Source organism: Nyctereutes procyonoides, unplaced genomic scaffold, assembly GCF_905146905.1.
Source record: "Nyctereutes procyonoides isolate TBG_1078 unplaced genomic scaffold, NYPRO_anot_genome, whole genome shotgun sequence".
Taxonomy (NCBI): domain Eukaryota; kingdom Metazoa; phylum Chordata; class Mammalia; order Carnivora; family Canidae; genus Nyctereutes; species Nyctereutes procyonoides.
In genome coordinates, this window is record NW_026575141.1 from 16,555,615 (window position 1) to 16,699,793 (window position 144,179).

The following is a 144,179-nucleotide window of genomic DNA, read 5'->3' on the forward strand; positions in this document are numbered from 1 at the left end:
TTAAGTGTCCTTCAAGAAACTGCTTTAGTATGTCCTGTAAATTTAGAAATGTAGTGCTAAATTAATAGTTAATAACTAATATGCCATAATATAAGACAGTTTCCATTCTATACTTTTTACAATATTCTTTTAAAAGTAAGGGTTATATTAAAATATTTATTATTTCCAACATCAGACTGCTGAACCAACAAAAGTTTTTTAAAGATTTTATTTATTTATTTGGCAGAGAGAGCACAAGCAGGAGGAGTGGAGGCAGAGGGAGAAGGAGAAGTAGGTTCTCCACTGAGCAGGGAGCCTGATGTGGGGGATGCTTTCCTAGGACTCTGGGATGATGACCTGAGCCAAAGGCAGACACTACTAACTGAGTCATCCAGTCACCCCATGAGCCGACAATTTTGTTAATAATTTCTAATGTTACTGCTTTATTAATACCATTCAGAAGGTCAGAGATCTTTTGAATGGTATTAATCATTTGGAATTAATAGAGATTTTCTTTATGATCATAGAGATGGCTGTTTTTATAAACATACTGTGTATACTTGAAAAGAATGCATATTTCCTTTTTGTTGAGCATAGCTAATATAGCTAATATATTTTTAGTAGCTTGAGTTTGGTAATTATATTTTCCAGATATTTTTATAACACTTCTAACATTTTATTTGCTTCACCTATCAGATTCAGAGGCAAGTATGTTAAAATAATCAACTACAGGGATCCCTGGGTGGTGCAGCGGTTTAGCGCCTGCCTTTGGCCCAGGGCGCGATCCTGGAGACCCGGGATCGAATCCCACGTCAGGCTTCGGGTGCATGGAGCCTGCTTCTTCCTCTGCCTATGTCTCTGCCTCTCTCTCTCTCTCTCTCTCTCTCTCTCTCTCTCTGTGACTATCATAAATAAATAAAAATTTTAAAAAAATCATCAACTACAATTGGGGCACCTGGATGGCTCAGTCAGTTAAGCCTTGGACTCTTGATTTCAGTTTGGGTAATGATCTCAGGATCATGATCTGAGGGTCATGAGACTGAGCCCCGTGGCAAGCCCCATGCTCAGTGAGGAGTCTACTTGAGATTCTTTCTCTCTCTCTCCCTGTGTCCTGCCCCCCGCCCTCTAAAATAAATAAATAAATCTTTTTAGAAAATCATCAACTACAATTGATAAGTTACATATTTCTTCCTGAAGTTCTTTTGGTATTGATATGTTTTGAGGCTGTATTTTAGGGTGCATATGAGTATGATAGTTATAATCTTCTGGTTCAATTATTTCTTTTACTAATACATAATTTCCTTTCTGTTCTTTATGGGTTTTTTGTGTTGTTTTTTTTTTTTGTCTTAAATTCTATTTAGTCAGAAATTAAAGACAACCCCACCTTTCTTTGGGTTCATATTTCCCTAGCAAACTCTTCCCATCCATTTTCAACCTTTAGTTTTCTTCTTGTCTTACGTGTATTTCTTGTTGCTTATACACTGTGGGGCTTTATTTTTTTTAATCTGAGATTCTTTGTGTTAAATTGGTGACCACAACCACTGTATTATAGTTAATATTATATTAAGACTATTTCACACATGTTAAGACCCATATTCATGTTTATTTATCCATATTGCTTTCTTAATTATCCCAATCTCTTTCCCCTTTTGTCCCCCAACCAAAAAAAAAAAAAAAAACAAAACAAAACAAAAAACAAAACAAAAAAACAGAAAAGTTTTAGTCTGCTTGCTTGTCCTGTTGATCTTGTCCCCGATCTTGTCAATCTTAACAAGAATTTTAGTTTGGGGCATTTATTAACACAAATTTTATTCGAGGTCTCTTTCCTTAATTAATTAAAAATATATATATTTCTTCAAACATTTCCCCTTCCCGGGGATCCCTGGGTGGCTCAGCGGTTTGGCACCTGCCTTTGGGCCAGGGCGCGATCCTGGAGTCCCGGGATCGGGTCCCACATCGGGCTCCCGGCATGGAGCCTGCTTCTCCCTCCTCCTGTATCTCTGCCTCTCTCTCAATCTCTGTGTCTATCATGAATAAGTAAATAAATAAATCTTAAAAAAAAAAAAAACAACAACAACACAACATTTCCCCTTCCCCATTTATATGTTTTTGGTATCCTTCCGGGTTCCCCTGTTGTCTACACATTGGCACTTCCACCTCTCTTTTCTGTTTTCTGTGTTTTATCTTTTCTGTTTTCTATCTCTTCATTCTTTCTTGCTTCCTCTGGGGGAGGGAGAGTCCTAATCAGATCTTCTTACTTACTAATTCCTTTAAAAGCTGCTTCCATCTTACTAATTGTTATTCATTGCAATTATTGCATGTAGAGTTTTTTTTTTCAGCTATCGTATTTTTTCATAAGCTATTCCCCCAGATTCTTTTGTATTGTTTCTTGTTCCTTTCTGTATTGCTAATAATCTTTATTTATGCCCTTCAATATATGTTTTCTAATTCATTTGGAATTTTTCATCAGCATTTCCTAATCACTCTGGCTTATTATATACTTTCTTTAATTTGTTGGCTCTTCTTTGGAATGGTGTATTTCTGAGATGTCTAGTTGTCTTGATCTATGAGCTCCTGTCTTTGGAGTAATTGGTCTCTAATTACTTGGGGAGTGGCCAAAGCCATGGCTTTGTGGATGCTGGTGGATTTAAGGAGAATGGAGGGAGTGAGTCCCAGGGTAAAGACCAAGTTACCCTGCTGTATCCTGGAATGCTTTCCTGTGCTGCTACTCCAGCAGGAGAACTTATACCTGGCCACTGGTATGTAGCATGGGGACAAGACACTCCCCACCCCACCCCACCCCAGTTATAAGACCCTAGTCTTGTGGTGTTGGAGAAGAAACGAGGGGCAAGAATAACTGCCCAGGGTGGCTGCTTAGTGTTTCCATGAATTCCTTACTCCTTTAGGGCTTTTGTGCCTCCCTGAGAATATTCTGTGGACACTGGGACCAGCAGTGAGGCCTGTTGCTTCAGGTAAGTTCCCAGAGCCCTGAGAAGGTGAAGAGCAGAACACAATGAAGCTCTTTTCTCTGTTCCACTCTTTATTGCCATGGCCTCCAGCTGTTCTCTAGACCCCCTCCTCCCTCCTCAAAATATGCACTCATTCGAGAAACCTAGAGTTTCTCATTTTTGTTTATTAATTTTTTTCTTTTTCCTTTTTCCCCCCTCCTCATTAAATGCTAATTCCTGAAATGCATATGTGCCCTGTTTCTATAGTTTCTCCAAGGTTGATATCTGGAGTTGGGGCCAGCAGCCCTAACTACTTTGCCCTCATGGTTGGCCTTGCAGTTCCTTGAGTCTCTTCCTTCTCCACTCTCTGCCTCTCTTCATCACCTGATGCCTATTTCCATAGATGAATTCATGTTCATGGTCTTTATTGTCCTATCTATGCAGGCCTCCATTCTTGAAAATCAGTGAGTGGAAGTCTTACTACAAAGAGTGCTAAAATCAGCCCTACTGCTTCCCCTTCAGCTCTTCAGCAGGCCTCAAGTTAGGCCTGGGACATCCACTGAGAGTCTCCCAAAGCATGTTTTGTCTCCCAAAGGTCTGTACAAAGACCACATCTGAAATGGAAAAGGTGCAACCAGCACTGTAAAAAAAATAAATAAATAAGTAAATAAATCTTTGGGTAGAAAAAGAAGTCATCACTATAGAAAGAAACTCTAAACTATAGAATGCTGAATTTCATCTAAAGACCACTCATTTTTGAAGGAATCTATGGACCATGAATTAGGTTAATTTTGGACCAAAAAAGATACATGTTGCAAACAGTTTCTATCTTCCCAGTCAACAGGAGACAACCATCTGGTATCCCTTACAATTAAGAGGGCAGAGGTCTTACTTTGAGATACAGGACGGTACAGTAGTAGGTCTAACCAAGCTGGCAATTTAGAGAGCAAAGGCACCAGGTACTCTGGATTCAAATTCTAGCCCTGCCACTTACTACCAATTGTGTGACCATGGTGAATGCATTATTTAACTTCTCTTCCACTTAGTTTTCTCATCACTAAAATTGGGATAAAAACAGATTTCGTTGTTACAAAGAGTAAGTAAACTAGTGTCTGTAAGTCTATTCATATTGACTCTGGTGTTTCAATGATTGGTGTTCCTTTCTTTATTTTTTTTTTCATAAATCATTTTTGTTTTAGGAATGCTCTCCATAACTTTAAGTCTCCATGACAATACCCCTCTTGTGATGACAGCACACAGAAGCTCTAATGCATGGGCACAGAAGGGAAATGCTTGCAGCCCTGAGAGTAACTACCCACCAGGCTGTGCACACATTTCGAGAGTTTGCAGCTGGGTATATGTTCTGGTGCGTAGGACTGGTGCACCAGCCTTGACTAGCCAGTCATGGCAAGGGTAGGTGGGGAGTGATGGAGACAGCTTTCCTGAACTATTCTGAATGTATTTTTCCCCTCCCCTCATTGAGGACATCTCAACTGGTTTTACTGAATTTCTGTTCACCATTTCGCTTGTTGTACTCTGAGATTTTGTTTGGAAGCAGTTTCTCAAATTAAAATAAGAAGTCTCTTAAGTAGAGGAGATGGCAGTGACAAGCAGCGGCACTGCTGGTCAGTCAGCTAAGAGCTAGGGCACACTTAGAGTCTCAGGGGAAGAAGGGTTTCTGGAAAGTAAGAGAGAAAGAAGGCATTGAATTTCCGTAAGTGGAAAATGGACACTGATCAGTGAACTGAGAGCCTGGCTGGTCAATGCTTAAGATAATGGAAAATCTCTGAAATCTCTCAAAGATGCTCACTGATCCAAGTGGAGGAAGGTATGCTATTAGAAAATCTTCCTGACCTGAGTCAGACTGTATTTTAGCTCTTTCAATGCTTCATAGTATTCACAGATAGTAAACAGATGTTAATCCTATGTCCAGAAGAACAAAAATAATCTTAACAATAGTTTTTACTTTTCAAATGTGTTTTTTCCACTTTGCTTGACTCTTACAAGCACTTATAATTCTTTCTTTTTATGTTTCTAGTTATGTACCCCCCCAACTACCCTCTGCACACATGTAAATTATCTATGGATTAATTTGGAAAAATCAATTTTATGTAAGCTTAAGCTAGGAGTGAGGCATCTTGACTCCCCTCTCAAAATAATAAATGGACTTTCCTTCTGAATTTACCTGATTGCTTTTCTAAAAATGGCTTCTGATCTCCCCTTTTCATCTATAATCTTATTTTAAACTCTATAGTGTTAACCTCCCCAATAATCAGTTGCGGGTAATCTAGCCCATGAATTCTAAAACAGAATCACTGTTTTAGACCATGTTCTTAAGAAAATGAGTCCTTGCTAAGTGCTTATGCAGAGATCTTGTTCTAAGAATGTTTCTTATAACTTGAGCTTTCCTACCCAGCACTAATGAGAAGGAAGGTTCACATTCAGCTACCAGTTCCAACCACATGGGTCCTTTGTTTTCCCACTCCAAAGATATCATGGTTATGGTTTTAGGGTAATGATTCACTTCGTAGGTTTTGATTTGTGCCACTGACACAGGAAAGAAGCAGCAATCACTGCCAAGAAACTTTGCCATGATAACTCATAAATATTTGTCGTGGAGCTAAATAAGGTGTATGAAATGTCTGTTGAATCGATGATAATGAATGAAGGAATGAGTGACCAGGTTGGAGCTCCACAACGATAGTGTTTCTGTCATTTCTTTTTCAACACCTTTCCTTCTTTAAGAACCATGATATCTATGCATACTCAAAGGTCTATTTTGGATCATTTTGTAGTAGGGATCAAAGCAGGTGGGTAACTGACCATCTGAGTTCAAGTTGCCCTCTGGAAGAATCAGGTTTATGGTATGATGGAAAACAACTTGTTTTTCAAGATCACAAGGGTAATAATATCTATCCGTATTGCCTCCTGGGACAGAAAGGGAAAGATGTAGCCCTTATGTGTCTTTTCTGAAAAAGTTCTCCAGCTCTCACGAGGACAATAGTTGAATAGTGTGCAGAAACTACAAATTGTTCCTGTTCCCCTTTATTAGCCTATCACAGTTCTCATTTAATCCTCATTTCTTCCATTTCATGCTTTCCAGATCTGAAAATCTTTCCAATAGTGGCCTTTATGCATTCTAATGACATTTAATTAGTCGCCTTTTATCCTGCCTTAGTCTCTCTCCCAAACTATATTAAAAATCAATGATTGTAACAATTCTAATGATCTGATGTGATGTTGGACAGTTCAAGTCTTGTCCAAGAATAATGAAAGAAAAAAAAAGTTAAGAACAATAAAAGGATGTGATACTCCTTGCCCTAGATTTCTTTGCTGTGCTTCCCAAACTTCCACCATAGAGATCAACAGTTGTGTGTGGTTTTTGCATTATGAAGGGCATGAGAACTGTGCTTTGGAGTTTATAGTCTAGTTGAAGATGAAAGATGATCACACTGACAAAGACAATATTCTTGATGTTTTTGCACATGGTTTTCTAACCTATACTTTTGGATTATCTTTCCCCTTCCTGCTACCCAAACTAAATGGGATGTTAGCTGCCCATGGCTGAAGTGAAAAGATGAACATGGAATGAGCAGGAGACGAGATGAATGAATGAAAGATGAGAATATATTTCTTTAGAAAAATATGCACATATACATCTTTTTGCTTTTAACATACTCTGTATTAATTTATACATATACATAGCGTAAGCAGTTCACATCATTTTGGCACTATGTATAATTCTACGGTAAGCTGTGTTGTTCCGTCAGCCCCTACTAAAATAGCACAATAATGTCTAGAATATTTAGCAATATATTATCACATTTGTACTAGAGCTGCCTCAAATACTCTGTTTTCCATGTTTGTAAACGAAAATAGGAACACCACTACATAAACACTGTGATTGGAAAAATACCTTCTTTTCAATTCCTCCCTTACATTCAGTAAAGGAGATGTAAACCACTTTAGTATCCAAAATACATTTTCACTGAAGGAATATAATTTTCTTTGGGTGCACGAAATATGTAACCAGAACAAATCAACTTTTTGTTTTTCTACAACTACATCACCTCTGAAAGGCAGTGGCATCGACATAGATGAGACTTCAGATTTGGAGGGTTTCAATGGATCTCCTCATTTAGCACAAAATCAAATGATGGTAACTCTGATGACTCTTGCAAATTCACAAATGAACTTCAGGTGCCAGTAACGAGAACTGGTTTATTCGGGGATGTTTGAAGATTTTATACTGAGGATGTAAAGAGAGACGTGGTGATATAGTATTGGGTTTTAATAAGAACCTCTACTTTTATTTGAAATGAACTGGGAGATGGTTCAACTTGTAGCAGTTACTTTTCCTCCTCCTGTTTTGCTAATAGCAGCAAACAAGAGGTCAACTACAAACTGATTTCTCATTAGCCCTACTGAATCTTCCTGGAAAAGACTGAGATCTTGTTAAGCTTTGAAGCTGGGTAGAAGGCAGTTAATGGATTTATATGGAGTCTTTTAATTACCAGTCTTAAGCAAATTTATCTTTTACTGCTAGATAGCACCCAAGGGCAAGAGGTAATCTGCTTTATAAACCTTAGAGTGATTTGCTTTATAAATCCTGGAGCTTAAGAAAGTGGAAAACTCTCTTTAAAGAGAATATTCTCTTCTACTAGAAATTATATTTTTGGCAGTTTTGTGAAAAATTTAGTGATGGATTCTTTGTGACCTCCCCTCGTATAAATGTCCGCGACTAGAGCACATTCAGCATGCAGGCCAGTTCTTCACAGCTGATGGGGCCTTTTCAGTGGACAGGACTATCCAAAGCCACACTGAGCACATGATACTAACAAACCAATTAACAAATTGGCCCATCTAATGTTTTGAGCAAATTGACCCTAAATTTCTTTTTTCATTCGAAGACAAAATTTCATTCCTGTCAAAGCCACTTGGTCTTGCAGAGGTCATATAATTTGTGTGGTTTACATTGTGTGGATGGTAAAACATCTGAGTAATATCGGAATTGATTGAAATAAAAAAATTAAAAATCAGATCCATAGCCAAATACAGAAATATTCTAATTCAAAGTCTAGAGTTAAAAAGAAAGATAGTGACCGTGATTTTAATTTTTCAAAGTTATAAATGGCTCAAGATTAACAAGGAGCACCCTGTTTCTGAACTAGGTCAATTTAATTGTGTTTTTCTTGGATACTTTGCTTGCATTACTATGACATCTGCATCTCAGTCCCGGATGAAAGATGGAGTTCACAAGGGATGCAGTGGGAGACCCCATTCCTAGACTGTCTCCCACAGCAATAGTACCAAGGATAACTTTCTCCAGGTTTACTATGGACAAATTCACTTAATAATTCTTCACAAATGATATGCTCAGCTCCTGGGAGGATGGGGATCACTTTAAACGCATGGTCGGTCTGTCTCCCAGGAAATGAAGGCTCAGTGATCACGATGCTGCATTAGCTTCACATTCAAGCGGATGACTCTTGCTCGATGATTTCCAGAGCGATGACCTCGGCACCTTCCTCGCCCAGGTTGTTGGCGGCTTCGTTCCTCGGCTCCTGATGGCAGATGTAAACCGGGACGTCCCCGGCCTCGGCGGCGGCGGCGGCGGCACTGGCCGCGGAGCGCCGGGGGTTCGGCCGCCCCCAGCGCTGGTCCCACTGGGTTTTAAACTGGGCCCACTGACGTTTCACAGTGGTTTGGACCTGGAAGAGAAAAGGGAGCCTTGTTTTGGCATCAGTGTCAGAAACGACCCAAGCCAAGCTTATGGACGTAGTGCTTGGGGCTTATCCGAGGTTGAAAGAGGTCGAGTCGCAATTCCGAGCCAAAGGACCTCGCAGTACATCCGCTCCGGTGGCAGAACGTACCATTTTGGGAGAATTGGCAAATCGGAGAAACGAGATGCTTGCCTCAGCCACCACTGGCAAGGGCGTTTCCTCCTTTGAGTAAAAGTCTCTTCATTACCTCTTTATGTCCAATTAATGAAATGTGACTTGGTTTTAGACCCAAATATGGTCTACATGTCATATCAGAGGAAAAGATTTTGAAAAAAGTTTTTGATCGGCTACCATCTCCAACAAGGCAGAAGCTTTCATCTAAACCTACACATTACTGGTCATGAAAAAAAAAAAAAGTAACCCAAAGCACAGCCCCGGGTCTTGAGATCAGGGCATCGTACTGCTGATTTTCCTTTCTTCAACTAGGCTTGAGGTGGGGGTGTGCCAGATAGAACTCTGGTTAATGGAGTGCCATGCTTTTAGGAATAAAATTTCCATCCTTTCCTATGGAAAAACTTCTAATATGTAAACAAACTTACCAGAACTGCTTTCTAAATACGATAAACTCTCTATTGAACACAGGAGAAGGAGAAGATGCTAATGCTGGGAAGCTCTAAATACGAAAACGGCAATGACCACAGTGGAGGAGAACCTGTACAGACAGTAATGCTGCTTGTCTAGCTCTGCTTTCTTCAGAACTGAATTCAATTTAGTTGTTAAGTTCATCTTCCCTGCCGTCTCCTAACTTCTTGCTTTTCTCTATAGCTGAACAAGACTAAAATAATTAGTATTGCTACAATATCTGCTCTACGTGTCTGAGTTTCTGTTGCTCAGTGCATGAGACAAACTGTTATGTAAAATCTTTGCATCAGTTTATTAATACATCTTCAGCTATTTTGCTACCAAACTTGAATATAAGATCCATCCATTAAGGGGGGCATAGGAGGGGGAATTGGGAAACAGTAGGACATGAGATAAAGCATGTAACACGTTGACTGTGAAGAGCCATGTTTGCATGAATGGAAAAGAAGGTATAAATGATAGCACAGCCTATTAATGTTATAAAGCAATAAGCATGATAGCAGACTGAATAATTTCTCTGGCAAATACATTTTCTGTGTATCATAGCAGAACAATTTTTCCAAATGACTATTAGTATTTGTCATATCATTTTAAATATTTTACTCAGAAAAAGGCAAAAGAGTCAAATGATTCACTGAAGACAAGAGGGTATGAAACTTGTAACTGGAGAGGTTCCTCTTCATACAGCAGAGGAGCTGTCAAGTTCAAGATGGCAAGGGGCAATCAGAGGAATTTGGTAATCTGATAATTTGGAATACTGGTAAGCTGACCATTTGGAATTACTGTGGCAACAGACTCTTGTTTTGTGTTTTTGGTTTTTTTGGAGGTGATGAGTGCATGAGTGCAGAGCAGTATCCATCTGATTTTATTTCAGGGAGACAAAGACCAATACTTTAAGTGCTATGGTCAAGCCATGTGTCATGCAGCTGAACCTTGCATTGACAAAAGATGTACAGAGGACCACGGATGGCATGAAAAGCTGTAGCTGTAGCTGGTATTTTATTGAGGGCTTACCATGTGCCATTTTCCAAGCTCTTGATTAGTATGAACTTATATAATCCTTACAATAGCCCTCTGAGAAGGCACTACTACTGTTTCCTTCACTTTACAAAGAGGGGCAAAGGTTATGCAATGTGTCCAGGGTCTGACAATTGGAAATGTGGTGGGACCACAAGGCCAGGTGAAGCCCATGACTCTTGACCATGCCGCTTGGCCACAGCATACACTGTAGAGAGCTCATCATTAAGTTTAGAACTAAATTGAGAAATGATTTGTTTCTTGTGGTCATTGCATAGGCATTAAGTGTTTACACATATGCTCCAAAGACCGTGCTGTTTGCGGTTGAGTCCCAGTTTGTTTGCTACATGTTTTTCCCCCCCTTTTTCTTTCTTAGACTTTTCTCCTTTGTAAAAAGGAGATGATGACACTAATTCAGAGTTATGAGTAAGATTTACTGAGGTTATTTAAATCACCTAGTATGCTATGCTGGTGCATCCCTACTTTTTCTGTGATTCTCTCACCATGCTGACTCCCTTCCAAGGATCTTCCAGTCAAGGTGGCTGGATTTGAGAGAGTCAAGTATCTCCCTTATGATAATCCAGAACCTGTAGGCTCCTATCTGGTCTAGTTCTTATTAGGGCTATTTACTGGTTGGAAATTGATTCATGGAAGTGTTTCCCTCCTATGGTTTTCTAAGCACATTAGTAGAAGAGGTACAAATAGAAGCTGTAATACAGCTAGAGAGGACAGGATGGATTGGAGGAATGGAAGAGGCAGAAATGAGGAAGAATGAAACAGTAAAAAAGAAAAGCAATTAGGACAGTTTATCTACACTAGGTGCTGAATAACTGAGCATTGACTAATTTGTTAACCCTCTGAGACATTTCTGTCTAGAGATCAAGATACAAAGAGAAGACAAAGTCTGAAAGATTAGGCCCATTTATTCTCTCTACTTGAAACACTGTGCTCCTTTACACACAGTGGCTTCCTGGACTCAGCTATTGCTGTTCAAAACAGTAGTCGGGTGACATACTCCAAATGGGCTGAACTTGATCTGGGTTATTCTCTTCAGAAGGAGTTTAGTCCACACCCAAAAGTGACCTGAAATCTTGGTTTGATGGTTTTGTCCTTGAGCTACTTACCAAAAATGCCTCCATTTCAGCCACTAGGCCAGGCACACATAGAAGGGATTTGGGTCCTGTAAGAGCACTTAGACACTAGGCACAGAGCTGCTGTCAGTGGCGGGAGTGGAAGATTCCCATAATCCTACTGCTTTTGCCTGAGTCGGCCAATCCTCTGCCAAAGTGGTTTTAAGCCACTTATTGCCTTGACCTGAATTCTCCAAAAATTAACAAGCTGCTGGTCTCTCTCCACCAGCTATATTGTTTCTTTCCATCAGGCTCCTCTGCTCACACTGCTCCCCCTGACCGAAATGCCCCTCTCTCACCCTTCACTGTGGCCAAAACTTGTTTTTCAGGACTCAACTCTGTTTCCCCAGGAATCTTTTCTTGACCCCCTGATCCAGAGTCAGGAGTCTCTTTTCTGTGCACTTGTTGCAGTTATGTATGCTCATTATTGCTCTTATTACATTGAAATCCTTAAAAGCAGGATGTCTTGTTCTTTTTATATTCCCAGAACATGTCATGCTGTTTGGCATATAGCAGTTAGTTATTCAACAAATACTTGTTGACTGATTGTCAACATCCATTCTAGAATGAATTCATAGCTCTTTCAGCCAAGAAAGTGATCACTAATGACCAAAATTAGTGCATTGGTATCCAGTGGTCCTAGGGTGGGGAACTGAAAGCATCTAGAACAAACCTAATGGAGAAATTGAAATTTTCTTTCATGCAAACAGGAAACACTGGGTTTTGATATGAGACCTAGAATCACTGTTTTTTGAGAACCTGAATTCCTTCCTGAGGTGAAGTGTAAGCCATTGGATGTTAGATCATCTACAACTGTTACTAGGTCTTCTCTTATGCCATGGTAAGTGTTTTGGGGAACTGCTCTTGAACTCCAATGAGTTGCTACTTTTGGAAGGGATCAGAAGCAGGCACTTGTTACATTGTACGGGCAACCAGCTGGATAGGAAAGGAAGACTGTCAGTGGGTAACATCATACCACCTTTCTGTTAATTTTCCACCAATAGGATCATTTCACCAGGTCTCATTCGATGCCAGGAAAGAAAGGACTGAACTTTGGGTCAAGGAACTCACTCTGCCCACATTAGCCTTGTAATCTTGGGTAGGACTGTTAACCTCTCTGATATTCCTTTCTTTAATACAACTCTTCTACCTCACTTTCTGTTTGAAGGATTAAATTGTGACAATATATATCAAAGTGGCATCTAAGTTTTAAAGTACCATACAGGGAGGCTACTGTTATTATTGCTATTATTGTACTGTTATTATGACAGGATGTTGACCTCAAGTCTTCAGACTAAAATGAAACTCTTCTGTCATGTTCTTTTTTTTGGGGGGGGGTGCTAAGAAAATAAAAAGACCTCGCAATGACACACATAGTTACTGATCTCATACATTCCAAACTAGGTCTCCAAAGAGTGCTCTATGGCTCAAGCTTGCTACTTCCTGGATTTCCTTTGGATTTCCGTACAAGATATTTTTCTGTCGGGACTACCCAAGAGATGGCATGGTTTTATTTGGGTTGTATTGTCTATTAAATGTAGGTCTTTAAATGCTTTAAATACCAGGTTTATAATCTAGGAACCATAAAATGCCCAGTTGAGGAATTAGGAAATATACTGCTTCAGCATATTTTTGGAAAAGTGATATCTCCACACAAAGGGAATTGATAGTTTCTGTGGATTCAGCATCTCTCAAATACCAACACTGTCTTTATAGATAAAATTTACACAGATATTTAGAAGTATCCAAAGTACACAGTATAAGTTTAGAGTGACTTTGTAAAAGTGTCCAGCAGACCAAAAAAACAAAAAACAAAAAACAAAACAAAGCAGTCTTTGTTTTTCTTCACCTGTTCTTTCAAAATAATCCCCATTGGAGTATCTATGCATATTAATGAAGTACCTTGCCCAGCAGGAGGCCAAAGGATTTGAGGCCTATTTTATGTTTTTAATATTATTATTACAGAAATGTTCATAGTTATATAATTGCATTCCTGAATTATAATCTATTCTTTTGTGTGGAGATGGCAATCTGCGTCAATTTGTAAACCACACATATAAGAATAGGCCCTTAGAGGATGTAAAAGACACTTGAATAATTATAGTTTAATAGGGCAATTATCTCCTACAATACCACAGGTTGAGCTTGATGCTGCTTTGATCACAAGAATAAGGGCAATGAATCTGTTTGAAAACAAACAAACAAGCAAACAAACAAACCAGGAAGACTTTTCATTGCTCTTGAAAAGCATCAGAAATGTTAGGAGTTTCCAATGTGATAAATATAACATACAAAGTTTTGAATTATATAGATTCATCACTCATTATAAAAGCAATTAACACAGATCACTTTATATTTTCCCTAATTATATCAATTTATTTATTGCCAACTTTAAAAATAGAGCCCTGGTCTGATGGTTTGAAGACATAATTTACACCTGGCTGTCTTATTAACCATCTATATAAGGTTGATATATTTGGGCCTCAGTTTATACATTTGTGTAAAAGAAAATCAGACCGGAATCTCCATGGTTAGACTTGAATGCTTTTATCTTTGGCCTTTGTTTTCCTGAAGTTCAGTACAAGCACCAGCAGTACAGCTGAATGGAAGGTGGGATTTATCTCCAGGAGTTTTGACTAAACACATACCAAGATTTTCAGATCTACTCCCTCATACCTTCACTTGCTGATGCCATAACTCAACAGACCTGCTGCAATCTAAATGTAAGATGAAAAATTATGAGTTTTAAAAACACTAGGAAGTATGCTTTAAATGCTTTTATATGATTTTTTGAAACTGGATCCCTATTAGATACTGAAGGGGATACTTCTGAATATTATTTATAAAGTTGTTACTGATATGTTTTTCACCCTTTTGGAGCATTGTCCTTACTGGTCTTTATCTTACAGAGTTTACATGCTCTACAGTTGGAGGTAATTGGGTACTTCATGATTGTAAGATCAAGACTTTCTTTTTTTTTTTTTTAAACTTTTTTTTTTTAATTTTTATTTATTTATGATAGGCACACAGTGAGAGAGAGAGAGGCAGAAACACAGGCAGAGGGAGAAGCAGGCCCCATGCACCGGGAGCCCGACATGGGATTCGATCCTGGGTCTACAGGATCGCGCCCTAGGCCAAAGGCAGGCGCCAAACCGCTGCGCCACCCAGGGATCCCGATCAAGACTTTCTAATTCCCTTTTACTATCTACTCTCCTGTGTTTGTAGAAGCTTTCCTGTTCTAGAAGACAACAATTGATAAATACCATCTACAATAAGGTTAATATTTTTGAAAATATTTATTGTATTTCCTAAATAAAATTCCCCCTCAACTCCCTCATTCATTAAGTCAAGGTCATTCATTGCTTGAAGAACAAATTAGATTTTGTCTAGAGTAGGTTCTCAAAGTGTGTTCTCTGATCAGCAGCAGCATCATCAGCTGGAAACCTCTTAGAAATCCAAATTTTCAGGCCCCATCCCTGTCCTACTGAATAGGAAACTCTTCTGGTAGGGGCCAAGCACTCTTGTTTTAACAAACTTTCCAGGTGATCCTGAGAAGCACCTAAGTTTGAGAATATAGGTGTAGAACAAATTATTGCTTAGCTTTAAGCCTCAAAGCTGACATTCTTGACCCTCTAGAAAAACAACAGCTGCAAAAACCAGGTTTTATTGAATAAGAGAAAGAATTTCTTAATAGAAAAGCTTATCTTTGCATATGAAGTGAAAACCATACTACTCTGAAAATAGGATTTTACTAAAAGCTATAGTATAGAGAACATGCAGGATATGGCATAAGGAGAGTCCCCTGCAAAGAGGAAGAAGTAGTGAGTACAAAGTCCTTCCAAACCTAAGAGGAAGAGAAGAGAGATATAGAGACCAGTGACCTTGCATCTCCCCTTCATGGTGGAAATACCTGGGGAAGTGGAGAGAAGAAAGAAGGCAGTAGTAATAGAAACACCTCAGTATAGCAAGTCTTTTTTGATTCAGAGAGTACAGGTCTAGAAATTGATAAGCCATACAAAGAAGTCACACATTTGGCTTGGAATCATAACCAACTTGGTGCCCGAGCGGTGGAATGGGAATGGCTATGACATGGGTTAAAGAGAAATTCACAGTGTGAGGAAAGGAGGCTGACTCCCAGGCTCCTTGGGTGGCTTGGAAGAGAGAACAGGTGCATAGCATTAGCTATCTAGACATAGGGTGGGACACCTGGGTGGCTCAGCAGTTAAAACATCTGCCTTCAGCCCAGGGCATGATCCTGGAGTCCTGGAATTGAGTCCTGGGATCAGGCTCCCTACAGGGAGCCTGCTTCTCCCTCTGCCTCTGTCTCTGTCTCTCTCTCTGTTTTTCACGGATAAATAAATAAAATCTTTAAAAAAAAAAAAAAAGGATAGGGCCGGGGTCGGGATCTCTGGGTGGCTCAGTGGTTTAGTGCCTGTCTTTGGCCTGGGGTTTGATCTTGGAGTCCCAGGATCGAGTCCCACGTCGGGCTCCCTGCATGGAGCCTGCTTATCCCTCTGCCTGTGTCTCTGCCTCTCTCTCTCTGTTTCTCTCGTGAATGAATAAATAAAATCTTTTTTTTTTTTTAAAGGATAGGGCAGGGGCCTGGTCAAGGAGGCTACACAGTAAAAGGATCTCTGGGGTCCTCAGAAGAGAGGGGAGCCACCTTGGGATCCCAAAGGGGCTACCAGCCGCACATCTGGACAAAGGCTTTGGAACTAAATATTTTCTAGAAAGAGACTGCTGTCTCTTAGAATCTGGTGGGATGGGCTCTTTAAAGCAAGATAAGTTACAATGAAGAAAAATAGTTGTAGTTTCCATACACTCCAATCTGTTACTGTTAACTTGAGATCCTTCTGATCATGCTCCTTTGGTCTACAAATGATTTTATCTTATCCACAATGCACGGACAATAGCAGGAAACATGAAACAGGGAGAACATGCACGGTGTTGTCGGTGCTCGCTCAAGTTTTAAGCTGCGGCTTGGAAACACTCGGCATCTTTCTAGCTGTCACCACCTTTTTGAAGTCCTTTAGATACTTAATAATTTACTGAAAGGCTTCCAGTGTTCATACTCTTGGAAGATTTGTAGGAACTATGTGATCCCTAAACATCCTCTCATTGTGGCTTCCTGGTTCCTTCTGCTGTAATTCTCCAAATTTCTTCCCTGCTTCTAGTCTATCTGTCCACTATGTGACCCATTTCCACAATAGGAATCACTGAAAACAAACAGATAAAAAATAAAAATGAAAACTTCATCTTCCCTGTCTGACATCGCGGCCTCCTAGATCTCTGCTAAAACTCAGTGTGCTGCTGGGCACAGCCCAGTCACAGCTCTGCGGCAGCTGCAGCTGCAGGAACCTCCTGCAGGTGCGAGTGCCCTGCTGGCTTACGGGGTAAGCCAGGGACTCACAGGAGACCCAGCAGAGAGCCACATGCCTCAAATGCATGGGGCTGTGATGTGACATTTGGCACAGTATGCAATTTCTAGCTTATTAGAAATGTCACACTTGTAGCCTCCCCCCGTAACAGAATCTTAATTAAAATGGAAATGGTTTCTTTACTTCGAAAAGCAGAGATAACATACTCAAATGAACTCGGAACATTCAATTGTTAGGAGTACTTCCTGGCTTGCGTTCTGTGCCTGACACTTCAAAGACAGCCTCGTGGTTAAAACACAGTAAGTGCTGAGGTATTTTTGCAAATGCATGCGGTCCTCCCATGTTTTCAAGGTATGCCCCTCCTGAAACTGATTTTTATATTAGCCCTATAATAGATATTGCTTTAGGTGGAAACATCTATTCGTGTGGCACCTGAAACAACCCAAAAGAGAGAGATACATGTTCACGGAAATGGATATGCAGACAGGATGCCCTAAGCCCTATTTATTTATTGGTGTTTGCTGATCTTAAAACAAGCAAACAAAAAAACCAAAGAGACACTAAGAGCTGGCAGCAGAAGGATGCCTTTTCATTTCTGTCCCAGGCCTTCAGTCTATGCCCTAGTGCTAGTGAATGCACAATATATTTCTGCTGAATGGAGGAATGAGTTTATGGATGAGTTTATGGATGAATGGATGAAGGAGGGATAAAATTATAAAGGAGAAGGAGAATGACAGAAATCTTGCAATGCAATGTCAAGGTGGGAGATAAGTAACAGGTTATAGAACGAAATATTATAGGTGCTCACTGTTTAACTGAAGAAATAAAGAACAGAGAATCAATTGAATATCAATTAATTCTGGTTAGAAAACCGTTTTAATTATAAGAGGAAAATAAAATGTTTGTTGATGTCTTAACCAAATGTTATTTTCCTTGTTATAGAATTATTCTTAAGGGGCACCTGGGTGGCTCAATTAGTTAAGTGTCTGCCTTCAGCTCAGATTATGACCCAGGGTCCTGGGACTGAGCCCTGAGCCAGGTTCCCTGTTCAGCTCCCCCCGCCCCCACCCCGAATCCTTTTCTCTCAAATAAATAAAAAGAATTATTCTTAAGAGGAATCAATGCAAAATTATAAAAATTAATTGTACATTACAATTTATATGGTATATAACTAGAGTATGTATACTTACAAAGCTCCAGGAAGGAATCATAGATATATTATGGTGCAGTGGAAGATTTAGTTCATTTAATTAAGAATCAGGAAATTTGGATTCTAGTCCTGGTTATATAACTATGATTGTGACATTGTGCAAGTCATATGTTCTTCTGGAGTATAGATTTCTCACCTGAAAAATGAGGCATTATCAACCATGTTTCTTGAAGCCCTGGATATTCTTTGGTACAAATTTAAACAGCCCCACTTGTTTTTTTTTAATTCAAGTATAATTAACATGTATGTTACAAATGGTAAGATTTCATTTTTTATGGCTGAATAATATTCCATTGTATGAATATACCAGATCTTCTTTATCCATCCATCCATTAGTGGACACACTTAGGTTGCTTCCACATCTTAGCTAGCTGCTATACACATAGGAGTGCATATATCTCTTTGAATTAGTATTTTCATTTTCTTGGGGTTAATATCTAGTAGTAGAATTACTAGATCATATGATATTTCTATTTTTAATTTTCCAAGGAGCCTCCATACTGTTTTCCATAGGGGCTGTACCAGTTTGCATTCCCAGCAACAGTAAGCAGCTCCATTTTTATGCTTTACAGTTGGGGTCTTAGGCAAGAAGTTTCCATAAGAAGAAATGGAACTCTGGCTAAAACGCCCTGACAATACTGGCCGCATGGATCCCTAGATTTTACTGATCTAAATATTCAGATAATACATTAATTATTTGAGAATCGTTTTTGGTTCTTAACTTCAGGAGGATTTTCAAAATGTTGAATAAGTGGTATGACACCAGGGAAAGAAAGCAGTGAACCAGTTCATACTGGCTGGATATTGGCTCTGCCCTGGTGAGGAGTGGGTCTTCCAAAGAGATGACAGCATGACTTCCAGAACAGCTTTCACTGTTGCTGCTCAAGGAACTGACCAGCTTAACATGCCATCCAAGGAAATCAGAACTTAGCTGCCTGTGTGGATAACATCCGCAATCATACCACAGAAACAATCGTCCCATTGACTGGATACAATTCAGCTTGAAATAGTGAAAAAAATACATGATCCTGCATGTCATGAAACCCTGTGAGGTCAACTGCAGAAGTAAGAGCAAATGAAGTGTGCACAGAGGCCCTTTGGGAACTGTAAAGTTTTGGCTTTGTATCAATGAGTGATGGTGTTATGTGAAATGCATGCCTACCTCATTGTTGCAGAAGCAGTAAATCACGGCGACGAAGAATCCCTAAAGAGAGGAGGAAAAAGAGAATTGAAGTTATTTTTGTGTGCATTATGTTGTTTAGGAATCTATATAAATAGACAGCCTGGAGAGGAACATGTCACTATTGCAATAGCAAGTCAAGGCTCAATGAAAGACAATTACTAGTGCACTCATATTCAGTGCTTCACTACAAGAATATTCTAGTTTAAGATGGATATGGCTTCCAGCTTGGGGTCCAGTGGAGGCATTTCATACTGCTAGAAACATCTGCTTCTCTGCCCTGTGTTTTCATGGCATTTATGACTATGATGATAGCAATCCAGGTTGGGAAACTGATTGGCATTGGCTATGTTGATCTCCAAAACTCCCCTTAATGAAGGGAAAATGTGGCCCTCAAATCCTGGAGAGAGGAGGGAAAAATCAAAAGGACAGTGGGAATAGAAGTTCTGTCCCCAGTACTCAGGACTGTGCTGTGGGTCCATCCTCGGTCAAATATTTGTCCTCAGAAAGATGTGTTCTCAAAGTTCATATTCCCTTCGTTTCCTTCCCCAGTTTTGAAATTCAAAAAAGGGGGGGGGGCTGGCAGTGAGAAGGAGACCCTTCCAGGTTACATCTACCTTCTAATCACAGATGAGCCTTAGAAAATGGCTCACCCTACATTAACCTGCTGAGTAAGTAGTTGAATAAATAAACCTCTGGTTTATTTACCTGGAAATGAATCAGAGAGTGCATCAGGTAATCGTATATCTTCCCAAGCATCTTGTTCGAAGGCCTCCAGGGAAAGACGACAAACTGGATCCCCAGCAGGGGCACCAGGATCAGAGTGGCCCTCACCGCCTTCAGGTACATGTGGGATTCGGCTTCCTGGGTTTCCCTCATTTTGCTCACGAGCACGCGGACGATGTTGAGCAGGAAGAAGAAATTGACCTGCAAAGACATGAGCTTATGAGGGAATCATCCAGGTGGGAATGACTTAAGGACGCCCACTTTCCTCAGTTCTTGTTAGTCTAGTTCTGGGACTAGGGTCAGGTGGTCTAATTCTCTCAGCATTACCAGCTGCATCCATATAACCAAAGACTCTTGTCAGACCTGAATTCACATTTCCTTTTTTTTTTTTTTGTCCAAATGATAAAATATTTTTTTTTCCTGTAGCGGTAAATAGATTAGGTGCAATTCTAATGAGAGCGGTTTATTCTTTGATTTTTATGATTTTTACAAAGGAGAGTCATAAATGACACTTTTAGATCTTGCTTTCTGGTCATTTCATTACAAGGATTATTCCTCTTAGGCAGGACTACATCACTGAAAGTGAAATGCAGACCAAAAAATGTTATCTGTAAAGTTGATGTAGTGGAGACAGATAACCCAGCCTTCTTCTTTGTAACATTTTTTAAGGGAAATAACTTCATTGAGGTATAAGGCTCATTCAGTAAAATGGAGATTTTAAGTTTATATTCAAGAAGCTTACAGAAATGTATGTGTCTCTGTAACAACCACTCCAAATAAGCAAAGAGCATTTTCATAACCCCAGAAAGTTCTCTTCTGTTCCTTTGCAGTCAACCACCCTCTCCCCTCCACCTCAAGCAACCGCTAATTACATAGTACATACTCATTTGTGTCTGGCTTCTTTGATTTGACATATTATCTGTGAAATTCATCCATGTTGTATATATTAGCATGTCATTCATTTTTATTGCTGAGTAGTACTCCCTTTCATGGATAACACACCGTATTTGTTTATTCATTCTATTGTTGATGGAAATTGGCATGGTTGCCACAATTTGACTATTGTGAATAAATATGCTATGAATATTTGTATACAAGTCTTTGTGTGGACATATGTTTTAATTTCTCTTGAATAAGTGCCCAGGAGTAGATTGCCTGTTGACATGGCAAGCATATATTTAACTTTGTAAGAGGCTGCCAAACTGTCTTCCAGAGAGGTGGCTTCATTTTATGTTCCCTCCAGCTCTAGTTGAGAATTCCAGTTGTTCTTTACCCTTGCCAACACTTGGGATGGTCACACTTTTTAATATTAGCCATTCTGGTGCATCCCAAACTATTTTCGGCTGTGAAAATTCGTTTTGAAACTGGAGTTGTTTTTAAAATTGAATTGATGATTTATTTTTAAATGATTAGAATGATTTTTCTACCTGGAATAGAAGGAAACATTGTTGCCAAAAAAAATTCAAGGAAGGAAAGAGACCTTTGGTAATTATTAAACTCTTATGAGGTATTGGCAATATTCAAGACCCACATCAGCGGGTCCTGGTGAGGACAGTCGGGTGGTAAGTCTGTCACTGCTCTGGAGGAGAGCAAAAGAAATGGACTTTACTCTGGAGAGATTGGGGCAGTGGGAAGTCAGGCTGGATGATATACTTGGGTTGGTTGCTTACTAATGGATATTTCTTCCAAACATGAGCAGAACATGGTTTATGACTCAGATTGTTTTTATTTTTCTCATTCCTACCCACCTTTGAGGCTAGTGGGCCAAATAATGTCTAAATATTAAATGTGATAGTTGTGATGCTGGCCAGCACATAGTAAACCTTAGGTAAAAACAAAGAGCTTGGAGATAGATGCAGATGGTCATATTTTACCCTACTTTTCACTAGTCACATGATTTGGGGTGAGTTAGTTCTTGTGTTTTTGGGTCTAGTTTTCCCAGTGAGTAAAAGTAGTCCTGATATATCTCCTTTGAAGTGCTGCTGTTAGGAACAGCCTGGCAATGTATGTGAAGTGCCTGAAATACTTTTAAGTGCATCCTCAGTGGCAGGTCTAACGACAGCTCACATACCAAAGATGAAATGAAAGATCATTTTGTTTGGGAAAAAAAAAAAAAAACAGGGAAAAAGGGGCAGAGGGATTGTGTGGTTTTTCACTTTCTTTAGCAGTAACATCTTACCATTCTTCAGCCCCTTGGTCTCTACCTTTAATGAGGAGCATTTTGGTATAGGATTGGTTAAGGAAAGCTATATTTTAGTTATGGTGGGTGTAGAAATGAACTTATGCCCCTTCCCCGACTGTATTAAATAAAAATTATTTTTTAATTTGAAGATCCTCAAATTGAATTGTTACAGATTATCTCATTATAGATTACCATTACATTAGTCTAATTTTGAAGTTATGATACATAGGCTACCCAGAGCCATCTTTACAGAGATCTTCACAAAGAGATAACACTTAATAATGGATTTAAAAGCAATTCTCAACAACAACAGCAAAATAAATAAAAAGCAATTCTCACCACCAGTGCTGCCATGACGGGGCCATGGATGATATATAGCAAATGGGTTTCCACACTCAGCCAGCAGCTGAAAAAAAAAAGAGGGAAGGGACATAAATATAAGTGCATTTTATTTGCAAATATGTTCACTTAAAAACCACCAAAATACTTACTTGTCATTGAAGTACAGCGCCCTAGTAATCGCATGGATAGTGGTTGGCACCAGTGGGAACCCTAAAAATGTAAAAAAACAGAAATCACACCTGATTTTTTGGGCAGAAGCTGCAACTATGATTGCATGGAAAATGGTAGTTTATTTTCAAAAATAGTGGCAAATTTTAATATCTCTGTCAAAATACTTCCCTGATTTTTACACCAACTAGTTTTGGTCAAACCAAGTAAAAATGCTCTTGATTCTGTCTGTGGTGATGATGATGATGATGATGATGATGATGGCAAGACGACTATTAGTTGAGACCAGAAAGCTCTTCACTTCATGTGAACTGGACTTTAGTGGGGTCATCATGGAGGGAAGTGACCCCACATCTAATTTAATAGGGCCAGTAATGAAATGCTTGACCTGAGGGTATTTTGAGTTAGACTCTTTACCCAAAACATAATTATATTTTATTCATAGAGGTTCTAACATATCATTTGCCCACTTGGGTTTTAGAAATGGAAATTTGTTCTCTGGATTTATTATGAAACATACATTTTAGAATTAGACAGAAGGAGCATATGAAGATCTCACTCCCGCCTCATCATTTCATAGAGAGGAAGATGTGTTTCTTAATGTACAGAGGAGCACAGACCCTGTATCTACTAATTCCTGTGCTCGTTGCCTTGCTCTAGGCATGAAGCCTCTTTTTATGCAGTTTGTTTTCCCCTTCCTCTTCTTCCTATCCTCCAAGCTCCAAGAGCCATAACAGCCCTTCCTTTCACTGGTTAGTAAGGGTAAAAATAATCCCTTTTCGGTAGGATTCCTTATTTTTTTTTTTAAGGGGGACTAGTTACATTCTATGTGTTTGTTGCAAAAGTCCATGAGGGGCTTTTCCTTCTTTGATTTATAACAAGAGGAGAATCAGCAAGGCAAAGAATCAATCTGGAGAGGGTTGTAAAATACATGATTTTTTCTGAGAGCTAAACTTCACTATTTGAAGTTACTTCGATTTGAGAGAAGTCAACTAGTAAGTGGCTCCGTGCAGATTTGTAAGGGAACAACTACCAGAAGAAGATTCTTTTATTTTGTTGGGGAGAATTGCACTGCTAGATACTTTTTTTCCCAGAGGGTGATGTTCATAATGTCTCTTATAATTTTTAGGATCTGTTCCAGATCCCAGAGTGGGTAATAGTATTCACAGCTGAAATGAATGGATGGAATGTACATCACCTGCAAACAAAGGTAGGTCTTAGGAAGTAGCTTTCTTGGGCTAAATCTGCTGTCTCACTTTCAGACTCTTTTAAAAGCACAGGTTATGCCTTATTTCATGGCGCTGTAAAATTTAGGACCTATCATACTTTTTAGGTATGAAAATAATTTCAAAAGCACAATAAAACTATTATCCAGTGGAAATTTCTTCTTCTCTGCTCCATTACATTCTTTAAAGATCCTGTGACACTATTTTTCTTGAGGAGTTATTTCAGTTGTACTTTTACTTGTTTTCTTTCCATCCAAAGATCATGCTTGCCTAAAATGCTAAGACAGAACTATTGGTTTAAAATGCATCATTGTGGGGTGCTTGCGTGGCTCAGATGGCTAAGCATCTGCCTTCCATTCAGGTCATGATACCAGAACCCTGGAATTGAGTCCCACGTTGGGCTCCCAGTGCAGCAGGGAGTCTGCTTTTCCTTCTCCCTCTGCCTCTCCCCCTGCTTGTGCGCATGCTCTCTCTTAAATGAATAAATTAAAATCTTAAAAAAATACATCATCATGGTTGTTTCTCAATTTTGTTCTCAGAGATGGTAAAGAGTTTTGTAGAATTTTGGGGCGTGCACATGTACATATGCACATGCCTATGTGCGTAGAAGTAGAGAAAGATAGATTTAGGTTTGGCATGCTAAAAATAATTACATTTAGGACTGTATTGGTTGACTATCTGTCTTTCCAAACATCTATTTAGGGGGAAGTGCAAATCCTCACTCCTTTAAATTTATGATTCCACTTACCTTACTGAGGGCAATGTTCCTTGGGATCTCACTTCAATCATTCTGATAAAGTTTTAAGTATTTTCTGATTAAGAAAGGTTAAGGTATCCCATAAATATTTTTCCTTATTTTTATTACCTTCTTTTTGATACAGCTAAACATCTTGTTCCTTTTTCCCTTTGAATTATTTTTGCGTGTTAAGCAGATGTCTTCATTGAGCTATCTATGATGATAGCAAAAGTTCTATAACTAATTCACAATGCATCAGAATGGAAAGAGTGGTTATAAATGTTCCTTCCAGGGTGCCCTCATCTTTGCTGAATGTCACAGGCAGGAAGAAATTTATAGCCTTTTTTATTCCATGGAAAATTTTCTGAGTATGGCAGATAGATGTTTCTGAATAGTCAAAACCAGTGTAAGAAATATGCCATAATTTTTAAGAGAAGCAAATAAAATACACCAGTAAGAAATGCGGGGTGTGTGTGTGTGTGTGTGTGTGTGTGTGTGTCACATCAGGGGTGGGATGTTATTTCTAGGTCCTCAGTTGGAAGGCATCTGACCAATACCCATCATTAGCATTGTGATGATCAGAATTACTGTTGAGGGACATGAAACTGTATTCAGCTGACTCCTGGTATGATTAGCTTTGGAAGGCTAGAAATCTCTGACAAGGTGTGTATGAGGCTGAAAAGGTCAGGGAAAGGTAAGATCAGCCTCTTGTGGAAGGCTGCAGCTAAAAGAAAAAAATAATAAAAGGCCACTTTGATCTTTGTATTCTGACCTGATTGAGGACAGGGAAGAGCAAAGGAACCTAGCACTGGATGTGAAATTGGCAGGATAGTTACAAGCCTGCTTTCTAAACTTGCTGGATGGTTAAGGTAACAGAATGAGGGGACCAAGGGGGAATAGTGGTGAGGTGGTTTGGAGTGTATTCTAGATGAGCAGTCTAGTTCACAGAGACCCCTCTCCCATTTTTTTTTCTAGATGGGTCATCCATCTCCAGACATGTTTGCACTATGTGATAATATCCCTCTCAAAGTCCTTGGCCATGATTCACTGAACCATAGCTGGCCCCCTGACTTCAGTTAGACCAAACAGACTCTCTTGTCCTGGCTATTTAGAATTGGGACTTAAAGACAAGCATCTAGTGTTTCCATGCACCTTGAAAAGAAAAATGTGAGCTCAGGAAAATTTAGGGTAGCTTGTATTGACCATTAGGATTTGGGGAGCAGAGACCCTGTGATCTATGGTCTGTAGAAAAAAAGAAGGGTTAAAACAGATACGTAGAAGATAAAACAAAAACAAGACCGAGACAAAAGACAGAGGGAGAGTGCTCCCAGCTTTCTAGTCCCAGGGTACAGCCCTGTAGTAGCCTTAGAGCTGTTTCAGCCCTTGACTTCCATGAGATAGTCTAGATTTTGATAATTTCTCTCTTTTTGTTTAAATTAGAAAATCTTGTTCTCTGCTAATTGCCACCAAAGAGACACAGCATCATCAGTTCATCGATGACACACCCCAAATATTTGCTGCACTAACCCACTATTATAGATTGTCCTATTGGCTTTGGGTCATGTGTATTGTTAACATCCATATATACTTGTTATAAATGGAACAGATATTGCATAGGGCCAGTCCTGGTATAGATTGTGGAAGACTTTAGGTCACTTACATGACTTCCCAGACATATTTCCATACAGTTGGTGACAATGCCTGTTGAGTAGGGGTTTAAATACAAAGGTTGAAGTTTTTAGAAAGCCCCTGGATTATCTTGTCTCCTCATTTAATATTTTCAGAGGCTCTGAAAAATCTGCATTAAAGAGGAGGCTTAATTGAGGGCAATCCACAGCTTCTACTCCAAGGGCCAAAGTCACCCCATCAGTGGAGAATAATGGCAAGCCTTTCGCTCTATAGTCAAGATCCTCCTCTGGTATGGGAGATTCACATTTTGATAAAGCAGCATACATTTTTGTCCCAGAGCTTTTTCAATCTCCCAGCCTCACTACCTACCTAGTTCCCTTCAGTTAGAGTGAGCTAGACTTTAGCATCCCTGGAGAAAGGGGAGAAGTTCCAGCATGGCCTCGTTGACCTCAGCACCCTGCCTTAGTCAATCTGTACAGAAGCAGCCATGACTTAAGCAACCAACCACGGGCCTTTCAGAGTCATTGCCATGCGCTATGGTGTCAGGTAGGCTCCACTTGGAGTCCCATGAGGTTATTTAGGTCTATTGTTCAGTGGGATTCTTCCTCCTGACCTTTCACTGAGGAGTCCTGCTGGTGGATTGAGAGGAGGTGGTCTGGATGGAAGAGATACAGGATTCAAAATACGAGACTCTCCTTTGCTCTACAAACTGGTGATAAATAAAACTGAAGGGAGGGTCTCATCAGATCTTCTCTCAGTCAGGACATATTTGTCCATCTGTTAGCTGGGTTTGTTTCCTAGAGAAATGCATAGTCACACTTCTCTGCACTGACTTCCATGCTGATCACAATCCATATGAACTTGTTAAAGGGCTTCTACCAAGCTCTCTTGGAGACTGAACTCCTGCTCCCACCTGTGTCCCATCATTCCTCACAATACCTAGACCCCTGATCATTTTCTGAGACCAAGACTAGAAGAAGACTGTAAATATGAGACAGAGGTGAGGGTGGCTCAAAACTCAGCTGGAAAAAATACATACCCCAGCCCAAGAGATAATACCACCGCAGGTGTTGCTCCTCAGTGAACACGGCCACCACAATGAGTGTGTGCAGATAGATTCCTTCACAGAGCATCCAGAAATAATTGCATGCCATCATGTACTGGTGAAAAAAATGCAAAATCTTGCAGCTCAGCTGTCAGAAAGAAATGGAGAAAGTCAGTGGAAGATACTGGCAAGGGGATGACTGAACAGAGGGTAAATGTGAAAATAAGCCAAAGTATTTACATTCAGTGTGTGAAGGAGTTTTCCAAGCATCTGTGGACATGTGCTGCCTTCTATATCCACAAATCAGAATGATAGTGCCTAGAGCATTAGTATTACAGGTAAATAGCCATCTAGGGCAATGGAAGCCTAGTACTCAAAATGTTCTTTTCCTGTTCATTCTGGTGACTTATATAGACTAGACAGGTTGATTTCCCTTCAATATTTCTGAGGTCCATAATTTTTGAGAGCATCCAAGGGTTTTCCACATGACTTTTATGGCCCTTTATCTGTGGCTAATGAGGCATATAACCCAGAAATTGTTAATGATGCTCCTAAAGTTCATTGATCGTTGTTGATGTCTCGTTAGCAATACAGAGGAGAGAACCAAGTGATAAATTTCTCATATATGAGCCAGGAGCTATGCTGAACCCAACTGATGTAATTTTGTTTTCATATGGGAGGCTTAGCTTCTATATAGGATTCTAGCAATCCACATGTTTGGTGCACAGAGATTAGCAATACCATCCTTGCTTAGTACTCAATGCAAATGTAGGAGCCACATCTCTGGGGGAACCAGATCAGCCACATATTGTTGTCTGTATAGAAATAATCATTGTCTAAACTGTATAACAGAACACCCTAAATTATTTCATAGTCACCTTTAGAATAGGGCTTCTCATCTTGGCACTACAGATATTTTGGACCGGATGATTTTTTTGTTGTTGTGGGGTGCTGTCCTGTGCATTGTTGGGTATTTAGCAGTATTCCTGATTTCTGTCCATTAGATGCCAGTAGCATCCCCTACCCATTAATGAAACCAAAAATGTCGCCAGACATTACCAAATATAGCCTGGGGAGAAAAATGTTCCTGGTTGAGGATCACTACTCTAGGATATTTAGCTATGCTTAACTTTCTCTGACAACAATGACAACACCATTTACCATTCAAGATGTTAGGTTTTAGGGATGATTATTTGCATTATTATTTTACCAATTGCTCTGCTTTACATTATGTTGCTCCCTATTACATTTTGAATTTGACTGATATCAGGCTTTCTTTTTTACAAAGTAAGGTAGCTATAACATGACTTTCAGTGCTGCACTAACCTTTTCAGGACTGCACATTTCTATTTAATGCATAGCTATAATTATTTATTTATTGAAATCTAATGTTCTCAGTCCTTTGGGGACTCATAAAACAGAGAAAAGCCAGCTGGGTGCACAAGAAGGCAAATATTGCATTTTCAGAGACAGAAGCGACTTCTGATTCTGACCAAAGTGGAACAGTAGTGCAGAGGATTCAAAAGATCAGGTAATCCCAAAGTAATTTATATTTGACTTAGTAAGGCACTGACTTTTTCTTTTCACCTGAATACCTTCCTGATTATTTGATTTAATTTTATATTAGTTTGCATTTGTTTAGCAATACTTGCTAGGTGCACAAGGACTCAAAAATATAGGTGAAATAAGAAATTTAGTCGATATTCTGGATTCATCTTGAAGAATACTCTTATTTGAAAGCCCTATCCTTTCTGGATCAGAAATTCCAGTGTAGTTGCCTTGGTGGCTGCCACTTGTAGAGGAAGAGATAGGAAGAAGATAAGATGATAGCCTCGTGCAAATATGTGGCTTTTTGTCATCCAGAGCAGTTTTGGCTTCATGTTTTATATACAGTCAATCCTCACTATTCACAATAGTTATGTTCTACAAAGTTACTGCAAAAATTGAATTAGCAAATACTGAACCACTGCTCCTAGGGAAAATATAGGGTTAGGTTCCTACAAGCCTCTGGTCAAAATATTTTCATAAACCAATCAATATATAACTTTTATTTGTTTCTGTTTAAAGATACTTTATTTAATGTATATTGTTGATTTGTTAACTTTGGACTCATGGCCAACAACACTATAACTTATGCCTGAGGGGAACTTATCAAACATACCTATTTTTTTCTCTAAGATACACCACAGACTGCTTATACTTAGGAATATGACTGCTTAGGCAATGTGCTTGGGGACTATTTTAAGCAGTGAAATCACCAACAAAAAGCAAAAAAAAAAATGTGAAAAACATGGCATTAAATAGACCATGAAGAGGACATTTACACTGAGAGATGAAATAAGACAGAGTGTTGCCTTGTTCAACCTCAGCTGGGAACGTGTACATCAAGTGACTCTGTTTTCTGCTATTCTGTGCATGTTCATGAATGACCATGAAAGCACTGAGAATATGGATTTTGGACTTACAAATAAATTCTAGCAAGTAGGCAAATGTGCAAACATGGAATCTGAGAATAATGAGAATCAGTTGTATTTGGGTTAAGGGTAAAGTATTCTTTGAGGATAAATGGCTCAAAAGTTTACAGAAATTCTGGACATCACCAGTCTATTAGTTCCCCCTCCAACATACCATGGGCATAATTGGATATATCTAGATGATCAAGATGATTATTAAAATTTTTATAAAATTGGTCACCACTTAGATTAGTTGTTCATAATTGGGGTTATCAGTATCATCTGGGGAACCCTTACAAAATATTACATAACCAGACCTCATCTCCATTGTGTATTTTCAAAATATTTTAGGAGTTTCTAATGTAGGTTCCTAGTGAAGAATCATATGCCTGAGATATTCAAGGTCATTCAGTTGCATTCAACAATCATTTTTGGAGAACCTATGAGCCAGGAAGTATACTAACTCTGTGAATATCAAGATGAATAAGGCATAGTCATATAATCTCTGGCTTGATTACAACCTTTCCCTCAAGGATGGAGTAAACCAAGTATTCGATAGACAGATAGAGCCTCTTGTCTAAGGTTAGTCCTTCCCATCATTCTGGGTTGATTTTCTGCTTCGCAGCATGAGGTAATAAGATATTAACTTTGAGATCAAATAAGCTAAATAGCTTTTACTATTCTTTCAGGAAGCAGTCACAATACTGTAATTTTGTTTAGAGTAGTGATTTCCCAAATTGCAAGAAATAATCTATATTCGACTATAACTAGATCAATCCCAAATAAAAGAACAAATGCTCCAAGCCAAAGCTATATGGAATTTGTGAATTATGCTCTATTTTATTTTCTTCATTAATATGGGCAACAAAGAGATAATTCTACTCTGAATGATATGTATCCTAAGAAGTAAAAGCAATACTATCCCTTTGTCTTCAGATGAATTGTATCATCATTTACTGTTTTCATTTTGTATTGTATTTCTTTTTTTTTAAGATTTTATTTATTTATTCATGAGAGACACACACAGAGAGAGGCAGAGACACAGGCAGAGGGAGAAGCAGGCTCCATGCAGGGAGCCTAATGTGGGATTCGATCCCAGGACTCCAGGATCACGCCCAAAGGCAGGCGCCAAACCTCTGAGCCACCCAGGGATCCCCTGTATTATATTTCAATAACATAAAATTTGTTGAGCAATAATGTCAGTATCAAGAGAAGAGATCCTACAGTTTTCTTGATTAGGTACACTCATTAGACAAATCTATGTTTTCCATCAAATGACATAAAGAGCTTTTATAGTAATTTGATTAAAAAGATGAATAAGGTATAGTCTTTGTTCTTTGTTATAGAACAAAGATTTTCTATAGTCTAATAAATTAAGTCAACATCAAAGTTCTATAGAATGTTGATGATCAGTTGTGGATTTTATTCTAATTATGTCTCCCAACCCCACTTAAGAAAATTCTTCTCATGTGTATAGTGTAGAAAATATTGTGTGTCAATATGTTTAAGAATCAGTCAATGAGGGGCACCTGGGTGGCTCCACTGGCTAAGTGTTTTGGTTCAGGTCATGATCTCAGGATCATGGGATCAAGCCCTATATCGGGCTATACCCTCAGCTCAGAGTTTCCTTGGGATTCTTTCTCTCCCTTCCTTTGGCCCTCTCTCTGCTCACGCTCTCTCTGTCTCAAATAAATAAATCTCACAAACAAAACAACCCCCTTCAATGGAGGGAAGAATGCCTCCCTATGAAAACTGCTCTGCAATTTTTTGGTCTTTTAGAAAAACCAACCTTAGGACAGGTAGTCAGTGTTCTGAGGTGTTCTTCTGTTGTGCTGGGGATAAGGGAAGGATTTGGGGATGAGAAGTAGAAAGGAAATCAGCACTGATGTATGGAAGCAATGTAGGCAACAGTAGGTACCAGTCTGTATCCTACTTTTAAGCCACTGAAGAATCTACCATGAACCATTCTTGGTACCATTTGCCCTATGGGTATGTTACCAGGTCTAAAAGGGATCTAGGGAATACCATCTTGCCTCCCAGAACTTATTCCACCATCTTCATAATGTCTGAAATGCCACAGAATTTCATTTCTTTAGCTTAAGACTATTTTCCTTATTAAATGCCATACCTCTGGAAAGAATTACACATTTTACTCTATCATTCATAGAAATCTTAGAGTGATTGAAAACTTTAAAGGGAATGGGGATGGAGGACATGGGAAATACAGATTTGGAAGGTGGCATAACAAATACTTATTAATCTTGTATTGGATGCAGGCATTAGGCTGGAAGATTAAAGTTGTCAAACGCTGACCCTACTCCCAAGAAACTTAGAGTCTTGAAGGCCCAGAGAAGTGCTGCCAACAGTGGGCTTTCTCCACTGGAAATCTTTGGCAAGGGCCAAACCAGTGCATACTTCATTCACATAAACATTTTATATGTGACCAAAAACTCTTCTCTTTTACAAAAAAATCCTTGCAATATCTCCCTTTCATTGGTAAAATACAAAGTCAGGTGAATGGGTTCAGTTTCTGTATAAGTTCTGTCAAGTCAAAGATGCCACGTTTATTTCTAAGTCATGCTTTAAAGTAAAAAGTTTAAAGTTTGCTATAGGTTCAGAGTGATTTCCAGTGATTAAGCATGATTATTTATGTTTCCCTGAAGCTTCTAGAAATGTTTTCTCATCAGTTCATTTTAGCACAGAAGGCAGGGTACAAAACTATTTTTACTTAGCCAAGGAAGAAGAATCAAAAAGTCAATCTCTAGATATTTCGCTGGAAGGAAAAGACATTTAAAACAAGCCCTGAATAACAAAGATTTGTGGTTTGTTTTGGTTAAACTTTTTATTTTTTATTAAATTTCATTTTATGGATATTTATTTATTTATTTATTTATTAAATTTTACTTAATGGACATTTAGGTTACATATTGAGTGAACATGTAATTGCTGTTAAATATGTGTCTGCTTGATCATCTTTTTGTCTCTGCTGTTTCTCTGCTCTCCACCCTCAGAATTTAAACCCAATAATATTTATACAGAAGGTGAGCAGTATATGCTAATTAAATTTAAATGAATATGGCTTTGGGTAGTGTTTATAAAGTCCACTGAAAGTATTTCAACACCTAATTTGATTATTTCTCAAGTACTGCTTATTATTTTCAAAAAAGAGCTGCTTAATCAAGATTTGACAAATGAATTCTAGGGTCCTTTTTTTCCTAACAGGCCTATGGTTTTTGCAAATTTCTGAAGGAGTCAGGCTATTGACATCAATAAAAAACCTTACAATGCTGGGCAGGATCCCTGGCAGGGGTGCCCTTCTGGGTCTCTGCCATGTTCTTCTAAGTTTTGGTATCTTAGAAGGTAGCATTGCCAAGGTCAGAAATTCCCTGTCACTTATGCCCTAGAGCGCTGGAAAAGCAGGTCTTTCTCTTTGCACAGAGCTCTTCAAACTGGGCATACAAATTCCTCTTTCCGAAGACACTTCCAATCTTCATGATTTGCAGTTTATCTTAATACATTCCCCATCTTGAAATAATGGTTAAATAACATATTTAAAAATACTGTCAGCTCTAAACCTGGTAGTTTAATTTTGATAATACACCTGCTTTTTACTCTGCCACAATGGTTCACATTTTTCAATTATTTACACTGCATGCAAATTATCCAGAACTTTTCAAGGCTTTTGAGCTTATTACATGTAAAATCCATAATCACTTTTTTTTTCTCATAAAGGAGAGATGCAAGACTTATTTATCAGCTGAATTCAATTGCATGTGACAGGAAGATGGATGCTCTCCACTGAAGTACTATTTATATATGCAATTGAAACATTTTTTCTACAATGGCCATCTTTATATGAGACCTATTTAAAAGTATGTCTTTTGCTGCTTCCCTTATCATTTCAATGAAAAGAAAACAAGCTTTTGTCTGAGTTAAATGTACTCAGTATCTCTTCTGTCCACCCCACCATTCCAAACAGCACTTCTTTAGGAAACAGAAAATCAAGGGAAAACCTGCTCTCAAATGATTGAAAAAGGTCCTTCTTTACAGGCCCTTCATAGGTCTGCCCCCTATCTGTGAGAAAGAATTTTGATTTCAGGATCATTTTAAAGTATTACTATTGAAGAAAGTTTTCATAATTAGCTTTTCGTTTTATGTGAAAAAGATTACAAGTGTTCCCATTTTCTGTGATATGATGGGACGTGTGTCTATTTCTCACTCATGTAAACACTATTGAACCAAACAAAATGGGAAATACTAGATCTGATGAGATGAGGGATGCGAGAAGAGTTTTACTTTCCTTTCTTAGTTATTTGAAATTGTGATTGTATCTTGAGACATGTTAGGGGAGGATGAGATATCTGAATATTTTGATATGAAGTCAAAGAAAGGTAAATTATTTTACATTTTTAGAGTCAATGATTTGCATTTTTAATCTTTTCTATTGATTTTTTCCTTCTAAAACATTATCACTTTTACAAAGTTTCCAAAAAGATTTAGCAAAAATTTAGTAATGTTATTTTATCACTGCCATCTTCTCTCTTTTGTGAGTGGTCCCTTATCATTCTGGAAGCTATTTGAAAGCAGGGAACTCCACATTCCCAACAGAGAAAGACGCCCAGAGAAACAACCCGAAGTATCCTCAAACTTTTGTGTGCACAAGCATTTATGTACAGGAATATATATTGTACTTGATACATGATCTAAGGGATTTTGGAGGATAATTTTGATTATTAGAGAATTTTTTTTTATTTTTCATTTTAAAAAACATTTTATTTATTTATGAGAGACACACAGATTGGGGGAGATAGATAGATAGAGAGAGAGAGAGGCAGAGACACAGGCAGAGGGAGAAGCAGGTTCCATGCAGGGAACCTGATGTGGGACTTGATCCCAGGTCTCCAGGATCAGGCCCTGGGCTGAAGGCGGTGCTAAACCACTAAGCCACCCGGGCTGCCCAAGAATTCTATTTTTATAGGCAAATGTTAATACCCAACACCCCTAATATCATACAACTCCACTATACTGTTTCTCTTTTTAGGTCTTTAAGAATTACTTGTAAATTTTTAAACAAAACTTTATATTCTTTATTTTTTTTAAAAGATTTTTATTTATTTGAGAGAGACAGAGCATGAGAAAGGGGAGAGGAGGAGGGAGAAGCAGACTCCCCTGAGCAGGAAGCCTGACGTGGGGCTTGATCCCAGGACTTTGGGATCATGACCTGAGCTGAAGGCAGACGCTGAAACGACCGAGCCACTCAGGCACCCCCAAACTTTATATTCTTTATTTTTTTTAAAGATTTTACTTGTTTATTCATGAGACACACACACACACAGAGTGAGAGAGATAGGGAGAAGGCAGAGACACAGGCAGAGGGAGAAGCAGGCTTCCTGCAGGGAGTCTGAAGTGAGACTCGATCCTGGGTCTCCAGGATCAGGCCCTGGGCCAAAGGTGGCGCTAAACCACTGAAACACCCAGGCTGCCCCTATATTCTTTAAATAAATGTCTTTATTAGGTGACTGATTATTTCATGCTATTAGGAATGTCATTTGTTTCTTCAACATATCAACCATTGAACTACATTCTAAATATGCGGAGTTCAGAGGGAGAAATGAGAATGTTTCTCTGGAATGTGGTATATTTATTTCAAAGGTATCTTACCTCTGGCTTGGTGCCTCATGCCCTCAAATTTCAGGTTTCTGTGAAGGTTTCTTGTTTTCATCCAATAGTATAGGATCTTGCCTATAGTATGTCTGCTTTTCAGACCAGCATTTACTTTGCTCTAGACACAAAAGTGTAAATTTTCTTTTCTGAGGTGTTTCTATTTCTAAATGATATTTCTAAATACTCAAGGTTTCTTTATCTTCCTATGAGGGAGATTTTTGATTACTTTTTTCAGGGCAACTTCTCTTTAGAACTTTTTGGGGAAGTTGTAATAGTACTACTCCAGGGAAGTGTTTTGTGTTAGTCAAGAGTGTCTCAGGAGGTTGTGTGGATCAGGAAATACTGGAAAGGGCTTCTTCTAGTTTCTTCAGGGAAACATGCCATACTGGGCCCAGGTGAAATGGAAGAGATATTTTATACTTTCAGAGTCAATAAGGGGGTTTCCTTTGGAAAAAGCAGTCAGGACTGCAGGGACATTGCAATCTCCTGTGAATGCTTGGATTAAGACTTTGTCCATGTTCTAGTCACTTCCACACAGACCACCAGGATTGATCACAAGTGAAAACTGCAGTGAAACTACCCAGAAGAACTAGGAGACAGGAAGGAATGGTGAGTAAAGACTAGAGAAGAAAATCCTTGTGGGAGAGAGAGAGGTTAATCACAACTAAAAGCCAAAACAAAAAGGATTCTGATCGTCTAGTCAATTTTGTTGGAGTCTGTTATGTTTCTGGAAATCACATTTTTTGTTCTGTGGATGTTCCAGGAAAAGCAGGCCAACATATATATGTGTATAAACAAGGTACCAGCTGGCACTGTGTCTCTGGCTTGTTCTGCCTCTTGTACCTACATGGTGTGTACATCATTCTGTCTTGTGTCAGCACAAACTTTTGGGAAATGGAGGCTGCATCTCCATGCTCTTCCCTGAATTATCTGGAACTGGAGTGAACATGCTGTGAATTTACAGGCAAATGTTTTGTTTGTCTACCAGAGAGGATGGCTTAAATGAGACTGACATTCAATGAGGCTGGTAATTTTCCCAGCTCTCTTCTATTGAAGTGAGAGGGTTATTTTGATAGGTGGAGAACTGAAAAGGAATATTGCTTAACTTTTCTTCTCCATGCCTTCATATATCTTACAAGCTTGAAAATGCCCTTTAATCGACTCCTTTTTAAAAAGGTATATTTATTTATTTTGTTGGGTGGAGGGGAGTGGCAGAGTGAGAGAGAGAGAATGAGAATCTCAGGCAGACTCTGTGCTGAGTGAGGAGCCCTATGTGGGGTTCAATTCCACACCCTGAGATCTTGACCCGAACCAAGAGTCAGATGCTCAACCAACTAGTGCCACCCATGTGCCCCTCATCTACTTCTTAATATTAAATTCTAAAAGGGGTAGGTATGGTTGACTTAGAGGAGTATGAGTTCCTGACAGCATTTTATAATGCAAGTCTCCGAATATGTCCAGTTCAGTGTAAATAATAAAGGAGTCCCCAGTAGTTATCATCCTGTGGGGGTGATTTTCTCTTATTTTAGCATGCATCAAAATCACTGGGAGAGCCTGACAAAATACAGGTTCTTGGGCCCCAGTAGTAGAGATTATGATTCAGATGGTCTCACGAGTGACCATCTGAGATTCTGCATTTCTAGCAAGTACTTGGGGATCATGGTGCTGTTGGTCTGGGGGTGCTCTTTGAATGGACTTAGGGTATACAAGGAATTTCTTCAATGTACTTGATTTCTGTTTTGCTGGCCTTCCGGTGCTGCTAATCCTAATTGTCTATGTTCCAGTAGACTAACAATGCAGTGCGGAAAGTCCTGGCTTTGATTCACATGGATACTAAAACCTCAGGAGAAGGAATTACAGTATCTTTTGTCAAGATGCCAGTACAGTTGATAAATGAAGGAGCAAAAGGCACTCATATGAACTTGAAAACTGTCAACTTGTACAGTCTTTAAGGCTAGCCAAATGAAGGAGAAAAATCCCCGTCAGAAAGTCAGCATTTGATAACTTTATAAGAAGTCCTGCAGCCTTTTTCCAGAGGAATTTAAGAATATAACATTTTCAATTAAATGTGAGTCTATCGTGCAATCCTGAGTTGATTTCTGATAAAGCCTCAGAGAAAATGAGCTTGAATCTGTGGAACTATACTCATGATTCAGTGGGTTTGGGGGGAAAAGGCACTGGAGATAAAAGTCCTACCTACTTTGGAAGATGACCCACAAATTGGGAAAAGAAGCACTCTGGAAGGGTTCAGAAAACAAAGCCACAGTAAACCAAAAAGCAGGATATACACATGATGGAAACAAAAACCTGTTAGGAATGCGACAGGGGAGTACAAATTAACAGCTTGCTATGCTCAAGGGTCTTTCTCTGTATGGTATAATGACGGTATTATGTCACTCTTCACTAGAGATTCACAAGCCATGACTGACTTAGTTTTATTTTCTCAGACCACTGCCCTTTTGGTTATTTCCAATTTAATAACCTCTGAATATTCTCTGCATTCTGCTTTTACACTTAGTCCCTTTTGGGTTTAAGCAGTATTTTGCAAATGCTCTGAGTTTCCAAATCTATGCTATATAACATAGAAATGAAACTAGGTGCCATGGTGAGAAAATGACAAGTGCTTAAGGCCTAACAACAATGGTAACAAGTATAATATAAATAATAATAGCTAACATTTGAGAGTTTTTATGTGCCAGACTGTTTTGAAGATTTTAAGTGTATCACTTCATTTAACTCTCACAAATGTCTCTATAGGGAAGGTGCCTATTATCATTTGCACTTTACACATTAGAAAAATGAGGTTAAGTACATTGCTCAATGTTGCAGAATAATCTGTAAGTAGAAGAGCTAAGGATTTGAGGTCCTGTAAGATCAGTAAGATCAATGCTATAATATTTGGAGCAATCCAACTAAGTACAGCAAATATCAAACTGACTGGCTCCATAGCTTTCTAGCAATGAACCAACGGAGTGTACTGCCAAGGGAAGGTACAAAATTCCTTCTAAATCAACTAGAAGGTTTTTGAGAATGGAAACAAATCTATAAGAAATTCATGATAGCCTTCTCAAAGCAGAAGAAGCTAGCTGCAAATGTTGACATGAAGCCTCACTACGTAAACCATGTCACAAGGTACCATTTGTAAGTCACTGATTTCCTGTGCAAAGGAACCACCCAGAATGGCCAGATGAGAGAAACTGGAGGTTGGGTTGATGTTTATAGACATTTTAGCAATAAAGTCTACAAATACATATGGGAAAGTGGTCAGTTATAAATAAAAAATTTTAAAAGAAATAAAGAAATCTTCCCTACTTTTCTGCACTATATGATCTTGGTTAAAATGCCATTTATTGGTTTTGATGTGTAAGTAAAACGGCAAAAATGACCAGAGTAAGATATTTCATTTCCTTACATCATTCTCTCTGCATTGTCCCTCAAATCCATCATACTTTTTCATTCCCAGTCTAATCTCTTCCATAGGCTATTAAAGTGGATATTTCCAGTCTATTTTTATCTGCATTGATCTCTCTCATCTCAAAAACTCTGCTGTCCCTGTCACTTCTATCACGCTGAGATGGCTTCCCTTGCACCAGCCTCCTCTGGGCTGGGGAGGAGGAGTTCAGTTTCCAATCCTAGGTTTCATCTGTCTCTCGTGTCTCAGTTCTGGACATGCATTCCAAACTGATCTTCCTGTGAGGAGGATGACGTTCTGACATAGTCTGGTGACTCAACTGTCTTGAACAAATTAGAACTAGAAGAAATTGACTTTGTTTTTCACAACTTGGGACTCATTTGACTTTACTTATATAAGAGGCTATGGAGAATGTGACTGGATTATTTTGGCTTTTTAAGTGCAAAGTGCCCAGGTTCCCAGTAAAAACTAATCTCCATGTATTGTCCCTTTTAGACCCAGATAAAAAGTTCAAAGAGACATTTCTTTCTAGCAAATGACAAATATGCTGCCAGCTTCCTTTAGATGCAGTAAGAACAATGCTTTTAATTCTGCCTCCTGACTCTCTACCTGAAGATCATCAAATAAGCAGATAGAACAAGAAAATGAAATTTTAGATGTTATGGAAATGAAATGCTCAAATGACACAAATGACAATGGGCAATTTTCACATCACTCAATAAACTGAGGCTCTATTCAGTCCTTATTTATGCCATGAGTTATTTTGAGTTTAACTTTTTAAAAAAGAATGTCAAGGAATGAAATTCTCACCCCTGGTTTTACAGGAGAGAATCTGCCTAACTAAAAAACTTCCAAGGGAAGAAACTAGCTTCTTTGATGGGAAAGGGACCACAAACCCATGACCCATGGGGATTCCCTACTGAGGAGTGAGAACATTGTTTTATTTTGCCCCCAACAAAATAAACTCTTAAAGAAGTAGTGCAACAGCATTTGGGATGATGCAGCCTCTTTTTACAAGAAATAACTTTCTTTTTAATATATTCCCTTGGGCACTGGAAGGAAAATCTTTTTGCCTCTTAACTGCTGATTCAGTGACCTGAGAATTGGGTCAAAATGAAAAAACAATCCACAGTTCTGCCTTTAGTTTGCTTAAGAGAAAAAATGTCTTTAAAAATTATGTATTTTGTTTTTTTTTAAAGGAGACACATACCCGAATGACAGATAAATGGAATACTGATAAATATGGTATAATTTATGGCTGTGGTTATATTTTTTTGTTAATTATAATTCCAATCAGTATTTGTAATTGACAATGTCCAATAACATCCCTTTTTCAAAAAGTACTTGTGCTTTTTTTTTTGTTGTTGTTCTTTTCTTAGGTTTGTCTTTATTGTCTCCACTCTTCTTAGCTATAGAGAACCTTAATCTAATGTTTTCTGGAGTATCACTTTTTAAAGAAAAACGCAATATTTCAAGTAATTCATTTAAAGTAAACCCTAAATATATAATTTTCCATGTGACTTAGTAATATATTGACGACTTGATTCTCAGTACTGAGAAGTTATTTTGTCTGTCTCTTTAGAGGTGGAGAACTTTACTCTTAGGGAAGATGGTGCTTTCCTTCTTAAACTTTTCCTATTTCTTGTTTATCTCCTATACATTTAAATATATTACAAGAGGAAAAATTTCTCCTTTCTTGATGCCTCAATTCATAGTTTCAACTGCAACTCACTTTCAGTCTTCTGGATAGGAAATGATATTTAAGAAATTGGGTTTCTATGAATGCATTTATGACAGAATATGTATTTTCAAGGTGAGCTAAAACATAAATTTCAAGACCTGTCTCTCTCCTGGAGATAGTAAATAAGAGTTTCAAGGATGAAAACATAAAAGACATGTCTACCTGAGGGTTCTTTCTTGCCCTTTGTTGAAGAACTTTGTTTGCTTAGACAGAGCAGCCCTGTGTTGTTTGCATATGAAGAATTAGAGAAGAGATTTAGCAATATCTCACTGGAAAACCATGACCGTTTCAAATAGAAGATGTACTAAACACAAATGACCTAGTTTTGGGGGGCTGTGTGTATACTTCACAATTTACAAACATGAATTAATTTCTGTCATTATAGTAATTCGTTTTTAGCTGACACTATATGTATTTGGTAAAAGGTGCAAATTTCCAAATTTTGTCTTATGGAATAAAAAGACTTTTGGAAATGTGAAAGAGGGCAGAGGGTGTTCACATATTATGGTGTTCCCTGTTTCCCACTGTTGGTGGCTTATTAATGGCTTATTCTCATTTTGTCTGCTTTCAGAGGAGAGGAGGCTTCTCTTTCAGGCACACAGTCTTTTTGCTCCTTTGTTTTCTGTTAAAAAAAAAAAAAAACCCTACAAACACTGGGAAATAGGTAAACAAAGGGCTGAGCTCCCCCTGCCCCCAGGTATGGTTGTGAGACATAGGAAGCTGTTTCCACCTGAGACATGTTCCATTCCTATGGATTGTGATGAGGATATCATAAATAGCTATTTCCCCCCAAATTCTATGAATTTAGTTTACCTTAAAGACTAACATTTGAGTTTTAAGCACTCAATAAACACTTGATTGATTGAATTAAATTCTACCTTTCAAGATTTTACAATTTTTCCCTAGGGAGTTTGTTCTTGCATAGCTAAAAGTAACATTTGCTAGGTTGACATATTGATTGGCAAAACCAGGTGCTAGTCATGCCATAAAGGTAAGCTTTTTTTCCTGTTTTTCAAACTTAGGTCACTTTGAGGTTGCCTAATGTGTGCGACAGAGCCACCCTCAATCCTCCGTAAGAAAACTTCCTGTTAATTTCTCTGGCTCCTCTCTTCTTACACTTATATTCTCCCAGGAGATCAGCTGCATAGGGGTTGAACTGGGTCCCTAGGTATCTGCTTACAGGTTTTAGGTTTCTAGGCAATAGAGAAGCCGCAAGACAGAGCTGGGCTGACTGGTAGTAGCTAGGAGGCAGCCTGTATGATGACTGGCAAAGTGTATAGGCATGTCTGTCCCTAACGTATCCTATGAAAGTGAGAACATCCAGTGATGATAACTCATAAGACTGTTAAGAGCAATGAGCACACTAGATGGGTTAGGGAAGCCAAGTGCAGAAAGCTAGGGCATTAGTTACAGGCCAAGAGTTAGCAGCAACCCTGTGAGCAATCACTTGCAATATTGTACCCTTGGGAATTTTTAAAAGCTTTATGCTTCTTTTGGGACTCCAGGACAAGCTCTTGGAAGTAAGCAGAGAAGTTTTTATTTTTCTCATTGATGGATAAGGTTAAATGGCTTCTGTAATTCAATAGCAAATTCAGAAAAATCTTTAATTTAGACTATTTGGGGAAGATAACAGGTTTAGTATGGTCTTAAAATGGGTGAGAAGCCCTCTTCTTCATAAGAGCCAGAGTGTGGGCTGGTGGAATGATACATGGGTATGAGACCCCTCACAAGAGAGATGGGAGAGAGCCTACTCAAGAAATTATAATACTTCATAATATGACTGAGCACTGCTCCCACGATTGATTACTTAATGACTAAAGTGCTAAAGTGCCATTTCCTGGCCTATTCCATGCAGATAGTAACTTTTTTAGGATTTCCACACTTAATGGGGTATAGGAAACCAAAGATTTGAGTCTTTTCTGCTGAGAAATGCTTAGTTAATTGCTTCTACATCTTAGTAGGAGTCAGCTTCCCTAATTAAACATACTGTATATATCCAATTATGGACAATTATCATTTTGGAATGGCTGAGCCCATTTCTTTAAGAACACATCTTTCTAAGGAAATCCATCAAGAGCACTATGTGGTATATAGAAGAGAGGATGGGCTTCTGAGTGAGACACGTTTTGGTTTGAATCCCATCTCTAAATAACCACAATACAGAGTACCTGTCCCTTCACTGAGCCTCAGTTTACTTGGTTAATAATGGGAATAATATCTATCATTTGCTGGAGTTTTGGAAAGACTAGATGAAATGAAATTATTTTTATTAAAATCAGTTGACATTAAGAAAGAAAACTCATCAAGATAAACCCATTAGGTCACATTCTGCAGATAAGACTGTCTCTGATAACAGATGTCATGGTTTTAAAAGATGGACCATACTATCTTTCTGGATATATTCACACTGCAAAAAATTATTAACACTGTGGATTCATTAGAAGCCAAATTAAGCTGCTTTCCCATGCCATGCCACTGTCACGCAGGATGCATGCTCTGGGCAGATTTCACGCATTTTTGTCTTTGGGTTGGCAAAGCTGTCAAATGCCAGTTTGAAAGATGAGGCTATCTACAGATGCTTGCATAACACAGTTAAACAGGGAAACAAAAATGAAAATATCCCTTGGTCATTCATTGTGTACTAAATAGCTTCCGTTTGTGCTTTCAAATGCACTCTCCACCCTGCCCCCATTGCCCTCGGCCCAGAGAAACCCATCTGTACATCTCCATCAGGGCTTCCTTGTCCTCTGGGTTATAGTTATTGGGAATAATCAGCAGAGGCTGGGAGTGAGAGTGAGTCAGCTCAGGGTATATAAAACTTTTTCAAGTCATGAAGACATAAAATATGATAGTATTTATGTGGCTTAGTAGAGTAAATGCATAGCTACTCATAGCTCAATTGACTGGCACAAGCCCAGCCTGGTGCCAGGATGCTAAGGGGATTACTATATAGGCATACCCATAACCTATTTGTGACACACTTCGACATTGCCTTAGTATACCTCAAACTGTCTGATGTTCACAAGACATGCTCACTTCCCATAGGATGTTAATACATTTTTAATTAGTAGTAAAAACTCATGATGTGTTCTATAATTCTTATTTGGCTATGACTTAATTATTCCCATCCCTTTACTACTGCTTATGGTAATTACTTCTGATAACTGTATAGAAATAATATGCCATGCTTAGTGCAAAACTCAACTGTAAAAGTAAATATGGCAGCACATGTAAACAGCTGGTTAAGTCAGACAACAGCAGCATGTTCACTATTTACAGGTACTATGTCCTTAAGAATAAATAACAAGCAAATAATGCAGTGTTTACCGGATCCCTTCTCACGAGCTCTCCATTGGGTACTACTTCAACCAAGTGGATGATGATAATCATAGAATTCAGAATGTAAGTCAGAAACATGTTCTTGTGCAGAGTCACCCTTTGGCAGCCAAGGCTCCTGGAAGAAAAGGTAACAGAAAGCATTAACCAGTGCCAAAATGTTGAAGTACCTGGAAAAAAAACATTTTGCTAATATTTGTAATATTTCTTTTAGCAATAGATGAGAGACCTATAGAAATAAGTGAGGCTTGTCCTGTCTTTAAGACTCATTACCACTTTTCTGCCTGATTTTTAAAAAAAGTTTTCCAGTCACAGTAGCTCATAGTTTTCAGTCCTCAGGGTGACTTCATACAATAACCGAAAGAGTGAGTGATAAAATCACTTTTAATTATAACACATATTGTGAAATTAATTAAGAGAAGGACTCTTAGAAGAGAAACCATTAGGGCTTGGAGTGTGCTTTAGACGAAAAGTCGAATATTCATTGATGTAACCAGGCAGAAACTGTGTGGCAAACGGGATAACAGAGCATGAAGTCAGAACCAAGGTTGTCCTCAACGAAGTACTGAATTCGTGTCCTTGACCCATCAGACACAGACTTTATTATGTCTCTGTCATTGTTCCCTTTTGCCATTTCTTCAAATATCTTCTTATTTCTCATATTCCAACTAGAATTAACGCTGTGGTTCTCCCTTTCCACATCCTCCTGATGGTGGAGCTCAGACACAGTCAGAGAATTCTAAATAGGCTCAAATTTGATCTCATTATGAGGCATATTGTGGTTTGGATCTGATGAAACCCATCCAAATGCTGCCACTTGTTGGCATAGCCATTTCCCACCTTTTGGATACAAAACAATTTGTTGGATTTTTCAGTCCTTTCTCCTCCACTTCATAAGCATGTACATATGTATTTGTGTGAATGGTCATATAAATAAACATTAGTTTGAATATCCTATTTCACTTTTTGATGCAAATGGAGAAAGCCCTGCAGGATGGCTATAACAAAATTGGAATGATTATTCTTGATGAACAAAAATCTCTCATTTACCATAACTGATCCAGTCAAAAAGTGTTTAGCATAATGTGAAAATTTAAAACATTTGGTTAATGATGCCAATGGTTGATCACAGTAACCATTCCTTAAGAAAATCATGGAATGAAGTTAGAATTCCAGGAATTTTGAAATGGGAATTCTGGGGAAAGATGAAATATGAGAATGGTCTGGGTTTACTTACAATGCTTTCCTAAATTTCAAATAATAAATTGCAGTAAAAAGTATATTTAAGTAGTGAGGGTAACTATTAGAGCATATTTTGATTATTGTAGCTACATCTTTCAACTTTCAGGAAGCATAGCCATTAGTAAATAGTTACTACAGAATATTTAAATATTTGCAACTTGTTGAGCAGGGATACAATGAAGAACTTTTTATCCAGGAAAGGTTTAGAGAAGAATTCACACACACACACACACACACACACACACACGGCATGAACACACCCACGTACTTACTACTTTATTTAGCAGCAGAAAACTCCATTAAATAAACCAAACCTAATTGGTTTTATTATAGTACTATAAAAGTAGGTTGCAAACTTAAGGCTTTAAAAAATTATTTATGTGAAATATCATACCCACTTACACTGCATAAACTCTGTAATATTGCAACTGCTACATTAAACCTGTGACCTGTCATTTTCCATATAGTCATAATAGCATTTTATAATTCTTCTCATTGGGGGTGGGGGGGCGAATATCGGTGGTCTCTTTATTAAATTCAGCCCAGCTTAAACCAACAACAGTTGGCATTATCCAGAACTAAAGAGTATGGATGATTGCATCATACAGGGCTGCTATTCTCATGCCTGGTTTTCTCTTGACCAGGAAGAGTACAATAATCTGCTGATATATGCCATCAGTTTAAAGGACTGGTTAATGCTTAGTCTTCTGTGTAAATCAAAAATATACTTCCTCCACTTTTAGCTTATTACTTCCTGGCTCTTTTATCCCTGCTTTATTATTTTTTGTTCTTAACACCACCTCCTGACATATCATCTATCTGTTTATTGCCTCTTATTTTCTCTGTTTCTCTCGCCAGATTGGGGATGCTAGAGGAATTCATTTTGTCCACCTAGAACAGTGTCTGATACCTTGTGGGGCTGGATACTCATGTTTTTAAATTAAAAATCTTTACATAAGAGCAGTTTTCCTCTTCAAGCTGTGACCAGTAAACAGCTTTCCAGTACATCAGAGAATTACATTGAATGCTATATTGTCTCATATCTTATACTTTGTATCATACTGAACATTTGCCAAGTTCTTGCTATAGGTATTAACTAACTAATATTGGACATTATGCTGTTGTTCAACAGTGGGGAAAACCTATATCCAGTGCAGTATTATGTACATAATGAGCAATGATCTGGTTTAAAGCCAGATAAACTGTTAGGTTCCAAAGGAAGAATATAACTAGTATATAATATGAGTTTCTGTGTCTAGAAATTTCAATATAATTTCTGCTTATTGAGTTTAAAAAATTTTATTACACTTACTTGATGACATTTACACTCAGCTTTTTGAAGCAAGTTAGAGGTACTTTAAGTTTATTAAAATTCATTCAGTAATCCAACACATATTACTGTGTACCCATTTAATAATCCAATACACATTACCATATGATTCAGACCTTCTGGTAGATGCTAGAGATATGGGTGAACAGAATAGACCACTTCTGTCTTCAGGGACCTTATATGCTACATAATTGTTTATTTACTCTTATGATAAATGTTCTGAAGGAGAGGTATAGCATGCTAAAGAGGTTAATTGAACTTAATATAAGTAACTAGGTGTTTAGTTCTCAATGCAAGCATCTTGTTGCTTCAGTGAACATGCTCTGTCAGCTCTGAAATGTCTTAAGTAGAAAATAGCACAAACCTGATCTTAGCTGTACTTCATTCCTCTTTATTAAAAGAAATAGGTATTTAGATAGATAGAACATTGCTTACTCTCTGAATGGAAGGAAACCAAGTACTATAGAATCTCTAATAGCAGAGATAAGGCAACATAATCTACTTCTGTCTTGGCCCAACCAAACTCACTCAAAGGTGAGGAAGAGATAATGATTTACTTAGGTATGAATCTCAAGATGTCATATTTTAAGGATAACACTAAATGTTATTTTCATGGTTTTAGTTTGCTTGGTGTAAATCTTCCACACTAAAATTTGTTTCAAGTAATTGGGACCCTATGTATGTATGTGTGTGATTTTGGGGAGCCTGTGGCTGTATGAGAAGGCATTTATATTTGCCCTGAGTTTTGCAGATTGCATAAACCATTTTGATATCATAGAATAAGGAACAGCAGTGCTTAGTCCTTTATAAGACTGTCATTACAGTCACATTCAAAGTAAGTAAGGAAAGAAGCAAGTCATGAAACAAGTAAAAGTCATTTGAATTTATTGGTGCATGCAAAAATATGCATTGGAATAACCATTGTGATCGGTACAAGTAGTCATGTTTCAATGTATCTCTACATTTTCCTTTACCTAGCTATCATATCTTGTTTACAATGAAAGACAAGTGAGGAGAGGGGAGGGAATGTGGAACGGATCACATTAAGACTCCAAGAAAAGTTTGAAACCCAATCCATTATATACATCTTTCCTCTCCAACAAGAGACTTTAAACCTTTGGATTTAGCACACAATCTCTATACTTAAGGAATTCCTTTTCAATCAAAATTCTTGCTTCTTTTCCTATTACTACTGTTCTATGAATGAACAGTTTGCCAAGACATGAGCAACAGTTATCTTTTGTGTCCTGTCATGTCAAGGGTGGGTTGGAAGAAAGGAGGCTATCTTTGGTGCCATTGATTTAGTGGTTTCTCTGGAACAATAGGAAGACAACCAGAGATGTATAATGTTGGCCACTATACAAGTACAAGATAAAGTGATATCTCTCCATCCACCATGTAGATGTGACAGAGAGTAATAGTGAATACTGAGTAAGTAGAGAGGAATCAGTATTGCTTCTGCAAGTCCCAGTGGAAACCCTCCTTTTGTGCTGATATGGCCAATGTAATGTAACATAGACAATGTAATGCAATAAAGACACCTCTTGTCTTCCAACACATATCTTTATTAACTTTCAGGCAAGAGTAATTAATATTCAAAATTTGATGATCAGTAAGGCATGAGTATCAAGCAGTCAAAATGGATGCTAATGAATGTTCAATTATTGTGCTTTCCTGAGAGAAAACTGAGATGTTTAGTAATTTAGGACTATTCCATAGAAATGTCAATTGATAAATTCTAAGTGGAACTGATTGGATAAGTGACTTTTATTGCAAATTTGCTTAAAATGGTAAGGAAACAAAGACAAATAAATGGCCACTTATGTGACTTTCTTAAGATAGTCTTCCCTAAGGGTATCTTCATCTTAACTCTCTTGTTGACATTTATTATTGGCATCTAGTAGTGAGGAGTCTTGCTGAATACATTTGATGTTTCTATTTAATCTCTCTCCATATTGTTGCTCCTATTTTTCCTGCAAAGAAAATGAATATATATATATATATATATATATATATATATATATATATATATGAGTAATTTCCCAGATTTTTAGCAGCAAAGTATTGGCAGTTCCATAGCCTTCCGTATATTTAGTAACTTTAAATTCCTCTGCAGGCTTTCTTAGCCTGCTGGTTTGAGGGGGACACCTGGAGGGTTATTCCTTTTTATAGACACTATAAGGCACATTTTATGAGTTAAGAGAGAGATTTCAAAGAGATGATTATGAATGGGGCATTAGGTTTCAAAAGTGGAGCTGGGTGTAACTCCTCATTTTGATTTCTTGAAAGTTTTATGAAATTGATTGGATTTTGCAAAAATAACTCAAGCCTGGGAATGTAGAATTAAGCAAGGGAGTGATGATTATATTTTTGCTCAGGTTTCACACAGACGATGCCATTTAAGTGCATAAATCATAAAAGCTTCCATTGTAATAAGCAGTAAAGACCTTAAGGGTGGTGTTGAACATCTGAAAACAATTCTGGGAAAATGTTGCTAATTAAAAGATAAAATCCAGTGATAGATTAGAATTACCTTTTATTTTTTGCTTTTAATATTTATGAAATGCAAATGTATAGAAAAAAATCCAAAGATTCAGAAACATACTTTAATTTTTTAATACTTTAATTTTAAGAAAATGTATGCCCTTGGTATTTTTAGTTTGGATAGGCTTAAGATAAAATTAAAAACAAGTATAAAAATCAGATGTGACTTCTTTCAGATTTGAATATTTGATATCTCAGCATGTATGTTTTTCATAACCTATTTGTCTCTTGTTGTGTGTGCTCTGGAGAACAAGCTATTTCAGTTTCTGCTTTCCCATTACTGTATTCAGATTATAAATCAATAAGACTTAGTTTTCCTCCCAAGATTTAAGTTGCTGTTTGGTAGGCTTTTGGAACTGAGAGACAGTAGGACAAAATTAGGTGCTTTCTAGACAATCTGCCCCCAAATTTGCTTGAAGGTTTGGCCAGATTAACTTTGTTCTGGGTCTAAGTGGAGTTGAGAAATATTTTACTTTGCTTATGCGCTGCACTTTTAAACACACATCTTCAGTGGCTTAAAATAGAAATGAATGTAGAAGTAATATTTTTATTTTCTTTGCTGATTTGGCTCTCACATCTCATCACTTATTTAAGTGACTAAAGAAATAAAAAACTAAGAAATGTCCCGTTGACATTTTTTATCTTTAAACTCCTGAATACATTTATTAGTTGCATCATTACAAATTTGGGGGCTGTTCTTTCAATTTTTTTCCTTTCAATTTTTTTCTATGGTTATATTAAAATTTTTAAAGGTTAGACTTTTAGTGACAGACTTTTTAATCAAAGTTGTATGGGAGCCATGATGATGTATTTATTCACCGTGGCCAAGTGCAATTGAAAAATGAATAGACATTCCAAGATTAATCATGCTATGTGTTTACTCTGCTATATTCTGATTATAATTGAAAATGCTCTTCTAGTCTAATTCTAGTAATTAATCCCCTATATCTTGTTGCTTTGTTTATATCTTTCTCCTGTTAAACCATATATGGAAGGAGGTAATTCTCTGTTTATTTAAATTATTATTTATTTATTATTAATCACTTAACAAAAAAATTCTACCCAGTTACATTGCTTGATCAGAATAAGAACCTTGACTATGTAAGATATAGACATAATATGATAATGGTATAAGATGAAGACAAAGATTAAAAAGGGAGGGCAGCCCGAGTAGCTCAGCAGTTTGGTGCCGCCTTCGGCCCTGGGCGTGATCCTGGGGACCCGGGATCCAGTCCCATGTCAGGCTCCCTGCATGGAGCCTGCTTCTCCCTCTGCCTGTGTCTCTGTCTCTCTCTCCCTCTCTGTGTCTCTCATGAATAAATAAATAAAATCTTAAAAAAAGATAAAAAGGATCAAGGGAAAAATAGTAGTTGTGTTCAGGGAGTGCTTATACCTCTTGGCTTAATTTTCTTTAGTATTATCATGATAATATCTTAACAAAAACCAAATTTGTTATACTATGTATGAATCACTGTATATTTAGTTACATTATCACATTTTTTTTTAAGATTTTATTTATTTACTCATGAGAGACAGAAAGAGAAAGAGAGAGACACAGAGGCAGAGACACAGGAAGAGGGAGAAGCAGACTCCGTGCAAGGAGCCCCATGTGTACTGGATCCTTGATCCCAGGATCAGGCTCTGAGCTGAAGGCAGATGCTCAACCGCTGAGCCACCCAGGCATCCGTCCTGCATTATCACATCTTTAAAATGTGGAGGATTATTTGTAGTCTGAACCTATGAAGGAACTTTTCTTAACCATTTGTATAATACCACCACAGCTACAGAAAGTATTACTTGAAGGAAAGAGTAGTGTAGAAATTTGTCAGAATTTTCAGGAAAGGGATATAGTGACTTATGATGCCTTTGATTTAAAGAAATCACAGCAAATTTAGGATGTTTCTAGGCCTGAATTTAATATATATTACTATCTCACATGCATGATGAAGTCATTCCTAAAAAAACAGACTCAAAGCTTCAAATTCTCCATTATTACAAAATCAGTATTATATCAACTTAATCATTTTGCCATAGATAATGCAATCAAGTGCATAGACATGGTCTCAGAATAGAAATCTCATTGGGATTTTACTCCTCACAGTGTCTTAGACTATAACTGCAGTTAAAATGCTGTTTTCGTGGGTAAAACATTGACACTTGACTCTTCTTCCAGAGATTCTCCTTGGTCCCAGCTGAGTGAGTCAGGGCCAGAAGGGAGCCTTACCTTCCTTCTATGGCTAAACACTATCCTGGTCTCACTAGCAACACTTCTTTTCTGGCCAAATAGCAACACTTCTCTTCTGGCCAAATCTGCCTGTGATACAACTCATAATTAGGCAAGGTACATTTGAGCTTCTGGCCATGGCCTCCATATTTAGGATAGAGGTAAAAGAAGAGCGTCTCCTCAATACTTCCTGCAACCTTAACCACTGTGAGTGGAGCTTAGCCTTCCACATTTTAATACAATGTCCTTATGGGGTTTATAGGACTGTTTCATACTGGGAAGGAGCCACACTGCCTTTGAAAATTATATGAATCCATCTTATTTTCCTCAGAGATGGGGTTAAAAAGCATGTTTTAATTAATTTCATTTTCCGTGCTATTTCATAACTCCCAGTGTTGTATTTCTCTTGTGGTTTGCAGAGGATCACACCCTTCCCCTAACTCTTGCAGTTTGCCATTTATTTCAGTACCTTAAAGAAGAAAATAAAAAGCAGATGCTATGAGGCTACTTACTTGAAAAACACGAAAATCCCCAGCGAAATCACCAAGGTGAAAATCGACAAAGAATGGCCCACAATAGCCAAGTAGTACAGAACATATGCATTCTGAAACAACAAGAACGGAACAGTTATAAAAATAAACAGGCAAATAAATGATAGTAGAGGAGGGAAAATAGTTTCTATTTTTAATATTAGTGTAAATCAACAACTGTTCTCATCCTTTAAAAAATCTACCAGAAGGGTAAGAAATGTTTCAGATAATTAAATTATATTGAATCATAATATTTGGGATTAAGAGGTTAAATATTATAAGATTATCAGTTATATTAGAATATGCATGATAGGGTGGGAAGAATCTAAGACTGGAGTCATCAGAGCTATTCTTTTTTTTTTTTTTTATCAGAGCTATTCTTTACTCAGAGTACTCATCCTTAAATCTTTGTGTGACTCTCATAAGTCAGTTCACCTCTCTAGGTCTCAGTAGTCCTCATCTCTAAAATAATTTGGTCAAAGTCAATGATTTTTCAAACAGTTATATGCTGCTTATAAGAAACATCATTAACTACTGGGATACAGAAATATTGACCATAAAAGGATGAGAAAAGCTGATCTGGGTAAACACTAACCACAAGAAAACTGGTGTCATACAGGTCCAGATGCTAATTCAGGAAGACAGAGCGATTTTTAATTTCTATTAACCTAATAATATAAACTCAAACCACATGAAGCATAAAGCAAAAACTGACATCACTTAGTAATCAACAGAGCAGATGATACAAATGCAGTGTAGATATGTTGGATAATTTCTGTGAAGTTTTTTAATTCCTGGGAGAAATGTGGCATTTATGTACAAATCATTAGGCTTCAACATTTGATTCTTATCAATTTCCTTGTGAAGAACCTGATATTGAAGCACTGATTCTGCTAAAAGGCCCTCAAAGCATGCAGAGCCTTTTGTTTGGTGATATGTATTATTGCTGGACAGAAACAAATATTGCCTTTCTAGGCATTGAAATTTCAAAATGAATTAATCAACCTCTCTTGAATTGTGGCTGTTGAACCAGTTGATGGGGTATTTACATATTATTTGACACTTTCAGTATACTACTCTCCTAATAGCACCCTGTTTATCCTTGCACAAATGATTACAAGGTTGGAATAGTTGGCTTATAGCTAGAGATGTTAAGGACTTCAAAATAGCTTATACTCTCTTTCTTAGAAAATATTTAGGAATCTTTGCAAGGAAACAAATACTCATCTCCTAACTTTTCTCCCACCAATTCACTTTCTGGCTACTTTTCTAACTTCTCCACTAGACAAAACCATGAGTGGCACATTCTATGAGTTCTTCCTTTTAAGGAATTCACCATATAGAATCCCCTTGCCATTTAAAATACTGTTTTTAATTTGGATATATACCCATGACTCTATCCTCTGTCATGACTTTATTTTTATCTCTGTATATTTATTTCTAAGAAAACTTTATATAACTTAATTCATTTTCTTTCAGTTGCCTCCAGAATACTTTAAAAATATTTACTCTTCTGAAACAAAGTTGTCTAAATGTGTAAGATTAAACCAACAGCTCATAATTTAGTTGCCATTCTTGGTGTCATTCTTAAGACTGAGAAACACTTTTTTAAAAATACTAAGTTGGTTTCTTTGAAAAACATATATTTTTTGCCTGTTGGTAGCTGGAAGATTTGTGCAAAGAATTTCGACCATTATGTTAGGTGTGTGGAGGGGAACATTAACTCTTAAAATATTTTATTACTATCTCAGATGTGGCCAGAGTGAGAAGATGACAAATATGGCAGCACTAAGAATTATTTATTTGGGTCTGCACTCTTTGTAACAATTCAGTTAACAAGTTTACTATTTTTTTCTGTAAAATCATAATCAGCCCTCATTCAGGAATTCCTTATTTGGTGACATGGAGTTTCAATCAGATCTTATTAAGTAAATAGCTCTCCATTAGGATGTAGACATGCATCTGATTCTCAGAGGTGACTAAGTAATTTGTAAAGGGGAACAGGCTTTGGTGCCCCCAGCCTGTGCCTGTGACAAGATACTCCCCTAGTCTCTAGCCAGCTGGTCTCTAAGCTACCTATTCATCTTGTTTGCTTTTTGTTCTTGCTTGTTTTGTTTTTAATAAAGGAAAATTTTCTATACTCCTAAATCCGCTCTATAATTAACAGAAGTAGTGATGTGCTTTTAGCTTCCAACTTAGTAATTATTTAGCATACAGGCCTGTCTTTGAAGGAAACAACAGATTTCTGTTGCAACGCCAGGGCTGCTCAGGGATAGCCTGTGTGGTTAAGTACTGATCCACCGTTTCTCCCAGCAACATGGGGAGAAGAGGCTGATTGTCGGCTTAGGGATTCTTTTTTTCAGATTTCTCATGCATTTGGAGAGTAGGTAGGTATCTGGATTTTTTTCCGTTGGCTTAAATGCTTCCAAGCAGAGATGATATTACAAATATTTAATAGGCACTAAGACATAAATTCCAACAAATCAGAACAGACTAAACTGCCACACCTGTATCAACTGGCTGATAAGAAGCCTTATTCTAAGGGTTCCTTCAAGTCCTGATAGTAAAACTATAATGGGCCTCTTGGGGCAGGAAAGGGGGGGAGCAACTGTCAACTTTGTGACTTGGGAAAAAAATCTATAATTCTGGAACTCTTTCGGTAGAAGAGAGATCTTAGAAAGTCCCTGGAAATGCTGCCTGATGTGTAGCATCTGGGGGAATCCCATCATCTCTTCTATGGACACTATTTCCCTCACTATAAATGACCTGATTCTATATGCTCGAGGAACTCTTTGACACTAAGTGCCAACCAAGAAGTAAAATATCATTTTCTCTAATGCTACTTCATAGAGTCCCTAGAACTCACAGGCCATGATCTGATTTCCTTCTATAGAATAGGTTAGCTTTTCAGTAGCAGGTGTTTTATAGTCATGCATGCATTTCTGTGTAAAAATAATGGCATTCTCTCCCAATACTGAGATTTGAAATAGAACCTACCTTCAGTTTCTCAGGAGTGAAAGCATTACACATAGTATAGTTGGACCAGGTTCGATTGTTCTCAGGATGTTTATACCAATCCCCTTTTTCATCACAGTATTTTGTAACCTTTTCTGTTAATGAAACATAACAGTTATTACATTACTATCTCAAAATACCAAGAAGGAAAAATAAAGCTTAAGAGCCATTGCACAATTGTTCATCACTTTATAGAACTTGAATATGAATATAGGTCAATAGACACTACCATGAATCATGCATTTTACAAGATGTTTTAGTATGTGTTGTCTTGTTTAGTATGTGTTGTCAGCAGAGCCACATAAAGCAAATGTTCCCATCTCTATTTTACAAACAGGAAGCAGAGAGTTTGAAGTCACTAGATAGTGGGTCAGCTAGGATTTACTCTCAAGTCCATCGCACTAAAAAGTGCTTCCTATACCATACCTAGTATTTTTAAACAAACCTTACATTTTTTATTTTAGATAGGAACTATGTGAGAATGGCAAGACCATACTTTCCTTCATTTATATGCAATATGTATTTATTAGGTTGACTGTATGGAACCGTAGATTCGTTTGTATGTACTCCAAATTGTACTCCAACAATTATTTCAAGCAGCTGAAAAAACACATTTTTCAAGCAAAAGATGTTTTCAAGCAACCTGTTAGAACCATCATTGCTTAATGTATATGTGTTAGAAAGTTAAATAGAAAATTTTTTAATTGTGAATTTGCTGAGACAATCATTGGACTAAAACTATTTAAAGAATCACCATTGGATACCAACAATATTTCAAAAAAGGGTTAGGACTAAACAGAATAGAAAAACTGGTATTGACAATTGGTCAATGATTTTGCTGATGTTATTAGTCAATGATGACCATTCCAAGCTTAGTTGCAATTTCTAAAAAGTGGTTTGTATTGAAGCATTTTATATTTATTATATTGTCAGAAAGTAGCTTATTATTTCATCAAAAGGAAGTTTTAACAGAGTTATTTAGCTATATAAGGCAAAATACATTCTATGGAGGAGGGAGGGGTATACTTCCTGAAAAAGTCCATTCTAATCACAGACAAGACTGTAGAAGAGACTATTTTCTTCTGATGTTACTAAAGTCTGGATCTAGGGGTTTCCTGGAAATGCATTTCCTGCATTTCCTTATCGATTGCAGCTAGAAGATTTGAGTCCTCTTCCACTTGGCAAATCTTTCAACATCTGAAGAAAGGATATGACTACTACCCTAACTTCCCTTTCCAAACCAAACATTCCCGTTTACTCACACTACACAGCTTGGTGTTCCTTCACAACCTGGAGTCACTCTGCATGTGCTCGATACTGGTATTTCCCTCTGAAATAGTTTTAAGTTTGGACTGCCCCCATGAAGAACACAGCATTCTTATTTCACTCCACATCCACATGGGGGAGCTTTTTACAGATTCTCAGGCCCAATTCGCAGAGATTCAAATTTCCTTATCTGAAGAGGTATCCAGGCATCAGCATTTTTAAAAGGCTCACCCATTCCAAAGGGTAGCAGGGTTGAGAATCATTGTCCTAAACCATTTGTTAACCATCTTGGATCTGTGCCATTAACACTGATTAAGTGTTTGATGCCTTAAGTACCTACTTGTTAAATGTGCTTTTTACATTCTAGCTTATTCCTTCAGGCTACCAGCCTCTTTTGAATTTCAATGCTGTTATTCACTCTATTATTACCTTTTACCAAGCACTTTGTCTAAAATGAAATCTCTGTCATTTCATTAAACTGTTTTGTTTATCATTAAAATATACTGTTGGGTCAATGAAGTCCTAAAGAATTTCAATTTGTTGAATATAGGTATTTTTAAGATGTGTTTTTCTTTTGAAGCGGATTTGTCCCCCACTTGAGAGAGTTCTTTCTAAAAACCAGGCTGATAAAATGGATTTATGCCAGGAAATCCCTATTTTGCTGACCAAAAACTTGTCTTTTAGTCAATAATTATAGCCACTTTGGCAAGAGCCCATTGCTGCTCTGGAATGGCCTTGTAGCCTCAATTGCAGAAAAGCTCTTTATGCCAATCAAGTTATCTCTAATGTAGTTGTCAAATCAAGATGAACAAAGCATCATTTATTGGGAAGAGTCATCATGAAAGATGATCATCAAAGAGCACTGAGTTAGAGTTTACAGGAATGTAGTGCTGAGCAGGGCAGAGCACTCAGCCCTTCCTCTTTACACGATGAGAATTTTCAGAAGTGGCTGGCCTGAACTGGTTTTAAAGTAGCCCCCTGTAATCTCATTTTCATTATCTCAGCTTTAATGGGGTAGAATTTTGGATCTCATTCTTGTTAGAAGCACCAAAAGCATCTCTTAAACATTGACACAGGGAAAGAGTAATTGCTCTGCTCTAATCTAGATCCTGGAAACTTTCTTGCCTAGATTTTACTATTTGACAATTGTTTTCTTTTCTTTTCTTTTCTTTTCTTTTCTTTTCTTTTCTTTTCTTTTCTTTTCTTTCTTTTCTTTTCTTTTCTTTTCTTTTCTTTTCTTTTCTTTTCTTTCTTTTCTTTCTTTCTTTCTTTCTTCTTTCTTTCTTTCTTTCTTTCTTTCTTTCTTTCTTTCTTTCTTTCTTAAGATTTTATTTATTTATTCATGACAGACGGGGGTGTTGGGGGGCGGGGAGAGGCAGAAGAAGAAGCAGACTCCATGCAGGGAGCCTGACAGGAACCGCTGGGCCACCAGGGCTGCCCAATTGTTTTCTTTCTTAAGTGATGTTTTCACTTTTGGTCTATGCACAGTATAAGCTCCTATCATTCATGTCAGTGAGCAAAAGTAAACAGAAGGGCTGGTTGACCTGGAAAGGTGGTAGAAACTGACCAAACAAATCTTAGGAAAATCTGAAAGGTGGTAGAAATTGACCAAACAAATCTTGGGAAAATCTGAAAGTCACGGTTTCCATTGTGCATTCTATATTAGCCCAGTATACCCAAAGTCTAGATCAAGTATTTGCATAAGTCACCAAATAGAAGACAATTGAAAACTGAAAAACACATTTACTAAACCACATTTAAGTAAAACTTAAAAGTAAAAACACATTTACTAAACCACATTTAAGTAAAACTTCACAGAGTTAAACAAAATTTAAATTTTATTAAAATTTAATATTAATATTTAAAATGTGTAAAATTTTAACTTTTATTTGGAATTTAAGACCAACGTGCACAACTGACCAGTAATGTAACCTAAAAAATACGGAGAACTTGAAATATTTCTATACCTGGGTAATATTTCAAGTAAGGAAATGCTTCAGAAAGTGCTGAAACATGCAGAATATGATTAGATAGGTATCTTTTATATCTGATTTTCTCTTCAGAACCCTGAAAATTCTAAAAGCTTCAAAAAGCTTCATAGCAAAATATGAAATAAAAATAAACATTTTACCTGATGGATCAAAGTCTGGAAAATAATCTGGGCAGTACTGATGGGATAATACTCCAGCCGGTGTATCATCCCAGCACAGCCATCCATCCCAGGTGCGGTTGCAATATGGACCTGATTATTCAGAAAGAAATTAATATTAAAGTTTGAAAAAGTTGCAGAATTATCAGCAGGATTTAACAGTGTTCAATAGGATCTAACTATTTAATAGTTATTCTGGAGCTCTCTACGTGCACTTGCAAATATTAAAAAGAACAAGAGCAACAAAATAAAGATAATTAATTAACTTTACTAACTCTTAATCAAATTTACATTTTTATAGGGTTTTTTCCATTTGCTTTTCAAAAGACATACATGTCATCTGTATGGAATCTTTCCACCAAATCTTTCCTTTAATGTATCACCAGAAATGCTGCAAAGAAATCTTGTGAAAGTATATGCAATATCACCCCTGGATAAGAGGCTTACCTTGAAAAAACGATATGGCTATGGAACAGATAGATGCAACTAACCATTAACCTTAAGAGGGGTTGCCTTGGATAGTTCTATTCTTTTTTTTTTTTTTAAGATTTATTTATTTATTTGAGAGAGAGAGACAAGAGTCCACATGCATGCACAAGAGCAGGGAAGAGGCAGAGGGTAAGGGAGAAAAAAAATCTCAAGCAGATTCCCTGCTGAGCGAGGAGCCTGATGACATGGGTCTCAATCCCAGGACCCTGAGCCGAAATCAGGAGTCAGATCCTTAACTGACTGAGCCACCATCCCTTGGATAGTTCTATTCTTAATCCAAGGGTTTAAAGTTTAATTGTTCAAAATTCCTATTGGAGATGCATTTGTAGATAGTTAATAGATCACTTACATAACTAGTCTTATTATTTTAGAATCACACTTTGTCAGTGGCTAAAATAATGCTCAGTTTGAGCAGTTTTTGTATTTATCAACATTGGCTCCGAGTGGTTTCTCACTGCTTTCAAAATTTAATCTACCTTAAAACATGAAGATCTGCCTCTATAAAGCTATTCAAAAGAATAAGACTCAGTCTTTGAAGTCAGTCAAAAGAAAGAAAGAAGAGAGAAAAAAGAAAAAAGAAAAGAAAAAAATCTTAAAATAATGATCATAGTACAAAAATTCAAGCTTCCAAAATGATTAATACTGAAGTGAAGGAGGCTGCTCTCACCTGGCCTCTGAAAATAAATTTTGTGTTTCTGTTGTTTCATTTACTTCAGAGGAATGGTTTGTCTTTGGGCAGAGTTGCATCTAATGACTTTTCAGGTTCTTAAAAAACACTGAAACTACCACAGACAGAAGAATAACATGTATCTGTCTTTTAATGGTCTTGAGTTTTGTTTAAAGGAAAATGGTAAAAAACAAAACAAAACAAAAAGAAAATAAAGGAAAATGGTAAAAATAGGAATTAGAAATTAAAACTTTAACTATTTGAAGGCAAACAATTTGTAGAAATAGAATATACTTAGAAGATTTTCCACCCTACCAAGCAGTGTTATCTTAGAATATACAACGGTGTAGAAATCTCGTTGGGACTTTTCAAATGCTTTAGGGGACAGGGCAGAGAACTGAAATGGAAGTAGTAATGTCTGGCCATCACATAGCCTTCTATAGCTAATAGAATGTGCCTGGCCCTGAAAACATTTGAACAGTCAGAGTATTCTAGAGAAGGTGATAGGTAAACAATGCCTCTGCCTAGGAGAGAGCTTTTTCTAATTCCTCTGGGAAATGTGGGTAGAAAAGAGGAAGGAATAGCAGGAGTTGCCAACCAATTGACAGTTAAGGGAAGATACTGCCTAATTAACCCAACCAAGACATGGTTTTGACAGGATTCACCTGGGGCTAATTCTCTGCCCACCATTTTCCACTTCCCTTCCTGTCATTTTCCAATTCCTCCATCACTTAATCCTGTATTGTTCCTACTTGCCAGGCATGAATACTGAGTTATTGTAATAATTTTGTCAAGAAGTTCAGTTGTTAGCCCAAAACCAGTTGGGTGAACTTGGGTAAAGAAAGTAGACATGTCTCTAGCATGAAATACACAAACATACCATAGCTTGAAAACCACTGTTAAAACTGCTGGCATATTAAAATTAGCCAACACATATTTATCCACAGAAGAAAATAAGGCTTTAATGATGTTTGAAATCATGTTTGCATACATCCTTCTTTTTACCTTCTCCTTGGTATGGGGGTAACTGCTGCATGCGGTCATAGCATTTGTACTGAGCATCTGACATTTTCTTTCGTCCTAGGACGTACAGAAATGGCTCGGACTCCATATTGGGAGGATAGGTGTCATTTGAAGTAGCAGGAAGAACTGGGGTTGGGTGCTGTATTAAAAAGAAAAATCAGTTACTTATAGAGAGCAGGAATGGGTGTAATAGAAAAAAAAATGAAACAATCAAAAAGTTTGAAAACATTTCCCTTCATGAGCAACAATTATTGATGGTCTCCATGTAGGATATTTTTCTTCATAACTAAAAAGTATATTTATACTTCATCTACAACTTCTACCTGCAAATTTCATATTTGCATTCGTTCTATTCACTACTGAAAATGTATAGAACCCACCCAAACTCATGCACCTCTTTATCATATAAGACTTTTAATTTTATTATCACTGTAAAGTTTAGAAGTAAACAAAACAAATAACCTGATTTCCAAAAAACACTAATATTAAATCAATTTTGCCTTCTTTGGAACTTCTAATAACCATGAGTCATGCTATTAAAAATAGATATATTCGTGCAATAAATAAGCTTTTATATTGAATTATTTCAGCTTTTTAAAAATTTGTGCTTAGATTATGTACACTGCCAAAAATTCACTTGCTATTCCATAAAACAAAAAAATCTGTTCTTCTGAGATAGTCTGTGTTGGATAATTGGCCTTAATATCTTTAAATTGGTTTCATCAGTATATGACCTACACAGGGTAATTTATTTCACTGCTGAAAATCAATGTAAATCTTAAATATTTCTCTTAGCATTTCTGCATTTTTGATACAGGCTGCATTGGTCATGATCACCGTCTAACACATCATCCTAAATTGTATTTGTGTAGATTTCAATTTCTTTCATGGCCATGATGTTTTTGGTGGTGCTTGAATCTGTTATTTTCTATATCCATGTTCTGCATAGAGAATTTTTTGAAGAAGACTGAAAGCTTCAGTCTGCACTGACTATTCTTCTTCTGAAGTTAAGAATACTCCTTGCTCTAACACACCTGTTAAACACATTTTTATTTGGCCTTATTCTGTCTAAATTATTCTCAGATTGAAGTTTCTCCAAATGTATTGGTGGCAAAAATAGTGTAATGTACTTTCCTCTATTTCTTACAGTCTCTAAAACAAACTCACTTTTATTAAGTTGACTTGTATACATCAGGCTACTCATAGCAGAACTGCAGTGTTTTTCAGTGTATGTTGTGTAGACATGGCATCCTGTCCTATAAGATAGCATGGGGCTAAATGCTAAACTGTACAATGAATAATACAACAAAAACTCAGAACAGACAGAGGGCATGGAATAAGAATGGTCAGGGACTTTGAATTTGAATTTGAATTGGACTTTGAGTGGCTGCACAGGCAGAGGAGAGGGAAGGCTTTTTGGCTAGGGGGAAAGGAATGCATCTAAGTCCCAGAGGTGGGAAATGGCATGTGTAAGACACTGTATGGAAACCATCCTTGGAGGAGAGCATCTTTGGGGGTTAGTAAGAAATGGAGTCAAGGAAAATCAGATAATACAGAGCTCTGAAAAGATGAACACTAAGTGCATGGTGCAATGAAAGGCTCAGTACATTTTATCTAATATTATTAAAACATGACAATAAAATAAAGATGTCATGCAGGTTTTTGATCAGAGAAGATTGGGAAAGGAGAGTGCTAGTAAAATTCATGTGGTGGGCATGAGATGTCCATAGATCAGAGCTGCGGAGGAAGCCAGGAAGCAGAAGGCATGGACTAGACCACTGCATGAGAGAACAGGGGAGCACAACCCTCAGCACTTGTTCAAATAATAAAAACATACATTTGAATATAAGGAATGGAGAACAGTAATAGTCAAATAGCTCTGATATTTTAACCTATATAATAGGAAAAAATGGGAGTGCTCCAAGAAAGGAGAACTTGGGAAAGGAAAACCTTACTATGGGAAGAAGGTAAGTTCTCTTTTGTACTTTATCTAAAGGTGCCAGCAAGCCATCTAAGTAGAAATTACTTGCAACAGAAGAGGGTGAGTACTTATTACTGTTATAGCCCTAGATGGACACTTACTCTGAATACAGCTGATGCTACTTTTTAAATATTAGGATTATTTCCAATCCTAATGCCTCTTGAATGTATGACAGAGAAAAGAGAAATTAATGTACAGACAGAAATTATTTAAAATGTACAAATCCTATACCAATGTATTTGAATATCATTCTGTTGTCATATGACTCTATCTTACTGGCTTTAAGACCAATAAATCAGCAAATATTCATTAAACCTGATAAGCCAAGCATTATGCTAGACGCTGAGAATACACTGCTGAATAAAACAAGCATAGATCCTGCCCTCATGGAGCTTACAGACTAGCAAGAAAGACCAACATTATAAAATATTTTCTGACACCAGAAATTTTGTTAAAAGTAAAGAACCATCAATCATCAACTGCTCAGATATTCCTTCAGGAACTGGAATGTGGTTTGGGAGTAAAAAGTATATATTTCGAAGAGATTTCATTTTAAGGCTTTATTTTGGATTGTATTAGTCTAAATTTGTATGAATGCATGCATCTGTGTGTGTTTTAATGATCTCACTGAAGATCACATAACCATGGTATTTAATAGATCATTGTGGCCTCCCAATAAGAGATATTAATTATAGGTTAACCTTATGCACCTATTTTAGATTCTTTGTAGCTCTATTCTTAGAATCTTTAATTGACATGAGAATTATCACTTGATATATTATTTATTTCTGGTTCATTTTCTCATATTCAAATCAAATGAGAAGATGGAATGTATTGTCATATATATATATATATATGTATATATATATATATACACATACTTTCTGTCACTTATATTAGATATTTGAGACATTAGGGACTATTTAGTTTAAGTTTGGCATTCCTTCCAGAAGTAACATTCTGAATTCTATCTTTACGTGGACTGGGCAACCAGCTAAGAAATGTTCCTGTGCTAGATGGAAATTCATGGAAGCCATGGGGAAGCATTATGTGCAAGGATATCAAGAGGAAAACCCTGTGCTTGTATTTTCAATTACAGTATTATTTGCTTTAATGCAGTTTTAACATCAATAACAGTATAGATATGACCATCGGAAAGAGCAGGTGTAGACGATAGTAGCATCAATCTTATCATTCTTGCAATATTGAAACAAACTCCAGTGAACTTGGTTTGGAGCCTGGTTCAATAGAGATTGTTTCAACACTGAAGGAATGAGAAATTAGAACTTCTGTCTGTCGTAGATGAGCCATAGTAATCTGAGTCCGCTCCTCATCTGGTTCGTGTGTGAGCATTGACGATGGAATTTTTCCAGTGGTAACTGAATGTTTCAGTGGATTTCTTCTGAAAATAACAGACACATTGAGGCATGCTGTCTATCAAGTAGATAAAGATAGCTAACTCTTTTATATATACATATATATAATATATATTTCCAATAATGGAGTTACTACTGCTTAAAATAATACATATACAAATTTTATGAAGTTCACTGGACATATAAACTTTTTGTTGATGATTTTGTACCAATAAAAATGGCTAGTGAGGTAGTATATAGTTCTCAGCAATATTAGGCAAAATAGAAGCAGTAGTGATTAGGTAAGACTACCAAACAATGTGAAAGACTTAAAGATATTTTACTTATCATAAGTATTATATTTATATATATGTTTATATATATATATTTGGGGGCATAAATAAATATTTTATGCTCACATGAGTATAGAGATGAGATATTAAGGGCACATTGTTTTTGTGGATAAAGACTGGTGTTCAAAATTTGCATACAAGCCACCTTACATGATTTTTCCAAAGCAAAACAAAAAACAAGCTCTTAATTGTTGTCCTATGTAGCAGTTTAGCCGCCGTATATGTGATGTCACTCCTAAAGGTTCAAGTAAATGGCGCCACACATACGGCCACCAAGCTGCCACCAATACCTGCAGTCCTCAGCTGAAACACCATTGGTTCTTTTCGTTAATAAATACTTTGCTTCCCACATGCCAGGTACTGTTCTATGTACTGGAGAGTTATCAGTGAACAAGACTGGCAAGGTCCTTGCCCTCATGGGGCTTACATTCTAGGTTTTGTACACACTAATCATGAAGTTCAAATCTGGTTTGAATGGCCATATACTCAAGCAATTCTTACTTTGATGTAAGACAACCAGGCTACTTTTGTGTTACAGGTGATTTCTAGAAGCACAGAGACAAAACAATTACAGGACTGTTCTATGTAAAACTTTAAGAAATGGTCCATCTCTGCAGTGGTTCAAACCTAATGAACGTGGGAACCCATGCTGCAGTGCTGAAGGGAAAAATTCCTAATGATTACCACAGAAAGAACTACTCTAAAAGGAACATGATTCTAGAACCCACAAATTGACATAACCAATAGGATTTTGATGTCACCATCCTTAATAATGACAGTGTAGATGTTGGAATTATTTGTTATTTGTAGTTTTCAGTTTCTTATACCTTTCAAAATAATGAAGGATAAAACAGAACTTTGTAAAGTGTTAACCCTGGTTCTTCCAGGTAGGATCAGATGGTTGGTATCCTATGTAATTTCTACTTACGAGTTATATAAATAACAAAGCTATTGCATAATGATAAATTCTAAGCAAATTAGGGAATACAGTTTAATTAACAGCAACAACAAAATGCTTCTCAGAAGAATCTAGTTTTTCTATGCCTTCATCATTATTGTTATAATCATCATCATCACTACACTTTTTTGAGTGCTCACTATGTGTCAAGCACTGTTCTAAGCCTACTGCATTACTGCAGATAAGGGAGAGGAAGTGAGTGGGTGATTTTGCTTAATGTAGATTGAGGCTCATGGAATGGGGTGGCAAACTGATATTTTAAAGAGCATTTGGAAATCAGATTGGTAAAATTCAACGAATATACTGGTAGTGTTTTTCACAGTAATATATTGAAGAGGTAATATTTTATGGTAATTAAAATCAATGCCACTTTTTAAAAAAATTACTTTTCTGGGAGGAGTATCAATGTGGAACACGATGAATGTTTTAGAAGCAAACTGACATTTCAAAAATTTTTTATGGGAAAACTCTTCAAATCAAATATATGATCCAAATAAAAGATAGAGAAGTAATTCCTGTTTGTCACAGCAAAGAGAGCACAGAGCCACTCAAGTGCCCTGTGCAGTACATTTGCTAGCAAAGAGATGCCCACAAACCATAAAACATTTCTGTCCATGGCTCAAATACATGAAATTCTTTTAATCTCTGAATTTTAAGGTATGTTAGGTAAAAGTTTTGAATAGAAGTGGTCTACTTTAATTTTAATACACCAAAAATGAGCTGTAGTCTTTATGATAAAAAAGATGGCAGTACCCAAACTGTAATTTCTATATCTAGTAAGCTACTTCAGTTTTTCTTCTATCAATGTCTAATATAATTACATGGTTTATGAAATAAAATTATCTAGAAATATTTCCATATAATTGATTGCATAGGATTTAATTTAAGCTCTAAAAAGAACAGTATAAATTATGAATGGAATATACCACCATTTCTGTAACTATAGAATTTCACCTTAGGCATTTATAGACAAAATTAAAATATGCTAGTAGTTCCTATAATATTCTTGTTTTTTTACTGTATTTACTGTGTAATTATTTATTTGTTTTTATTATATTTACAATGACATGAAGTTACCTGCATTTATACTAGATTACTTAAAAGTAATTATACTTAAATTATACTTAAAGCAAATTATACTGTATTTTATCTAAAGTTTAAAATAATGACAATCTTGCATAATAAAATAGACTCTACTCAATATCCAAGTGGATACAAAAAGGCTACTTTAACAATCATACCATAAGCCATTTATTTGATGTATAAGATTACAAAATAAAAATTCCCTTAAAATTAGATGAACATTTGTGAAATATTTCTAATATTTTCCCCTGAAATATGTTAAGAGAAACAGTTTATGCAAAACTGTAAGCCTCAGACAACACATTAATTAATAATGTAAATCCTGGAACCCTGGACAAGTTTTATTTGGGTGAGTATAATATCAGGTACTGACTGATTTTTATTACCAGCTATAATTCACTGGCCAATATTCTTCTGATGTGCTAGAAAGGATAAGGATCAAGACAACTCCTAATTTGTTTATATAAAATTTACCCATCTCTCTTTCATGTGCTGTGGAAATTGATGTGATGGTGGATTAGCAAAATCAACACAAGTAAATAGGCCTTGAGAGTATTTTCTAGGATAACTGCAGTTCTGGCTACTTGCTAACCTTTTAGGAATAAAATTGTATAAAAATTACATAAATTGGACATGATTTAAAAGGTTAGAGAGTTATGGCATGACATTGGTCTATGAAGACTCATAATTTTGAAATTGTTTCAAATCCATGTCTAACATGAAAAACATTTTACCCAAGAACATTATTGACTTTCCATGTTAATTTCTAAGATAATGTGGAGATCTCTCTCAAGTTAATGCTAAATTTTTGTAAACAAAGTTCACATTTCTCAGTGAACCATAATAGTAATCTAAATTGTGAAAGTTCAGAGCAGGGATCTCTTAACAAAACACAAAGAAAATGATAGTTTTGAGGAACTTAGTCTTGGCTTGTGGAACTTGGTTTTGACAAGATGTCTACCCTTGCAAATGCCCATTCATTCATACACTCTATTTTCAGCATTCTTGATTAGCTTAAATGATGTTTTACTTACATTTAGAAAGATGAAGAGTACCAAGCACCGGCGTGTGAGTGTGAACTTCATTTTTGGTTTTTGAGGATGATCTTCTAAGTCCTAGAAAAACATACAAGTAACAAAGACATTTAAATTAATAAATAGAGCTTTAATATTGACTATAGTCAATTTGTTTTTCTTGTTCTTTCTAGTTGACTTGGAGATGATCTTCAATATATTGGTGATGCAAATGCATTTACATGTTCCATTGGCCTTCCTTTCAGCCACGAATGACTGGTGTCTGTTTGTTGTCTAAAGTCCTCCTATTAAGAAATCCCACAGCCATCTTTACGTATCAGGACAAAAATAAGGAATTCAGAGACATCAAGAGCAATCAATGTGGACTTCAGTTAACACGTGTTACCAGTAGAACTGCTGAAAATTTCAATGGAAACATCCAAAAAGAAATCACTTCATTGGTTCATTGGACATGAACAAATACAGTCTATGATTTGTAGAGGATCATTAATCATGCCCTCTAGGTAATTTAAGGCCAACTTTGATTTAAGTAGTCTTTTTAGAGCCTTGAGTATTTTTCTTTCCTACAAAATTTTCAACAAACTTCAAGTTGCTACTAAGAATAAATTGCTTCAATAGCAAGGATTAAGTATGTCACCTAACAGCTCACCATTCCTACCCAAAAGCATAGAAGAGTTAGAAACATGCTGCTGTATTACAAATAACAGTTTTTTATGCCAGGCTTAAGTTAGTATCTAACAGTTTGCCTAATATACTTGCTCCCAAAAGAGTAAGCTATACTCCATTTACATATCAGTAAGAGAAGAGAAAATAAAGAAGGAGAAACTAAAGTTTTCTCCCAGATTGCTAGCATGGGTATAATGGTGGATAGGGAAGGAATTCAGGAAGGAAAGTAGGGGAAAGAGAAGGAGCTTTTAATTTGTCTTTTCCCTTAACTGACAATATTACTATGTGAGTATTGGATGAGCCTTATTTCTGGGGTAAAAGGTAGGACTTTTGAAATGTGTTATGTGTACTCATGAAATTAACACAGCTTTCCTTAATTAGATCTTGCTTTTTTTAGAAGGAAATTATAGATATACATTGAATTTCTAAAAGTTGGCTGCTTATGGTAGTCCTATGATTTAGCCTCTGAGAGAAGCAAAATGTGGGGAATGTTACAGGTGCCAGAATGAAAAGCCCAATCTCTTCTTTAGATGAAAGTCCTACTCATTAATTCCAAATGCGAGGGCTAAGCACAGTGAGAAGTCAGCTTCTCTATGAAGGTGAATATGGGGTGATTAGGCAATTAATTGGCTTCTTCTATGTCATATATTTGATGTCATTTGATATTTTATAAAGTATAAGTTGCTAGGTTTTGGCTCACGGTATCATCACCCTGAGGAGCGTCAGAGGCTGTGGGAGAATTGTTCCCCTACAACGGAGTGAGGCTGCAGTCATTTTGCTGTAGGAAAGGGGAGCCCCATGGTTTCAAAGCCTCACACACTACTTTTATGATTGTACCACGAACAACTATGGTGAATGAAAATAGTATGAACATGGATCTGAGATTGAAAATTTGGAAATGACAGAGGAGTTTAGTCGAGAAACAAAGTCCTTTCCTTTTTCCAATAATTGAGAGGTGTATAATTTTACATACTCTTGCATGATTTTGAACTATAATAAATTTCTCATGTACAATTTTAAAGCAGATCTGGGCTGTACCAAACTTAACTCTGGTCAGAAAATTTCAGCTGTAATTCTCCAGGATTAAATAGTACTTTGCCTCTCTTTGAGAGAAGTATTTCGTGGTGATCTGTGAAGAGGAGAGAAAGATCATATAAGTAGAATTATGAAGAAAGGGCTTTATGAATTTAAGGAAGAAAAAGAATGCCTTCTTCATGGCAAAGAAGAGTAGAATCAGAGTGGTGAAGAAGTAATTCATCTTCACTAAGATTCTTCCAAGGAAGGAGAAAAAAAAAAAAGAATGAAGAAAGTTAAAAAGAACAATGAATGCGGAAACCCAAAATGAACTAACCTATAGCTTAGTTGAATGGATGATTAAAGAATGGATAGACTGTAGGATGGAATCAAGGAAAAAACTTGATGGAAAGACTAACATGGAATTTCCAGTAGGTTAGGTTCAGAAGGACTTTATTCAGTTTTTTAACCCAAGAACCCAGAAAGAAATCTGGAACACAGTGCTCAGTAAATGTTGGTTGCTTAGTTTAAGGGATGACGTAGGGTCAGAATTTGGTAAGGCAGTAAGCATTATTCTTTTCCCAAAGAGTCATAGTTGTAGAGTTAAGAGATTCTAATTTCTGCTTTTACTTTTATTATTTCTTTTGTTTTCGTCAAGGAGTTTCACCTCTATGCCAGTTTCTTGTCTATAAAGACTCCTTAGCCATTCCTTCTTGAGTAGGAGAAGAACACACTTCCATACGGGAAGCATAACAAGCCCTCTGGATCTGTCCAGCAGTCTAGTTAGGGCAGTGGTTTCCAAGATGTCTCTTAGTCACCTTTTTCTAAAAAATAAACATATATATATATGTTTAACATATATAAACCAGATGAATGTGGAATCCAAAAACTTGATTATGGAGCCTGATTTAGAACATGTAAATGAAATAACCTTGAACAGTGGTTCAATTACTGGGTGGGACAACAGAATCTGCATTGCTTTGAATCTACAAATGAGCACTCATCACTAATCTTTTCTCTAGAAAATTGTATTCTTTTGTCACAGAGGATGAGTAGGTCAGTGGAAACCACTTTTATTAATACACAGAGTATAAATCACTAATTCAGTGATGATGAGTGAATAGAATAATCTTCATTGAATGAGAACAAACTTCCTTGACATGTAAAGTTATATTGTTTTTATTTATTTTTTTGTGGAAAGAATATGAAATGTCAATGTCTGAAAATAATGTGTCTATTCTCATAGATCAGCATTTCCAAAAGTGTATTCCATAGAATAGCAGTAATCCCATGAGAAGCAGCATAAAATAAAGTTTCCATGGCCAAAAATGTTTAGGAAATTAAGCATTTCCTATATTCTTCTTAGAGATCTACTATAGACATTAGCACTTTAAAGTATTTAATTTTCCTGTACCAAAATCACTAGTTTGACTTTGTCTTCATTCTCCAAACCTGTTTGACTATGATAAAATTTTTTTTTGCAATAACATTTATTAACCCATCTACAGAATATACTTTGGAAAATACTCTTTTGGCTCAATGGCAATTTCTAACCCACCATAGTCTATTAAGTTTGTAAGTCATGAGAAAGAGCTGCCCTTTTACTTAAAAATTTCTTTTTTCTCCTCCATGGAGCAAAAGTGGAATTTCTGAGGTCTTAAATATTCCCTAGCGTTGGTACAAAGCCCAAAGCTATAAAAGGCATCTCAGAGGCAATTGCTCCTTTGGAGCAATATTTGTTAAGAACCTCTCCCCTAAATCCCTGGCTATGAGAACATAAGTAGGATGAGGGTATGCACAAAGAGTAGCAAAGAGAAGAGACCGGCACTGCTTATCTCAAAATAGTTATAGCTTTTTGTCACCTACGGGCTAGAATTTGTTTCAAATTTGAAATTTGACATTTCTTTTGGGAACAGATCTATCTAATAAGTTTCTGTAGACATAGTCCAAGTGAACAGGTAAATAAATTTTGTGAAGCCACAGGGTATGCTGGTTTGTTGCCTCAGCAATTCCTTGGATGTTTGGATAACTCCTTGATTATATGATCTATTAGAAAGTTGTTCTTCATTACTACAGGAACTCATTTGTCAAGACATAATGTCATCATAAACCCAATTTATGTTGACGTATTGAACAAAGCAGAATGGCTTTTTGCTTCTCATTATGAGTTTAAAATGTTCATCTAATTCCAAGCTCCAAGTTTAGTTAGTAAAAACTGGTGTCTCTGCAATGGGGAGCTGTTTATTTGGTAAACAGGTTGGCACATCATGTAAAAGAACCTATATGAGAAGGGAAGCAGAATAAAAATGATGTCAGATTTTAAAAAATGACTTTTTCTTTGACTCTTGTCAATGGCCCGACATAGTAAGTGTTCAATAAACATTTATTGAATGAAAAAAATAGCTTGCCTTTAAGCAGTTGGCTAGGCAACATCAATCAGTGGGAAATCTTGGAGAAATGGTTCAGGATCACGTGCAGTTCAAAAGTGTGAGATTACTCAAATGGATATTATTAATGAATAATTAAATAGGATTTGGTTAATTAAGACCAATTTGAGGAAAAGGTATTGTGACCTCATCAATACTTTCTAGTACTGGATCTCCAATAGAGCCATGATAGAGAAATAAGAACTGTTTGATTCAAATCAATTTAATTAAAAACACGTCATGCACTTACTATGTGTGCCTTAATATCATCTCAAAATAAAGTTCAGCTTCAATATGAGAGGTTGGAAGAAAAATAGTCCAGTCTAAAGGGTCAGCATGGGCAAAGATGAGGATGTGGGAATCACTGAATATATTGAAGAAACTCTAATTGTGCTGGTTCTGAAGTTTATATTCCTGGTCATTACATATATACTGCCATCTGACATGAAAGGAATACGCTCAGCTTTGTACAAATGAAATTCAAGTTGTCAGCAGTGTTGCCCATGCGGAGAACTTAAAATGCACATGATTTTAATTACCATGCTCACTGCTTCTCTATAAGCTAGTAACTTTATAAGCTCATGGTCTCTGTTGAGATCAGCTATGGTGGATATGGGAAGAGGTGTCAGTGCAGTGTAAAGGAAAAAAAATCTTGGGCTAAGGAATAAGGAATCCATATTCTAACCCTAAAACAACCTCTAACTCATTATGGACTTTTAAGCATGTTACTGCACCTTTCTGGACATCAATTTCATTATCTATAAATTAGACGGACTCTAATTTAGGGTTCTTATCACTCCAACATTGGCTGTGAGTTGAATTGTAATAACATAAAAATATATTTTGGAGAAAGAGCAAGCATAGCAATTAGATAAATATTGGGTCTTTTTGACACCCCAGTAGAAAATAAAGATAGCATTTTCCACATTGTGTTGTCCAAAATATAATCCTTGTGATGACTCATTTAATAATGAAAAGGGGAAAGAAAAAAAAAAGAAAAAGAAAAAGGCAAAGAGTAGTTCACCAGGACAAGGTTTGAGAAATGTTGGAATACCAATGTGTTCTTTTTTGGAAAAAAAAATATGTTTATATTAGGATACTGCAGCAATGGATCCTTTAACTAAATTCTAAGTTAGCTCTTGTTATCAATTACTTTACCAGTAAAAACATGAATTAGCGCCCAAGTAATGAACAAGGAAGCTTGGCTAATAGTTGACTTCCACTGATTTCAGTGAATGAAAGGTGTGTTGCTCTCTCTTTATTAGCAGAAAAGACTACAGTTACAGGCAAATGTTGCAGATTTATTAGCATTTCTTTATTATACTGAATAGAAATGACAGGACTTGTCTAGATTACTGCAACCCTGATGAATAGATGATTAAGTATGTTGGTGCTATTACAGCATAAGGAATACAGCCAATAAAAAAAATATGTTTGTGCTTTGTTTTGAAGGTTCACTTACTGATATGTGAAAAGTTTCCTTCTCTCTTACCCAGGAGACTTCCTGAGAGGTGCTGTACTGGTTGATTCAAATTATAAGCTCTTTTAAGTCAAACTTTAAAATATTTATGTAGAATTCACTGTCCTACACACATCAAACCATTCTATAAATATCAACAGGAATTCAAAATTGTGGGTTTATGATTTAGTTCTTACATGCACATTATTGTGTCGTCATACACCTCTGACAAACTACTTCTTTCAGAAAAAGATATGCCTGGTTTCACTGAACGATGGAACTGGAAGAGATTCTAGAATTCAAATTTCCCAAACCTCTCATTGTACAGATGAGTTAATGAAAACCTACTGAAACGGTATCCCTCAAATTGGTTAAAAGGTTAGTGGAAGAGCTCTAGTTAAATGTCTATCATATTCCCAAATGAGTGGGCACTGTAAACTACTACGATGCCTCATATCAAAAGTTTTTTTTTTCTAGCTGACTTCAACCCTCTGCTAGTAAAGCCTGTATGGTCTAGTTTAGTTGGGAAAGACATAAACCACAACCAAGTTCATCCTCTTGCCCAGTTTGGTTCCTCTTAGTCACCTTTAGGAATTTCCAATTGATTCTGATATCAAGGATATCTTAGGGTAGAAGATGCTTAGGCCTAAATAAAGTGGATTAAATAAAGGAATATCCTGGGGTGTTATTCAAAATCCTTAATAGTGGCTGCTACTTCCATATCCACCAATCAGGACAATTGCTGGCTATTAACCACAAGCTGTATTGTACCAGTGCTCACCAGCTTCTGTAAGCCAGACTTGGAGTTCTCTACTTTCCTCCTCTTTCCTATAACCTTGGTGTTCATTGTGCATGTATCTCTGTATGTTTGTGTCTCTGCAGAAATGAAGGTGGAATGGAATGAGGCAAAGAGTTATTATTGTATTTATAAATTCACTCATCAAATATTTACTGAGTCAGATGCACTTTTTGCACTTACGAGCCATTATGTTGTACAGAGAATGCCTGAGTGGGAGCTACTCTTAAGTGCCCCCTTTATTTATACATGTTTCCCAATCCCTTCACCATTTCTGGGATTCTACACAAAGATATTTCACTGAAAACCTTACAAGGGACAAGCTTGCTCCTGCTTTTCCAATTCCAGTAGCATATATTTACTAATAGAGAAAGGCATTATATCAGATATAATTTTAACCATTACAAAGCTTTCCTTTTCTTCCTATTAAATTATTTAAGGGTCCATTTCCTTGAAATTTGAGTACCTTGAAAATTATCCATTTTGCATGGCTGTGTAAGCAGTTCAAAAGTTTCTGTAAAATTAGCTGAATTCCCTTGAAAAATAGGGATTAAGTGGGATTAATGACATCAGAGATGGCTAGGCAAGCTGGAACCCTCAATGTTGGCCATGATGATGCAAATGGTCTTCATCATAGCAATTGTTTCCCACTATGACCCTATTAGTTAATATTCAAGATGATGATTTAAGGAACTTGTCTAAAATGATGGTGTCAAAGTCAATTTCAATGTGACAATTTAATATTTCAGGTGAAGCCAACATGGTAATGTGCTTTATTAATGAAAGCTATTTTCTTTTTTAAAAGAAAACTTTATTGTGACTCACTTTGTCAATTCACTTTTTAAAAATTATATATGTAAAGAAGTTATGGTCCATAAAATAAAACTTAGCCAATCATACATTTAATTAGGAATACCAAAGAAGTAATCTTAATGCATGTGATTTGTCTTGGCGATGTAGATGGGATAATAACTGAGAAGCATGAAGCCAAGTTCAGTGAATTCAGAACATGTCTGGGAGGCATCTAGATCATCTCTATCCATAAGTAATCCCTATTCATATTTTCCCAATCTCTGACTGAATTTCTATGGCAGCTCTTTTTTTTTAAGGTTTTATTTATTTATTCATGAGAGACACACACAGAGAGAGAGAGAGAGGCAGAGACACAGGCAGAGGGAAAAGCAGGCTCCATGCAGGGAGCCTGATGTGGGACTCGATCCTGGGTCTCCAGGATTACGCCCTGGGCAGAAGGCAGGCGTCAAACCGCTGAGCTACGCAGGGATCCTTATGACAGCTCTTTATACTTCCCCTGCCTCCCTCTGGTAGTTTGTGTTCAGGATAGTAGCTAAAGGAAGCACTGGAGAGGTAAATGCTAGAATTCATGTAATGCCATGAAGTGAATTGGAATAACTGAGTTGACCAAGAGTTTACTCTAATACGACCTGTGACTTCTCTCAAGGAACCTTGACTGGCAACTTGCTTCTCTAATGTAAGTTGACTAATATAAATTCACTGCTCTGCTGTTGTTATTGGGCACAGTAGCTCATGGGCAGGTCTTCCTGGGACCTGAACTAACTGCTAGTAGGAAGGTGACGGGTAACAGAGTTCTTCCCTTAGCCTCTGTTCTCCACTGCAACACCTTTGAACTTAAGGCTTTAGGCTCAGGAAAGTTTTGGTGTTCTTTGGAAAGATACAGATGGAACCTAATGTTTATCAAGAAAACCTATTATCATTGCTGGTTGTGTCTCAAAATATATAGTATAGTAGTTTTTAGCCAAATTAAAACATGTATTAAAATGGACTTTTTAAAAAAGATTTTATTTATTTATTCATGAGAGACACACACACACATAGAGAGAGAGAGAGAGAGAGAGAGAGGCAGAGACACAGGCAGAGGGAGAAGCAGGCTCCATGCAAGGAGCCGGATGTGGGACCCAATCCTGGGACTCCAGGATCATACCCTGGGCTGAAGGCGGCACTAAACTGCTAAGCCTCCTGGGCTGCCCAAAATGGACTTTTTTTTTTCTTTTCTTTTTTTTTTTTTAAAGAAAGAACAGGTAGAAAGGAAGAAAGGAAACTAAAATGAACTGAGTAATTATATTTATTACATTATCTTCATATCAAATGCAAATAAACATTATCCTCACTTTATGCATAAGGAAACAAAGGTTTGCACATATTAAGTGTCTTTACTTAAAGTTCTCTCAATGAGGGGCAGAGACAAAATTTGAAAACAGTTCTTCAAAACCATGCTCTTTCCATATTTCACACTGACTAGAAATATGTACATTTAAAATCAATATTTGGTAATTGAAAATAAGTTGTTGATAATTTTTCTTTTAAAAAGTATGTGAAATTTTGCTTTGGAAAATACATAGAAGTTTGATATTTTTTGTCTCTTAAATTGACAATTTGAAGATTGTTCAGTATTTTAAGTATATTTCATTCTTTCTCTTGGTTAATAGATATTTTACTTTATATTTTTATAGAATTCTAATTTGTCATACATTTTTAATAATTAATTTGAAATAATGACAATATATTTCCCTTTCTTTTTTTAAAGACTTTATTTTTTTGATATATATAGAGAGAATAGTAAAGCAGGAGGAACTTCAGTGGGAGATTGAGAAGCAGGCTACCCACTGAGCTGGGAACCCTGTGTGGGGCTCAATCACAAAATGGGCTCCTTCCCAGATACTAGGATCATGACCTCAGTCAAAGGCAGATGCTTAACCAACTGAGCCACTCAGGCACCCCAATATATTTCCCTTTAGAGTCTCTTGATGAACATTCCTTGTTGAATGGTTATGGGCCAATAAGGCTTCTTAGTTTTCATTAGCAATTCATTATTACCACCAAAAATCTTCAACAAGAACCAAATCTAAAAGGCATTAAGAGATTTATGGCTACTCATTTTAAAATCATTACACAGGATGCCTGGGTGGCTCAGTCAGGCATCCAACTCTTAATTTTGGCTCAGGTCATGAAATCAGGGTTGTGAGATTGAGTGCCACGTTGGGGTCCATGTTGGGGTCAAGCCTGATTTCCTCTCTCCCTCACCCTCTACCCCTCTATCCCACAACAAAACAAAACCAGTAGACAAATGTTATCTTCCTAGATCAACTGTATTGACTATATTGACTTTTATCTAAATCATACATGTAAACTAATAATCATACTTTGGAATGATTACTGCTCAAAGACAGATGTAAATTATTTATATTCTTTTTTCTAACTTTATTGAAGCAATTATTCACAAGTGCTTCAATGTAAAAGTTGCTCTCTGGGGAATTGTGCTAATGGCAGAGTTGGCCACTAAGGTGAATACTGGGGTAGATTACAACTAATACTCCCTGATTAACAGTCTCAATATTCTTACAGTATGCAGTTTAACAACGCAGTACTATATTTTTCTCCGTCTATTAGAATTAAATGCAGTCTATGTCGCCAAAGATAATTAAGATCAAAATCAAAATACTCAATCCATAAAGGATTTTCTTAGCCCAGTATCAGTGGTAAGGCTAATGTTGATCCCAGTGCTCTCCTAAACCAAAGAACTGTGGGAAATAGATCCAGCCAAATGTTTCCATCTGGTCCATATCAACTGCTGTTTTATAATCAGCTTAATTAAGCACTGGAAAGAAAAATGTTGAAATAATTTAGAAAGGTATAAAGAGAAGCCTATTAAATACATTAACAAAGGAATATTCAAATATAAAAAGCAACACTTTTGGGAGGGGTTTGCTAATACTACTATCAGTTAATACTTTGTTAAATGCCATGGAAGTTCAGAGTTTGTGGCACTGGATTAATTGCAGTTCAATTCTAATTTGTCTCTCTAGAACAGAGAGGTTTCTCATGGAGCTCTGTGTATATAACAAATTCAAGACTTAAAACAGGGAACAAACATTGCTATACAGTGCACAGGCCCAGCCACCCCACTCACCAATATATATATATATATATACCCAGTTTACAGAAAGGTAAACCACATGACCACATGGAATGACAATATTTACTAGAACAGGAAACCAAATCAATAGCACAACTGAAAACATAGTCTAGAAGCTGTTTCCTTGATTTATTTTTAAGGCTAGGATAATTACCACAGTCATTCAGAAATGTCTTTAGTTATTTTTAAATTAACACTTGGTGTTTCTTTAATAAAATAACAAAAATTCTATTTTATTATAAGAAGACAATATAGAAGAATTTGATTATCATATATATGAGTTCTATGGTAAAATGTGCTTTGCTGTTTTCACACAACACTATCAAAGACACAAAATTCAACAGCACCCCATTTAAGAGCAATGATAGTATCATGTTCAGCACACTTTTCCTTATAACGACATAAATAAGAGATGCTTAGAGAACAAGTCAGAATATGTCTTTTTTGGCTAAAATAATTTAGTGGAAGCAGGAAAAAATACTGCAACATAGGGTTCATGCATTTTAAAATAATTTCTTGATGGGATTTTACCACAGGAAATCTTAAATATTATAAGCACTATACTAATGGGGATATAGACTATCTTCTGGCAAAGTTTTTGTTTATTAACTGCATAAGTTTGTAAACTATAAACAGTTTTAAAATATGTGTCAAAATCCTTGAAACATGGAGACACTTTGACAATGATTTTTTTCCTAAAGATATAATAAAAAATTGGCTCATATTTAATTAAATACTCATTATAATATTGTGTACTGCGGTGGAATTTGAAAATAATCTAAATGCTCACAATAATGGATTTGTTAAATAAACTCTGTACATCTACACTATGGAACACCATGCAGCCATTAAAAATTGTATTAGAATATTTAACTACCTTATTACATAGATAGTTATTACATTAACAGTTTTAAGGACTATAAATTGAATGCACTGTATAATCTTGTTTTTGTAAATATATATTTACATGTGCATAGAAAGAAGGCTTGAAGAAATATATAAAGTTAATTTTCTGAGTTCTCATGCAGTAGGCGCTATCAATATATTATCTTCCTTTTTCCTTTCAGTAGATTTTCTGTGTAGATACTATTATTGTAATTTTGAAGCTGTGGAAACTAAGTCTTAGGCAGCTATGTAAAATACTAGTCAGATTTGCTGTGTAACAAAAAAATCCCCAAGTCCTAGTGGCTTAAAAGAATAGGTTTTTTTTTTGTTGTTGTTCCAGTTACATGGAGCTACTGGGCAGCTGAAACTCCCTCTGTGGATCTGCTTCACGTGACTTTTTTTTCTGTGACCAAGGCTGAAGGAGTAGCATTGATCTGGAGCATGTTGTTCTCCTGGCAGGCGGTTGTCATGCCAGAGGAGCCAAACTACAAAATGGCTTTTCAAATTTTGCTCAGATGAGGTAAGACACAACTACTCAGTCACATCGCATTGACTCAAGCAAGTTCCAACATGATGCCTAAGGTCAATGTATTAGGAACAAACCATCCTTTTCTGAGTATAGAAAAGGTGAATAATTAGAAACACACATACACACCCACACCCAGGAAAACTGCACAAATTTTTACAGCAGAGTAATGGCAAAGATGATACTAAAATCTCTCCAGGAGGTGGGACTGCAGGTGATTTTCTTTTGCTTATCTGCATTTTCTAATTTTTATAATACAGAGGAATTGCTTTTGAAATATAGAAAAGGGAAAAAAAGAAAAGGCAAAATAAACTAACTTGCATTTGTTCTGGGCTTTACCTGGTGTTGCTAATGGGGATGTTCCCCTGTGGTGTATTTTGAAGCAGAGAATAGGAAGGCTTACAGGGGAGAAGGGAAAGTTATATCCATCTCACCTTAATTGTTTGGCCCTGCTTTTAATCTGTCTTCTGGTAACTGGAAGAATACTTAAAAAAATGTTTGACAATAACCCCCAATAAGGAATACCTCACAGATTAAAAGAGGGCACTTAAACCAAGTGGGAGTGCCATTTCAGAGAGGTCCATTCTCTATAATTAAAGCTTCATTCATAATACTAACAGCACCTTGCAATAAAAAAAAATGAGTTAGTACTAAATTAGCAATACGTTTAAGACAGAATGTCTGATGGTCTTTCTAATTACATCTCTTAAGAGTGCCCTGATGGTGATTAGCTGTTAAAAATATATTTCACAAATGTAATTACTAAACTATAAAGGGAAATGAATCTCAGTGGCCAATGAGGAATAGTCATAATATACCCATTAAAACAACTGCAAACAAAGACAGAACACTGTTCGATTATATTATAGAAAACTGCCCAAGTTTTCCATTTTACCCCTTATTGCTGTTTTGCTTCTTTGGAAATTCCCACCAGCAAGAGAAAAAAAATAACATATCCTATCTTACATTTCATATTTGCCTTTCCTAATGAAGACTACCATAACATAACTTAAATGTAGTTAAAAATAGTTAGATTTTGCAACATCTGTGCTTGAAATAAAGGCAATGCCTGACTGCAAAATAATAGACCATATGAGATAGTTATAGGATCTAACCTCAGCAGTAGCTGGTACTTCAAGAATGCCAGCAGGAATTCTTTAACCACATATTATTTTCTCTGTTCAGCAATATCTTTTCCTTTCTCTCACTGTATGTGTGATCTGTGATCTGTGATCTGCCATCTTAGGCAGATACTCAAATAATACTTATAAATAAGATAGGCCTATATATCTATCACAGCCCTTAAGGCTTTTAAAAAAATATCTTATTTATTTATTCATGAGAAACAGAGAGAAAGAGAGGCAGAGGCATAAGCAGAAGGAGAAGCAGGCTTCATGCAGGAAGCCCGATGCAGGACTGGATCCCAGGACCCCAGGATCATGCCCTGGGCAGAAGGCAGGCGTTCAACCACTGAGCCACCCAGGGACGCCCCCCCCCCCTTAAGGTTTTAAGACCAAAGATAGATAAATGTTCAAAGTGTTCAATATCTTGGCTTGTGATATATATTTGACTAAAAATATATTATGTATACTTCATTGGCAACTCTATAAATTACATCCTTGTTATATCTTAAGATGGTATTTTTTTAGCATGGCATTTTTCAGGGAGAGGTGTTAATAAACTTTCAAAAAACAAAATTAAATGAAACAATTCTTAACAACACCATCAAAAAACTACATTAAAAAATAAGCAAAGGATCTGAATAGAAATGTTTCCAAAGAAGAAATACAAATGGCCAATAAGCACATGAAAAGATGCTCAACATTCCTAATCATGAGGGAAATGCAAATCAAAACCATAGTGAGAAAAAAAAAACAAAAAACCATAGTGAGATACCACCTCAGTGGGAATGAGAAGGAGAGGTTACTACTTAATGGGTCCAGGGTTTCAGTATTGTAGGATTAAAAAAAGTTCTGGAGATGGATGGTGGTGATGGTTACAAAACAAGATGAGTGTACTTAATGCCATGGAACTGTGTCTTTAAAAATGGTTAAGATGGTGACTTCTATGTTATGTGTTTTTTACCACAATGAAAAATAAAAATGATAAAAAAGAAAGATACCAGAAGAAAAAAAAATAAAGACGCTCTGAATGACTGGTATCATTTAGAGTTCATCACTGACATGATGGGAAAGGATAACATAACTGGCTAGGGTGGGGCTGAGGGGTAATAGCAATTGCCAGTTTGGAGATATGAATTCAGGTCCCAGCCCTTCAATCAGCTACTTGTGGGAATTCGGGCAAGATGAGGACAATGGATGAATACAATGAACAACCACACTGTAAGCTAACTTCCAACAACTCTACAAGAGTATGAAGATGGAGAATGACGAATAGAGAATCGAGTATTAAGCACTGCAATACTCAGTGATCCGGGACAATGAGGAGGAAAGAGAGATTTCTGTATGAAAGAAAATTCCTGTGTTCCAAAATGTAGTCAGGATCTTAGGACATAGAGGATATATCCTGTACTCTTCTCTCTTCCTAAGGGGCAAGATCCCTTCTTCCCTCTGGAGGGCAGCATGCCAAACACTGAAAACTCAATTTGATGACACTGCTTAGAGAGAAGTAGATGCCTTGCTTCATTAGAGAATGGTTTGGAAAGTATCATGAGGACATCCATTCCTGGAGAGCTCCAGAACGTGGCCAACAAATAGAAGACATTCAATCAGGGCTATTAGATATTTTAATAGCTCTTCTCTTTTCCTTGTGGACATTGCACAATTCCTAGTGAAAGTACAGTGACAGCTGCTTTGAGCTACCATCAAAAACAGAGCGCTGCATCATCAAAATGCTTCATTAGGGTGGTTTTGCCTAGTTATTAAGCATATCAGTGGTGAGTGCTGAAATCATCATAAAAACGCAAAAAGAAAAAAGCATAAAACAAAAATGAATCACAAACTAAGACAAACAAACATAATAAAATTTTCAACAGAAACTAGTCAAATGGCCAGAGGTCATGAATAACACTCAATCGTTACAGATGTACTACCTGTGTGGGAACTAAATAAAGTATATCATTATGGGACAGATACCAGATTTTGATCACAACTAGAGATTTCTATGATAAGTCTCTGATTTCTTACTCAGGGTTGTAGAAACAAAGTGTATATCATTTCCTTATGCTGATTTTGTTTGCTTAGTTAGATGCTTTCATGAACACAGTAAACTTTTGGGCTTACTTCATTTATTCAAACAAAAAATTCTATTTGTTGAGCTTTTATTTTGTGCCACATAGTGTGCTAGACCTTGGAAATACAGTAAGCAAAAATATATGAGATCCTCACCAACATGGCACTTAAAGTGAAGTTGAGAATATAGACATTAAAATGAGCACTGGGTATCATGTAAGACTGATGAATCAATGTGACCTTTACTTCTGGAAACTAATAATACATTATATGTTAAGTAATAGAATTTAAATAAACTAATATGTTTATTAAAAAAAAAAAAGAAGAGACAATGAGGATACAGACACACCCAGGGGGAAGACCATGTGAAGACACAGTGAGAAGATGGCCATCTATAAACTGAGGAGAGGCCTCAGAAGGAAATTGATCCTGTCAACAGCTTGATCTCAGATTTTCAGCCTCCAGACTGTGAGCAAATACATTTCCATTGTTTAAGCCATACAGTCTATGGTAATTTGTTATGCCAGTCCTAGAAAACTAATATGCCATATAGGCCCCTTGAAGACTTTGACTCTATAATTTACGACCCCATGGAAGAGACTTTAAAGTGGTCTAATGAGGGCAGAGGGAGGAGTGATGATTTGGAGGAAATTTGGTAACTTGGAGATAACTTGGAGGAAAATTTGGAGTGGTAGTAGAAGCAAAGAGACTAGTTAAGGAAGTGATTGCAATTATCTAGGAGAGAGATATTGCCCATTTGGAAACAATTTAAGAGGTAAAATTGACAGGACTGATTGTGAATTAAACATTGGGGAAAGTGAGGGTGAGGAAGGTATGCAGGATAAATCCTCGGTTTCTGAGATTTAGAGCACGACTGATGGGAGTGTCACTTAACTGTGACAGGGTATACCAAAGGACAATCAGGTTTTGTCAGAAGGCTCTTGCACCATACACAAAGATAAACTCAAAATGGATGAAAGATCTAAATGTGAGACAAGATTCCATCAAAATCCTAGAGGAGAACTCAGGCAACACCCTTTTTGAACTTGGCCACAGTAACCGGAGAAGGACAAACAGTGTGTGTTCTCATTCATTTGGGGAATATGAATAATAGTGAAAGGGAATATAAGGGAAGGGAGAAGAAATGTGTGGGAAATATCAGAAAGGGACACAGAACATAAAGACTCCTAACTCTGGGAAATGAACTAGGGGTGGTGGAGGGGGAGGAGGGTGGGGGGAGGGGGTGAATGGGTGACGGGCACTGAGGGGGACACTTGACGGGATGAGCACTGGGTGTTATTCTGTATGTTGGTAAATTGAACACCAATAAAAATTAATTTATAAAAATAAAAAAAAAGAAGGCTCATAAGTTTAGTTTAGGACCTGAAGTAGTTTTTATTAAAGACCAATTTCAAAATTTCTTAGCCATATTCTCCAAGAGACATGTGTTTCTTGGGGTCACACTTAGGGCTATATTACCAATTCATAGTGGCTTTAAGAGGAGTCACAGAGGTGGTAGTTAATATACCTTAGTATGTTTCCTTAAATGTCCGTTAAAAAAATCACTATACTACAGAAGAAACTTGCTAAATGGCCCTATAGGAAAGAATAGGGCACTGTTGTTACTACATGCTACCAACTATCCAGCTGGCTCTGTTGTTTGTTGAATAATTTGGCTAAAGAGTCCAGTTGGTGTCTGAGGCATAAGTCTTGGAGAGTCTCAGCTTCCTTGCTTACTTTCCTAAGCAAGGATTTCTCCTCTAGGAAATGGCTAATGATCAGAAAAGAATAAAGCCTCAATAAGCCAAATTAGGTTGATTCAGTGAGAATGAAAGGGAAGCAGCCTTAGGATAATCAGAGGGGAAGCAGAACATTTCCTTGTTGAGCATACACAATGAATACACTAACAGGGTGAGGAAGTGGTAAAAGGGGGAACCTTAAGCTGTTTTTTATAAATTTATTTTTTTTAAAGATTTTATTTATTCATTCATGAGAGACATAGAGAGAGAGAAGCAGAGACAGAGGCAGAGAGAGAAGCAGGCTCCATGCAGGGAGCCCGATGCAGGACTCGATCCCGAGACTATGGGATCATACCCTGAGCTGAAGGCAGATGCTCAACCCCTGAGCCACCCAGGAGTGCCTCCTTAAGCTGTTATAAGTCAGTTAATATCTGACTAAGAAATTATTAGTGTAAGAGCAGCATTTCAAAAGGACAACCAGCAGGCAGGGCAATGAAGAGCAGGGGGTAGGAGGTAGCAAGCCAGGACTGAAAGGCAGTAGGGGGCATGGTTAGGTAAGGCAGGTGGGTGCATTATGGGGCCTTATGCACCATTGCGGTTTTTGAGACAACCTGGGAGGTGAATCAGGTTCCAAGGAAAGGAACAATGACTGAGAAAGAAAAGTGGAAGAAACAAAGAAACTATTCCCTACATCATTGTACAGAACTGGAATTAGGTTGATGGAGTCTGTATTCCCTTGTGCAATAGAAAAGATGAAGTTAATTACCTCTTCCCAATTTTAATCTATAAGAATTGATGCTCCCAATCTCACAAAACTTCAAAGTTTTGACTAACATATGATTTCCAGGAACAAGTTACAATATGTCAAAGGATACCTTCAGAGAATGTTACGGAAGCATAGATACTACATACAGTTAAAACCTCTATTCCTATTTGGTATATATGCAAAGAAAGATAGGTGTACAGATACTGACAGGAGAGTTATATATTTTGGGGATTTTACTAAAAGCAAATCTCCAATGTACTTCGTCAATAAAAGAGAGGAACAAGTCAAAGCAAATGTGATATATTTTCCAGTTGGATATATTGGAAGTGTGGCTATCAGGAGGCATGTGCACTGACAAAGGCTTAATGCAATTGAATTAAATTGAATAAGCAAAACGAAAGTTATAACTGTAAATAGTAGTTGAGTGGTCTAGTGGGTAGGGTCCCTGAAATATTTTTAATTAACCCAATTTGAAATGAAAGTCTATCAAGGGCATCACAGGTGGAGTGAAGCCCTTGTATTCAGCTATTTGTATGCTAATAACTGTGTGCCAAGAGCAGTGCTTAAGGCTTTTCCTCTCATTCAACAACCCTAAGAGGGGAGGTTTGTAGATAAGAAAGTGACAGATCTGGGATTCAATATCAGATCTTAAGATTCTTGTATTCCATGTTCCCAGTGACTATGCAATAACATCCCCGATTTTAATTTCCACAGAGCTGGGTTAAAAGTTGGGAATTTAGGTTCTTCTTCCCTGCTCCTTTGCTCAAAATTCAACAAACTAGGTACCCAATACGGAAAAAACTGGCTATGACTTTCCTGCTTCTCACTAGTCACAAAATGACTGACATACACCTGTGCACTCTGCAGCCAGGAATATTTGGAGGATTAACTTCAAATAAACTGCACTTATATTATGCTGAAATAAGTGCCGAGAGAGTAAATCAATTAATGAAGTGAAAATTTCAGATAAACTAGGAATCAGACATTATGTAGATATGTGGTCCTCACATTTTCAGTTTATGTGGGACTTGAGTGGCAAAGGAATTCAAGAATCATTTGTCCCATCCATTTATGTCCTCCATGGCATGTGTGTACACAAATGTGTACTTTTTATAGACATATTCTTTTTTGGAATTGACAGGAAAAATATGTTTTTAGTTCATGCTAAAAATGAAAGTGTGGACAGTGATTATTGATTATTGATAAACATCAAAAGTTCATAAACATCAATGCTATAAGAAAGAAGCTCATGAACCATCTAAAAAGCCTTGCGATCTTCATTTATAGATATTTTCCCAAACAGGTCATTAAATTTTAAATACACCATTATAGGGACTCTGGTAAATAGGTGATAAGAAACACTTGATATGATCCAAGATTTTCATTTTTATAGAATACATAATTATCATGATTGAATAATGTCTAAAGTTTTCAATATTGTCTTTATATTATAGCATCAAGGAAAAAAATTAAAATATTTATTTTTTCATGAGAGACACAGAGAGAGGCAGAGACATAGGCAGAGGGAGAAGCAGGGTCCCAGTGGGGAGCCTGATGCAGGACTCAATTCCAGGACCCCGGGATCATGATCTGAGCCAAAGGCAGATGCTTAATCACTGAGCCACGCAGGTGCCCCTCAAGGAAAATTTTACACATGTAGTTCTTTAGGAATGTATTTTAGAATTAAGTTAGTTTTAAAGGACTCTTCAGTTGGGGGTTTGACTTAAGGGCCATTCAATTAATGATGCTTGAATCAAGGACTCTGTCCCAGCTACATTTTTAATTCAAGGAATATGTTTTACATTCTAAAAATATTAGAAAATAATTTCCAAAGTAAACTGGCAGAAATTTTGAAAAGGACTTAGATCATCTACTTGTTTAGTGGTTTAGAAAGGATGAATTAATAAGGATATTCTTCTTTTGGGACCTATACAACAAAATAACTGACATCAAATTGAAAGGATTAGAGAGATTTTTCATCTTATATTTTAATACTTTGTCTTTACGCATATATTTAACTTATTATAGGCAATATAGCGATGATTAAATAAGATAACAACAGTGGCTCCTGGTGTCAGTAGCCACAGTGACAAACCGTTTGAATCTACTAAATTATGTTGATATTTGCCCAACTATAACAGCAAATGTAAGGCCGAAACAAACAGACTATTTTCCAAAACAAGAAAACAAGATGTCATTGTAGTAAGTTTTAAAAATAAAAAGACTAAGGTTTTCCATCATGAAATCAAATTAGCTATATGATTTAAAACGTTTTAACTTTTCTAGTTATTTTGCACTAATCACAATGGAAAATAATATCCTACAAGGTTTAAGGTTTGTCAGTAAGTTTTGTCTTTCAACATTCAGATACACATTTTTTAATATTCTAAAATAATGCGAGATTTTCTAATATACATTTATATAAGTTTCCCATGGGTTTGGACTTTGACCCTACTTATTCATATTGGAAATAAAGCCAATAAAATTCTACTTCTCTCCCATGAATAAATAGGAAGAAAGTCTTTTGATATTTTCCAGCATGTACACACTCTATAATGTTTCTGAAAGAAGATAAAATGGTTCAGTATATATTGCCATATATCAACATATATACATAAAGTACTAAGGATTATGCTGGCACTAGAAGAGAAACTGTAAGAAATGCACAAGCAATTCCCTCTTAGAGCTACATTCTATATAAAGGTACTGAGAAGAAAAGAGGAAGTTGTAAAATAAATAGTTAGGAGGAGAAAGTTCTAGGTTCTAGGAGACATTTAGTGGCCTTACTCCACTCAATTGCCCAGATATATTGTAATTATTTCCTGGCTTCTTGAGAATCCATATGATGGGGCTAAAGTCCCTGTCATTCTTCAAATGCTGTAGAAAATAATAAAGAGAAAATCGTTATTCATTTTTAAGGGTATTACTTAACTATCATTTACATAGCATTAATAAACCAGAGCTTGAAGCTAGAGCATAAAATCAGAACACTAAACATGGAGAGTATGTATTGTGTGTATGTGGGATTTTTTTGAAGGGATATATTGCTTAAGCAGGATTGGCTTTTGGCTTTTCAGAGATATATTCTCGATGGAGTTCTTTCTTGCCTCATTTATATAAAAAAAATGATAGACATGGTTTTCAACTTGTACCAGGCTCCCATAAATAATCTCTGACTTGGACTTGTGCCAGGTTGTATCCTCCCAAAGAGGGTGGCTCCAATAGGATAGGTACATCATCCCACATTATTTTCTTAAAACGTGATGTGGACACTCTTCCAAGAGGTGGGGGCTATGGTCCCTCCTCTCAAATCTGAGTACTTTTGTAATTGAATTGGCCTTCAGAGTGTGGCAGAAGTAACTCTTCAGGACTCCAAGCTCATCTATTTTTCCTTGGCTCTCTATTTTTCTTGAGACACGTGCTCTTGGACTCAGCCACCATGCTGTAAGGAAGCCCAGGACATAACACATGGAAGGGCCAAGTAGAGATGTTCTAATCAATAGGATGAGCATCAGCTGCCACACATGTAATGAAATAGCTTTCAGATGATTCTAGTCCCCTACCCGTAAGACTTCCGGCTGAAGTCCCAGACATCAAGGAACAGAGTCAAGTTGTTTCCACTATGTCCTGCCTAAATTTCTGGCCCACAGAAATGGTAAGATATAATAAATGATTTTTATTGTTTGAAGCTACTAAACGTTAAGGTAATTTCTTATGCAACAATAGATAGCCATCTTGAAATATGGCTCAAGAACTTCAGGTAAAAGATTAAGTAAGAGTATTTGGTCTATTTTTGGCTATGCCACTACCTAGATGTTTTAGTCTAGTGTAACTAGTTTTGAATCAGTCACAATACCTTCTGGGTCTCAGTTTTTCCATCTTCTATTAAGAAAATTAGAATAAGTCCCTTTTAGCCCTTGGATCTAAGATTCTGTGATGGGGGCATATTCTAAATAAGGGAGTATCAAGAGATACACCCAATGGACATTTGTTGGATGAATGAATGAACAATTTAAAATAAAATTATATAATAGCCATTAACTAAATACTTAGAGTGAATGGAGTGGAGTCAATATATTGATCATCCTAAACAAAATGATGCACATTTATAACAGCCTCAAACAGAATGAAATGCTATATAGAAGATAAATGTTTTGCTTGTGGTTTTCATGAGGAAAAAAAATAAGATAGACCCCTTGTCATTACTCACCATCTCCATTTTACAGATACAAAAACGGTATAGACAGTATTAAAAGTTACACAGGTAATATGTAGTAGCAAGTGCAAGCTGGAGACACAAGAGGTATTTGGGATTGTGTTGTGACTGGGAACTCCAGGGTTTCTCAAGACTGGATACAGATTAGAATCACCTGGGGAACTTGAAAAGCACACCAGTGTCCTAGCCTCTGACTCACCGGGTGTGGCCCAGGTTTTGGTAAAGAAACATCCCTTTAAATTCCTAGGGAGAAGTCTGGCTAGATCTAAAATTAACTTTTAGTGCTTCATTTTACACCTGCCTTTCGCTTTTTAAAAAATCTCTACCTGAAGAGAAAGAAAAGAGAGGAAAAACTCCGTCAGGAAGCATTTGGTATCTGTTTTATTTTTAGAAACAAAACAATCATTAACTGAAATGAAGGAACTAGTTATTTTAAGGGAAGAAATTATATGAAAATTCACATGATTCCTTTTTTTTTTAAGATTTTATTATTTATTTATTTATTTATTTATTTATTTATTTATTTATGAGACAGAGAGAGAGAGAGAGACAGAGAGAGAGACGCAGAGACACAGGCTCCATGCAGGGAGCCCGATGCGGGACTCGATCCAGAGGCTCCAGGATCACGCCCTGGGCTGAAGGCGGCGCTAAACCGCTGGGCCACCGAGGGATCCCCTGATTCCTCTTTCTTAATCATAGAAAAGCCAACTTCTACGATAAACATCTTGTATGGCAGAAATGGAGTATGACACAAGGAAATGACCACACTGGCAGGCTGTGACTCAGTGGAAACAGAATGAAGATCTAAGCCAAGTAAGTGGGCATCAGTGTGTCATTCTCGGAACCACCAACCCAGGAAATACGATCTTTAGCAAATCAGACTGAATGTTTTTACCAGAGGACCTGGTTTTAGTGAGAGAGAATAAAGATGTGGTTCCAGAAGTTTGACTCTGCCTGTGGGAGATCTGAGACTGAGCTAAGGGCAGAACAAGGCACAGTGGTACCATCTTGGTTCAGATAAAAGCACGGCAAGGAGGAATCCCATAGATTCGTAGGCAAAATTCTTTTCCCCAAATCTCTTATGTTGTTCCCAGCGATATTCATTTTTAGGCAGGAAATAATGAAGTCTTATGTTGCAATTTCTGAAAATCTAATTTGGGGAGCCATTCTCTGAAGAGTTGCTGGCAACTCTGAGACTCAATTTATTAGAAATGTGATATTGTTATCAGGGTAAGAGAAGATCCTAATAGGATATTTAAGAGCTAACAGGCTTCCTAACCTCATATCATATAAATAAACTAATGCCCTAGGTCCTTTTGGACCTTTTAGTACATATGACAAAAACAAAACAAAATGAAAAAACTTTCAAGACAACTCAGCAAAAACATCCCAATTTAGAATCTATCTAAAACTTTGGAGGTCAACTGCTTTCAAAGCAAAAACTGGCTTTATTTTCTTTCTAAAGACTTTGGTCAAAGCAATGTTTGGAATACTCACATTTGGAGATTAACTTTCTGCCAAATACAGAAGTTCCTAGTTTATTTCCTCAGTGGAAATCATCCCATTAATTGAATCTTATTTATTTCAGGAACAGTGATGCATTTGTACAGTATGTCCCTAAGGATTCAGCATCAAATAAATTACATATATAGTATCAGTATATCATGAAAGTTTAACTGCAAAATTTAAAAACCTCAATGGCAAAAGTAGTAATATTTAATTCTAATTAGAAAATATGAATATGTGGAGTCTGAAAATATAAGCATACAGTTTCCCTACATCATTAGTTTAACTTCCCTATAGTCATGTTAATTAGGCACTATATTTATAATACTTTTACTAATTTTTTAATATAGAAGGTATTTTCAGAGATGATTTGGAATGATCTATAACTTAAAAAAAAGAAAAAAGAAAAACCAAAGTCTTTTCTAAAGGCTTCTGGATTGTTTTTTTCTCCCTATAAATTTCCCTGTCATAAGCAAGGACATTTATTTATACAGGTTCACTCATCAGAGTGGAACTCAGAGTAGAGTCATGGGTATGCTATAGTTATTTGCATGGATGATATAAAAATGTGTCTTCCCTTAAAAACTATATTTTGAAGTCAGAGTAGATCAGCATTTCTCTGGTCTACATTTTCCTGGTTCAGAGTAAGATGAGCTCGGACATTCCAATAGGAGGCATCCATCAGGAGTAGCAGGGCTTTCCCAAGGGATCTTCACTCCTTTTCAGAAAAGATATGAATAACATTGCAGTTCACCTATGTTGCATCGAACTCTTCATCTCTAAGCCTGGACCAAGAGAACTGGGGACCCACTAGAGTGTTAATTGGGAGAGTGGTAGGATTCTATTTCAGAGAATGGGTTGGGGATAAGCAACTCTGGTAGCAAGGACAGCCAGGGAGCTGGAGCCTGGGGGACTCCACAGAGGAGATGACCTTAAGATGAGAAGAGAAAGTTAAGTGGAAAAATATGCGAGGTGGGCATAAAAATATTGATTGCTTAAGGACACAAACACATGCACTTAAGAAAATCATGGAGACCGTAAGTAGATATTTTGGAAGGACAAATAATAGTTGCTTCGGGGTGGGGGGAAGCGAGTAGAGAATGAAGTGAGATGGGGGAGGAATCATAGAGTACTGCTAATGATCTTCTTAAATTCAAAACTGTTGGAGACCTGGTATGGCCAGGCATCATGCTATTTACCTTCCCAACAACCTTGTGTAGGACATGGGATCTTCATTTTATTGAGGAAGAAACTGCAGCCCAGAGAGATTAAGAGTTGTATTCAAAATTTTCCATTTAGTAAGGGGTAAAGTCTAAATTCAAACCCAAGTTTTTCTGACTCTACAGCCCATGTTTTCATTTTTCCAGTACCTCACAATAGTTTCCTCATTTTAGAAAAGGATTTCTTTTGTTTTATGGTACCACAATTTTTAATAAAAGTAGTTCAGAGCCTTAAAAATATATATAATATGAGACTGTTTGTGAAATGTACGTGGGATCAACAATCATTTGGTGAGCATAAACATGGGGGTCCCTTCTTGCTTAATTAAATCCAGCTGGAGATCCTAAAATATTTAAGATAATTATATTTTTGATACTAAGAATTACTATGACTTATACAGACAACCTGAAAAGTCTAATTAAAAAGCAACTCTCAGTGTGGAAGAGGCTCTTCAGCAACTCTTAAAGAGCTCCATGTAGTTTGGCAGCATCTGTCCCTTACACACACAAGAGTATCATTTGATTCCATAGAAAATCATCTTGCTTTAAATAGTACTCATAAAATTTTTTTTCCTCAATAAATGGCAATACTGACATAATTTATGGTAACTACTTTTCTTCCAACATATAATTACTAAGGAACTGGCATCTAACTGCCCGATCAGTTAGATCTATAACCTGCCATGTAACAAACAAAATATTAAGGCAAGCCAGAGGCTCCATGAAGGCCAGGAGTGGCCATTAACACTCTCCAAATACATATCCATTCCCAAATCCAGACACAGGCTGCTCCTCCCAGTGCTCTGTATTCCCTGGAAAGCCTGAGACTTGCCGTCACCTGCATACGGATCTTAACTCCCCACCTCTCACTGTGCTTTTTGGATGGTGTTAAAGTAATACTGCTTTCAAAGGAAATTGGGGTATGAGTAATCCCAAAAGACCATTAGAAGTCTCAGATATGTCACAGAGGATGTTACAAAAAATATTTATTTTCAAGGAAGAGCAAACTGATCATATTAATACAAGCTAAAAGGAAAAAAATCTTTCTAACAACATCTGCTCAGAGTAAACGTATGCATGTTTTTATTTGCTGGGATACTCTGTTGGACGTTACAATACAGAACCACAGATTTCTTACAGAACAGCTGGTATAAAATACATTTCTTCTGTTTTTATATTTCCATCCATCTTAATTGTTCTCTTCTGTTTTATTCTTAACGTTTATATATATGTTTTAAAAGGTAATATTTTCTAGAATGTTGTGTTTCCAATAAAACCTCTTAAAGTTTCCACATGGCATTAGGAAATGACCAACTAGGTGTGAATCCCTGCTATGGCATTTATGAGCTGTGTGACCATGGGAAAGTCAGTCAATCTCTCTGAGGCTCCATTTTCTTATTTGAAAAATGGGAATCATAATGCCTGTCTTTCAGTGTTAATGTGAACTTCAAGGAGGCTAGGCCCATAAAACATTTGACATGCAATAAGCATTCAATATATAGATACATTTTTATTGTGACCTGAGTCTGTTCCATTTCTCTTTGAGAATAAACTATAATTTAAGAATGTACCCTCCAGAAAGTCTAATAAGTCAGGGAAAGAAGGCCCAGATGCAGTTAGAGAAGTAGAAAGTCCTTAGAAAGGATATGGAATTGAGAATACTAATCTTTATCTCTTTGTGCAATAAGATTATTAGGAGAGAGTCATACATTTATGGGATTGTTTTTGACTATTCCTGGTAAATTTCCCCTTTCTTAAATATAAAATTTTACACATTAAAAAAAAAGTTCTATTCATATACATACTATCTTCTATACCATTTTGTGTCATTATAATGATAAGGAACAAATTTCAATGGGATCTAAAAACTATTCTACTGTTAAATTAGCCTTTTAAATAATCTCAAATATTCTATGGAGGCTATTTGGCCAGTTTTTTCCATGTGCCCTGTGAACAGCCTTACTACCTTAAAAAAATAGTATCTCACTGACACTGAAGAAAGGATTTAGCAAATCACAATGGTAGTAATAATAGCTAATTTTATTAGCATTTGTTATGTATTAGCAATGTTCAAAGTACTTTACAAATGTCTCATTTAACTCTCACAGTAACAGGTGGGGTAGATACTATTGTCACTCCCATTTACGGATTAAAAAAAATGAGGCACAGAGAGATTAAGAAGAGAGGAAGGAGTAATTGACATATGTCCTGAGAACATCAGTATTAAGGCATGTTGCTCAAGACATCCTGGAAGCAAATGAGCAAAGACCTTTTAAATTAAATAAATACAGAGAAAGAGAGAGTGACAGTGAAAACAATAGAACACAGCATTCCTATCTTACTTCTTCCTCTCTATGGAAGGCTTCCTTTGAGTGTATAATCCATATGTAGAAACAGTTCTATATTTTGGACAGATGGAGAAAGCCTTTTAGGGAGAGCCCTAAGTACTCATGAAGTAGTATTTATAAATAAAATTAAAAGGGAACTTAAAAATGTAAATAACTACAGGAGTTATAAATATTAATAGTCAAGTGATAATACTGATCCTTACTTTTGTCCTGGTTTTACCACTTACTGTACCTATATCATATCAGGCTAATCAATACATTGCTCTAGTTCCCCATCTATAAAACGAAGGGGCTTTATTAGTTGATAGCTACAGTCTCTCGAAACTTGACATTATCTAGTTCTTATATCAGCTCAGGAAACTTCATCCTAATCTTTATATGATGTTCTGATCTTTAATATATTTTGAGACCAAGCTCCTTATCAAATTGCACTTGACCTCTACCCACAAGGCCAGCTTCTTGTCTTAGTCACTGAAACTAAGGCATGAGAGATTTCATTTGCCTTGAAAACAGGGAAAATGATACTGACATCCTATAGATCTAATCTGCTCCACAGTGTTTGCTGACTGGGTTATTTCTGCTATGATACTGGCCTAATAAAAAAATTTGTAAGTTCCAGCTGTGGCCAAGACTAAGAGGACCTGTTTTAGGGGAATTATGCCCACCTTTGACATAATGAGAATAAACTATTGGTTAACTCATAGTACAAGTGAGGAGATGGAAAACTTCTTTGTTATTATATGTTTGATGGAATTTTTATTTTAAAGGCCCAATGTTTCTGCAGAATTAGCATATTTACTTGTATCTACCTCAATCTTTTTACATACCAAAGATAGATCCCCTGTGCCAACAGAGATCAGAAGGGTACAAGCAGGATTCATATGAAGATTAGCATCACTTAGAGTACATTGCTCTGAACCTCTGAATCTTATGCTACATTATATTTTGCATTGATTACTACATACGTGATCTTAACCGTACCTCACAACAACACTTAATGGGGATAGCAAATGGAAATATATTCATTTTATAGATAAGGAAATGAGGCTTAGATAAGTGGAACTTGCTCATGTTTTACCACATGCATAAAGGTTAGATATAGGCACAATTACCCAACTTATAAGTGCTAGGACTAGAACCTAGATCTTTCCATTTGAAGGCCCATTTTCTTTCGCTCTATCATACATGTATATGTGTGTATGTATATAGATGTGTGTGTGTGTGTGTGTGTGTATATAAAGACTGTTTATCTTATTGAAGGATGATGGAGGTTATATTTCTCATAATGTTACCTATTTTCCAAAAGGACCTATATATTTCTTTTATAACACTAAAAGCAATAATCAATTACTAAAAGTTTTTCATAAAACACAAACGACCTCAAAGAGAGGATTATGTTGCATCACTCTTAAATTATCATAGGTTTCTGGAGACCACTTTAAGATGTAGAGCTTAAATTATAAAATTTATTATATGTAATAAATTATAGTGGCATTGACAGTAAAATGGAATTATGAATCAGAGCATGAGGGTAAGTCCAAGGAGGACAGACTTGGGCAGGACATTGGGATGTTTTTTGTTCATCAGAATCAGGAGAACATGAAATGGGAAGAGGATACTATAAACTTTCCAAAAGGGTATCAGGATAAGCCATCATGACTCATTCCACCTTAAGATAAGGAGCTAGAACTGAAGATTTTTTTCCCTATAACCCAATGTCTTATCATAGTGCCAGACACATAGCCCAAACTCTGAAAATGCCTCTAATGTTAGGAAATTTGAAGTACTGGAAAGAACTTTGCATTATTACTCTGAAAAGATCTGGGTTTGATTTGGGATTTCTTTTTGTTATTTGCTAGTCATATGGTCCTGGGTTAAGGACCTGTATCTCTAAGACAGGTATCGATCCTATAAAATTTAGATGATATTAATAACTATGCTTCCTCACATAGTCGGGAAGATTAAATAGTTAAAGATGATAAACTATGAATGATTAGTATACATAAATTATTGCTATTTCTATTTTTCAAAAAGATTTAAAATACAGTGTGATAATTTATAACAATGCTATCATCTTTTTAGAATTCTGAAAGATTGCAAGATAAAAAACTAAGAGCAGATGGAACTATATTGAAAGAAAAGACAACTTTAAATTATTCTTATATTCAAGCCACTAAAACTTTAAGGATTTGAGACATTAAGTACACACACACACACACACACACACACACACACACACCTCACATTTCTCTGTATATAGTTACTTGAAGACAGCCTGACTCATCGACCTTTTAGGATTACTTTCTATCTTCTAGCTATGATGAGGATAGATTTTCTATCCAAGATGAGGAAATCTTGTTGAGTAAAATACTGACCTAAGGAGAACTTTAAAAGGGATTATTTCAGTATAACTATATAGAAAATGCAGAAATAAGTCCAGATCCACATGGGAATTTATTATAGGGTAAAGGTGGCATCTGATGTTGGTAGGGAAAAGATGGATTACTTAATAAATGTTCCTAGAACAACTGCAAAGCCATTTGGGAAAAAACTGGGTTTCTTTTTCATTCCCTACACCTAAATAAATTTTAGATAAATAAGTGTATAAACATGAAACATTAAAAATAGTAAACATATGAATATTCTTAGAGTCTTATATGAAGACCTTTTCTATAGACTTTAAAGACTTCTAGTCTTATTACATACCAATCTTTTCCTCTGCTTTATCCATTCTGTGAATTTAATCTTTACAGATTTGATTATGTTATCTAGAATTCTTTACATTGTAATAATTATGATTAATATAAGTTAGCCTAAATAAAAATTGATATCTACCATCAATATAATAATTTTAAATAAAAGATTCTATATGGCAATTCTAATTCTAGAATTAGACTTTCTAGTTTTATATTCCAGCTTGTTCATTTGTTAGTGCGACAAACTCACTAATAATTACCTAACTGCTCAGTTTTCTCATTTGTACAATGAGGTGAAGGTGGTCTTTATATTATAGACAGTTGGGGGATTAGATAAATGCATATAGAAGAGTTAACAGTTCGTAGCACTTATTAAATATTCAATTAATGTGATGAGATTATAATAATTTATATTATTATTAAAATACTTTGAAAGAGATTTTCAAATTCAGTTGTTACAATATAGTCTGGTCTTCAAGTACAACAACCTCCTAAGTATGTTTATAAATTGTTATTAATGCTGAAGGTGAAGCAACTATTTCTCATTTGTTGAAAAATATCAGAGTTGTGAATATTGCCTTTAATTTCTCAAGCAGGAAATACTGAATATGCAAAAAAATGAAATGAAGATAAATCCTAAATCAAAATTGCCAAAGAGGGTTCACAAAGAAAAGGAAGATAATATCATTCAACCTGATGGATCAGTGACATTACAGATGTATAGAGGACTCAGTTTAAGTAGTTCTATTTTTACTCTCTATAGATATAACGTGCAAAAAATGTGTATAGTATTGCCCAGATATTTTCCTTACATTTCACTGACACTATAACTTAATCTATCAGTGGAATATGTTGCTTGGTTCAAAATGATTTCACCTACGGCTAAAAAAGAGACAAAATTAATCCTATAAAAATTTGTTTATCACCAAAAGAGCAGATGATGGCTACAAATACTCCTGCAAGAAATATAGGCTTTCCTCCACAGAAGATGCCTAATTTTTACTTATTTGTTTTTTAAATGGTACATGTTACACTTTCTGCCTTACAGAATGGCGATTTCTAGCAAGCCCTTTTATTCTAAGGCCTACTGACTTTAAACCAAGAAAGGCCCAACCTGATTGGTGTTTTTATGCCTATCATTTTTTTTTAATTAAAGTGTTTTAAAAAGATTTTATTTATTTATTCATGAGAGACACACAGAGAGAGGCAGAGACATAGGCAGAGGGAGAAGCAGGCTCCATACAGGGAGCCTGATGCAGGACTTAATCCCAGGACCCTGGGGTCATGCCCTGAGCCAAAGGCAGACACCTTGGAGCCACCCAGGTGCCCCTATGGTTATACTTTTTATGCAGCCACTTTCCATGGTGTTGGAGCCCATTAACAATGAACACATACAATTGGAGAAACGTTACCGTGTGTCATCTGTCACCCCCACTCTGTGTAGCAGACATATTTCCTTTCCCTTTTTTCACAGTCAGTGAAAGTTCTATACACTTGGCCTGGCAGATATAAGTCCATTCAAGAAATCCAATAACTTGCCACATTGAACTCTAATTTAGTAAACAGCTCTAGGGCCTTAAGTTCTAATACTTCGAAGTTCCAGTTGATCACTGGACACACTGCCAATAAGGCTAAAGTTGCAAGCAGCTTGGATGGGCACCTTTATGCAGGTCCACAAAGCCATAAATCTGTCCAGCTACCCAGCCTCCATACAACATAGAGTACCTAGTGAGAAAATTTATGTCTAGTATAGCAGCAGTCCACCACTTCCTCAGGACATAAGAAAAAGTAGACTGTTCAAATTCTATAAGTAAGTAGGAGAAACTTCATTTTCATAGATAAAAAGGAATAGGCTATATATCAAAGTAAGTGTATTCACATTCCTCTCTCTCTTTTTCTAACCTAACCACAAAAAGCTATGGCACCAAAAAAATAAATCCCCTAATCAGAAAGCAAGGAAGAGAATCTGCTGTGGACAAGTCAAAATTAGAGGGCTGTGTATTTTTTTTTCATCCTAGGTTCTAGGGTTTTTTTTTCCCAACCCATTCCTTTTGTATCCACATAAATTCATTGCTGGGGACTCTTTCCCATTTAGAACTGTGTGGAAGCATAGATATGAAGCTGTATATATCTCTCCAAATCTATTCCATACGTATCTATGACATGCTCTATTATACAATTACCTCAAATCTGCATTATCACTATCCTCTCTTTATCAAAAATTCTGAAGGGTGCAATAGTCTGCTAAATTTTTGTTAGGAGACTAGGCTCTGACTTTATAGGATCAACTTGGACAAATCAGAAGGCCATGAATGCATTCCTGGAGTTTATATTTTCAGTGAATTTTGCCTCTCTTCCTTCAATAGTCTTTTTTTTTTTAATTTAAACAACAGTTCCAAGATAGCATCCCAAGTATATTAATGAGACATTGTATACGTATGTTTGTAGTGTACTTGAGCAGGGATTGTTTTCTTTGAAGTAATACAAAGCATAACACTCATATAATGGAGAGAGCCAGATACCTCATCAATTTAAAACCTGAGCATATAATTCTCTAGGTGGTAAATCTAGCAAAATAAAAAGAAAATAACTTTAAACTTCTCAATGCTGCTATTCATTTATTGATTTGTAAAGCATTTGAAACTACAAGATTTATTGCCTTTCATTGAACTGGATATAACATGACTGTTTGCTTTAGATAATGTGTGAATATGAAGTACTTCTTTATCTCCTTCAGGTTTTTGTTCCTCTGAGTCCTTCAAGGACTCTCAGAATTGGAGATTGGTAGTGCTTGTGTGTGTAAATACACACACACACACACACACACACACACAGTATTCCCTGAGCTAGCAAAGATATCTGTAAATACCTGCTGTTCTTTTAATTTCAGGACCTACAGTATTGATAAAATGTTAATTATTTTTCAAACAGAAAATTTCACAGTCTGTCCATGCAAACAAAAGTGCAGTTCTCTGGAATGACATACTATATATCATTCTCAAGATTCATCAGAAATATTTCAAACTGCACTTCTAACAATTCAAAAACAGATCTCATTAAGTCCAGAGTCATTAAAAAGTGTCAAGACAGATTACTGATTATTAAATTGACATAGATATACCCAGGTATCCTGAGGAAATAATACAACTAGTTATGCATACTTTGGTGAATTATCAAAACTTTGGAGATGTTAACTAAAGATGGTGGCATTTACTGGAAACATTTAAAAACTGACAATAGAAGTGAAAGTATGGCTTAAATTTTCTTTGAGGAGGTATTCCATGCATTACAAGAAATGATAAAATAGGACGTGTGTCAGAAATAAACCTCAAATATCTGTTTATGGCTTTGTTTTCTCTGATACATATATGTGTGTGAATGTATATACATAAAGGTACATATATGTGTGTGTATTTATATGTAATACATGTATGTGTGTGCATGCATGAGATTGAGAGGCAGAAAGAGAAAGAGAGCAATAGAGATAGAGAAATAAAGGGGGATAGGCACCTGGGTGGCTCAGTCAGGTGAGTATCTGACTCTTGATTGTGGCAAGTCAGGTTATGTTCTCAGAGTCGTGAGATCCAGCCCCATGTAGGACTCCGTGGTCAGTGGCGAGTCAGCTGGACGTTATTTCTCTCTCCTTTCCCCCCCTCCTACTTGCATACTCTCTCTCTCTCAAAAAACAAACAGACAAACAAAAAGAACCCCAAAACAAACCCAATTAAAAAAAGAAAGAGAAATAGGGGAGGAGGGAAGCAAGGAGGGAAGTCAAAGACGTACCTTATGAAAGTAAAGTATGATAAAGCAGGAAGGTAATTTTTTTTTTTTTTTACAATTTCCTTCAGATTTTCCCATTTTGAAGCTTAGTAGACTGAATCCCAAAGAGCTTGAAAGGTCACAAGGCCTAGCCAGGCAGAGCCTTCAGGTTGCCTGTGGCCTATGCTTCCTTTAACTCCATTATCCTATCTTGTTTTGTACAGTTCCTCCCCTATGGTTATAAAGATGCAAGTGATTAAGAAAAAAGACCAGTGTTTAAGTAAATATCAGCAAAATTTTTTAAAAATGTGTTTTATTATGCCACTTGCAAACCTTTTGGAAGCAAAAACCAAAGGATAGAGGATCATCAACCACTTATTTTTAATTAGCTTATTCCTATTTTGTTTGTTTGTGTAAAATAGGCTAAGAAAATTGGGATGACCCAGCCATTATGTTATAAATGTTAATATTTTAAGTTAACACTACTAAAAATGTTGCTTCACAATAGCGATCCCTTTGAAATGTAATAGAATATAGTAATTTAGAAGTTATTTGTTAAAACAAATGCTAGAGAATACTTCATCCATGAATGTGTCCCTGGCTTAATCAGGTTCTTCATTTATCTTTCTTATCACTTAAAAACCTAGAAAAATTGCTTTGAATTTTTTCTCCAGTAGTTTAAAATTCAAATAGTTGCCTACTTCATTGTACAAAGTAAATTCCTCTCCATAAGGACTTAATTTTGACATGTTTCTATAGCCCTCACTTTTGTTTTTGGTGTTGTTTTTGGTAGCTGCACAAAGGGTGCTTGGTGAAAGCTTTAAAAATGAACTAGAGATAAAAGGATGGATAAATGAGTATATTTGTCTCACAATCACTGTATTTCCTATCTAGCTCTTCTACTTGGTTATGATGTTATCTACAGCAGAGACTGCATGCTGTTGACCACTGTGTTCCCATCATCTACTAGGTATTCAATAATGTTTGCTGAATGAACCAATGAATCAAGTCTAACACTTTCATGTATTCAATTTTTTTCAGCTTTTATTTAGGTATATGTCTCATGTCTTCAACTATATGGGGAGCTCTGTGAGGACAGGACTTATTTATTGGTCTTATGCTTAGTAGAGTGCCTTGAATAAAATAATATTTCAAAATCAATGCAAAACATTCTCTTTGATTGCTTTTTCAAGACCAGAATTTATTCCTATATTTTTAAGTCTAAGCCATAATAGTGAAATAAAATTTAAGAAGTTTTCAATAAGTAGATATTAAAAATCCAATATCTAGCTCTAATATCTAATATTTTGATAATGAGATAGTTTTTTTGAAGTCATTTGTTTCTGAGATTTCAAATCTAACAAATATGCATATTAATGCCTAGAAATTTCTATAACGGATGCCCATATTTTATAGAAATTTATTTTAGATAAATTTGTAACTATAGCACTCTGTAATTACATTTCCTATTTCCATACTTAAATATTTTTCATCCTAGAGGTGACAACCATTCATTAAATAAAACAGAAAATATATGTAGAATGAAGGAAATTGGCTAGCGTCTCACCACCCCAACACAACCACCTCCAATATTTCGGTCTATTTTTTTCCAATGTATTTTGTAGACATATTTATAATTTTCTCTTATAAGTTACAATCAAATTATAATCTTATATCTCATATATTTTATTAAGTTTATTTCTGCTTGAGGAAAAAAATGCTTTCTAGTATTAAATAAGGACCTTTAATTCCAAGTTGTTTTCCAAACTTACTGATTGTGTTCTCCTTTCCCAAGGAGCTCATAAATGCAATTGATCTAAAAAGATTATCAAAATATTAGAAAAACAAAATAAATAAAAATTAAAATAGTGTATGTGGGTCAGAGAGTGTGTATAATTTTTATAGATAGCTGTATCTTTAACTCTTTGTTGCTAAGGAGATAATGAGACTACAAGCTTTTTCTGAAAACTAATTTCAAAGGCACTCACAATAAAGTACGTTTTAAAGAAAGTGAAACTTGTGTTCCTATTGGTTTTTACTATAAAATTGAAAATTTTAGGTCAAGTCCTATTACCTCTGCAGGCATCAGTCTCTGCATTTCAAGAAGTAAAAGGCTAATATAAACATTTACCTTATAGGGTTGTTTGGAGAATGAAAGGAATTAATGCTTGCAATGTACTTAAAGAAGTGCCCGAACACATAGAAAGTGCTTCATAAATGTCAATTATAATTATCATTACTGGGTAAGTGTTGTGGTCAAATAGTAATCTCAGATCTTGAGGCCGAATTTTTTTATTTTCCTGGCTTCAATTAAGTAGAAAATTGTAATCTTTTTTTCTTTCTTCTTTTTCTTTTCTTTTTTTGGTCACAATGCTCTTTTAGAAAGCACTTAAATATTCGTATCTTTCTCATTTTATACATTCCTATCTTCCCAATGTGACCAATTAAAAAATATTTAAAAACATGATCTTTTAGCACTGAGTCTGTGCTGTACTTTTCTCTAATTATTTGCATTTCTTACAGAATCTGGATTTAGTACAACAGAAGTTGCTAGGCTACTAGGGATTTGTAAGCTATCTCAGAAGATACCTGGCTGGATTTTTTATAACTATGTTCAAACTAATAACATGAAATACCTATCCCATTAAAGGTAGAGAGCCTTTTAAATTAAGGTTGAGAGCAGAAGATGATATAGAGCAGATCATACTGTATATGCTAGACACAAAGCAAAAGGAACCAGGAGCCAGGAACTCAAGTTGGGTCTGCTTTGCCACATGGCAATCTAACCCTTCTGGTATCAGTATCACACTATACTCATTGGTATCAAGGCTGGAAATTTTAGTCTAGAGATTTAAGTCAGTAACTTTGTCAATTTGAAAGTTTAGGAATTTAGGCCAGTTAGTAATTAGATTGAAAATAGTCAATCAGTGTTCATTCTTAAGTTGTTTTCCTTCCTCCTTTCCTCCCTCTCTAGCTTTTTCAGAAACATCTTTATTACAAGTGTTCTTAAAACCTTCTTTACATGCATTGCAGGATGTGTATTAGCTTCCTACCAGATTATTTTTTGACTGTGGAATAGTTCACTATGGTTTCAATATTCCTTTTGGTTAATGTTCTTTATGTGGCTAGCGACTCGTTTCATTTTTTTAAAATATAGTATTTATTTATTCATGAGAGACAAGAGAGGGAGAGAAGCAGAGACACAGGCAGAGGAGAAGCAGGCTCCATGCAAGGATCCGATGTGGGGCTCGATCCCAGATCCGGGATCATGGCCTGAGCCAAAGACAAACATTCAACCACTGAGGCATCTAGGCATCCTGTAACTTGTTTCATATTAAGGTAATTTAAAAGTGACTGAGTGCTCTTTGGAAAAGAATTATTGTGTGTAGGGAAAAATCAGTGCTTAATCTTAGTGGAACATGTTAGCAAACTTGGAATTCACATTTTTGCTTTCATTGTGACATAGGAAATAAACTAGGGCAGATGAAATGTGATTAGAATCAATGGACATTTCTCAATGAACTATTTTGATGAGGAGTCAATATAAAGGTTAGAAAACACTATTCCAAAAGGATTCATTGGTAGTGAAACAAAGAAAGAGGCTTTAGCATCTATCTATGTGAATTGGATTTTTGTTTGTTTGTTTGTTTAGGTGAGAAAACTTGGACCCTGAACAATGAAGCAATTTTCCCCAAGATGACACTGTTAAATAGTAGCAAAGCATGGGAGAGACACTACCTCCTTTGGCATTTATTCTTTTGTTTGTATCAATTCATCGCACTGTTATTGTCCTTTAGAGATAAATCGTCAATACACTCTATAGAACAGTAAAAAGGGGAAAAAATAAAGTATTACTGATATCGATTCAGAGACAAGACAGAGAAAAAAATAAGATTGTGATTTATAATGAGTATCTTGAATCGCTTAGATTTGTAGGTGAGTTATTGAGGTATGGTCAGAAACAATCTTAAGACTTTCAGGATATGCAGAGAATATAAAATAATGTAAGATGAAAACTTATGAAATTTTATTTCAATTAGCCAGATCATACACTTTATATTATTGCAAAAAGAAACGATTCCATGTATTTGTCAATAGAGAATACAAGATGTTAGTTCTTATAACTGTGTATGTTTTAGAAATTTATTCAACAGCATAGCTCCTTATGACTTAAAATTTTTTCTAAAGAGTAGAAAGTCAATGTTTAGCAGTGTAAATTTATGAACAAACATAAGATACCAAAATTCTAGCTTTGGGTCATTAATTCCCAGAATACGTGGCAGTAGGTCAGCTATCTTTTGATGCAAGATGAACAAATTGTTCCAAAAACATCAAACTATGACTCAGAATAAAATAGTTGTGAGAAAAAAAATCTATTCTTCATGACTACTCTCCTTCCCCCAAACTTGGATTTGTATTACAAAGTGCATTTTTATTTATAAGGAGTGTTCATATACAAATGTAGCTCCAGAGCTTCTGGCAGAACTTCAAATTCAGTCAATAACATATCTTCCTCACTTTCTGTCAGATAGATGGCTTGGCAAATGATGAATTTCAAGAATGTATATAAATATAAAATATTGATATGTATTTTATATTTACATATATTTATATACAATAAAATAACCATTCATATAAATATAAATTTACACAAATTCAAATAAAAATGTATTTATATAAATTTATAAATGTTCATTTTCATGTTAATATGTATTATATAAAATTCATTAAAAAGTATATGTTTAAATTTTAGATCTAAATATTGTTTATCTATCTCTCTATTTAAAGGGTGTCCCAAAAGTCTTCATATAGTTTTAAACTGTAATCACTTCTAAACTATAAATGCTATAAACTTATGAAAATAACATTTGAAAATTTAATTCCTTAAATTCATTTTATACTTATATAGCATTGTGATTTACAAGTAATACATTTTTACCTAAAAAATTTTTTTAGATTCTATGATTAAAGATGACAAACAACTGAAGTAGGTAGACATCTTCAGAAAATAATTCTTGGAAAAAAGCACCCAAAACAAAGTATACCTACTTCAAAACATTGCCTAGGTTTAGCTCTGTATATAGGCTTCTGAGACAAAACAATGGCCCATAGCTATTATAAAATATAAACATTAAACAACAGAAGCACTTCACTAAATAGAAGCCTGTTTCATGAGGGCAGAATTCTGTACTTCATACAGGTTTGCTCTAGTGGGGAAGGAAATCCCATCTTAGGTTCAAAATGATTAAAGCTAATGGATCTGCAGGAAACAGACCTGCTCAGTTTTATACAGATATGGATTTTTTTGTTGTTCATTTCCTTAAAGTGAACATTTTAAATTTGACTTAGAAAGCTTATTAAAAAAAGCATAGTGGTCTACTGGCTTATTTGAGGTTCCAGAATATAAGATACTATTGTCTACTGCCCCGAAATATGGTCCTTTTTTTGTTCAAAAAGTCTAGAACTGCTCAGGATATATCCTGACACCTGTGATTAGACCAAAAGTTAAGTCCATGTTCAAATAAATTCTGTAAGTTACTAACAAAGATGAGCACTAGACTGAACACTTTCAGGTATACCTCTGGACTCCATTCATTTCTGCATTACCAGCACCTTGCTCAGTGTTTGGTCCAAAGTACCAAACACTCAATAATGTCTAGGAAGCTGCTGTGAAATTTTAAATTTTATGATGTAATATAAATAACTTCTGAAATGTATTAAATATATCAAAGCTATTTTATTTTAAAATACTTTAATGGGAAAAGAATTAGAATTATATCTTACTCATGTATAGCCCTTAAAGAATAAATTACACCCTAAGAGAAAAACTACATTGAAACTTTCTAGTCAGAGTTTCATAATACCTATTTTACCTAAAATAGTTGCCCTGAATAAAGCTTCTGATTTACTCTCACGTTGCTAACTTAGCCTGGAACTGATATATATGTATACATCTCCAACTTTATTGTTGAGATTTTGTGAAAGAGGAGTGTTTGACTTAATTTCTATAGGAAATGATGATCTCCAGTTTCTCTTGGAGGAATGTTGTGTTCTATAGCTGTAGGCCTTCATGTGAAATATGATCATAGATAAATTAGTTTATTTTAATGCCTGTTGCATGCATGGATAACTCTATAAAGTGAATGAAATTTGACAAGTGGATATATGATAAAGATATAAGTATGTATTTCACATAGTTTCAAAGTAAAACAATTTGAAGAACCACAAAACTGCATATTTGATCTGATTTTTCACTTATTTTTAAATCACTTATTCCATAAATGACAGGTATCTTTTCATTTGTCTTCTTTATCCCTTTTGATTTCATGTTTGAATATCTTGTACCTATGATTTATATAACTTGGATTCAAATGTAGGGTCATGGCACAGTTCCAACCATAGTTCAGATAGAACACTAAGTATTAGCACTTGTTCAATGGATGAACAGAGGAATGAAAAAATGACTAAGGTTTGGGCAAAGTCCGTGACTACCACTCAACTTAGAGTGGTCATTGGAAATATAGTACAATAAAATTAATGTTAATATATGTGAAGGCAACATTTTCTTCTATATTTAGATTAATGGTTCAATTTGTACTCCCCTTAAAATAGCAAAGGCCTCACAAATATCACTACTTCTATATTTCTACATGTGAAACAGTTCTTTTTTTCACTACTCTCTATCAGTACTTATGATACTTTACATGCGAGCATGAACTCGCAGGTAAATTGGTTTATTAAATTGATCAAAAAATAGTAATATGTACTTTGACCATTATTTATTCTGGAAAGTTAAATTCTGAAAGGAGCTCTTTTCCATTAAAAAGTATTCTCACAAAATTATGGGGCAGGTCAACACAATTGTCCCTCATTTTGTAACTGGGGAAATACAGTATTTGAGAGGCTAAGTATTCCTCATAGGAAGTTAGTGGCAGACAGAGGCTATAAATTTATAAAGAAAAACATTCAGATTTTTGCTTAGTTTTAGCTATGACTAATTCTGTTTTCATAGAAACATTAGATATGTGCTCTCCTTCCAGTGGAACATATTCCTTAGTCTGTGATGGCTAGATTGAACTGGGGACTCAGCAGGTGAACCAGTTTTTTCATTCTAGAAACTGTATAGATTATGTAACTATAGACTTTATTCCCACTTTTTAATTAACTTTAATGCCACATCATACAAAAGAGTTGGCTCAGTTTCATTTATTTGGATTAGTGTAACATATTAGACAGGAGGTCCATAATTTCCTTTACATAAAAAGTGCTTAAGATCATCCACAAGTGGTGCATTTTAAAATTCATTAAAGACCTCTGATATGTTCTTCTATTAGCAAGGTTCCAGAGAACACAGATTGCAATTAGTCACACAGGTGTTTGGTGGTTAACTTTGATTGAGGAGAGCAGCACCTTCTATGAATAGAAGCTCTGAATCTCCAGAAACATAGCATTAGATGCCATTCAAAGCATCTCCTGTTGGTACTCTAACTTTCCTAAATTCTTTTATAAATTCTTTGCTTATTTTCTTTTAAGATTTTATTTATTTATTCATGAGAGACAGAGAGAGAAGCAGAGACACAGGCAGAGGGAGTAGCAGGCTCCATGCAGGGAACCCGATGTGGGACTTGATCCCGAGACTCAACGATCATGCCCTGGGCCGACAGCAGGTGCCAAACTGCTGAGCCACCCAGGGATCCCCAAATTCTTTGCTTATTAATCAACATGTTGTACATCTTAAACTTATGCAATGTTATATGTCAATTATATTTCAATAAATCTTGGAAAAAAAGAAAATCTTTATTTTAGAGCTTTCAAAATGGCTGATTGATGGAAAATCCCATCCTGGCAGGATGGATGGTCCTTTAAGCCAGTGGTTCTCCAAGTGTAATCCCTGGACCAGCATTATCTGCATCACTTGGGAGCTTGTTAGAAATGCAAATTCTTTAGCCCCATCCCAGACCTACTGAGCCAGAAACTGGTGATGAGGCCTAGCAATCAGTGCTTTTTTACAAACCCTCCAGATGATTCCCATGCAAGTGAAAATTTGAGAATCCCTGCTGTAAGCTAGTTGGAGGTGTCTGGAGAAAGGGCTCTCCAGAGAGAACACAGTGGCGTGTAAAAATTAAAGTATTATAATTTATGTTTAAATTATAAAACATTTGGTCATGGACAGGATGTTTCATTCTTTAATTCCTTTATTTTGAATTCATTAGAATTAATGCATTTGACTTAATAATTTATAGACATAACACTATGTGGATGGTAAGGTGATTTCACTGTATGAAGAATCTGCTTTACACAATGGTGGAATGGAAGTCAGCAAGTGTGGGAACCTAGACCGAGTTGCTCTTAAAGTCTTTGCACATTGGCAGGGACCTGAGATGCCAAAGTATCACCTTTGGTGTTCCACATGTCCCTCTTGCATGCCCTACAAATTCAGGAATATTTCCTTTTAGTGTAATTGCCTTTATATATCACAAAATGGAGGTGAAAATTTTAAAAAATCTTGGAAGATGGAGAAATTAGCAAATTACCAATCTAGGGAGCCAATATGAAAAATATTTCTTTTCCTTGAGTTTATTCATACTTTTAAAAGCAATCCCAGAACATCACAGCAGTATGAATATAAGTGGCCATACAATTATATTTACATTATTTTAATCCTTACTTCTTTTATTCTGTTAATTCTTTGTGTGGGTTTCCAGGTCAACAGTGCCAACACTGAAAGCCACTGCTACTGGAAGCTTAAAAACAAAAAAAAGGACTCCTCTAGTTTTAGAGTAATTGAAACAACCCCAAAATATGGTGGCCAAAGTGTTCATCAAAATTCAATATGTAGCTAAAATTTTAATATAATGAAATCATCATCAATAAATTATCACAGCTGTTTTTAAATTACAGCTGAAGAATATTTAATATAATGAATAAATAAATCACCAAACTCATAATACTGTTAACATTCACACTAAACTAAAAATATCGTTCTTTCTGAGATTAAAAAAAAACTATTTATATATAAACTGTAAAAAGAATATGAGTTCTACTAGTATAGTTACTAGCGAGTACTCTCAAATACTAACTACAGGTAGCCATATAAAAATAATGATCATAACTGTGTGAGGTGAATAAAAGAAAGTGGTAAAATAATATTCTCACTACTTCAGAACTTCTCTCTTTCTCAGTTTTGGGAGAGATACTGCATGATTAAGTCTATCTAAAGACAAGAGCAGGCTCTATAATAAATAGCTGTACCCATGCGACCCAAAGAGATTATGTCTGCTTTTGGAAGGGTTCAGCTCCAACGGTGGGATGTTGCTGAAGACAGGGAGAGAACTCCTGTCAGTCTTTTACAGCCTGCTCTGCAACCACTGGTCACTAATTTCTCTGTATAAGTCCTTCTGTTGCATGTGTTGCTGTTAGCTGCATCGCTTTTTACCTTTGACAGAGTAGAGTAATATTTGGGAGGCTAGGTTAAAAAAAGACCCCAAGCAGCAGAAAATGTAGTTTATTGACAGGACGCTTTACAGATGGATAATGATAGTAATGAGAAAGCTGCATAATTGCTCTTTGTGGTGGGCCAAAACCTCAGTCAATGGCTGATACACACGGAACAAAATTATTAAGGCACTTTATTTCAGAGTTGGAATGGTTCCCAAACTAGAACAGACCCGCTAACAGTCCATCTGGCTAGGTTTTGGAATGGTAGACAGATTGTGGCCTATGGAGGCAATTCTTTAGAATAAAAACAAACGGCAGAGGTGCTCCTTGCCAAAAGACCCAGAGGATTTTGCAGGGATTTTAATACATATCTACATCATAGAGCCTTGATTGCTCATATCCAAAGCTGAAAAATCTCAGGAAAGATGTGAGTATTCAATGTCTTTGGTGTGAACCATAATTTCCCGTTTCCTGGTAAATGCAGAAATGCTTGGCAAACTAGATATAAGATCAATTTATTTGGCTGGTATGCTTTACAAAAGATCAACAGAGTGTCAAACCAATGGGAAGAATGGTGCTCTGGCTTTCCTTCATGTGATTCTGGTATACACAAGAGCCACAGAGAACCAAGAATTGTTTGGATCACCGTTAAAATTAGGGTTGGCCTTAAATTTAGGAAGAATGTGATCATATGTTCCAGTTGGTTAACTATCAACTCCTTTAGTTAGTTTTGCCAATGTCAAATAGTACCTTTCTGGTCAAAGAAAAATTATAGAATAGAAGCCTCCAAAGGATCTATATAGATCCATATCAAAGAGGAGAGCTTTGATTTTTTTGTTTGTTTGTTTGTTTCTTAGGCACATGCAATCCAACTCAAGAAACATAGCCAAGGGAGGATCACCCACTATAGGCTGGGGCTTCTGAGCTATGTGGTACAATGCAAATTGGAGGAGCGAAAGCCCTCTTGCTCCTTGGTCAACTCATGGCATTAGTGTAATGAAGGGTTGCACAAACGCTTTTGTTCTGCAAGGCCAAGCAGAGAGGAAAGCCCAGTGGCACTTGATGGTAGGCATTCAGTAAACAGTCCACTGAACAGGGTAAATTAATTTTAGCCTCAGTTCTGTTGATAACTACCTATTCAACCTTAATTACTTTTCTGAGTTTTTACAAAACAAGGATTATGATGGTGCTTACCTCCCACAACAAGTATGAAGTGGGACAATACCTAGAAATATATCTTATGAAGTCCGAAGGATTAAAGATGACACTTCTATGCAGGAATTAACATTTTATCTATCTATCTATCTATCTATCTATCTATCTATCTATCTATGATTTCATTTATCCATTCATGAGAGACACAGAGAGAGAGAGGCAGAAAATTAGGCAGAGAGCGAAGCAGACTCCATGCAGGGAGCACAATGTGGGACTCATCCCAGGATTCTGGAACTCCAGGATCATGCCCTGGGCCGAAGGCAGAGGCTTAACCACTGAGGCACCCAGACATCTCAGGAACTAACATTTTAGAGGATAAAAATGTTTGCTGAATTTCTCATTTTTATTCTTATTTTACTCAATAAAAACGTAATCTAAATTGAATATTTCTTTCCCATGGGACTCAGTTATGTGATTTTCATTTTGAATAAGCCAAAAGTGTGTCTGATAGACAGTTTCATTTTTCCTGAATTAACCAAAATGCCCAAGAGATGGCTCAGCACTAATTATCCAATATGACTTTATTTTTATAGGAAGTTCTAATCATCTTCCTAATCTGGCAATCTTTCCTCCAAAAACCTGGCATTTTGTTTTAAAACAAATTATGCTTCATGTTTTCGATTGAAATATTGGCCTTTGACGTCTACTGAAACGCAAAGATGAATGATAAGGATAAAGCACTAAGCTGCTATTGGCTTTTGTGTTTTTTGTGTTAATGAAACATTAGAGGTGAGGTTTCAATGGGGGAGGATACTGAAGAAAAGATCAAAAAGGCTTGCCATTGTTGGATGCTGAGACATAGACTGGGAAGTTAGGGTGGAAGACACACTGAAATAAAGAGCTGTTCATCAAATAAAAACCCTTTTACTGGGGTTCACCCACATTGAAGGAGAGTAAAAACATGAGTCCTTTGCTCATAGGTTTAGTAGCTAAGTAGATCTAAAATCTACAGAGATAAGCTATTAACATTTTAGAATCTGTCCCTGCTTAGCCCAGTAAAGTCAAAAAGTACTCTTTTTTTTTTTTTATTTGCTATGTTATTTCTTTAAGAAAAAATCGGGGGATCATTGCTCACAAGTTTGGTAGTTGTCTGCTTTGATTTTCCTGATGTTTATTTAGCTGACCTATAATTTTTAACTCTATACCTAATGCTCTATTCTTCCAAGTATGATTAGTCTTTCTTTTAGTCAGTCTTTCTTTTAATGGCTTATTTAATCACCATATATGGCACTATATATGACTTATATGAGACCCTAGTAGTTGTATAACTGAAATCTACTAGATAATTCATACCAAACAAGTTGAAATGCAAATTTTATTCTTCATATTTAACAAAAATCTCACCTAGCTGGGTATTTTACCATGCAACCTTAAATTCCTTAAGTGCACAGGACTGTCTTGTTTAACACTTTATTCTTGTAAGCACTTATAAAATGGAGACATTGAGAATCTGTCTTACAGGAGTAAGTATGAGGATTACATGACATTATGTATGCTAAAGTCTTTTATAAACCAAAAGCTAGTATACAGATTGTAATTATTATCTTGCTGCTGTTTCCATCAATAAGTTCAAGTTTACAGTTTTTGAATGAGTGAATGAATGAATGAATGAATGTTCTCACAGAGACCAAAAGTTACCTCTCCTTGGCTCATTTGAGATATACAAAAAATTGCCAAAGGATTTCAAAATACAAAGAATTTCATATTGGAAACCAGAAATAAATAACGTTGGCTTACCTACACAGGGCTGTAAATACTTCTTGCTCTTGGCCTAAGAAGCAGTGTGATCATTTCTCTAACCTAATTATGGAGTTAGAGGCAGACTGAGCCACAGTGTGGGACTTTTGGATCTACCAAAAATGTGGGACTTTTGGATCTACCAAAGCAGACCAAAATCTGTTAGCTAATGCCATGATATTTAAAGTTCTCAGACTAGAAACAGATTTTCAATTTTTAAAAAAACTTTGAACTTGTTATTTGCATCTTCTCAAATTTCAATCTTTTTAAACTTTTGTTGAGTTGAATAATTTTACCTATTTGTTTAATATCATCTATGTTTATGTGCATGTACCAAGATAGAAAATTCATTCAGGTTAGCATTTTGCTATTTTTGTCTAAGAAGGAATAAGTTAATGGGTATGGCTGCCCAGAACTTCTTTCTCACTTCTAGTCATCGATTTTAAGTGGTGAGTGCATGGAAGAAGTATAAGGACATTTCTGAAGTGTAAAATAAATCCTGATAGCTGTTTTTTACACTAAATGCGTTTTGCCCCCAGACAGACACATGCTATTTCATGGAAGTGAGTGGCACACTTTGTCACCAGTCCTAGGCATTAATATTGTTCCTGCTCTATTGATCAGCTTAAAAAGATCTGTCTTATTGTGCCATGCACTTCTGTTTAAGAAAGGTTAATGTTTCCTGGTTAACTGGTTTTGGAAAGAAGAACCAGAAACCGTATAGAAAACTCTGAGCTCTTATTACATTATGAAAAACTCTGAAATCTCTAAAAATTACAGAGACTAGTAGAGAGCACCATTTTTTTCCCCTAAGAGTAAAGCTTTTTTTGTTCATTTGTTTGTTTTGTTTTAAAACATGTTTAGTAACTTCTGTACTTTCTTGTGTATTTTCAAAAAGTTTCTTTTGGATCATTTTTGATATAAAAAAAATTAGTGATAGAATTTAAATACAGACTGTGGATAAAATTAATAGTATTGCTAAATAAATACCACTGTTAAGTGTCCTGATTTGAAAAATTGATATGTGGCTTTATAAGAGGATATACTTATTTTTAGAAAATACACAGTGAGGTATTTAAGGATAAGGAGCACAGTATTTCTAATTTACTCATAAATGTCCCCCAAAATAATTATAAGAAAATGGATTGATAAATCTGGGTAAAGGATATATAGGAATTCCTTATGACTTTTTTTCTAAGTTTGAAGTTCTATGAAAATAAATGAAAGACATACACTGATATTAAGAAAAAGTTGTGAAATAATTTTCTTCACTTCAAACTAGCATTTGTAAAACATTTATTAAGCCATAAGTAATGTAAAGTTTAGTGAAGCAATAAAAAGATTTTTTCCCCCTTAAACTGTTCCAGGTTTCAGACTAAAGTGAAATTTTCTCATTGACAACATTTTCTAATATGTTCAGTGCTTTAGGGAGATTCAGCACTTTGAGGGAGAAAGTACTCATTACGTTACTCCATAGAACCATAGTGTATCAGAAAAGATTAAGACAAAAGCTGGGGTAGAAGTCAGAGCAGAGCTCAAGTTTTGGAACAGGTTATTATTGCCTCTTTGCTGCAGTAGATAAGATACTACACCATATAGTATAGGGTTTTATTAGTCTAGTTCCATATCATACATTTTCTACTTTTCATTCCACTTTGCAACTTCTCTTTTTGATATTAATACAATTAAATGAATTATACTTCAAACATTCTAAAATATAAAGAGAACTTACAGATATAATTATCTATCTCATCCTTTTCTTAAACTTTGTAGGATCCCTTAGCTTTTCAATATAACAATGAAAATATTCTCTCCATTTTTTCCCCTACTAGTTTAAGGTTAGTCTATGTAATTAGCTTCTTATTTTATCTTTTTTTTTTTGGTAATTTTAAGAAATAACAAAAATATTTCTATCAGTCATGTAACCAGCTCTTTGCAATTCTTTCAATGAATCACCTTCTTCATATATTTGAACTATTTGAACGAAAAATCAACATTTTTATTCTTTTACATAAGGTCAAACAACATGTTTGATAGATATTTTTCTTTTAAATTAATGAAGTTGACTGGTTTTTATGGGACCAAGACAAGCCCAAGACAATTTATACTATTCCAGTGATAAATGTATGTTTATATTATTTAGAATGAGTTAGAACTTTTCACATCTTTTTCTAGTAGAAAATTAGCCAGCTGATATATGCTCAACACATGCCTTTTAAAATATCACTAAGTTATCCACTATATTGTAGCACTGATAATTTTGCTATGATAATGGATAATTAATGAAGGACACAGAAAACATAATAAGGAACTGACTTAAAATTTAATTTTTAATAAACCTAAACATTCAAAATACCTTAAATGTCATAACGTCTCTTCCTTTATTAGGACCATTGTGGTTACTGTCATAACAAAAAAACAGTAAAAAATGCATAATTCTATTTTCTGCTGAAAAAGCAGACAGACCTGAATCATCAATCTTTTAGTGTGTTTGACTTTCTAGATGGGTGATTATTTAGTTTATTCCCACCCTCTGGGGTATTCCCAGCAGTTTTGGTCTGAAAAAGTATTTATTTCCTGTCTCAATTCCTCCCACTATAGTTTTATGATACTTATTCTTCTTCAGTAGAAATGGTGAACATGTGGTCAGCATTATCATCCATTTGCCATCAATGCATGCTCAGATCCACCCTCAGGTTAGTGTTCTATCCTGGGCTAGATAGTTCTGATCACCTTAACACGGAGAACATCCTGTTTCTCTTCATGAAAATGCCTGAGGCCTCTTTCCTATATTCTAGTGATTCTTAACTTTTTTTTTTTTTTGGATCACACACCCTTTTGAGAATCTGATGGAAGCCATGGAGCTTCTCTCCAGGCAGATGGGCACAAGTGTTCAAGACTTTGTGTTCTGTTTCAGGATCTACTGTACCTCGTAGCCTATATATGCACCCTTTAGGAGAGCAGTTATTGAGATAAGAATATCCTCAGATGGTTGTTTAGATAGTGGGTTCCTCAGAACAACCCTCTGAGATGTTGACTAGAGGAAAGCTAGCATCATCTGCATGTTAACAAACTCTAGGTGACAGTGATGTTTGAAGACTGCTTACTGCTCCACCCTCTGAGAAAGACTCCTCTAGAGTCTAGGAGCTTCAGATGAAGAATCTCCATGCTCTGTCCTCTCCAGGTTTTGTGTTTCTTAGCTCCTAGGGTAATTTAAACTTAGAGAACTTATATACCTTATTTACTTTACAACATGTTACAACACATTGCATTACAAAGGCTCCCCAGATAATTTTCTTTTTTAAAAAAAAAGATTTTATGTATTTATTCATGAGAGACACAGAGGGAGGCAGAGACAAAGGCAGAGGATAAGCAGGCTCCATGTAGGAGCCGATGTGGGCCTCGATCCCAGAACTCCAGGATCACGTCCTGAGCTGATGGCAGACACTCAACTGCTGACCCACCAGGTGTCTGATAATTTTCTTTTATATGTAAAAAGTTCATTCAAATACCCAGCATAAGTACTTATGAAAACCCAATCACTTACACTGAAGTCCCATTTCCTTTCTGAAGTCTTCTGTGAAATTTTTAGCTCGTAATAGTCTACATTTATTGACTGTACCACTTATTTGGCAAGTGCATTATGTTTTAAGCATTCGAGGCATTCCCTTAATTGCTATTTAAGGGTAGCATATGATTATCTTATTTCTCCCATTTTTTAACTGAGATGAAATTGATATAAAACATATTAGCTTCAAACAGTATAATGATTTGATATTTGTATACTCCGTGAAATAATCACCATGTCTAGTTAATAACATCTATCACCATTCATAGTTACCAATTTTTTTCTTCTATTGAGAACTTTTAAGATCTACCCTCTTAGCAACATGATGATTATAGTTAATCATACTATATTGTATATTGTTTTTCATATTTTGATCATGGGCTTTCAAGGGCACAGATCTAGTATAGAGTATAACTACTAATTTTTCAGCCCAGTGTCCCAGGAAATGAGGAACTTACTAAATCTTTGTTGGTTGATAAATTCATGATTAAAGGAAAAAATGTTCCTCTGAAATCAGTAATTCTCCTTAAAAGTCTATGACAATGTACTCTTTGGCCAATGATATCCAGTGAGTCATTTCTACACGACACAGGTCTCAGACATATCTGATCTAAGATTACATCTCAACCGTAATATTCACTTGTTTTGTGATCTTGGGCAAGTTAGTGAATGCCTCAAAAAGGCTGTTTTTTTTTTTAATATTCTATTTATTTATTCATGAGAGACAGAGAGAGAGAGAGAGAGGCAGAGAGAGAAGCAGGCTCCATGCAGGGAGCCTGATGTGGGACTCGGTACCAGGACTCCAGGATCACGCTCTGGGCCACAGGCAGGCAGGCGCTCAACCACTGAGCCACCAAGGCATCCAAAAAGGCTGTTTTCCCATTTATAAGATAGGGATAATAAGAGAATTTCCTTCATAGAATTGTTGTATTAAAATAAATTAATGGAAACAAAATGCATAGCATAGTGCTAGAATATGGCAGGTATTAAGAATTAATTATTTGATTTCTTGGTGATGTTGGCCTTTTATAGCATATGGTAGGTAAAATTCTAAGATACCCCCAAGATTCTTGCCCCACTGGTGTACTATCTTAGAATAATACATGCACTTTGAGTGTGAGCAAGACTGTGAATATATTCTAATTCAGTACCATGATTAGACTGTGTAATATGACAAGAGTAAAGAGTTTTTCCAAATCTAATCAAGGTTTCAAATCTGCTGACTTTGATTTAATAAAATGGAGGATTTTCCTGGGTGGGCTTGAATTATTTAGAAGAGTTTTCAAAGGAAATGAGCCTTTCTAGAAATCAGAAATTAGAAGAGTAAAAGGGCCTAAGACAGGGGTCACATGGCAGGGAACTACTGACAGCCTTTAGGAGCTAAGAGGGATTGCTGACCTATAGCCAGCAAGAAAGTCAGAGCTCAATCTTACAACCATTGAGAAAACAGGAATTTTTATCCTATAATAACAGAAAACTAAATTCTTCCAACAACCTTGAAACATCCTTGGGAGAAGACCCCAACTCTGATGAGACCAGAGCAGGGCGGATACCATGATTTCAACCTTGGAGATCATGAGCAGAGTAGAAAGCTAGCAATAGAAAGCTAATACAGGGTATCCCTGGGTGGCTCAGCGGCTTAGCGCCTGCCTTCCACCCAGGGCACGATCCTGGAGTCCTGGGATCGAGTCCCACATCGGGCTCCTTGCATGGAGCCTGCTTCTCCCTCTGCCTGTGTCTCTGCCTCTCTCTCTGTGTGTCTCTCGTGAATAAATAAAATCTTTAAAAAATAAGAAAAAAGAAAGCTAATATATTACATATCAAGCTTTTGAATGATGATTAAATTTGGGTAAACCAAATTATACCTTGAGGTTTTCAAATCCAAATAAAAAAACTTAGAAATAACAGAAAGAAATAGGTAAATGGACCACTTTCTCTTTCTGTATGCTTCCCTTAAGATTTCTTTTTTTTTTTTTTTAAGATTTTATTTATTTATTCATGAGAGACAGAGAAGGCAGAGACACAGTCAGAAGGAGAAGCAGGATCCTCCTAGGGAACCTGATGCAGGACTCGATCCCTGGACCCCAGAATCACACCCTGAGCCCAAGGCAGATGCTCAACGGCTGAACCACCCAGGCATCCCTCCTTTAAGATTTTTATTATGATTTGGCATTATAAGCTGGTCTTTCTAATGCCATAGCTGAGTATATGTTAGTCATTTATTGTACACAACATCATAGAATTCTATTAGGAAACAATTTATGGTCACCTTTTCTGTGGCACATAAAGATATTTTGAAGCATTTTTGGATGTTTAATATATTTTCATAATTTTCAGAATAAAATATATTTCTGAAAGCTCTTCTAGAGTAAAATCATGACATTTCTTTGTTGGGTGTACAAACACAGTCTGTACTTAAAGGTTCTATTCTCTCTCAGTGTAATACAGTTAATAAAATTTCTAAGTATGAGTCATAACATATTATTAACCATGAAAAACAAACAAACAAAAAAGAAAAACAAACTCAAGAGTTAAATTCTTGCTTTGCCATCTCAGTGACTGGCATTTAAAAGGGGAAAAATAATCAGCCAAATGGAACAGCTAGAGTCTGTCTTCCACATTAAACTAAAATAAATTGAGATTGGGAAGCGTTGATTAAGCTTGCACCAGCTTTTATGAAGCTCTCTGAGAAGCCACCATCTTTTAGGAGGACAAAAAGCAAGGAAATGTTAGAATGCCTATAGCAGAATGCCTATTTAGTGAAGTATCTCTGGGTCCTTTGCCTATGTAAATTAAGATATGCATCACCCCCATGGTAGAGTAGCTGTGATTTTAACCAAGTCTTTTGAAAAGGTAGAGTGTATGAGTATATTTTAGAGCTGTGGCTACATATTTTGGCCACTACTAACTTAAAAATTCCCTTCAGTGCAGCAATTTAGTAAAGAAAAGCATTTACTGTGTTTGACTTCACTGAAGAACATCTGAGACTACTGAGAAGTGCCTCCCCAGGGAACCTAATGTATAGTTAGGCTATAATTTAGGTATAAAGGTAGCCCCTCATTCTATTTGCTCCTGCCATATCAGATACTGAATGTCCAGCAAAATGAATGAGAATGCAAAGGATACCATTAAAGGAAGACCACAGAAGCCCTAAAGAATTGCACTATGTCCTTTATCCTAATTATGAAGAAAAAAATCCAAAATATCATAGGAAAATTGAGCTAGAACTAGTTTTATAAAGAACTTCTAATTTAGCTCAGTTTTGATTCCGACTATTTAAAGTGTCTGGGTGGGTATCATTTTCTTTGTTTTTACGTTATAACTGACAACTGTCATTTCAGGGTATTTTCTCAAATATTTTTGCTAAGATTTAATTAACAGACATACGGAAACACTGTGGTATGTTTTTGCTTTTTTACCATCAGGCCATATTTTTTTTTTCCAAAACACACAACTAATCATTGATAGAAAATGGTCATAAACAATCCCAGGTGTCACTAAAATCTCATGGAGGAACAAATAAGGGGAAAATAATGAGAATTTCATTGCTAAAGAAAAATATTAAACAGCATACAGAAATAGGGAGAGCTATGAATAATATATTTTAAAAATAAAAGCATAATTAGCTATAATCCTGAAAGCAATATTATTCTTTCTATTTAAGTGTTTTATAGGAAGATTATCACTTAGCTGAGGCATGTTAGACTTAGTTTTAAAAATTTGACAGATATTGGTTCAAGTAGTTTTTTCCTTTCATAAAGATTTTATTTATTTATTTATTTGAGAGAGAGTGAGAGAGAGAGAAAGACCACGAGCATGGGGTGGGGGCAGAGGGAAAAGGAGAAGCAGACTCCCCACTGAGCAGGGAGCTCTGATGCAGGGCTCATTCCTAGGACCCTGAGATCATGACTGGAGCTGCAGGCTTAACTGACTGATCCACCCAGATGCCCTGGTTCAGGTAGTCTTTAAAATATATTATTTGTCTAGATTAGATGTAGAGACTACATATTGAATTAGAATTTTACTGAAACAAGACAATAGATGTGGCTAATCATACTGATATGGAAACCTTGTAGAAAAAGAAGGAAAAAATTGGTAATCAATCCTGAGAACATATGTATGAGATTGAAAGATAGAAAACCTTTAAGAGCATTTCCTTAAGTTATCTCCTTATATAAATAATTTGGGAGCATTTTCTATCCAGAGAAATGAAATGGACAACCTGCAATAGGCCATTGCAGTTTTCATTAACCATCTCGAGCTGAATTCTACTATAGCTCCAGGATTCTATTCAGCTCATTCAACTATATTAGAATCTCAAAGATTTTAAACGTTGCATTGGGAGTTTCTGCATATCCACAGAAACAGAATGTGCAACAGCCAGTTCAATTGTTTACAGCACCTTCCAAATTGAATCCTGGGGACTGGCGAAGCAGCATAGATGTTTGAATCTGGCCTGATATAAGTGTGAAGTATGGAGTGCTGCCCTGATTGATGTATTAACATTTTTAAAAATAATTAAAAATTCTACCAAACAAAATGCACCAAATCTGGTGTGCAGGTTACTCTGTCCTACCACCTTTTTTGAAGGGGGAGATGGATCACATTTTCTGTCATAGCCACTCTTCTAGTTCATGTTCTCAGTGTTTTGAGGGACACTGGCCTTCTTTCAATTCTTCAAATGTATTATGGACCTGGCACATATTCCAGTTCCTGATCAGAATCCTGACTCCTTGTTCTTCAGAGAACTCAGCTGAAATAACACCTCCTCAGGTAGACCTTCTCTGACCACCTGAGCTCCTCCTCTTATTCTTCATCCTGTTGCTTTCCTCTGTTGTATTTACCATAATGCATACTTATATATTCTTCATAGCCTATAAATTCCATGAAGGAAGGGACCAGTGTTCATCCAGTACCCAGTGCTGTGTGTGACACCTAGTAGGTACTCAGTAAATATTTGTGGAATGAATGAATGAAGGAATGAATGAATGAATGCTCTAAGAATTCAGGGACCTACCATGGACATCACAGGTTTGCAGTGGAATGAAGCAGATGAGCAGAAAGCAGCAGAGGTGAGAGCTAGAAAGAGAGTACAGCCAGGCTTCCTCAAAACTTACAATGTCTAGTTTCATTCCCTAGAGTGGGGGGCAGCTACTTTTCAGTTTCTTTTTTTTATTATTATTTTTTTTACTTTTCAGTTTCTAAGCTGCCTGTGATCCTTCCAACAAAACATCAGTTGCTAAGGTGACTGCAAATTAGTTTCTGTTGTGGGAAATAAACATCGATTAATTCAACAGGATTTGAGGGGCAGGTAGCTCAATTTTGGACTTGGGGAATTTTTGGTACCTATGAAAAAGTTCCATGAGTACATTAAGTAGGAAGATAGGAGTCAACTGTTAGGATATGGTTCTCTCGAAGGTTCTACTTAAATACTTAAATACTTAAATCAGTCATGCTATCTTCGGTAAAATTGGTTCAAAGTATTTTGTGCTCTCAACATTTTTCATAAATGGAAACATGATCAAATTTTGTTTAAATTGAGATTTGGCAAAAAGTTTATCTTTACTAATATACTTCCTATTTTAATATCTATGTAATTCAATGTATTTATCTGCATTTAACTACAGGAAAATTAGATGCAAACTTAGTACCCAATGGTAATCAATTTATTTTAAGTGCCTAATGGACTTCACTTTTTCTTATTCCTTTTAAACAATTTGTATTATTTTATCCCCCCATTGTCTTGTTTTTAAAGTATACTCAAACTTTAAGACAACTCTAAAGGTATATGTCTTCATTATTATTTAAGTGGTATAACAGAGAATGGGAATACTAAATATTAGTGTCCCTTTTAAATCAACTTAGTTCAACTTCTCTCTCCATTTATAATCAATCAGGAAGGATTCAATAAAAAAATAGCTCAATATTAGTGACAAAAATTCTATTTCATTAAAAAAATGACAAGTGATTTGGTCTTAAAACTCACTGTAGCCTTATAAAGAGTGAAGTTTCAGATGTGTTTTGAGTTTATAATTTGTACCTATGATTGGCAAGCAAATTCACTCCACTGGGCTGAACAATACATACAAATTGGATTATCAACTCCAAAGTAACAAAATCAAACTTTGGCTTTGTAAATGAAACATGAAACTGAGCACTGAGCAGGGATTCTCTTTAAGATAAAAGGACGGAATTGAAACTAAGCGATAGCAATTGGAAGAAGATACATTCCCTGCTGTATTTGCTTTAAAAATTGACTTTAGAACAATACATCACGTAGTTTTATAATTAAAAAAATCAGTTGCTGGTATATTTTGTTTTATATTCTTTTTGTATATGTTAATATATGGGCTAGAGGGCATCTCAAGGTTGAGATATGTATAATAACATATGAAAACACTTTGGCAGAGTGCAGGTCAAGTTTCACTCCATCCATTTGTCCATCCACAAATACCAAGCTTACTGTGTGGCTAGAACTAGCCACCCTTTCTTAAAGGGGTTGGCCTGTGACCATCCATTGTAAACTGGGTCTCTGAACTTCTAATTAATCCCTATAATCTGCTACCTGGCATTAGAAGAGTTTCTGCTGCTTTTGCTTTCTGAAAAGTTTATTGGTTAGCATGTTAAAATTCACTTTAGTGGTCGATTTGGGATTATAAAAATACTATGAAGTAATTATATAAATTTGGAAAATATAGAAAATTGCAGTAGAGAAAAAAATACCCATACCTGATAAACACATGACAATCGTTTCCATTTTGATGTATTTACCTCTCAGTCTTTCTTATATAAATACTATAATATATATACACACATACATTTGGGATCATCCTGTACTAGTTTTTTGTCAAGTTTTGATTATATTGTGAATATATATATATTTTTTTTCCATTCTAAAAAAAATTTTTTAAGATTTTATTTATTTATTCATGAGAGACACACAGAGAAAGAGAGAGGCAGAGACACAGGCAGAGGGAGAAACAGGCTCCATGAAGCAAGCCTGATGTGGGACTCAATTCCTGGACTCCAGGATCACGCCCTGGGCTGAAGGCGGGGCTAAACCACTGAGCCACCAGGCTGCCCCATTCTAAAATTTTTTAAAAATAAAACGTTAGTAATTACAAAACAGTCTATCAAACTGTTAAACCTACTATATTTAGTCTTTTTTGTTATAGGTTATCTGTACTTTTTTCCGTTGATGGTCTATTATTATTACAACTGGTAATTAATAATATTCACATATAGTAATTACTATCTGACTTCCAAATTTTAAATTTCAATAGAAATTAAAACTAAACAAAACAGAGACTGCATAAAAAAAAACGGCAGAGTAGAGAGAAACTGGAAAATTTGCAGCAAAACTTACTTCAATCATGCTAATCATGACAATAAACACAGTTGGAATATATTTCTCCATTAAAAGACACTAACTTTTAACTTGGTTATAAAATCCAGCTATATCCTGCTTACACTGATAAGAGACTAAATAAAATGCAGAAGTGGATAAATAAAACAGATAAAAGATAGTCTGATACCAAATAAAATGGAAGAAAGTTTGAAAATTTAAATCAAGTGATATAGAGTCTCCTTTTTCCACATCCAAGTTGAGGCTGGATGTTACAAAAAAAAAAAAGTCTTCAGTTTTATGGGCAAGTATGGCACATGTATTTTAAAAATTTATTTACAAATCTCTCGGTATTAGTGAATTTCACATATTTTATGACTTTTCCACCCCTTTAATGATTTGCTTTCCATTTTCTTTGCATACTTTCCTATCAGTTTCACTCACTTTTTGAAGGAATTTTAAAACACTTTATATGGTTGTGTCATTAATAACTTGTCATACCGGGATGCCTGGGTGTCTCAGCAGTTCAGTGTCTGCCTTAGGCTCGCTCAGGGTGTGATCCCAGAGTCTGGGGATCAAGTCCCACATCAGGCTCTTTTCATGGAGCCTGCTTCTCCCTCTGCCTGTGTCTCTGCCTCTCTCTCTCTCTCTCTCTCTCTCTGTCGTCTGTCATGAATAAATAAGTAAAATTAAAAAAAATTGCCATACAGATTACAATTCCATCTTTGTCTATGTAAGTTTTTATCTATGGAATTATTTTTTTTTAACATATAGAAGATCTCATGAGTTTGTGGTCCAACCCACCTGTTTTACACTTTGTGATTTTTTTTTTGTTCTTTTCCTTAGAATGGCCTGAGATACATGTTCATTTTTCTCTAATTGTCTTTCATCAGTCTTTTAATAGGAAGTTGAGATGAGACTCACCAAGCTCTTTGGCAATGGCATGGCCTGAATGACCATTTCTTTATAAAGGCAGACTTAGCCAGGAGGAGCTTGTGGCAAATCTTCCCACAGCCTTCCTCCAACTGCGAAACAGCAAAGATATTTATGTCACTGTGAATCTCTACACCTGTGGTCAGTGATTTCATGCTGCTCATGGCTCATTTCATGCAGAGCAGCAGGAAAGGCTGCTGTGCAGCTTTCCCAGGGCTGAACATGAACTCATCTTCTCATGAGCTGTTCCACACTCTCCCTGGCCTGCCAGAGAAGGGCTGGAAACATGCTGCATGGTACTGCTGTCTGGGCTTTCTCTGTAGGCTGCTTCGTGCACGAGGTTGGACCTGCTGCGTGTTAAATTGGTGGAACTGAAAGAATAAAATGCCCATGAGATAATGTATCTTGGCTTACTTTGTAAACTGGGAGGCCCTGACATTATTATTAGGAAAAAAGGCACCTATTCGGCTCTTCAGTAAAATGTGACTTTCATGTATGCTGTTGTTTTTTTAGGTCACAGAGCCTAAAAATCCTGTCCTCTTGCCAAGTGTAGAGTGCTAGTTTGTTAAATTTAGACTTAGAAGGGTGAGGTAATTTCAACGGTAAATATTAAAAGAATTTGAACTATGCACTGTAAATTCTGCTTCTAGATGCACAGGCTCAAAATGAAGCAAACATTGGTTAAGAATTTGCATTTGCCAGAAACTTAATGTGGTAACTCCTCGTACTGACATTATACTGAACTGAGAAATCCAGGTCTGAAGATCTTGTCTACTGGATTTCGATGATGTTTTGCCAAAGAAATGATAGAAGCCCTATCTTTGGGGCAGCTGATGTTAGGCTGGCCAGGACCTTGAGAACATGTTTTTAAAAGACCCTATGCTGGCAAGAGGTATAGAGATGACTTCATGGGACTTCTGAGTCTGGAATTTTTTTGCTTCTATTACCAATTATTTTTGCTAGATTTTTGACACACTGTTTTTAATTTTTAAAATCTAAATAAAAATAACTGTCAACTTCCTGAAGTTAAGCCTTAATCCCGCTGCTAGTGTGGGACAGACCTCATATCACCCCTCTTTCATCATCAGACAAGGGTGGGGATTGGAATAAACACAGAGAGCTTCCCTGCTACACTTCATGCATTTCTCTTGCAAAAAGTGAAGAACAGGTAGGGGCTAAATAAATGAGCCCACTTTCTTTCCCCTTGTTTCAAACAACAACAACAACAACAACAAAACAAAACAAAACAAAAAACAAAAACCCCCAAAACCAAAAACGAAAACAACAACAGCAAAAAACCATACCCAAAACAGCAACAACAACAACAACAAAACCCTGCTACAAAAGAACTCTGAAAATACATATGGAAGATAATGCCATATTCTGAGAAATTTTTTGACCATAATCTCTCAGGCAACCTAGTAGTATATATTAATAGCTCATTCTAGGAAGATGCCAGGTATCATGGTAGGTGTCTTATGATAGGGCAATCCTATGCATCCTATATTTCCCAGGGAAGTCCCTGGATTCTTTCTGTTATCCTGATGTAATTATTAATAACATCTCTATTCAGTCACAAAAATATACCAGTTTGAACAATAATTTATATAGTCATATTATTTATGTGACTTATCTTTTAGTAAAACTATGAGAAAGATGGTATTATTATGATCTCCATTTTGCAGATGAGTTACTGATTTATAGAGAAGTAACTTATCTGAAACCACACAGTTTGTAAATGGTAGAGGCTGGAAATCAAGCCCAGGCAGTCTGGCCTCAGAGCTTTTCAGGGTGGGTCCCTAAGATCTGTCCTGAAGCTCAGTGACTTCTAATTTACAGTATACTCCTAGAGTGGAGAAGAATCTAGATTCAGACTTGGGTTCTCTTCATCAGGATAAACTGCTGTATGTGCTTTCATGCTCTTCTCTCAGAGAGCCGTAAAGTGAGAGGACTAGCTCTCTGAAGCTCAAGTCTGCCAGCCCCCAGACAAGAAAGTGCAGAACAGAAATGGAAATTCTCCCATTTGATCCTAGCAACTTCCAGGATGCAAGGAAAAAGACCCTAATCTTATGGTACAGACTCCTTGGGAATGGTTATGTAGCTTATGGGAACTGTACTCTTGAAGCATTAGTAGGCTGACTTGGATTAAAAGGTAGAGTTTGCACTCTCTGGCTGGTAGTTAGGGCACCCAGCCAGTCCAACATGAGGACAATGTGTGTTAATTTATAGAACACATTTCCTTTTGAAGTTTATGTTTTACATAGCAGGATAGGTAGCGCTACTTTTTGTTGATATCTAACGCCTGGATGCAGAAAACTCTTTTGAGTATATAGAAAAATAAATGGAGAGTACTAAGCAATCAATTGCCTCTAAAAATGTCAGTAATTATTATGTCAGTTATTATTATTTTTGATCCTTAAAGCTTCCAGTGCCTTAAAAATGAGGAGCATAATAATTTAATGTAATAGTTTCCATTTTGTGTGTTTTTGCCCAAGACAACCACATTTGTATTATTCCTCACTCAACAAAGGATTTGAAGTAAGCCATAATTAATTAACTCCTCTGTTTTATGGACAGGAAAATGAAGAAGTTTAGTGATCTACTAGAAGTCACACAGGTCAATCATTTGGAATTTGAATTAGAATGTGAATGCTCTTCTCCCAATCACAGCACTGGCTGATCCCATACAATTATGTTTTTTTTTTTGTTTTTTTTTTTAATTTTTTTTTTTTTTTTTAATTTTATGATAGTCACAGAGAGAGAGAGAGAGGCAGAGACACAGGCAGAGGGAGAAGCAGGCTCCATGCACCGGGAGCCCGATGTGGGACTCGATCCCGGGTCTCCAGGATCGCGCCCTGGGCCAAAGGCAGGCGCCAAACCGCTGCGCCACCCAGGGATCCCACAATTATGTTTTGTTATATTTAAAAAGTCACCCCTGAGTATTCAAAACAAGTAATTGGTCCCAATAACTTAATGGGCTGGAATCAGCCATTTCTGGATCTATTTGACCTCTCCTCTGGGTTTTCAGGTGTGCCACCTCATTAAGGCCTTATAACACTGTGTGAGGGAAAATTCACTACAAGAAAAGGAGTTTGTGGAATTGCACTGATTGCTAACTATGAGAGCAAATGGCTTTTTCCTGGGCATACTTCTCTGGCTCTAGAATGCTGCTCACCATGAGGCTTCCCTAAGTGGTCTTCAAATGAGTATACACATAACCTGCCAACTTGAGCATTTTCTAAGGTGGAGCACCTACGAGTTACTTTGACTATAAACTCCTACATTTTCAATCCCTATACATACCCTTTCCTGAGACTGACAGGCCTTTGAATTTGTCTTTTGTATGCCAAGTTCTTCTCTAACTGCTTTTCCAAAGACCCTTATCACATTTTCCAAAAGAATAAATGAACAAACAAAGCACAAAAGCCCACCTGTCACCCATCTCTAGTGCATCCTTTGGAATATAAAGAAACTTCCTGGCTCCAAATATTGGTGTGGTGTTGGTAGAATGATTATAATGATTGACTAATGAATCTTTTTGCAAGTCAGGTGGAGTCCTTCTTTGCTTTTCACAAAACTGTAGGAGGATCTAAACAAGTTAAGCAAAAAAATGATTAGACATATTCTTTTTTTTTTTTTTTAATTTATGATAGTCACACAGAGACAGAGCTAGAGAGAGAGGCAGAGACACAGGCAGAGGGAGAAGCAGGCTCCATGCACTGGGAGCCTGACGTGGGACTCGATCCTGGGTCTCCAGGATCGCGCCCTGGGCCAAAGGCAGGCGCCAAACCGCTGTGCCACCCAGGGATCCCTAGACATATTCTTATTTAAGGATCAATCATCATGTGATTTTTTTACTTATAAATAGGGAAGAATTCAAAGAACTAAGGGAAATAACTATAATAAAACTCCTCTACTCTACTTTCTAATGTAAATAAATTTTCTCAGTATTTCACTCAGAAAAACCAAAAATATGAGTAGAATTGATGCTGAACTCTGTTACTTCCATCAATATATAATCTCTACCTATGGATATATAAACTAATTAGATCAAGAAAAACAAAAATAAAACCCCACAAACAAAATACCTCATCCATCTCATTCAGAAAGGCATTTGTAATAGAATTTTACTTTAGAATTTCCAATTGTTAAATTTCTACCTATTATTTAAGGAGGGATGGCTAGCTGATCACGTGATCTTTTTGTGCCTTCATTTTCTCATGTTTACAATGAAGGAATTGGATGACATCCATTTATTATTTTAGCTGCTTAGCTCTTTTTCTGGTGGAATTTTAGGTGGAGGATAAAAAGTAGAGTTGCTTTGGTGGAAGTTGGCCATGGCTAAGGCCCCCCCTCCCCCACCGCCTCCTACTCCCTCACTGCCATGGTAACCTTTGAGGAGCAGTAGAAGAATTCCTCCACTGGATCAAAAGACTCCACTTGGAGATCAGAGGTTCAACTAGGCCCTTCTTAACTCAAAACCTGTAACTAAAAAGAAACAAGTATTTCTAGTCTTCAACTTCATGTGGTACTACAATCTTAAATCAGAACATGTTTATGTAGTACTTGGTGGTGTTTGACATGTGAGAACAAGAAGTAGGATTCAGTAGACTCTGGGGTGGGAAGTTTGCTTTGGGTGACAGCGGATATTCTAAATGTTGACCACTTTGGAGTCTTCTACTTATATCTAGGGAACACGGGGCTTGCTTTTGGTTAACCTTATTGGATTTGCCAATGATTCATTACAAGAAGTGTGCAGTTTGATTAACCAATTTAATTCATCTAAAACTTTTATAATAATATCATCCAGCCAAAATGTTACTTTGAATGTTCTAACTTTAATTGAACCACTTGCTGCTCTGTCTCCAGTGCACAATGAGGCAAGACTGCACACCACATGAGTACTATGATTTACCAGGAGATTTATGTCAGTGTTAGAGACTGAATGATAACAAAGTACTTTTAGGCCTCCTGTTTCTATATTTAAGGGTAATAACATTTTTTAGGGGATTCCCATAATTCTCAATTCTACGCCTCTTTCAACTAGGAAAGGTGGAGAGGGAAAAGAGGAAATCTGGTAGAAAAGAAAGAATGGAATCTTTTCAACTACTGAATTTCCCAGTTTGTTTCTTGAGATCCTCAGTTTGTCGACCATTTAAAATACCCAGCTTAGGAAATGGACAGTAGAAGACAATTATTCTGGAGGCTAAAGATATTCACTCTTTGTCATAGAAAGTTTCCCAGGAGAATAATTTAAGGTTAAGATTTGTGGTTAGGAAAAAAAAGAAAAAGATTTGTGGTTAGGGTATTAAGATGAAAAGATCAAAGTAAAAAAAATTTAAGAGGTTGATCTTAGAATTCATTCAGACCATCTGACTAGATAAACCCTCTGCAGACTGAAGCCCTGCCGAAGACCTTATTAAGTCAAGTTAATGGGAAATGCAAAGCTAATGCAGTTCTTTATCTTTGTAACTCAATTGAGATGTAAAGACCATGAACAGTGTTTAAATATTATTACAATGACAAGTACATTCAAGAGGGCCTATCCAGGAGCTAATCTGTCCCAAACTTCCACATGCTGCTGATGGACCAGTGCTTTAAATAGGGCAAATAGGCAATTCAGTTTCAATCACTAAAAATCTTATCTTCTAGAGAGATCAGACTGGCAAGATAATTAAATGCAATGATTTGCTTCAGAACACAATTATAGAGTTCATCATTTGTTGCACTTTAGCTAAATACAACACTATGTCAAAACGTGAGGTAAAATCTGTTTTATTTTTCCCAGTACAGAATATTTAATTAGCTTTGTTTCTCAAAATAATGACTTGGTTAGACAGTGTTCACTAAATAGTGTACTAGGTGGTTTCATTTTCTCTTAAAGACAAATTAATGAAGAAATTTGTCAATTTGATCAAGGTTGGCAGATTTTAGTATCTTTAAAATTTCTATTTACTATAAACAAGAACTTCCATCTGGGCTAAATACACATAAGAAAATGAGATGTGGGACATGGGGCAATCCGGGAAAGGTATTTAGGTAAGTACAGTATCTGGATGGATTAAAGATGGCAAACAACTACTTGAAATATTTAAAAATACACTTTAATCTGTATCTGCTTCTACTTCTTTCTACAGAAAAAAATAATTAGAAGTGTATAATACAAATATTTGGAGGAAGAAGGTATAAGAATGTGCATAAAGTTAACAAACATAACCCAAAAATGATATATAAGCTCAAAATGTAATCTTGAAATGTCTTCCTCAAAATTAAATAAGTATTATACCTGTATGTTAAACATCATAAATATAAAGCAAGTCCTTCCTGAGATTCTCAACCAGATTTAAGAAAATTTCTTTTAACACGAAAAGCCATTAACAGAGTGTTAACACTCTGCCACCTACTGGACAATTTGTCAACTCCCAAGAAATGTACTCAAGAGCTTGAAATATGTATTTCAACAGTGAGGCTTCTGAAAGCCTTAGGTAGGAAATAAGCTCTGGCCTATATACAGGCAAACTTTTCCAACTCATTTGACAACAGGCTATTTCCCAATTTGTTGCTGAAGGCTGTTTGCTAACGTGATTCATGTGCTCAGAATCAGCCCTTTAATTGTCAAACAACAACAACAACAACAACAACAGCAACAATAACCTCCTGCAGTAGTTTTTGGTGCCAGGTAGTTTAGCATCCATTCCCACACAAGCAAGAACAACTTCATGGGCCAGAAGTGACAGCGAAAGTAAAGAGGAATTTGGCAAAAGCTTGTAGGCGCTTCTATCCCCTCACCCTTTGGGATAAACAAATACAGAACTATCCATGTGGAGTGGCATCTCCTAAATTGAAGGGACAGGAGGTACCAGCACCTTTGCTTTCAGCAAAGTGTACCAAATTCTACAATATTTACCTTTATTTCCCAAATACAAGTATAAAATTAAATGATGGAGATATGGCATATGAAGTCAACCCAAGTAGAAATTACATAATTTGCCAAGTCTGACGGAAACAAGTGCTTAATACAGATAATACAAATTAAGAAAAAGGCCAGCCAGCAGTGATGTGGATACTACTAATAATAGAATAGGGCATTATATTTAAATAATTACACTGAAATCAAAGAACATCAAAGTTACAAAGGATATAGAGAGCCTGTGGACCTCACTTCTACAAAGAAGTCAATGAAGCCTCCAGATGTTAGTTAAGTGATGGGAACAGTTCAATGCAGAAAATGGCTGTGTCAAACCCTAGCTTTGTCATTTTCCAGCTGGGTGGTCTTGGCCATTGTTAATTAGCCTCTTGGAGTTTTAATTCCCTCATTTGTACAAGGTAAATGTATTATCTAATTTGCAAAATGGCTATGAAGACTAAATGAGATAACATACTCAGCCCGCTTTCTCAAAGCCAAACAGGTACTCAATAAACATGTGACCCAAAGTCACAAAACCCATTGGCAGAGCTGGAGCTGGAATCCAGGTGTCCTGATTGTTGATTTGATGCCTTTCACAAGGCTGCACAGTTTCAGGGCTTACATTTAAGTAATTTTAAAACTAAGATTCAGCTCCATTGTTATGTATGTGATTAGGCATGGAAGTAGGACTTCAACTGAACCAAGGTTAAGGCTACACCTTTTTTTTTAATTTTTTTAATTATTCATGATAGTCACAGAGAGAGGAGAGAGAGGCAGAGACACAGGCAGAGGGAGAAGCAGGCTCCATGCCAGGAGCCCGACGCGGGACTCGATCCCGAGACTCTGGGATCACGCCCTGGGCCAAAGGCAGGTGCTAAACCGCTGAGCCACCCAGGGATCCCCAAGGCTACACCTTTTTAAATCAATTGATTGGCTATATTTCATTCAGCCCCATCTTTGGAAAGTCACTTTCACAGCCTAAAGTATGGGTCAATCAAATTTGATATTAATTCTTTATATTAAACCACATCTTTGTAATTATCTCTCTCTGTTTCCATCCTCTTAGGAGGATATAACTAGATTAATTTCAAAATTAATCTTTGGTAATTAGCATTATCTTCATATATGTAGTACAGAACATTAACAGATTGTTATATCAAAGAGAACTTGTGAATCTCAAATAACAAGCAATTGAAGGACATCATAAGAAGAAATGCTCAAGCAGAGCTCCCTTCTCTATATAGCATCCCTCCCCCAAATAAAAAGGGATTACTTTTGTCCAGTTGGACACGATGGATCATAGTCAGTGAGGTGTGATAACCTTGGGAGAAACCAAAGAAGTTCTTCCTCATTGGATGAGCTAAACAGAGAATCTATTTCTACGGTAATAGCAAAAACTGTCCACCCTTTTTATCTACTAAATAGAAATACAAACCCTAACCATCTTCTTCTTTTGAAATGGATTGTATTGGTTTAGGTGGAGAAAGGTTTTTGTTTTTTTTAAAGATTTTATTTATTTATTCATGAGAGACACAGAGAAAGGGAGAGGCAGAGACATAGGCAGAGGGAGAAGCAGGCTCTATGCAGGGGGTCTGACGTGGGACTCGATCCCAGGACCCCAGGATCACACCTTGAGCCGAAGGCAGACACGCTTAACCTCTGAGCCACCCGGGTGTCCCTTGATGGAGAAAGTTTTTAAATAAAAGGGCTTTTCACTAAATTACAGTTGTTTTTAAAATTTACCTCTTTGCTTATCAAATTTCTCATGGTGGAGAGATTTCACTGACGATGTTGATTGCCATTTTGTGGAAGAAGATGTAGATTCATTTGTTCCATAGAGAACACAAGTTGGGTCAAAGGTGTGACTCACAGGGAAATAGATTTTGGCTCATTATGGCAAAGGGTTTTGGGAGCTGTTCAATAAGGGGAGAACCTGGAGATACTAAGATGGGCTTGGGTACTAGGGACTGGATCTTTTAACAGGTGGTAGTTTAGTCCAGATAAGCAGTAAGATTCCTTCCCACACTAAGATTCTATGATGCTAGGTTTATAAAAATCATGTTGTAGAAAGGTATTTATGAAAATTTACTTTCTATTGTTTTCTACACAAAAAAACTTTGGAGGCATATTAGTAAAGTAGTATGGACAGAGTGTGGATTCAGACTTCCTGACAGTGTTGCCAATGATTTTTGCTTATTATTAGCTGCATCGCCTTGGGCAAATTACTGATGTTTTTCCATGCCTGAATATCCCTATTTGTAAAATGGGGTTAATAATAACATGTTACTTTTTAGGGTTATTGTAGTGACCCAATGAGTAAATACAATGTGAAGTGCTTTGAATATTGCCTGATTCAGAATAATCCTTGTCCCCCTCCCCAGTGTCAGTGCAGCCTCCCTTTCCACAAAATGCACATCATATTTTGAATGCACTAAGGGAATATGTGTGATTCTAAGTCAAGCAGGTAACTACGTGTTACAAATCCCATCCCTTTCCACTCCTATAGCCATGATAGATATTAATCCTCTAGCATGGGATTCAATGCCACGGTGCCTAGATGGTATCCTTCTCAACACAGAGCTCTAGAGTAGCCAAGTGAGAAAAAAAACCTATTTTGTTCATGTATTCATGTTATTTGAATCTAAACTTTAACTGTAAATCTTGTCTGGATGCAAAGATAAACTTCAAACTGACACATCTACTCCACCTGTTGCTTTAGTGTGATATTTTGCATGGTAGCTTTGGTAAATTGCCACATGATTTTTGTTTTATCTGTTTATTTTTTCAGATGCAAAGATGTGCATTTTAAATGAACCATTATGAATACTGGTGTAATACTGGCATATAAAAATGTGCTTTTGTGTTTTGTTAGAAGCAAATTCTATTAGAAGTTATCTGTTTGACAGTATACTTATTTATCATGATATTCTATTTTTTAGAGATTGGAAAGAAAGATTTTCAACACTTGCTAGAAGAGATCTGTCCCTAATCCATATAAATGAAAAATCATCTTCCAGATGCACACTTTTATTAAAGAAAGGAAATCTACATGCAAAGAGGTCACAAGAGAGAGAAGTTAGATGACAGGAGTGATCTAACTTATGAAGATGACCCTGTCATAATTTGTTTCCAAAAAGACATTGATCTTTATTATTGGCCTTTTCTAAGAACAAGATGGCTAAACCTTGGAGAGGGAAGGGTGTAAGAGAACTATATAATCTATTGGGAAGAGCAGAAAGTTTAACCATTCTGTACTTTCTGTCTGGAGAGTAATAATCCCATAGGGGTCCCAGTCCTCCCTGATGGTTAAAAAGTGCAGCTAAGGAACACTTTATGGAAGAGCAGAAAGTTTCAGAAAGTTTAAGGGAAAAATGGCAGAATTCTGAAGGCAGAGCTAGTGAACAGTCAGTCCAATTGCCAGGCCAAATATTATAAGTACATGTCATTTTATAAAATATATAATGTCACTAATAATTGAGCACCTATTCTGTACCAGACACTGTGCTAAGAGCCTTACTCAATCTTTATTGATGTGATATCTATGAGAGGTAGGAACCAATATTCCTATTGAATGAATGAAAACACTGAGGCATAGGAAGATTAAATTATTTGCCTCAGGCCACATTGCCAGTAATAGGCAAAGTTAGGACTTGATCTTAGAATACTTGACTCCAGAGTCTCTGTACTTAACTACACTAAGGGTCCTTGTGGTTATGGGATAACTGCCAGGTCCCATCTTGGTAGGTCTCAACAGCTAGTGGGAACTTCTGTATAGGCAGGTCCTAGCCAGATGACAGAGAATGTCAAACAGAAGTATTACTCAGGTGTCAGTACTCTGCATGGGGCTGGAGAAACTTCTGGATGAATGAAAGGTCAGAAACTTCACAGTCAGAGAGGATTTTGATCTGATTAGGTTTCAGCAATGCCCCATGCCCTCCGTGCTCCAAAGCAAAGCAGACATTGTTAGCTCAGGGCCCTTGGGGACTGTGGGTGGTCTGGAGAAAGATAGACTTGTTATCTTCAAACTGGCTGTAAAAAAGAAATGACAGGCCTGTACACTCTTGGGATCATTCGAATAGCCCAGATGGGACTAGGGCTGGTAGCCCCAAATAAATTTGATAGTGGTTTAGACAGCAAAAATCACTTATGGAGCACATTAAACACAAGCATTTATTCCAAACTTGTTAAATAGTTTGATATAAGTCAATGAGTATACCAAAGTGGCACAGACTAAGCACAGCACTAGGCTTATTACAGCAAAGATTTATTAAAACAGGCAGAAACATCAAGCTAATGTCTAATCTGAAATCTTTGAAAATACGTCTTGATAAATAAGAACTTGACAGTGAAGAGACAAAACTAGAGGTTGATTGGTATACAGAGGAGGTTTATCTTATTCATTAATGAATGAGCAAGTATTTCTGCTCAATTTTAATCTAATTAAAACATCTCACATTCACTGGGATCCTTTTCATTGATGGTGAAAAGAATGAAATTGATCTGTAAAACAGAGGTGAATGACCAAATGCTAGGAGCAGATAGTTCATACTGCATGGCTTACCTTAACCAAATACTATACCCTGCAAACAACAAATGAAAATGAACACAGGCATGTAATTCTTTCTGAATCCATTAAGGTTATCCTTAAGTCACCAAGATATTTGGGGATACTTACATTCATTTTGTTTTGTTTTTGTTTTTTCAGGGCAAGCTCTTGTTTTGAAACAGCAGAGTAGGGATGGAGGATGAACATGGAAATGGAATTTGGATGGATTTTATTATCAGTGGCTTAGAAAAGTATAAAAGTAAAACGTGGCACTCAAGTGTATTGAAATCTTTCAGTCAGATATAAATCGGAAATATTTTCCTTGCATTCAGTGATCTTGCTCAAAAAGAAATAGTCTATATGCTCTTTTACTTGGAATGTCTTTGGTATGTTTTTACTTTTTAATTAAGATTTGTTTTTAAAATATGTAAGTTGAAGTTCTCCCTTATAACCATCCTACTTTTCCAATATACTTGTTCAGAAGTAAGAACTATTAACAATTTGAAGTTTACCATTCTGCATACTTTTCTATGCACATAGATGTGAGTAAAATGTGTAATTTTACAAAACAGGATCTATTTATCTATCTAGATATATTCTCCTGAAGCTTTCTTTTTTCTTAGTGCATGATAAACACTTTCCTCTGTTAGTACATACAGATCTACTTCATTATTTTTTAATGGCTGTGTAGTATTGCACAGAACGGCTGTGCCATAATATATTTAACTATTCCCTATTGATTAGTGTTTAGGGAATACCAATCTTTGAAGTATTACAAATAATATTGCAAGGAACATTATTGAGGTACTGAAGGATACATACGGAAAGACCATTTCTCTACGGTAGATAATAAATAGAAATGCTGGGCTGAGCATATGAGCATTTGTAATTTTGACAAGTAATACTGAATTGCCTGCTTTTCCTTGATCGTTAGTGAGGCTGAATGCCTTACAATAATGACCGTGGCCATTTGGTTCATCTTCCCTGGATTTATAACATTTTGTCATTTTTTTTTAAAAAAAGTGAGTTATCTTTCTTTTTCTTTTGGATTTATACGAGCTCTTTGTATCTCAATGTTTAGTAACAAATTCTGGAATCAGGAAGACCAGAGTTTAAGTCCCAGTTTTGTTTCTTTCTTACTAGATGACATTGACATTTTATCTAAAGTCTCCAATCCTCAGAGTGTTTATATATAAAATAAGGATAATAAGACTACATACATGATAGGTTTTTCTTGAGTCTCAAAAAATATTAGTTTGTTAATTTTTAAAATGGTGCTTGGTACAGAGTATATATGCAATAAATAAGTAAATATATGGTGCATAAATAAATATATGGTGCAAAAACTATTCTCATGTTGTTAGTTGATTTATAATTTTATTTGAAGGAATTACTGCTTTATAGAAATTTTGCATTTAGATATAATCAGATCTTTCACTACCCCTGCCCCACTTTTGGGCTTTTGGCTTTTGCATAATGCTTAGAATAATACTACTTAGATTATGAACAAATATATTCTTAAAATTCTTCCAAGGACATTTACAATTTTAATTTTTACGCTCAGACCTGAAATGCATCACTATTTGTCTCTGAGCATGGTGCCAGGTTGAATTTCCCATTATATCACCACTGATGTGAAAGACAGATGTCATCATCTCCCACATTCCGCGGTATTTCTGCACTCTGCATTTATTCCATTTACCGATTGATCATTTTCTGTGTCAATACCATCGTATTTTAGTTACTTGTCTCTTGGTATGTTTTGGTCTCCATAAGGCAAGACCCTAACTCCTTTTAACCTTTTGGCTATATTTATTTACCACTTATCTCCTGCATTAGGATACTTCCAAAGAAGCATGGCCTTGTTTGTCTTTCATTGTTGTCTCTCCATTGACTAAAACAACACCTAGTCCAAGGTAGGCGCTCGACATATGCAATGTGAATAAACAAACTTAAACCTGTAGCTTGTTTTACAGCCATACATTCTTTTTGCCTTTCCTTAAAACTTTTTTGTTGTTAAGCAGATATAGAAAACAACATAAAACAAAAATATAAACACCCTTGTAGCTATTATCCTGTATCTAATTTATAGAAAAAAATAAAGCAGTTCTTGTCTTCTATATAATTACTGCACCAGCTGTAGTAGTTTTAAAAACAGTCATATTGGTAGAGTCTTTATTTCTTTGTATACAAAAGTTTGGCAATTGTGTATTTATTTGTACTAGTTAAAAGGACATTATTTACTCTGCTATTTGTTTTAAGAAGAACAAATAGCTACTTCCTGGAACTTTCACCTTTACTGAGCTATATAAATGCCATTTGAAATAAATAGAGCTTCAGGTTCCTTCTGAATCACTCAAAGACTCTGGTGAGATGTTCAGAGGGGAGGGCAGATTTCATAGGTCTTTCTGTTCTTGATAGTATTTTAAATAAATAAGACTAGATTTATTATATTAATCATTTAACTGGAATCAAGAAAAACAACTCATTTTTCCTATTCACCCAGCTATTTCTGATATGAATTCTGAAATATTAGAAGGAAAGTATAGGAATATTGGAAGGAAAGAAAAGATCAGAAACATGGACAGTGAAGAGGTAAGACATCTGAAATGCTTCACTGAAAATACAAATTCATATTGTTGATGCTCTGCTGAGACTGCCCAGGGATATGCCTAGGCTGATGTAAAGCTAGATAAACATGGGTATGAAATAGTCAAACTGAAAACCCTTGGACTGGGCAGCCTGGGTGGCTCAGCAGTTTGGCACCACCTTCAGCCCAAGGTGTGATCCTGGAGACCTGGGATCAAGTCCCACGTCAGGCTCCCTGCATGGAGCCTGCTTCTCCCTCTCCCTGTGTCTCTGCCTCTCTCTCTCTCTCTCTCTCACTCTCTCTCCCTCTCTCTCTCTCTGTGTGTGTGTCTCTCATGAATAAATAAATAAAATCTTTTAAAAAAAAAAAGAATGAAAACCCTTGGACTATGGAAGGGATGGTGAAGAAATCCTGTTGAACAGATGGATACTGAAGAGGTATCTGTGAGCTTGATAGCTGGACCAAAATCATCCCCATCACCTGGTTATTAGATAATAAAATTTTGGGGCCCTACCTTAGACTGAATCAGAGACTCTGGGGCCAGCAATCCGTGTTTTAGGAAGTCCTCCATGTGTCTTTGTTACTGGCTGAAGTTTGAGAACTACTGTTTCAGTGTAATAGGAAGGGGAGATGGGGGTTAAAAAATCTGACAACTAATAAAATCCTTGTCCCTGTCATCAACTTCCATGTCATGAGGATAAAAGAGAAGTTGAGACTAATTATTTGAGAAATATGGTAAGGGTGGCATAAAATGTAACTTTAAAAATTAGTAGAAAAGGTACTTTCTATAGTGCCTCCTTCTTAGCAGGATTCGCATGCACAGTCCACAGAGCAGAACTCTTTAATTGGATTATAATAAACCCAAACTTTTCTGCTCCCTACTTCCAGCCCCTAAGACAATAAACCATTCCTGATGATTGCTGTTTATTAAAACTAGGCTCTCACAGTTTTCCATAGCTTGCCTATTAAGAAGTGCCTTCTAACATACAGCATGATAACTATAGTTAATAATACGGTATCATATACTTGAAATGTGTGAAAAAAGTGGATCTTCAGCATTCTCACTACAAAGCTAAAAAAGGTAGGGGGTGCCTGGGTGGCTCAGTCGGTTAAGCGTCCTGCTCTTGATTTCAGTTTAGGCCATAATCTCAGTATCCTTAGATTGAGCCCTGACTTAGGCTCAGCTCTGGGAGTGGAGCCTGCTTAGGATTCTCTCTCTCTTCCCTCTCCCTCTGCCCCTCCCTGCTCCCAAGCTCACATGCATGTGTACGTGCATGCTGTCTCTCTCTAAAAAAAAAAAAAAAAAAAAAAAAAAAAAAGAGAGAGAGAGAGTAAAGAAAAGGTGATGAAAATAGAGACAACAAACAACAAAAAAGAAGTACCTTCCCCATCCTTTTGTGGCTTAGCAAAATAATTTATTGGTATTTTAAGTCAAGTTGATTATTTCATCCAAAATATTTCCATTACTTGAATTAGCCTGCAGGGCCCAAAACCATATGCTCTGACTCTCTCCCCTTGTCACTTTAGGAGAGATGATGAGTTGCAAGATACTCAGGTACTTGAAAAAAAGGTTTTTTGAATATTTCTACTCATTCCTTTTAATGGAGAAATGTTAATCTTTAAAGAAATATGTTGGACTTTGAAAATAAATATTTTCAAGCCATTTTCATAAATTGGTGTAGCAGGTTAGATTCTCAAACATTATCTCCTGCTGTCTCATACTTTCATTGGTATCCCTGTCTTTAGTATAACTCTTAACTTCCCCTATGGAGATACAGTCTTGTTATTGTCCCTGTCTGGTGGCTGACACACCACGTGACCAGCTCTCTGCTGCAAATTTGTACCCTAAATCACAGGAAGATATGAAACTCAGTTAACAACTGTTAAATTCTTTAAGTCAAGATATGCATTCTCACAACACAGTGTATATTCAGTCTACACTTGTCTCTGAATATATTAGAATATATTAGAAGCTATTTAATATCCATATTTCTGATAAACTCAAAACATGAGATGGAATTCTAAATTAGAGTGTGCTATATTAAGAGAAAATCCCTCTGAAAGAAAAGAAAAGGAATTGGCTTTCCTTCCTCATTTGCTGGCCTCTGAGGGCTGAAATATGTCATACTTCTCCTTTCTCTTTAAAAAGACCGAAACTTCTTATTCTTTAGGAATGTAAAGAAAACAAAGCTTTTTTGACTAAGGAATCAGTGAAATGCCCCCTTTCCAATCTTCCATTGACAATTAAAGCTGCTCTCTATCCCAGGGAGATGTAGCCATTTTTCAGGCAATTTAAATAAAACAAAAACAAAAACAAAACAAAACAAAACACACCACACTATCAGTGTCTTATTATTTAGGGGAAAAAAATCTGCTGGTGTGCACTAGTCACACAGTGAACCCTTTTTATAGATATAAAAATTATGGATACACTTTCAAATTTTATCTTCCCATTAAACTGATGACCTTTAGCTACTGCCTCCTTTATGCACTGTAGGATCTTACTTTTCATATCATCTGATGATCTTTACAATTTCCATTCCGACTTGTATTTGTTTTAATGTTAGTTTTATTGGACTGATATATACAATAAATCATTTTAAATTTCATCTGATTTTCCTTCTGAGAAGTTTATATGCTGTGTCCATATGGATAGCATCATCTACAGAATGATGGAGGCACATTTAAATCAAAGGGATTTCTCAGGTTCTTACCATTACTGGAACTGTGGTGTGGGATAGTGAAAAGGAGGTTTGGGATTCATACAGAATTGCAAGTGAGAAGTAATCAAAAGATGCTTTGGGATATAGACAGTAGTGGGTTCAAGCCTATCTCCATTACTGAACTACTTAAACAGATGAGCCATGTTGGCTCATTTTAGTTTGAGTTATAGTTTTCTCATTTATAAAATGAATATCATAATAATTATAAGAATAGATAGCAGTTATTGACTGCTAAATGCTTTATACCATGTGTGGAACTTCTCCTACTTCACTAAAAAATCCATGAAATAGTCCTCTGAGATGGAAATAATTCCTTTTTTAAATGAAATTGAAGCTAAGAAAAGTCAAATGATACTAATAAGTAATATATCCTGTTGTGTACCCCCAAGACAACAGGTGTTGGGAGTTTGTGTACAGATCAAATGAGATGCTGAATACGAAAGCATTTCCTAGACTGTGTACACACTAGTCCATCAAAGCTTGGGTATTCTGTGGCTTAGCAAAATAATTTATTGGTATTATATAGAGCATGCTATTCTAGAAAAGTATATTTATACACTGATAATTTTAAGAGTAACATGCTTCTTTGTAAATTCTTTAAAAACTATAAAGTGATATTAACATAAGGGTTAGTTTTGGCCAAATCTGTAGTTTGCTTTGTGTACCACCTCTCATTCCTTAACAGCTTTTAGGGAAAATGCTTTTTCTTTCTTAAAAGAGCCCCCAATTCAAAATTTCATAAATACATTCAATTCCTTGCCCATTGTCCCTGATGTGAAGGAGCAGAGGGTCAATCAACTTATAATTTTAGAATAAATAATTTTTTAATAAGTATCATTAATTGTCATCATCATTAGATAAAAAGAAGGAATATTTTTGCTCCAGAAAAGGAAGAATGTAATCTCAGAACAAAATGCGGTCTCTTAAGCTAAATATACTTAGTAGTAGGAGAAACTCTTGACATTGTCTTTGATTTTTTTTTTTTCTGCCAAACAGTGAAACTCCATCATAGATCAGCATGGGTCATCAGACCAAATTTGAAGACCATTATCTTAAAAGCCACGTGGGATGCTGAAAATCATGGATGGGAAGCAAAGAGACCTAGGTGAGAATGCATGCTTGCTCTTTGTCATTCAGAAGAACAATTCAAACCTTGGGCTCCAAAGTTAGGCTGTCCAGGCCTAGATCCTGCCTCTGTTTCAAGATACGTCACCTTTCTTTAAGTTCCTAAGTCTCACCATTCTCTCCAGGTAAAATTGGTATAATAATAATGCCTGTGATTATTGTGAAAATTAAATGGGATAATTTATCCAGGAACCAATATAATTAGCCCTCAAGAATTTTAGTTTTAAAATTAACTTATTATTAACATATTGTTATCAACAAGTATAATTATTATTTTACTCTTATTTCTTCTTATTATGACTTTATTTAGCTTATTTGATTTTCAGTTTTCCCAGCTACAAAATGGAAATAAAAATAACTAGCTTGCAGGGTTGTTCTGGAGCTTAAATGAGATGATGCATGTTTATACACAGATTGGCATATTATCAGAAGCCCAATAAGTGGTAGTCATTGTTATTTCTTGTGATATTTCCCCAGCCTACTCCCCTAAAGCATATTCATAGTTGTCAGACTATCTCTGACTACTCCCAACCCCTCTTTGGTGTCCTATTTGGAACTCTGTCCCAGGCTATCATGTTACCTGTCCCATTTATTTGTCCCTTAAAGTCCTGAATGCATCTGAAGGCAATTTCATCAACATATCACCTTGGCTAAGTTTTGAATAAGCACACTGAAAAATCCTAAAAGCAAAACACATGCATGATGGTCACTTAAAAACTCATTGATGTCTATTTTGGAGCTCTGCTTAAAAATATTATGAAGAGGAAAGAAAACAAAGAAAACAAGATGAAGACTTTACAACAAAAAATCTCCAGCTTGGATACAATGAGTAATGTTAAGGCCAGACAAGCTTGTTTTCTTTCCCACCTAAATCTGTATTTTTAGGTGTTCATCAGCCTGGACAACTCAGAGAGTCACCCAAGATGCTGTGTATCTCCCATACCTCTTGCTCACTAGTTACCATGGTGGTTATGTCTGGATCCTGACTCTTCTTTTAATTAATTTAGGATGGAGTCTGAGATTTTGGACAGTGACAGATTCAAAAGGAGGGATAAACTCAGCCTATATTGCTATAATGTGGCTCCTCAATAAAGAACGTCTTATTTTCTTTCTAACACACATCTCTCTATTCAAATCTAAAACTGTTTAATCCACCAAGGGATGGAACTAACATACCTATATGATACTGGAGAAGTCCTCTCTCATCATTTATATGATGAAGGACTTGGATTAGGACCTCTAAGATCTGCTCTAATCATCTATAAGAATGTGCGTACTAGGTGGAGTAGGGGATGGTACAATGTTGTTTTAGAAGACTACAAGTAAATAACAAAGAAGAGGAAACATGATAGGGAGGTATTATGTTCTTCCCAAAATTCCTCAAATATATAAGTAAATCATGGATTAACATAAATTAACATGAGGAGAACTTAAAAAATCCAAATGAAGGCTAGCAATGGATATGCATATGTAAAGCTGATGGTGAGAGATCACTTTTATTGGCAAACCTTGATGTGTTATTATAACTAGAGGTTTTATCCTGAAGCTTTGTTAAAAGAGGTGGGCTCTTTTTTAAAAAAAGATTTTATTTATTTATTCATGAGAGACACAGAGAAGAAAGGTAGAGACATAGGAGAGGGAGAAGCAGGCTCCCAGTGGGAAGCCTGATCCGGGACTCTATCCCAGGACCCAGGGATCATGCCCTGAGCCAAAGGCAGACACTCAACCACTGAGTCACCCAGGTGCCTCAAAAGAGGTGGGCTGTTTTAACAAATAT

General features: G+C 36.2%; 1 protein-coding gene across 1 annotated transcript; it reads right to left on the reverse strand.

Moving 5' to 3' along the window:
- Nucleotides 1-8,401: 8,401 nt before the first annotated feature.
- On the reverse strand, nt 8,402-67,161 carry CALCR (calcitonin receptor). The gene is made up of 12 exons (XM_055307252.1): nt 67,111-67,161; nt 60,329-60,485; nt 58,150-58,260; nt 54,735-54,847; nt 51,720-51,811; nt 43,859-43,985; nt 27,256-27,409; nt 22,607-22,667; nt 22,455-22,521; nt 19,916-20,134; nt 19,190-19,231; nt 8,402-8,638 (listed from the first exon to the last, which is right to left on the reverse strand). The coding sequence occupies exons 1-12, from the start codon at nt 67,159-67,161 to the stop codon at nt 8,402-8,404; spliced, it is 1,431 nt and encodes a 476-aa protein (XP_055163227.1).
- Nucleotides 67,162-144,179: the final 77,018 nt, after the last annotated feature.

Bases quoted from the DNA above. Each gene is read 5' to 3' on its own strand.
- CALCR (XM_055307252.1), bottom strand. From the start codon at position 67,161: ATGAAGTTCACACTCACACGCCGGTGCTTGGTACTCTTCATCTTTCTA. The intron at 51,812-54,734 runs GTAGGTTCTATT...TTGTTGTTTCAG, and splicing joins TCACTCCTGAGAAACTGAAG to AATGCATATGTTCTGTACTA. The intron at 22,668-27,255 runs GTATGTATTTTT...TTACATTTTTAG, and splicing joins GTATTATCTCTTGGGCTGGG to GGTTCCCACTGGTGCCAACC.